Here is a 144,179-nt window from a genome sequence, read left to right as displayed (position 1 = left end):
AGATTCTATCATGGGGGTGATCACATACCAAATTTCAACAGGGAAGTGATCACAAAATTATGCAACTGCCAAAGCATTGAGAATCATGGCCCAGCCAAGTTGACACACAATCTTAACCATCACTGTGCTCATGGAAGAGGCAGTCAAGAAATCAAATAACATATTGCGTTGGGAAAAGTTGTAAAAGACCTCTTCACAGTGTTAAAAAACAAAGAAGTCACTTTGATGACTAAGGTGCCCCAACCCAAGCCATGGTCTTTTCAATCACCTCATATGCATGTGAAAGTTGGACAACGAAAAAGGTAAATGGAAGGAGAATTGATATATTTGAATTGTGGTGTTGGCAAAGAATATTGAATATACCATGGATTTCCAGAAGAACAAACAAACCCATCTTGGAGAAAGTGCAGCCAGAATGTTCCTTAGAAGCAATGATGGCAAGACTTTGCCTTGCTTACTTTGGTAACATCATCAGGAAAGACCAATTGCTAGAAAAGGACATCATGTTTGTTAAAGTAGAGGGTCAGGATAAATGAGGGAAACCCTCCATGAGACAGATTGACAAGATGGCTGCAACAATGAACTCAACCATACCAAAGACTGAGGATGGCACAGGACTGCAAAATGTTTCCTTCTGTTATACCTAAGGTTGCTATAAATCAGAGCCAACTCAACAGCAACTAACAACAACAAATACAACAACAATTTAAGGTGTTAATAATGGGGAAAGTGAGTGTGGTGTACATAGAAACTTTCTGTACTAAGTTTGCAATAATTCTTTAAATCTAAAATTGTTCTATACTAAAAAATATTGAAAATATATTCACTTTGGCTCACTCATCATGTATTCATTTGCTCAATGGATTTCATTATTTACTATGCCCCAGGCACTGCTCTAGTCTCTAGGGATACAAACAGCGAAGAAACTCAACTTGGTTCTTGCCATCAAGGCACTTATAATCCAGCAGAAAATAAAGCAAGAACACTAAAGGTTTTTAAGCAATAGAAAGAAAAAGTCACTAGATTCAAATTTTTAAATTACCTTCTGTAAAGATGGCCTTTGAGAAGTTAAAGCGCTAGGCTGAAAATAATACAATCCAGAAATTTGACAAAGGTCAGGGTTTCCAAAGTGGAGCAAAAGGCAGCTCAGGAGCCAAATAATGTAAACCCCTAAGAGAAAGCCTTACGTCCTGGCCCTAGCAGTCACAGTGATTCTGAGGCTAGGGCTATTCCAGAGGGTCAGGTTGGTTGCTCGCACCCTACAAGCTAGAGTTATGCTGGGGGGCAATATGTGTAGGGAGGAGGCAACACACCTGTACTGGGTTCAATAGTGTCCCCCTAAAATTCATATCCCCCAAGAACCTCAGAATGTGACCTTATTTGTAAACAGGGTCTTTACAGATGTTAAGATGAGGTCATACTGGATTAGGGTGGGCCCTAAATCCAGTGGCTGGTGTCCATATAAGAAGGCATGTGAACACAGAGATTCAAACAGACATGTAGAGCAGAAGGCCACATGGCAACTGAGGCAGAGATTGGAGTGATGCAGCTGTAAGGCAAAGAACATCAAAGATTACCAGCAATGCCAGAAGTTAGGAAGAGGCAAGGATGGATACTTCTCCGAGCCTTTAAAGGACACTGCTGACATTTAGATTACAGACTTCTAGCCTCCAGAACTGCAAAGAGAAAAAAAATGCATTGTTTTCAGCCATCTAGTTTGTGGTATTTTGTTTCAGAAGCCCTAGGAAACTAGTGTAATGTCCTATTGAGGTGCTGTCTCACAGTGGTTATGCAGGCAGGACTGGTAGATGGGCAGCCATGACAGGGCAGGCTTTACCCAGCTGCACAGGGACCCATGCATCCACCCATCCTTCCATTCTCACATTTCACTCATTCATTCTCTGAGCATGAATTAAACACCTACGGAGCCCTGGTGCTGTAGTGGTTACAAGCTAACCAAAAATTCGGCAGTTGGAATTCACCAGCGACTCCTTGAAAAGCCTATGGGACAGTTCTACTCTGTCCTATAGGATTGCTATGTGTTGTAATCCACTCAACAGCAACAGGTTTGGGTTTTTTTTTGTGTGCGTGTGTGTGTCCCTGCCAAGCACTAGGCCCTCCACAGTAAAAAGACCTGATGGACAGACACATGTATGCCAGGTCACATTGGGAGATATCGTCTTAGGCAACAGAAGAACATTTACTAGTGCATGGAAGCTAGAGCAAGCATGAAACCTTCATGACATTGTAAGTGGTTCAGTGAGGCTAGGACATGGAGCGTGGGCTGAAGAGAGAAGAGTGCAAGAGAAGATGGTAGAAGGTGGCAGAGGCCAGGTCACAAAGGTCTCTATGGGTCCTATACAGTTTACACTTTATTCTGATGACACAAATAAGCCAACGAGGGGCTTCAAGCAAAAGATGTGTTTGATACAGACTTTAACAAAAATAATTTTGCAGCTGCTTCTACTATAGTGTGGAGACTGGACTAGATAGGCCCACACTGAGTACAGTACACTCAGAAAGGAGAATGAATGGGATTTGATACCTCATTAGATGTAGGAAGAAAAGGAAAGGGAGGGTTCAGGGATTACGTCCAAGTTTCTGGCCTGGATGAGAATGAGGAGTGCCAGAGTGGAGCAATAATGACAATAAACGAAAACACTGTGTGTGCCCAGGATGTGTAGGCACTTACAGAAGGTGAGTGCTGGTGCCCAGGGGGGAAGTGGGTTATCTCAGTGATAGTCTTGGCTCCTACACTGCAAACACTGCTGCTTCTTTTACATGCATTCCTCAGGCCTTTCTCCAACTCAACATCTTGCTCAACTAAAAAAAAAAAAATCTTGCTCAACTAGTAAGGATTTATTTAATGAACATCCAAAAAGTTTAAACATTCTTTCCAGATATAAAATACTAAAAGAATCCCATTTGCTGACAAATAGAGCAATTTCTACAAGTATTTTTAGGAATGTGTGATTCTATATTGTCTTAGGCTGGGTTCTTTAAAGAAACATAAATATGTACATAAACCAAAAGTAAACTTGTTGCCATCAAGTTGATTCTGACTCATAGCGACCATGTAGAACGGAGTACAACTGCCCCATAGAATTTCCAAGGAGTAGTTGGTGGATTTGAACTGCCTATCTTTTGGTTCGCAGCCACGCTCTTAACCACCGCACCACCAGGGCTTACATGTGTATATATTGTTCTTGCTGTAAGGTGCCGTCCAGTTGGTTCTAACGCATAGTGACCCTGTGTACAACAGAACGCAACACTGCCTGATCCTGTGCTGTCTTCACAATCATTGTTATATATATATATATATAACCCACTGCCGTCGAGTCGATTCCGACTCATACCCTATGTATATATGTTTTTATTGTGCTTTAAGTGAAAGTTCACAAATCGTGTCAGTCTACCATACAAAAACTTATATACACCCCTCTATACACTCCTAAATGCTCTCCCCGTAATGAGACAGCACACTCCCTCCCTCCACTCTCTATTTTCATGTCCATTCAGCCAGCTTCTGACCACTTCTGCCCTCACATCTCCCCTCCAGACAGGAGATGCCAACATAGTCGCATGCATCCAAGAATCCCACTCCTCACCAGTATCATCTTCCATCCCACAGTCCAGTCCAATCCCTGAACATCTGGCTTTGGGAATGGTTCCTGTCTCAAGCTAACAAAAGGTCTGGGGACTATGACCTCCGGGGTCCTTCTAGTCTCAGTCAGACCATTGGCTCTGGTCTTTTTATGAGAGTTTGGGGTCTGCAAACCTACATTTTCCTGCTCCCTCAGGGGTTCTCTGTTGTGTTTCCTGTCAGGGCAGTCATGGGATGTAGCCAGGCACCACTTAGTTCTTCCAGTCTCAGGCTGATGTAGTCTCTGGGCTCATAATTACTTTGTGTCCTCGGTGTTCTTCATTCTCCTTTGCTTCAGGTGGGTTGAGACCCATTTATGCATCTTAGATGGCAGTTTGCTACCTTTTAAGACCCCAGAAGCCACTGTCCAAAGTGGAATGCAGAATGTTTTCTTAATAGATTTTATAATGCCAATTGACTTAGATGTCCCCTGAAGCCATGGTCCCAAGCCCCTGCCCCTGCTACACTGGCCTTTGAAGCTTTCAGTTTATTCAGGAAACTTCTTTGCTTTTAGTTTAGTCCAGTTGTGCTGATCTCTCCTGTATTATGTGTTGTCTTTTCCTTCACCTAAAATAATTCTAATCTACTATCTAATTAGTAAGAACCCCTCTCCCTCCTTCTCTCCCTCTCTCCCTGCTCTCATAACCAGCAAAGAATATTTTCTTCTCTGTTTAAACTATCTCTCCAGTTATTACAATAGCGGTTTTATACAATATTTGCCCTTTTGCAACCGACTAATTTCACTCAGCATAATGCCTTCCAGATTCCTCCATGTTATGAAATGTTTCACAGATTCATCATTGTTCTTTATCGATATGTAGTATTCCATTGTGTGGATATATCATTTAGCCATTCTTCTGTTGATGAGTACCTTGGTTGCTTCCATCTTTTTGCAATTGTAAACAGTGCTGCAATGAACATGGTTGTGCATACATCTGTTCGTGTAAAGGCTCTTAATTCTCTAGGACACATTCCAAGGAGTGGGATAACTGGATCGTACGATAATTCTATGTCAGGTTTTTTAAGCAAGCGTGCCAAATCGATTTCCAAAGTGGTTGTATCATTTTAAGTTCCCATCAGTGGTGTATAAGTGTTCCAGTCTCTCCACAACCTCTTCAGCATCTATTATTTTGTGTTTTTTGGATTAATGCTAGCCTTGCTGGAGTGAGATGGAATCTAATTTTAGTTTTGACTGGCATTTCTCTAATGGCTAATGAACATTGCAAAGAATGGGAATTCCGGAACGCTTAATTGTGCTCATGAGGAACATTTACATAGACCAAGAGGCAGTTGTTCAGACAGAACAAGGGGATACTGATTGGTTTAAAGTCAGGAAAGGTGTGCGTCAGGGTTGTATTCGTTCACCATACCTATTCAATCTGTATGCTGAGCAAATAATATGAGCAGTTGGACTACATGAAGAAGAGGAAGACTCATTAACAAACTGAGTTATGCAGATGACACAACGTTGCTTGCTGAAAGTGAAGAGGACTTGAAGCACTTAATAAGGAAGATCAAAGACCACAGCCTTCAGTATGGATTACACCTCAACATAAAACAAAAATCCTCACAACTGGACCAATGAGCAACATCATGATAAACGGAGAAAAGATTGAAGTTGTCAAGGATTTCATTTTACTTGGATCCACAATCAAGAGCCATGGAAGCATCAGTCAAGAACTCAAACAACGCATTGCACTGGGTGAATCTGTTGCAAAGGACTTCTTTAAAGAGCTGAAAAGCAAAGATATCATCTTGAAGACTAGGGTGCACCTGACACAAGCCATGGTATTTTCAATCGCAGCTTATACATATGAAACCTGGACAACGAATAAGGAAGACCGAAGAAGAATTGATGCCTTTGAATTGTGGTATTGGCCAAGAATATTGAATATACCATGGACTGCCAAAAGAATGAAGAAATCTGTCTTAGAAGAAGTACAACCAGAATGCTCCTTAGAAGCAAGGATGGTGAGACTGCTTCTTACATACTTTGGACATGTCAGAAGGGATCAGTCCCTGGAGAAGGACATCATGCTTAGCAGAGTACAGGGTCAGTGGAAAAAAGGAAGACCCTCAACAAGGTGGATTGACACAGTGTCTGCAACAATGTGCTCAAGCATAACAATGATTGTAAGGGTGGCTCAGGACCGGGCAGTGTTTCGTTCTGTTGTGCATAGGGTCTCTACGAGTCGGAAGCGACACGATGGCACCTAACAACAACAATAACAACGGCTAATGATCGTGAGCATTTCCTCATGTATCTGTTAGCTGCCTGAATGTCTTCTTTAGCGAAGTGCCTGTTCATATCCTTTGCCCATTTTCTAATTGGGTTATTTGTCTTTTTGTAGTTGAGTTATTGCAGTATCATGTAGATTTTAGAGATCAGACGCTGATCAGAAATGTCATTGCTAAAAACTTTTTCCCGGCCTGTAGGTAATCTTTTTACTTTTTTGGTGAAGTCTTTGGATGAGCATAGGTGTTTGATTTTTAGGTGCTCCAATTTATCTACTTTCTCTCCTGCATTGTTAGTAAATGTTTTGTACACTGTTTATGCCATGTATGAGGGCTCCTAGCATTGTCCCTATTTTTTCTTCCATGATATTTATCGTTTTAGATTTTGATTGATTTTGAGTTAGTTTTTATACATGGTGTGAGGTATTGGTCTTGTTTCATTTTCTTGTAGATGGATATTCAGTTATGCCAGCACCATTTGTTAAAGAGACTATCTTTTCCCCATTTAACAGACTTTGGGCCTTTGTCAAATGTCGGCTGCTCATATGTGCCTGGATTCATGTCTGGATTCTCAATAGTGTCCCATTGGTCTATGTATCTGTTGTACCAATACCAGTCTGTTTTGACTACTTTGGTGGTATAATAGGTTCTAAGATCAGATAGTGTGAGGCCTCCCACTTTGTTCTTCTTTTTCAGTAATGCTTTACTTATCTGGGGCCTCTTTCCCTTCCATATGAAGTTGGCGATTTGTTTCTCCATCTCATCAAAAAATGTCATTGGAATTTGAATCAGAATTGCATTGTATCTATATAACGCTTTTGGTAGAATAGACATTTTACAATGTTAAGTCCTCCTATCCATGAGCAAGGTATGTTTTTCCACTTTTGTTGGTCACTTTTGGTTTCTTGCAGTAGTGTCGTGTAGTTTTCCTGGTATAGGTCTTTTACATCTCGGTAAGATTTATTCCTAAGTATTTTATCTTCTTGGGGGATACTGTAAATGCTATTGATTTGGTCATTTCCTGCTTGATGTTCTTTTTGTTGGTGTAGAGGAATCCAAATGATTTATGTATGTTTATTTTGTATCCTGATACGCTGCTGAACCCTTCTGTTAGTTTCAGTAGTTTTCTTGAGGATTTTCTGTGTATAAGATCATGTCATCTGCAAATCTAGATACTTTTACTTCTTCCTTACCAATCTGGATGTCCTTTATTCTTTTTCGATCCTATTTGCTCTGCCTAGGACCTCCAGCACAATGTTGAATAGAGTGGTGATAAAGGGCATCCTTGTCTGGTTCCCGGCCTCAAGGGGAATGCTTACAGACTCTCTCCATTTAGGATGATGTTGGCTGTTGGCTTTCTATAAATGCCATTTATTATGCTGAGGAATTTTCCTTCTATTCCTGTTTTGCTGAGAGTTTTTATCATGAATGGGTGTTGAAGTTTGTCAAATGCCTTTTCTGCACTAATTGATAAAATCATGTGGCTCTTGTCTTTTGTTTTATTTATATGATGGATTACATTGTTTTTCTAATGTTGAACCATCACTGCATACCTGGTATGAATCCCACTTGGTCATGGTGAATTATTTTTTTGATATGTTGTTGAATTCTATTGGCTAGAATTTTGTTGAGGATTTTTCCATCTAAGTTCATGAAGGATATAGTCTGTAATTTTCTTTTTTTGTGATGTCTTTACCTGGTTTAGGTATCAGGGATATGCTGGCTTCATAGAATGAGTTTGTGAGTATTCCATCCTTTTCTATGCTCTGAAATATCTTTAGTAGTAGTGGTGTTAACTCTTCTCTGAAAGCTTGGTAGAACTCTGCAGTGAAGCTGTCTGGGCCAGGATTTTTTTTTTGTTGGGAGTTTTTTTTAATTACCTTTTCAATCTCTTTCATTATGGGTCTATTTAGTTGTTCTACCTGTGTTTGTGTTAGTTTGGTTAGGTAGTGTTTTTCTAGAAATTCACCCATTTCTTCTAGGTTATGAAATTTGTTAGAGTGTATTTTTTCTCAGTGATCTGATATGATTCGTTTAATTTCAGTTGGGTCTGTTGTGATATCGCCCATCTCATTTCTTATTTGGGTTATTTGCTTCCTCTTTTTTTTCTTTTGTCAGTTTGGACAATGGTTTATTAATTTTTTCAGAGAACCAGCTTTTGGTCTTGTTAACTCTTTCAATTGTTCCTCTGTTCTCCATTTCATTTAATCTGCTCTAATTTTTATTATTTGCTTTCTTCTGGTGCCTGAGGGTTTCTTTTGTTGCTCTCTTTCTATTCGTTCAAGTTGTAGGGATAATTCTTTGATTTTGGCCCTTCTTCTTTTTGGATGTGTGCATTTATTGATATAAATTGACCTCTGAGCACTGCTTTTGCTGTGTCCCAAAGGTTCTGATAGGAAGTGTTTTCATTCTCATTGGATTCTATGAATTTCTTTGTTCCATTCTTAATGTCTTCTATAACCCAGTCATTTTTGAGCAGGGTATTGTTCAGTTTCCATGTGTTTGATTTCTTATCCCTACTTTTTCTGTTATCGATTTCGACTTTTACGGCCTTATGGTCAGAGAAGATGCTTTGTACTATTTCAACATTTTGGATTCTGCTAAGGCTTGATTTATGACCTAATATGTGGTCTATTCAAGAGAATGTTCCATGTGCACTAGGAAAGAAAGTACACTTGGCTGCTGTTGGGTGGAGCATTCTGTATATGTCTGTGAGGTAAAGTGGGTTGATTGTGGCGTTTAGATCTTCTGTGTCTTTATTGAGCTTCTTTCTTTTTGTCCTCTCCTTCACTGAAAGTGGTGTGTTAAAGTCTCCTACTATACTTGTGGAGCTGTCTATCTCACTTTTCAATGCTGATAGAGTTTGTTTTATGTATCTTCCAGCCCTGTCATTGGGTACATAAATATTTAATATGGTTATATGCTCCTGGTATATTGTCCCTTTAATCATTGTATACTGTTCTTCCTTTTCCTTTGTAGTGGATTTAACTTTAAAGTCTGTTTTGTCAGAAATTAATACTGCCACTCCTGCTCTTTTTTGATTGTTGTTTGCTTGATACATTTTTTTCCACCCTTTGAGTTTTAGTTTGTTTGTATCTTTAAGTCTAAGACGTGTCTCTTGTAGGCAGCATATAGATGGATCATGTTTTTTTAATCCATTCTCCCACTCTCTGTCTCTTTATTGGTGCATTTAGTCCATTTACTTTCAGTATAATTATGGATAGGTATGAGTTTAGTGCTGTCATTTGGATGTCTTTTTTTTGTGTGTTGTTGACAGTTTCTTTTTCCCACTTAATTTTTTGTGCTGAGTAGTTGATCTTTATATATTGTCTTTTCCTCTTATTCATTGTTGTTATTTTGTTTCTGCTGAGTATTTTTTTCTTGTATTTTATTTTGATGAGTAGGATAGTTAGTCTCCTTTGTGGCTACCTCAATATTTCCCCTGTTTTTCTAAGTTTAAACCTAACTCTTAGATCTTTATATCTCCTTGTATTCCTCTCCCTATGAAATATCTATGACTACATTTCTTAGTCCCTCTTTGTTTTTTTAATGTTGTCCTTTTTTGCATAATAACATCACTGTTTTCTTGGTTTGAGCATTTTTTATCTTGATTTATTTTTGTGATTTCCCTGTCTGGGTTGACATCTGATTGCTCTGTCCAGTGTTCTAGTCTTGGGTTGATACACGATATTATTGATCTTCTAACCAAAGAACTCCCTTTAGTATTTCTTGCAGTTTTGTTTTCGCTTTTAGGAATTCCCTAAATTTCTGTTTATCTGGAAATGTCCTAATTTAACCTTCATATCTGAGAGACAGTTTTGCTGGATATGTGATTCTTGGTTGACAACTTTTTTCCACTAATGCTTTATATAAATCATTCCATTGCCTTCTTGCCTGCATGGTTTCTGCCAAGTAGTCCAAGCTTATTCTTATTGACTGTCCTTTGTAGGTGACTTTTTGTTTATCCCTAGCTGCTCTTAAAACTCTCTGTTTATCTTTGGTTTTGGCAAGTTTGATTATAATATGTCTTGATGACTTTCTTTTAAAATCTACCTTATGTGGAGTTTGATGAGCATCTTGGGTGGATATCTTTTCATCTTTCACAATATCAGGGAAGTTTTCTGCCAATAAATCTTCAACAATTCTCTCTGTATTTTATGTTATCCCTCCCTGTTCTGGTGCTCCAATCACTTGTAGGTTATTTCTCTTGATAGAGTCCCACATGATTCTTAAGTTTTCTGCATTTTTTAAAAATTCTTTTGGTTTTTCTTCAAATATATTGGTGTCAAGTGCCTTATCTTCAAGCTCACCAATTCTGACTTCCACTTGCTCAGTTCTGCTCCTCTGACTTGCTGTTGTCTAATTCTTATTGTTAATCTTCTGAATTTATGATTGCTGTCTCTTTATGGATTCTTGCAGCTTATTAAATGTTTCAATTTCTACAACTACTTTATCTGTGTGTTCCTTGGCTTGTTCTGCGTAATGCCTGATCTCCTTCCTAATATCATTCCTGATGTATTGAAGAGTTCTGTATATTAATCTTTTGAATTCAGCCTTCAGTAATTCCAGGAAGACACCTTCATCCAGAAGATCTGGTGATTCTTTGTTTTGAGAGCTTGCTCAGGTGACCATGGTCTGTTTTTTTTCGTGACTTGATACTGACTGTTGTTTCTGACTGTTGTATTAGTTTATTTTATGTTTCCTTACTGTATCCTAGCTTCTTGCTTTGTTTTGTTTTGACATGCCCAGATGGGTTGCTTGAGCGAGCTAGCTTGATTATTTTCACCTTTGAAACTCTGACATACTGTCACCAGATGGCTAGAGCTGTTATCAGATATATCAGCCTAGGAGTCCATTCACTTTTCTTGTATGAATTTAGGTCAGGTGTCCAGGTAGCTGATCATCAAGTATTTGGTACAGGCTCTGTCCTACAGTCTTAAAGGGGGAGGGGTGATTGGTGTAGGCACCGGTATCTGATTGCAACAGGGGACCATGCTCTGAACAAGGCAGGGGGCTGAAAACTGTCCCTCAAGTGTCTGTGAGGAAAACACATCCCTGGTCCCTAGAGTGTACAGGTGGGTGGGTTCTGCAGGTGGACCATGGGCACCCAATGCTTTGGGTTGTAAGGACTGGGAGGTACCAGCTATCCTTGGACCCCCTTTGTGGGTGGCTCGGTGACCTGAGTGGAGCCACCAGTCTTTAGGCCCCTGACGTTGGTAGCCAAGGACCCTGTTTAATAGGCAAAGCAGTGTCAAATACCAAAACACCCACCTCTCCTCCACACAGCTGAAATGGTTGGAGTCTGCCAACAAGGGCCTGCTCTCCTGAAATAGGCCCACACAGGTCCATGCTGGGGCAGGGGGGAGGAATTCAAAGTCCACAGACTGTTTATGCCTGGGCAAGAGCCACTTCTGTCCTGAGCTCCCCCAATTAGTGGAGAAGGCAAATTATGTTTTCCCCCAGTTGTGAGTTTATTGCTTCTCCAAGGCCAGGAGGATGGCTCAGGATGCTCAACAGGATCTATATAAGGCCCAGGGAAATCAACAGCCACTGAATCTGGCTTGGGGGAGGGGGCCATGGTAAAATATATGCAAGTACTTAGCTTTTGCCAAGAGCTCTGTTATTCTCTGGTTCCGGAGGTGTGGGTAGGCTGTGCAGCTGGCTGCCTCCCCCTGAGGAAACGGTGGATGAATGCTACTACCTGTCCGCCACAGCTGCTCCCAGGAATGGTGCCTGAGGGATCCTGGCAATTCAGGTCTGGTAACTCCTCTCCACTTCTGAACTGTCCCCCCCTCCCCCTGCTGCTCAGTCCATTTTCTAACTTTGCCTTTGATGTTCAGGGCTCCTAGCTTGTCATAAATGTAATCGTTTCACTTGTTTGTTCGGGTCTTTGTTGTAAGTGGGATTGCCGAAGTGTCTGGCTGTTCCACCACCTCGGCCCCGCCTCCTCTTCCTTGTTATATTTGAGCCCATTGTTGCAGCCAATGTGTGTGTGTATGTGTGTATATGTACATATATATCTATGTATTTTTCTTCTTGTTTTAGGTGCTGTTGAGTCAGTTCCAACTCATAGTGAACCTATGTACAACAGAACGAAACACTGCCTGGCCCTGCACCATCCTCATGATCATCGTTATGCTTGAGCCCATTGTTGCAGCCACTGTGTTAATTCATCTCATTGAGGCTCTTCTTCCTTTTTGTTGACCCTCTACTTTACCAAGCATGATGTCCTTCTCTAGGGGGCAATCCCTCCTGATAACATGTCCAAAGTAGGTCTAAATAACATTCTGGTTGTACTTCTTCCAATACAGATTTGTTCATTCTTTTGGCAGTCCATGGTATATTCAATATTCTTTGCCCACACCATAATCCAAAGCCATCAATTCTTCGGTCTTCCTTATTCCTTGTCCAGCTTTCACATGCCTATGAGGTGATTGAAAACACCATGGCTTGGGTCAGGCACACCTCAGTTCTTAAAGTGATGTCTTTGCTTTTTAACACTTTAAAGAGATCTTTTGTAGCAGATTTGCCCAATGCAGTGCATAGTCTGATTTCTTGTCTGCTGCTTCCATGGGTGTTGATTGTGGATCCAGGTAAAACGAAGTCCTTGACAACTTCAGTCTTTTCTCAGTTTGTCATGATTTTGTTTATTGGTCCAGTAGTAAGGATTTTTGTTTTCTTTATGTTGATGTATAATCAGTACCCAAGGCTTAGTCTTTGATCTTCATCAATAAGTGCTTCAAGTCCTCTTCACTTTCAGTAAGCAAGGTTATGTCATCTGCGTATTGCAGGTTGCTTGGTTCTCCATCATATAGTTCAGCTTCTTGGGTTATTTGCTCAACATACAGATCAAATAAGTACGCTGAAAGGATATAACCCTGATGCACACATTTCTTGACAGTCTTAGAGGGGCAGGGGTGATTGGTTTAGGTACCGGTATCTGGTTGCAGCAGGGGATCACGCTTTGAACAAGGCAGGGGGCTGAGAGCCATCCCCCAAATGTCTGTGAGGAAAGCACATCCCTGGTCCCTGAGCCATATGAATAGAGAGCTTTATATCAAGGAAATGGCTCACATGGTTGTAGATGATGGCAAGCCCAAGTTTGTGGGTCAAGTGTCAGCCTGGAGGCTTCTTCTGACTCATGTAGCTACAGGGGTTGATGAACCCAAGACCAGTAGGTCAAAGGGCAGGCTGCTGGCTCATGGGCTGTGGAGGCTGATGAATCCAAGATCAGCAGGTAAGACAGCAGGCCACTGGCTCACAGGCTGCAGAGGTTGACAAATCCCAAGATTGGCAGGCAATACAGCAGGGCGTTGGCTCAGGTCCCAAGAACCAGAAATATGATGACAAGCCAAATGCAGAATTCAGAGTGAGCAAAAGCCAGGGAGCTTTGCTGGAACATCTATGTATATTGGATGCAGGCCACACTCCCAAGGAAACTTCCGTTACAACTGATTGGCTGATCACATCTGATCACATCATGGAGGTGATTAGATTATTTCACAAAATGGAGGAAAACTACATCATTACATAACTGCCAAACCACTGAGAATAATGGCCCAGCCATTGACACACAACTTCCATCATCACAGTCTGCCCCTTGTCCACTTGGCACCTGTACACACCTCCTTAAACCATAAATAATCTCTAAATAAAGACAATTACAAAGTCATACTTGCACCTAACATGATACAGCTAACGTGTACAACTTAAAATGTATTAATCCCATTTACATTTAAATTTTATAATTGAACAAAACAAAAATATTTGATGCATACATACAGGGAATGAATACTAATAACAATTACAGTCCTCATTTCTGCAACTGGTCACGTGGCTGTAACTGATATTTAGAACTACCTTCTTCTACCAGCTATTCCATATTCCCTTTGCTTTCAGCAAGCACCTCAGCTGGGCATACTGCTTTGCCTTGTGGGGTGACCCAAACCTTCATTCCTGAAGGGTCTGAGCCATTAGTAGTCATGTCAGAATTGGGTTGCTGTAGTTTTCCATTGACTTTGATCACATGGGATGGTACTATTAAGAGATGTCCTAAGGGATCTCCTGTATTCCAGATATACTCTTCTTTGCCTCCATTATGTAAGATCAATCAAATTTCCCCTTGATAATCGGGATCATTCACACCTGCCAATACAATAACTCCCTTCTTTGCCTGTTGATCCACAGGCATGAGGAGCCCAAAGTGGCCAGGTGGCATCCTTAACTTCCAGTTCAATGGATCAGTGTTGTGTCCCCTGGTGGTGCATTCCTCCCTTTGGAACTAACACCTCTAGACCTGTAGAGCATAGGGTTGCAGGGATCGGAATCAAAAATTTTGTGAGTGGGTCACTAGGGGTAATAGCAAGTGATGCTACTCCCATTTCCACCCCTTGATTCCTGGACCCACAAATCCTGGCTTTGGGAGAAAAAAAAACATTTATTGGATGCTGGTTTAGAGCATACACAGCCTCCTGAAAACATTGCCCCTATGTTGCAAGGTATTGCCACCAGCTGGTGCCACATTGTGCCTTTAAAAGGCCATTCCACCATTCTATCAAGGCAGCTGCTTCAGGATTATGGGGAACATGATAACCAGTGAAATCCATGAATATGGGCCCATTGCTGCACTTCACTTCCTGTGAACTGAGCCCCTTGGCCTGAGGTGATGCTGTGTGGGATACCATGACTGTGGATACGGCATTCTTAAGTCCACAGATGTTAGTTTTGGCAGAAGCACTGCATGCAGAAAAGGCAAATTATATCCAGAGTAAGCGGATATTCCAGTATGAACAAAATCCTGCCCTTTCCATGATAGAAACGGTCCAATATAATCAACCTGTCACCAGTTTGCTGACTGACCACCTTGAGGAATGGTGCCATGTCTAGGACTCAGTGTTTGCTTCTGCTGCTGGCAGATTGGGAATTCACCGGTGGCTGCAGATAAGTTAGCCTTGGTGAATGAAAGTCCGTGTTGCTGAGCCCATGCATAACCTTCATTCCTGCCACCATGGCCACTTTGTTCGTGAGCCCATTGGGCAATGACAGGTATGGCTGGGGAAAGAGGATGGCTGGTTTCCACAGAACGTGTCATCCTATCCACATGACTGTTTAAGTCCTCTGCTGCCAAAGTCACCCTTTGATTAGCACTCACATGAAGCAAAAAATATCTTCATTTCTTTGGCCCATTCAGAGAGGACTATGCATATACCTCTTTCCCATACCTCCTTGTGACCAATTTTCCAATAATGTTCCTTCCCAGTCCCTCACCATCCAGCCAAACCACTGGCCATAGCCCATGAATCACACATGTGGCCATTTCTTCTTCCAAGAAAAGTGAACAACTAGGTTCTCTGCTCAAAGTTTTGCCTGTTAGGAGGATTTCCCTTCACTGCTGTCCTTCAGGGTGGTCCAAGAAAAAGGCTGTAGTGCTGCTACTGTCGACTTTCAAATAGCGCCTGCATATCACACAGAACCATCCATAAACCAGGTACAAATTTTCACTTTCTCAGTCAACTGATCATGAGGAACTCCCCAAGAGACCATAGGTGCACAGTGGGAGAGGGCAGGTAATGCAACAGGAATGGAGACCATGGGCTTTTGAGCCTCATGCAACTTGTGCCTTCAGGTCCTGTTTGGACCCAATCTCTTATATACCACTTCCATTTAATGACGGAGTGCTGCTGTGCGTGTCCCGCTATATGGCTCTGTAGGTCAGAAAACACCCAGTTCATGGTGGACAGCTCAGGCTGCATGGTGACTTGGTGGCCCATGGTTAAGTGTTCAGTCTCTACTAAGGCCCAGTGACAAACTGAAATCTGTTTCTGAAAAGGAGATGCAGAGGATGGCAGGACTTTGTCCCAAAATCCTAAGAATCTGCACTGTGATTCACCAATAGTGGCCTGCCAAAGACTCTAAACAGCATCTCTAACTGCCCTGATACTCTAAGCACCATTGAATCAGCCAGACCATATGGCCAAGTGGCAGAGCCTGAAGCTGTTGCAAAGCTTTCTCTTATTCTGGGCCACACTCAAAACTAGCAGCTTTTCAAGTCACTTGATAAATAGGCTAAGTATCACACCCAAATGAAGGATATGTTCCTCCAAAGTCCAAAGAAGCCCACTATGCATTGTGCCTCAATTTTAGTTGTGGGAGGAGCCAGATGCAATAACTTACCCTTCACTTTAGAAGGAGTATCTCAACATGTCTCACTCCGTTGGACCCCTAGAAATTTCACTGAGGTGGAAGGCACCTGAATTTTTGTGTGATTAATTTCTTACCGTTTTTTTAGCACACAAATCCTTTCCCTATAAGTACAGAGTCATTGACACTCCTCCCTTACTAGGTCTAATCAGGATAATGTCATCAGTGTAATGGACTAGTGTGATATCTTGTGGAAGGGAAAGGTAACCAAGGTCCTTACAGACCAAATTATGACATAGAGTTGGAGAATTGATATAACTCTGAGGTAGGATACTGAAGGTTATCAATGGCCTTGCCAGGTGAAGGCAAAGTGCTTCTTGTGGGCCTTCAAAGCCAGAATTGAGAAAAAGACATTGGCTAGATCAATACCAGGTATCAGGAGGTGTATTAGTTTGCTCAAGAAATGAAACCACACCTGGAACAACAGCTGCGATTGGAGTCACCACATCTATTCCAATTATGCATTCTGGAACTAGGGAAATCACTACAGGTTGGGTTCAGGAGCTCACTGCACCCACTGTGAGACAAACCTGAGCTAAGACCCCATTAAAAACTTTACCTCCATATGGGCCAGTGTGACTTTTTGAGTTTCTTGGAATTAATGTTATTTCAGAGCCAGTATCCAGTAATACCCAAAAAGCCTTATTATTTCATTTTCCCAATGAAAAGTCACTCTCATAAAAGACCATAGATACCTTTGTTGAAGGCTGGGAGAAAGATTAACAGTATACATTTTTGGCAGTGTAGTGGGTCCTTCCTCAAGGGGGCCCAGGATCCCCTTCATTCAATGGGTTGAAGGCCTTCAAACTCTCTAAGTCTGGGAACTGATTGAGGGGCTGTGACTCTTTATTCCAGCAATTCAAGTTAGACTGCCGTTCACTTGACTTAGAATTTTTTTGCTTCTACAGATCAAGTAAATATCTAGTAGATTTCCTATCTATTTCACTACTAGGAACACCATGACTAAGTAGCCAACACCATAATTCTGTATGAGTCAGGATATTCTGATTACTGCTTTGACTCTCCATTATGGTAACAAGCCCACCTTGTTTTTGTCAATTGAGTGCTGCCACTTGGCTCCTACCACCAAGAGTTCCAATCAGCCCCATTGTAGTTAGGTGTCTTAATTCAGTTAGGACAGTTCGCACAAACAAATCTGACTTACATAAAATAGCAATCACAGCAGCCTTCAAGGCCTCCTTCACAAATTTATTCCTCACCATTGTGGTAAACGATGTGTCCTTTGGTACTCCATGTGTGGATCTGTGGGTCTAACCTGATAAATCCACTCTAACATGCCAATTTTCCTAAGCCTTTGGATACTTTCTTCTACAGTATACCAAGGCAAGTCTGGTACTTCAACTTGATTTAGTGTAGGCCAGCTTGTAATCCATGCTTCAGCAACCCAACCAAATAAACTATTAGATCCTTTCCCGACCTCTGGAACTGAAACATTGAATCTGTGCTTAGTGGGCCCATATCAATAAACTCAAACTGATCCATCTTTACATTCCTTGCACCATTATCCCACACCCTTAATAGCCATTCCCACACATATTCCCCAGGTTTCTGTTTGTACATATTAGAAAAGTTAAGCAGTTCTTTTAGAGTGTAGTTTACCTCCTCCTGGGTCACACTTTGTACTTTTGGGGCTCACTGGAACTTAAGTCTAGCTGTAGGTCTAGAAGTAAAAATCAGTGGTGGGGATGTGTCCTGAGATCATTCAGCAATGTCTTGTAAGGCATCTGCCTCAGGCAATGCCCCAAGCAACGACTCACATGCTTCCCTTGGCAATGACTCAGACAAAGGCTGTCAGACACAGCGGGGTTAATCTTATCAGATGGGGGTGGAGGGGCTAATGGTTTTACTGGAGAGGGTGTAATAGCAGACAAAGATGGAGTGATTTCTTCAGATGGGAGTGAGAAGGCTGGTTCTGTTGGCAGGAGTGATTCAACAGAATTTAGGGGCTCAGTGTCCCCAGCTTCCTGATTATCTGCCCATATGTGGCACAGTGGTTAAGTGTTCAGCTACTAACCAAAAGTTTGGCAGTTCAAATCCACCAGCTGCTCCTTGGAAACTCTATGAGGCAATTCTCCTCTGTTCTTTGGGGTTGCTATGAGTCAAAATCAACTTGACAGCAATGGGTTATGTCTCCACCCCAAGTTTCAGGATCCCATTTCTTACCACTCAATGCCCTCGCTTTACTTCAGACAACATTTGAGGCTCGGAATTCAATTGGCATTGTTATTCAGCCACTCTTAAGATAAGACTCTAGGTTTGGTTTTTAGCAACATCAGTTCTGTTATTACAAGAAATAAGGCTTTCTCACAGGACACGTGGCAACTTTGAGGTCATTTATGCTGCACTTAAGCTGTGACTTCAAGCCCAGAACTTATCTCTTATTTCCACCTCTTTTTCTAGAGAAAGTAGGACCAACCAGCCAGCTTCCTTATACTTCTCATTGTGACAAAATTGTAGAAAATTTGTCAAACATGCAATCACCCAGAGCCTCACACCTCACCAATCCTTGATTTATTTGTGGTAATATTCTGCCTATTTCTATTGCCACTTCATGCCATGGATTAGCAATGCCCACTTTACTACTGCTAGCAAAGTCACCAACACCTTTAAGACTAACCAGACTTGAGAGCCAATTTAGAAAACTCATCCTTATAATTCTGTTTCCCTAGAGCCCACTCTCAGTACCAAATGTCTTAGGCTGAGTTCTCTAGAGAAGCAAAACCAGGGAAGTGTATATAAGTATAGATATGGATATGGATGCAAATATATGTCTATATATGTATATAGACATATATGCATATATATATAGAGAGAGAGATTCATCTCAAGGAAATGGCTCACACAGTTGTAGAGGTTGGCAAGTCCCAAATCCCTGGGTCAGGGGTCACCCTGGGGGTTTCTTCTAATCATGTAGCTGCGGGGCTGACGAGCCCAAGATCGGCAAGTAAGACAGCAGGCTGCTTGCTCACAAGCTGTGGAAACCAGTGAATCTCAATATTGGCAGACAATACAGCAAGGCGCTGTCTCAAGTCCCAAGAGCCAGAGGTCAGATGATGATGAGCCAGATGCAGAATCCAGAGCAAGCAAAATCCAGCAAGCTTTCCAGAATGTCTATATATATTGGATGGAGACCACACCCCGGAGGAAGCTCCCCTTACAACTGAGTGGCTTATCACATCAGATCACATCATGGAGGCAATTACATTATTTCACGAAATGGAAGATAACTACATCATTACATAGCTGCTAAACCACATCATTACGTAACTGCCAAATTACATCATTACATAACTGTGAAACCACTGAGAATCACCAGACAAGTTGACACACAATTTTAACCATTACATATGTTAAATAAGCAATATTTGAAAGTTGTTATCCCTAAATAAACAGTATTCATTTTACATAAGCAAACACTCGCATAGGTTAATATAAAGCTAAAGTAAAAACACAGCCAGCAGGCATGTTTAGAATTAGCCAGTAACTTTGGAGGAAAAAGCAGGAAGTTGGGTGGGATGGAAGAGCTGAATGTGATTGGCCAGTTGATCTTCCAACGAAGAGTAGCCTTGGTGGAGGGGAAGGAGGAGGAGGATTATACACACCCACTTTTTTAGACAGGGACTCATGAGTGCTTCTGTGAAATTCTATACCCAACTAAAAATAGCTCTGCTGTAGAATGACTTCTATAATTTTTAAAGTGGAAAATACATTGAGTGAAGCCTATGAATCAATTCTGAATGTTAAATATACTATACATCATTTCAAGGAATTAGCCATTACCTCTCAACTCTAAACCTGTTCACTTATGACTGCTAAGGTGCATTTAGATTTCTTTAGACATCTCTCAGCATCCCTAAAGACCTATAAGTACACACAGAGCTTCATTTTTTAAATAAAATCATCATAGCCATAGCAGGCTAGTATAAATCAGTTTTATTTTAAAAATTGAAGAGTATCTCAAATTACCTTAGTAGGCTTACAGAAATTTAAAATAGTATGTCCTGAGTCAACTCACCATAAATTTAACAAAACAGGTCAGAACTCTGGGACATGTACACACTGACAGAAGACTTTACGACCTCACTCTACAGTTTACTTAACGGGGTTAAGCCACTCACTGGGGTTGCACAACATAGACAACTGCTAGAGCAGAGACAGAAACCGTCACCTTTTCCTGGAAAATTTATTTTTTCACTAAACAAATTTCCATCCCAAACAATGAAATAGGGAATTAGAACATTTTAGAGGAAAAAATTGTAGAGAAAGAAAATTATAGTCACAAAGTAATTTGGCTTTTCACTTGATATTTTACTTATCGTAGAAGTATTTTTATTTTATTTAAATGAACAGTATTGTGGGGTGTAAATATTTTAAGTGAAATAGGAAACTAAAATAATTATTAGGTAATTTGGGTTAAATCTCATTCAAGCTGTCATTCCGAAATACAAAAAATTGGATCCAAAGTGTTTCCTGTTTGAGAACATCTATATAATTGCTTCATTTGGAGGGTTGAGAGCAGGTTTTAAGACTATCCTGTGGTGTAGTGGCTAAGAGATACAGCTGCTAACCAAAAGGTGGGAGTTCACTCCTTGGAAACACTATGGGGTAGTTCTACTCTGTTCTATAGGGTTGCTATGAGTCAGAATCAACTCGACAGCAATGGGTTTGGTTTTCTGGTTTTCTGTGGAAGGTAGCATCCCACCCCTACTCATTTCCTGACACTAATTTTCCTTGTTAGTAAATGTTGGTGTATGGTCTTGCAGTTTACAAAGTGCTCTTATGAGAGACAGCCCTTTAGATTCTCACAATGACCCTGTAAAGCAAGGAGTGTTGTCCCCATTTAATGGAGGAGGAGCTGAGGCCCAGACAGACTGGGTGGCTTTCTTTGAGTCACAATGGATAAGTGGTACAACACACCAGATAAGCTCTTCCAACTCCAAGTGTCCTTTTCTTTCCTCACGTTGTGCTGTATACTAAAACTGCTTCAACTTTTTCCTAATTCAAGATAATGAAAAGCAATTACCTACAAATTGTGGCTGCTAATTTATGTACTGCCAGCTAGTCTCATGCTTTCTGCTACCAGAGCTTGAACAAAAGTCTTTCACATTTTTATCTGCAGAATGCTTACCATTGAGTGCCCCAGATGATGCCCAAAGGGTCCTTGGAAAATGATGCAGACACACCTCTAATTCCACTTCTTTACTGATCTACTTACACTGGCTTTTGACCCAGAAGAGTCACTTGTTCAGCAGCTCTGCATCCAATGAATCATCAGACATAATAGAAAGGAAGTGACACTGTGGTCTGACTGAGTTCAAAACCTACAGAACCCTTCTGAGTACACCTGAAGCCCTTGTTTTTCAGTGTGGTCCAGCAGCCTCAGCATCATCTGGAGTTTGTTAGAAATGCAGAATCTGGGACCCCACCCTAGACTCATGAATTACAATCTGCAACAAAATCCTCCAGTAATGAATGAGAAATTAAAATTTAAGAGCTAACATGACACTATAGACAGAAGCACCATGCTGTCCCTCCACAGCAAAGACCTGAAAAACTAAGTAAAACAGAGACAAATGTCAATTCTGAAACCCTAAGCATCAAATGAAGAGATAAATAACTCAGCCAAGCACTGACTGGAATAAGAAACTGACAGAAAACAGACAGTGAGGAAAGATACCAACGGAGGACCCCTATCAGATAATGCAGCATGGATTCACCAACTTGGACTCCTGTCAGAGACTGGCAGACAGAGAGCATGGGAAAGCAGCTTCATGAAAATCCCAGCAGGAGACAGAGCACCCTAGCAATATACGCTTTCCCACCTCCCACCCTTCTTCCCCCTGCTCAGCCGTTACAGCTTCCTAGCTGGTGGTGATCGCTCGGCTGGCCGAGAGCTATGGACTCCATGCCACCACTTTGATTTGCCCTACCCACATCCAAGAGTGGAGGGCAGGGAGTATGGGAAAGCAGCTTCACAGAGCTCCCAACAGGACACAGAGCACCTGGTAACCAGCGATATATGCTTTCCCATCCCCCATGAACCTTCTTCCCCCCCCCCCAGTTGGCCCCCACCACTTCCTGCCTGCCACAGTCTCTTGGCCAGGAGGTACCAGCTTTGGGTTTTGTCACTTGGATTTGCCCCGCCCATGCTGGCCGGCTGTCTCAGTGCCATTTCTTTGCTGCTTTTCTCCACTTCTTTTGGTTTCTTCCCTGCCTCTCACCTTGTCCCCCTCTTTTCTCTCAAACACCTGGCTCTGTGTAACAGCTTTGCTTTTCTTGAAAGGCTGTGAAGCACAGCTCGGCTGGGGAACTGCTCCCCTGGTCCGAGCCACCACACTGGTGGAATCCCTAGGGCCCTTTTGTTTTGTTTTATTTGGATTTGATTTGTTTTGCTCTATTCTCCTTTGTTTTGTTTGTTTTCTTTCTCTTATCATGACTTGGAAGCCCCCTCTAGCTGGGCTGTACTTGCACAGCTTGGGAGCCACTTCCTCGGTCTGCACAGCCACACCAGTAGGATCCCTGAGGACTTTTTTCTTTTTCTTTTAATCTTCATTTACTTTTTTGTTTTACTCCATTTCTTCCTTTCTCAGCTCTCAACTCAAACAGCAAGCTCCCTTAGCATTCTTTTGTGTTTGTTTGTTTGTTGTTTGTTTTTGGCCCCTGTTTCTCTGTCCTCTCTGTCTTCTTTCCCATACCCATCTTAGCTCCACATATTACAACCTCCCCACTCCTTCCTACCTACATGCACTTTGCAGCACAGGCACAGCCTACCAGAACCTGCTGCTGATTCCTGGTCCACCCTGTAGGCCCCAGTACCAGCCACAAACAACCCATCCGAGCACCTTCCCTTCAGCTGGACCTGTCCTGCTGTACCATAGCTGAGCAACTGGTCTTGCGCATTGGACAAGGAGGTGAAAAATATTGTGCCCACAGACAAGAAAACAACAAAGAACACACAGCACACCTGCTCAATCATAACCAAATAGAACAAAAAAGCAGGATGAAACAAACAAATCTATAAGCAATAAATGAAGAAAATAACTACTAAATGTCCTGAAGAAGCAGACAATATCAAAACATTAAAAAAGAGAGAGAGAGAGAGAGAGAGGATGGTTCCAGTAGGCATCTAAAATAAAACACCAGATGACCTCCCAGCAGAAGAAAAGGCACTAGAACTACCTGATAGGGAATTCAAATCTCTAGTATTCAGAGCTATTCAAGAGTTAAAGCAAAAAGCAGACAAAAATGAGGAAAAAACAGACAAATTCATGGAAAATACAGACAAAAAATGGAAGAATTCAGGAAAATAATATAGGACCAAAATGTCAAAATAAATTAACAACTAGAAACCACACAAAAACAACAATTAGAAACCCAAAAGGTAAGCAACAAGATTTCAGAAATGGACAGTGTCATAGAAGGGTTGAGGGGCAGGTTTGAAACAATGGAAGACAGGATCAGCGATATTGAAGACAAACATTTGGGTACAATTTTGTTTGAGGAAAAAAATCAGAAAAGGAACAAAGAAAACTTAAAACCCTGATAATTATGTGGGATACAATCAAAAGCAAAAATTTGCAAGTGATTGGAGTTCCAGAACAGAAGGAGAAATGGAAAACACAGAGGATCATCGAAAGGTTGCTAACAGAAAACTTCCCTAATATCATGAAAGATGAAAAGCTGACCGTCCAAGAAGCTCAATGAACCCCGTATAGGACACACCCCAAAAGAAAATCACCAAGGCATGTCATAAATCACACTCACTAAAGCCAAAGACAGAGCAGCTCCAGAAAAACAAAAAGTCACATAAGCTCTGATTACTTGGCAGAAATCATGTAGAAAAGAAGGCAATAGGACAACACATATAAAATTCTGAAAGAAAAAAATTGTCAACCAAGAATAATATATCCTGCAAACTCATTGAAATATGATGATGAAATTAGGACATTTCCAGATAAACAGAAATTTAGGGAATATGTAAAAACCAAACCAAATTTACAAGAATCATTAAAGAGAGTCCTTCAGTTTGAAAACAAATAACATCAGACCACAGCCAGAATCTAGGATGCAAGATCATACCAGCCAGATACCAACCTAGAATATGAACTCTCAAGGACTATCCAAAACCAAAAAAATTACAACAGGGAACCAGAGAGGTTAATCTGTAATGACAACAACATCAGAACAATAAAAGAGGGAACAAATCGTGTAGGTATAGAATTTTCTAATGGAGAGGAAGGCAAGGCGATACCAATTAATAATAGACTGGTTCAAACCTAGGAAGATAAGGGTAAATTTCAAGGTAAACACAAAGAAACTTAACAAACCTACTTATCAAAATAAAGAAGAAAAACATAAAGTCTCGGTAAAAACAAAAAACAAAAGAAATCCATAAACAAAAGGAATTCAGCACAGGAGAGTAAGAGGAACAAAGAAAACATCAGCACCACAAAAACAAGCACTACATAGCAGGAGAACCAATGGATGCAGACCCCAAATTCTCATAAAAAGACCAGACTTAATGGTCTGACTGAGACTAGAAGAATCCCGGCGGTCATGGTCCCCAAACCTTCTGTTGGTCCAGGACAGGAACCATTCCCGAAGACAACTCATCAGACATGGAAGGGACTGGACAGTGGGTTGGAGACAGATGCTGATGAGGAGTGAGCTAATTGTATCAGGCGGACTTTTGAGACTGTGTTGGCATCTCCTGTCTGGAGGGGAGATGGGAGGGTAGGGAGGGTTAGAAACTGACAAAACGGTCACAAAAGGAGAGACTGGAAGGAGGGAGTGGGCTGACTCATTAGGGGGAGAGTAAGTGCGAGTATGGAGTAAGGTGTATATAAGCTTATATGTGACAGACTGACTTGATTTGTAAACTTTCACTTAAAGCACAATAAAAATTATTTAAAAAAGGAAAAAGAAACACTACAAAATGACAACAATAAACTCACGCCTTTTAATAATTATACTGAACATAAATGGCCTAAATGCACCGGTAAAGAGACAGACAGTGACAGAACGGGTAAAAGAACAAGATCTATCAATATGCTGTCTACAAGAGACACACCTTAGAAACAAAGACATAAATTTATTAAAAATCAAAGAATGGAAGAAAATACATCAAGCAAACAGCTAACAAAAAAGAGCAGAAGTGGAAATACTGATCTCAGACAAAATAGACTGTAAAACAAAATCCACCATAAAAGAAAAACAAGGGTACTATATAATGACTAAAGGGATGATCCATCATAAAGACATAACCATAATAAACACCTACTCACCCAATGATGAAAAAAACCCCAGTGCCATTGAGTCGATTCCAACTGATAGTGACCCTATAAGACAGAGTAGAGCTGCCCCACAGAGTTTCCAAAGAGCGCCTGGGAGATTTGAACTGCCAACCCTTTGGTTAGCAGCCATAGCGCTCAACCACTATGCCACCAGGGTTTCCACACCCAATGATAGGGCTCCAAAATATATAAAACAAACTCTAACAGCACTGAAACGGGAAATCGAAAGTTCCACAATAATAATAGCAGACTTCAACACACCACTCCCGGTAAAGGACAGAACACCTAGAAAGAAACTCAACAAACATACAGAACAGCTAAAGGGCACAAACAGCCAACTTGACCTCACAGGCACATATAGAACACTCCACCCAACAGCTGCAAAGTATACATTCTTTTCTGAAGTACATAGAACATTCTCCAGAATAGAACACATCTTAGGCCACAGAGCAACCCTCAACAAAATCCCAAATATTGAGATAATACAAAGTATATTCTCTGACCACAATGCCATCAAAGTATAATTTAACAACAGGAAGAGCAAGGAAAAAAATGAATTACATGGAAACTGAATAACACCCTCCTTAAAAACCACTGAGTAATAGAAGAAATCAGAGATGGAATAGAAAAATTCCTAGAATCAAGTGAGAATGAAAACACATCATACCAAAACCTTTGAGACAGAGCAAAGGCAGTTCTCAGAGGTCAATTTATAGCAGTAGATGCACACATCAAAAAAGAAGAAAGGGATAAAATCAAAATGTTAGTTTTACCTCCTTCTCAATCTTGTTCTCGGGTACCAGTTCTTCAGACTCTCAGAAGCCCTTGTGACCAAGTCAAGTCCTCCAGCACCAGGCCACCTGCTTACCTGTTTTCCCGGTACATCCAATTCAGGTAGGTTTTATGGCCAAGTGAAATAGCTTGGGCTATTTTATGCTAAGCATGAATAACTGATTGTGCCTGCAATTTGGTAAGCTCTGACAGAATGTTAACTGAGAATACAGTGGTAGCAAGAATGCTTTAAAGTCAGAAAACTCTCAGCTTGCATCCCAGCTCTCTCAATTATGAGCTTTGAGACTCTTAGAAGCTTAATTTATTTTCTTAACTTTCATTTCTGCCTCTGTAAAATGGCAGTGATATCTATCTTGCAAAGGATGTAGAGATAATGGAAAGCATCTTGCTCTCATACTCTTGAATGAATGAAACCGTGACCTCAGAGATAGCGGAATTTTAAAACTGTATTGATGCAAATATTTAGTTGCTGTAACTCCAGCCAGTGTGGCCATGTAGGAAACACTCTGGAGTAAGTAAGCATTTCTTGTGATTCATAAAATCACATTAGTCAGCCTAGGTACACTGGCAGTCACTCCCTGCACACCTCCAGCTGACAACCTTTCCTGCAGTAACTTAAACTTTGGAGTCCTCTGATACAGAAGGTGTTTTTCCTTTCTTTTTTAAGAAAATGTTTAATCAGCAAATTGAAGAGTCAAAAATAATAGCAGGTGTGGGAATAGGTTGAAATCCTTAAGCTATATTAGATAGACTCATTTTTACCACTTAAAATATCATTTCAACAATATCACCAATGTACAAGTAGTTAACTAGAACTGTTTTTAGTGTTCATTAAAACTGATAAAATTATGTTTTACCCTACTTAAAACTGTCAGTTTGATTACTGACTACATTGAGGGAAATCAACATGAAACATCTAAATTAAAAACATGAAAGTAATTTTTAAAGATAATACATAAATCAGACTGGTGTCTTGTAAGTTTTTCAGAATTAATATTTCATTAATATATTAAACAAAACATGATTGAAAAAGTGATACAGATGACTAAAACTTAACATTACCTGCCAAACAATAAACACTATGAGCCAAGTGAACAGGCAAACCACCTGAGAGATTTCTCAACACGTATAACCACCACCAAAAAAAAATCAATAAGAAAAAGACAAACAAATCAATAGCAAATATAAGCAAATAATATGAACATGCAATTCCCAGAAGAGCAAACTCATACAAACAAACAGGAAAAGATGTGCAACCTCACTAATAATTCAGCAAAAACACAAATTAAAAAAACAAAGAAGCTACCACATCACACTCTCATGATGGGCAGAATGTTGAAATGTGGCATTACTAAGTTTCGGAAAAGACACAGCACCACCAGCGCTCCCACGTGTTGTGGCCAGAGTGCAAATTCACACGACTGGTGTGGAAAGCAATTTGACATTTTATAGTAACTTGAGAATGGACACAACCTGAGCCCCAGGAATTGCACAAATGTCCCTTATATACCATACCACCACTACCACCAGTTGCCACGGATTCGACTCCAAGTCATGGCAACCACGTGCGTGTCAGAGTAGAATTGTTCTCTGTAAGGTTTTTTTGTTGTTGTTGTTGTCTTAATAATACTTTACTGTGTTCCTGGTAATGGTCTACACAGCAGTTTAGGTTCCCATTCAACAATTTTTACACAGATTGTTCGTTAACATTGGTTATGTTCTTCACAATGCAAGAACATTCTCATTATTTCCATTCGGATTGCTTCATTTCCATTAACTAGTTTCCTTTCCCCTTATCTTTCATCTTTGTTTTAATCACTTTGGTCTCATACAGATGATTTTTTTAAAGAGCACAGTACTCGTGGGTGGTATTCTTTATTTTGTGAGTCAATCTGTTATTTAGCTAAAAGGTTACCGCAGGGGCTAGTTTCAGTTCAAGGTTTAATGAGTATCTCAGGGCAATAGTCTTGGCAGTCCTCTAGTCACATACAGTCCGGAAAGTCTGCATTTTTTAAGAATTTGAGGTTCTGTTCCACATTTTTCTCCCATTCTGACAGGATCCATCTCTTGTGGCCCTGATCAAAATGGTTGGTAGTGGTAGCCGGGCACCGTCTAGTTCTCCTAGTCTCTAGTTAGATGAAGCCGTGGTTCTGCAGACTATTTGTCCTGTAGACTAGTTTCTTCTTTGAGTTTTTGGTTTCCTTCTTTCTCTTTTGCTCTGGGTAAGTAGAGATCAATAGTTTTATCTTGGATGGCTGCTTACAAACCTTTTAGACCCCTCCATAAGGTTTTAATGGCTGATTTTTCAGAAGTAGATTGCCTTTCTTCCCAGATGCCTCTGGGTAGACTTGAACCTCCAAACTTTTGGTTAGCAGCCAAGTGCACTAGCCGTTTGTGCCACCCAGGGACTCCTATGCCGAAAGCAGTGTTTTCTGAAGTATGATCCCTGACCAGCAGTATCGGCACCACCTGTTGCGTGTTAGAAACACAAGGTCTCCAGCCTCACCCTAGACTTACTGGCTTAGTGGGCTGTGTTTTAACAAGTCTTCAGAAGATTCCGATGCATGGTGAGTTTCAGAACCACTGCCCTAGAGGAACTCACATTAGTTCTCACCTGCTTCTGCTAGGGACATGGTCCTCGACACATCCTTTAGGAAGAGGAGTCCAGCAGAGCTTGTTGATGATTGCAGCATGCCACTGAGAGTCAAGGGGATGGTGTGAAGACAACCGGTTTCCTCATGTGCAAACTTTTGCACAAAGAGACACATACAAGGGTGTGCAGATAAAAACAAGGCTTTAAAAACCATCTAAACATCCACCAGTAGAAGAATCAGTACAATGGAATACTTTACAGCAGTCAAAATAAATGAAGTAGATATACATGCATTAGCAGAAGTGTTGAAAATGTAACGCTGAATTCAAAACAAGCAAGTTGCAGAATGACGCCATTGTCACATCAAAAAACTCACATTATTAATGGATAAATGCATATACATATGTATAAAAACATGAGGGATGTACACGTAGGAAAGAAATACTGATCCCAGGATACTGGCCATCTGTGTGTAAGAAACAAGAGGAGTGAAACAAAGGAGGGTACAAAAGGAGTTTCACCCGTTGTGGTTGTTGTTGTCAGGTGTTGGTGAGTCGGTTCCGACTCATAGCGACCCTACAGACAACAGAATGAAACACTACCCGGTCCTGCTCTGTCCTCACAATCGTTTTTATGCTTGGGCCCATGGTTTCAGCCACTGTGTCAATCCATCTCACTGAGGATCTTCCTCTTTTACAAAATTTCATGTGAACCAGAAAATTCATTTTATAGGGAATAAACTGTAATGTAATGAGATTCTCAAAAGTGAGCCTATGAATGAAAAGTGAGTTTCACTACAGGAAAGAAATTCAGCTGCTTCCAGACAACTGCACGTTCCGAAACTCCTTCAATGCAACTGCTCAATTTAGCAGTTCTGGTTTTTGCATAAAAAAATTTTTGACCCTTACCTTACCATTAGGAACCCTGGTGGTACAGTGGTTAAAGCGCTTGGCTGCTAACCAAAAGGTTGTCGGTTCAAACCCACCAGTGACTCTGCGGGAGAAAGATGTGGCAGTCTTCTTCCCTAAAGATTACAGCCTTGGAAACCTTATGGGGCAGTTCTACCCGGTCCTATAGGGTGCTACAAGTCAGAATCAACTTGATGGCAGTGGGTACATTACCAAGCATGATGCCTTTCTCCAGGAACTGGTCCCGCCTGTTAACACCTTGACCCCTTCTCCCCTGACCCTTCTTCAGCTCCTGATGGGGAGCTTGCTTTGAGTAAGGCCACCACTTCCATCCCCATACCACAATGCCATCACCACTCGAGAGTCAGCATGGGAACCAGGTCCCAGCGAGGCTCTCACTGCTCTAGACTGCCGTGGCTAGGGCTCATCCACTACCCATAGCTCAGTCCTACCTCTGAGTATGTAAGACGAAGTCTTCCCATTCTCGTTTCCAAGGACCACTCTGGCTGTATTTCTTCCAAAGACAGACTTCAACTGTAAGATTTTATTTTATTTTTTGAAAAGCTATCAAATGTGGCAAAAGGTTAATATCTGTTAAATCTGGATTGGGGGTAAAGGGTGTTCTTTATACTATTCTGTTCTATTTCCACTTCTGTACATTTGTAGTATTTCATTATACTTGTGAATACAAGAAAATCTTATTTCTGTGTAAGAAGAACTCACAGTGACAGCCTCTAGATTCCAGGCTTTAAAAAACTGATTCATTGCGACATCCAGTGGTAGCAGAAATAGTTACAATTTAACATACATTAGAAACTTGATTCAATGTGTAACTGCTAGCAGCCAAGCACATTAAGCCATTACTTCACCAGGGCTCCTTTAACCACCCTAAGTACTGCCAATTAAACATCTTAAAACATCTTTTTGCAACATAAAACCATTTTCCCATCCCCCATTCCCCCAAAAGTTTTTACATACACAATTTTCCATCTCTATCCTTTAGGGTTTTTATCCTTGTTGTCAGAAGAAACTACCTCAACTTCTTAGCCGGAAATTTAGTACCCTTCAGCACCTGGCCCAAGTCTACTTTCCTGAGATTCTCTCTCTCTACATCCCTCCATGGGTCTACATCCTCAAGCATCCCTCCGTCATTTTCTTTGTTCATGATTTTCCTCCTGCCCACCCACAATCTGCTTTGTGCTTTTGTTTGTTGTTTCATTTTTGTTGTTTGTTTTCTTGTTGTTGCTGTTGATTTTTGGTCTTTCACTTCCGTGAAGCTCTAGTTGATTTCTCCATGTAAAGTCAGTATCACTAACTATCAAGCTGGTCATTTGGCCCTAGCAACATTACCTACCTTCTTGCATATGCTCTTGCTCACCATCTGCAAGGATGCTTCTCAATGATCCAGACCTCCTCTCAGGCTCAGAATCTAACCAGGTCCTCAAAAGGGAGCCACCTAGGAGAGACCTGTTGGGATGAGGAAAATCAAGTAAAGGGAGGGTGGCCATTGATTATAATTGGTATAAGCCCTTACGATATTTCATCTGGAAGGTGGCTGGGGAGGCCTTGCATGATTCTGCTCTAAATAATGTGTTAAACACACTGGCAAGGGGCTGGAGACAAGGACACTTAGGAAGTGACCAGCTCAGCAACCTGTAACCTGTGGCTTTGGATCATGAGAGGAAGAGGAGGCCCACTGGATTGGGCTAGAAGCATGGCAACCAGCTGAGAGTCCAGGATGATACCCACATTATAAACTGGGCTACTTGGACAATAATGAAGCCATCTATGATATATGAAAGAAATGAAAATGGAAAAAGCATCTAGGAAAATAAAGCCAACTCTGATTTAGATAGATTTTTTTAATGTTCTTGTTATATCCAAATACTCTCTGTAGTTACATCAAACAGGACTTGGCTACAAGGTCAGCTCCAACACTGGCTGGCTGAGTAGCTGACTTCATTTCCCCAGACATTCAAAATGCAGGCTCACACCAACAACTCCATAGACTCTCAGGAGAGCACTTGGCATTAGTAAGTGCTCAGTGTCAGTCCCTTTCCCTCTCCTTCAACACCAGTTCTCACAGTGTGTGTCTAAGATAGACAGTAGAACTCTGCCTTTGCTCCCAGTTTATAGCCAAGTTCCTTCATAGGGCAACAGCCCTTCCTAAACACTGACTACTTGACTGGGCCAAATCCTTGCAGGACTTCTTCCCATGGGGTATGCCCTTTGCTGTCTACTCTCCTACCTTGGCCTCTTCTCCCCCCACCTGTCTTCAGCTCCTGATGGGGAGCTTGCTTTGAGTAAGGCCACCACCTCCATCCCCAGACCACAATGCCGTCACCACCTGAGAGTCAGCACAGGAGCCATGTCCCAGTGTCGCCCTCACTGCTCTAGACTGCTGTGGCATCCACTACCCACAGCTAGGTCCTATCTCTGAGTTTGTCACCAGCTTAAGTAATGATTTAAGAACTCTGATGATTCTGTATCTACCTAGCACAGAACCTCGCATGTACTAGCAGCAACAGTAGTAACAACTTCACTACTTGTTCAGTGCTTACAAAGTGTCAGGCACTACTACAGAGCTTTAACTCATTTAATGCTAATACCAGACCTAAGACATAGGTACTTATTTTGTCTGTTTTACAGATGAAAAAAATTGAGGCAGAGTGGGTATTAATAAAATAGTCTTTGGATGAATAAACTTCACGTGGGCCCACAGAGTTTCCCAGCAAGCATTTCATTCATCCATTTCCCGAACAGATATTTTGAAATATGTCCTCCCACCTCAAGTACGTGACTTCTCTCCTCCTTTACCAAGAAGATCAGAACTATATGATGCAAATTTCGCAATGCACCCCTATCCACTACATGTAGACATATAAATTAGTGGAATAGAATTGACAGTCCAGAAATAAACCCTTACATCCATGGTTGATTGGTTTTCAATGGTGCCGAGACAATTCAAAGAAAAAATAATATTCTTTTCAACAAACGGTGCAGGAACAACTGGATACCCACATGCAGAAGAATGAAGTTGCACTCCAAAATTTAACTTAAGATGGATCAAAGTTCCAAATGTAAAAGCTAAAACTATAAAATTCTTAGATGAAAGCGTAGGTATAAATCTTCTTTGCTGTAAATTAAGCAATTGCTTTTTGGTTATGACGCCAAAAGCACAAGCAATAAAAGAAACAAGTAAATTAAACTTCACCAAAATAAAAAACCTTTGTGCTTCAAAGGACATGATCAAGAAAGTGAAAGATAATCCACAGAATGAGAAAAAATATTTGCAATATATAAAGTATCTACAATATATAAAGAACTGTCACAGCTCAACAATAAAAAAGACAAATAATCCAATTTAAAAATTGGCAAAATATTTTTATTGCGGTAAGTATATATAAAACAAGACATTTGCCATTTTAACGTTTTCTACGTGTACATTTCAATGATGTTAATTATGTTCATCACGCTGTACAACCATACCCACCATCTGTTTTCAATTTTTTTCATCACCTTTAACAGAAGTTCAGTTCACCCTAAGCAATGAATCCCTTTTTCCCTCTCCCTCCTGTCCCTGGTAACCGCCGATAAACTTCTGTCTGTATGCATTTGTCTATTCTAGGCATTTCATACAAGTGAGATCACACAATAGTTGTCCTTTTGTGCCTGGCTTATTTCACTCAGTTCAATGTTTTCAAAATTCATCCATGTTGTAGCATGTATTAGGACTTCATCTCTCTTTGTGGATGAGTAATATTCCATTGTATAGACATTTCACCAGAGAAGATAAATAAAAACTCAATAACCTAAAACAACCTGTTGCTTTCAAGTCAATTCCAACTCATAGTGACCCTATAGGTCAGAGTAGAACTGCCCTATAGAGATAGGCACATAGAAAAATGCTCAGCATTAGTCATACTTCACACCCACTATGATGACTATAATAAAAAGACAATATTAAGTGTTAGCAAGAACGGGGAGAAATTTGAAATAACATATATTGCTGGTGGGAATTTAAAATGCCCATCAATGGATAAAAGGATAAATAAAATGTGATACATACATACAACGGAATATTATTCAGCTAGTAAGTGAATGACATCTTGACACATTCTACAACATAGATGGAGCTGAAGACATGTTGAGTGAAATCACTCAATCACAAAAGGAAAAAAATTGTATGGCCTCACTTATATAAAAAGACAAGAAAAGGCAAATGTATACAGACCAAAGTTTATTAGTGGTTACCAGGGGTGGGTTGGAGGGGGAAAAGGGGTGTTACTGCTTACAGAGTACTGAGTTTCAGTTTACTGTGATGGAAAAACTATATTAATTAAGGGTAGGGTTGTACAGCCGATTAATGTAATTGATGTCAATAAGTTGTACACTGGTAAAAAGTTTTGAATTGGCAAAAGTTACAGACGTATTTACTAAAAAAAAAAGAGTAGCTGCTGAGGTTGCTTATGTACAACCAAACACATCACAGGATTTGGTTCCTAGGTTTGAAGGTTTATGGTCATGGTTTCATGGGACATACCAATTAATTGACCTAATAACATGTTCAGTGCTTCCGTCCTACCTCCTAGTTTGCCAGTGGCTGTTCAAGGTACATCAATTGGTTTCTATTTGCCTGGAGCAACAGAGGAAGAAGGAGGATGAAATGAAATGCATAGCTAATTGCCTCCATGAATAAATGCCTCCTTTGCCATGAGATCAGAAGAACTGGATGGTGCTCAGCTACTATTACTGAACACTTTGGTCAATGATACTACAGACGAATCCTGATCAAAAGGGGGAAACTGTAGGACAGAATTTCAAATTCTCATGTAATCCAGACTTTCTGGAGCCATGAAAGCTGGATAAACCCCCAAAACTATTGCCCTGAGATAATCTTTAAACTTTAAATAAAAAATATCCCCTGAAATCTACTCAAAACCAAACAATAGTTTAGCTTAACTAGTAAAGAATGTCTGCCTTGAGCACCATGTTCTTGTAAGAACTATCTATATGGGATCAAACTGACAACAGCAGCTTGAAATATCAGATAGGAGACTTAGGGGGCAGTGAGTTTATTTAACATAATTTGGAAAAGGAGGGTGAGAATAGTTGCACAACCTGAAGAATGTAATCAATGTCGCTGAACTGTGCATGTAGAAATTGTTGAGTTGGTGTATGTTTTGCTGTGTATATTCTCAGAAACAACAAAAATAAAACAATTTTTTTAAAAAAGGCAAATTACAGTAAAACCTACCAAAGCTGGAACCTGTGTAAGGTGAAAACCTATCAGAGAAGGAAAAGTCAAATATTTCCCACTAAATAGAGAGTGATAGAAAAGCGGTAACTGCACCCTGTCAAAGGCAGAAAACTTGTGAGACCTGGAAAAACCAGGCAGTCTCGTCGAGTTCCTGCTCTCACAGGTTGCACTGTATATACACTTATAAAAATAAGACTGCAAGTGATGGCTTGGCAGAAACAATGCAGGCCACAAAACAACAGAATGACATCTTTAAAATAGTGAAAGAAAAAATATTGTCAACCTAGATCTACATATGCAGTGAAAATATACTTCAGACACTAAGGTGAAATAAAAACATTTTCAGACAAACAAAAACCATTTTAATTATAAAGAAACAAGTAAGTTGAATGTTAAGGGTTAAAAAAATGCACCAAGACAATATTAAAAGAAAGATGGAATTGCTATATTAATATCAGACAAGGTAGGCTTGAGAGCAAGAATATTATAGGGATAAAGAGGGTCATTTCATAATAATAAAGAGGTCCATTCATCAAGAGAACATAAAAAATCCTATGTTTATGTACCTAAAAGCAGGGCTTCACAATATATAACCCAGAAGCTGATAGAACTGAAAGGAGAAATTGACAAATATACAATTATAGTCAGAGACTTCCACACACTTGTCTCAATAATGGCTAGCACAAATAGAATAGCATAAGGATATGAAAGACTTGAACACTTGACTTTATAGAACATTCCACCCAACTAAAATAAAATACACATTCTTTTCAAAAGCACATAGAATATTTACCAAGACAGGCCATATTCTGAGCCATAAAGTAAATATCAAATTTTAAAGGTTTCAAATCATACAAAGTATATTATCTGACCTCAACATATATAAATTAGAAGTCAACAACAGAAATGTATCTGGAAAAATCTCCAAATATTTCATAACTAAATAACACATTCTATCCATGGGCCAAAGATAAAACCAAAAGGGAAATGAGAAATCATTTTGAACTGAATGAAAATGGAAACAAAATAGCATATTAAAGTTTGTGGGATGCAGCTAAAGGTCTTACAGATATACTTGTAGCACTAAAACCTATGTTAGAAAAGAAAGGTGTCAAGTCAATGAACTAGGTTTCCACCTTAAGAAACTTGGAAAAGAAGAACAAATTAACCCCAAACGTAAGCTGAAGAAAAGAGCCAATAAAGATCAGAGCAGAAATCAGAAAAAGAGAAAAATCATTAAAACTAAAAGTGATTATTTGATATCAATAAAACAGATAAATCTATATCCAGCTCAATTGGAAAAAAAGAAAGAAGACACAAATTACCAGTATAAAAAACAAGAGAGGTGGCTTAACTACAGGTTCTACAGATATTACAAGGATGATAAGGAAATACTATTAACCATTGTATGCAAGTGAATTTGAACATTTAGATGAAATGAACAAATTCCTAGATAGACACAAACTAAGTTCACTCAAGAATAAATAGATAACCTGAATAGCCCAATGTCTACTAAATGAATTGAATTTATAGGAATATTCTTCCTACAAAAAAAAAAAAAAAAAAAACACTTGAGATACAGTTGGAGAGGTGGGATCAAGATAGTGCAGTAGTCAGATGTTTCCATTGATCCCTCTTTCAACAAAGACCCCCCCCAAAAAGTGAATCAATTATGTATATGACAAGCAAGGAACCCTGGGTATCAAAGGCAAAGTTAAGAAATTGGACCAAGTGACGGGGAAGGGAGAGATGGTGCAGAAGCAGTGAGAAGTTGCCAAACCCATGGCAGCACCTCAGCTTGATTCCTTGGTGCGACTGTGGCAGGGCTAATGGTAGTTTTAGGGGACATGGCCGCTTCAGTGAAAGAAGGCAAGCAAAGTGCCACACCTCTGACCCTGTGACATGTCTGCAGTGGGGCTGGCCATGGCATTTCAGACAGGGCAGCTTCAGCAAAAGAAGACAAGAGTGGAACGCAGTCCTAACCCCCTGGGGCAATCTTGGTGGGAACCCAGCCAGCGCACACAGGCTACACATGCCTCTGGAATCTGAGATAAAACAGTGCTCTCGGCACAAGATAAGTGATTTTGTCTAATTTATCAAGCGGGTCTAATAGCTCCTCATTTTGAAAGAACTCTCTCCTATCTATCTGATCCCTCCTCCCTCTGCCCCAGCCAGCTTCATTAACAGGTGATTTCCCTGGGCCTGAGATACGTCCTGCTGCACTTCCTGAGCCATTCTCCTGGCCTTGGAGAAGGAACATATCAAGAAATGGCAGAAAAATACTCTGCCAACTCCCCTAATCTGGAAAAGCAGAGCAGAAGCAGCTCCAGTCCAGGCACAAGTGATCCACAGACTTTGTCCTTCACCCCTGCATGGATCCAGGCGGCTCCACTACACCAGATAGGATCTGGCTGTTATACTGTAAGGGAGAATCTGTTTGAGGCCTGACTGTAACTGTTTCAGCTGTGCAGTGGAGACGCAGGTCTTGGGTGTTTGATACCACACTGTCTATTAAACAGGGTCCTCACCTACCCACAGCAGGGGCCTGAGGACTGGTGGCTCCACCTATGCCAACCAACCACCTGTGATGGGGGTCCAAGGGTAAGAGGTGCCTACCAGTCCTTACAAGTAAAAGCACTGGGTGCCTATGGTAGAGCTGCAGAGCCCACCCACCAGAGCACTCTAGAAAACAGGGACATGCCTTCCTCATAGACACTCAAAGGAAAGTTATCAGCCCCCTGCCTTCCTCAGAGTGTGACACCCCTGCTATTACCACAAACTGTGTACACCAATCACCACTGCTCCTCTAAGATAGTAGGTGAGAGCCTACATCACACACTAGGTGAATGACTATCAGGACACCCGAGCTGAATCTATATAAGAATAGTGAATGGACTCCTAGGTTCATATACCTGGTAATGGATCTAGCCATCTGGTAAAAGGACATTAGTGCTTCAAAGGCTCCAATAATCAAGTTAGCTCACTCTAGTAGCCTATTTGGGTATAACAAAACAAAACAAAGCAAGAAACTAGGACACAGTGAGCAAACATAAAATAAATTAACACAATAACTTACACATGGCTCACAGACAACAGTTGATATCAAATCACATAAAGAAGCAGACCATGAATGCTTCAACAAACTCCCAAAACAAAGAATCAAGGATTCTCCCAGATAAAGATGTATTCCTAGAATTACTAGATGTAGAATACAAAAGATTTCTACACAGATCCTTTCAAGACATCAGAAACAAGATCAGGCAAAACACAGAACAAGCCAAGGAACACACAGATTAAGCAGTTGAAGAAATCAAAAAGGTTATTCAAGAATATTATGAAAAATTTAATAAGCTGCAAGAATCCATAGAGAGCCAGCAATCAGAAATTTAAAAGACTGACAATAAAATTACAGAATTAGACAACTCAACAGAAAATCAGAGGAGCAGAATTGAGGAAGTGGAATGAAGAATTGGTGACATTGAAGATAAAACACTTGGCAACAATATATTTGAAGAAAAATCAGATACAAGAATTAAAAAAAAAGAAGAAACCCTAAAAATCATGCTGTACTTTATTACTTGCGTGTGATTGGAATATCAGAACAGGAGGGATAACAGGAAATACAGAGAGAATTGTTGAAGATTTGTGAGCAGAAAACTTTGCTGACATCATGAAAGATGAAAGGGTATCTATCTAAGATGGTCATCAGACCCCATACAAGGTAGATCCCAAGAGAAAGTAACCAAGACATATTATAATCAAACTAGCCAAAACTAAAGAAAAAGAAAAATTTTAAGAGCAGTCAGGGATAAGTGAAAAGTCACCTACAAAGGGGAATCAATAAGAAAAAGCTTGGACTATTCGGCAGAAACCATGAAGGCAAAAAGGCAATGGGATGACATATATAAAGCACTGAAGGAGAAAAATTGCCAGCCAAGAATCATATATCCAGTAAAACTCTCTCTCAAATATGAAAGTGAAATTAAGACATTTCCAGATAAACAAAAGCTTAGGGAGTTTGCAAAACTACAAGAAATACTAAAGGGAATTCTCTGGTTAGAAAGTCAATAATATCAGATATCAACCAAGCACTAGAACACAGGACAAGGCAATCAGATATCAACATAGTTAGGGAAATCACAGAAATAAATCAAGATAAAAAAAAAAATGCTCAAAACAGGAAATCAGTGATGTCATCATGTAAAAGATGACTACATTAAATCAATAAAGAGGGACTAAATAAAGTAGGCATAGATCTTCCATACAGAGAGGAAATCCAGGTGGTATAGGTAGACACAATTTAGGTTTAAACTAAGAAAAATAGGGGTAAATATTAAGGTGACCACAAAGAAGATGAACAATCCTACACATCAAAATAAAAAACAAGAAAAACATAAAGACTCAGCAAAAACAAAATCAACTACAATGAAAAAGAGGAACATACAATTTACAAAGAAAAACTACTCAGCACAAAAAAATAAGTGGAAAATGAAAATGTCAACAACACACAAAAAAAGGCATCAAAATGACAGCACTAAACTCATACCTATCTATAATCACGCTGACTGAAAATAGAGTAAATGCATCAATAAACAGGCAGAGAGTTGCAGAATGGATAAAAAAAAAAATCCGTCTATATGCTGCCTACGAGAGACACACCTTAAAGACACAAACAAACTACAACTCAAAGGAGAGAAAAAAAAAATACACCAAGCAAACAACAATCAAAAAAGAGCTGGAGTGGCTATACTAATTTCTGACAAAACAGGCTTTGAACTTAAAACTACCACAAAGGATAAGGAAAGACACTATATAATGATTAAGGGGATTATACCTGGAGGATATTACAGTACTAAATGTTTACACACCCAATGACAGGGCTTCAAGATACATAAAACAAACTCTAACAGCATTGAAAAGTGAGATAGACAGCTCCACAATAACAGTAGGAGACTTCAGCACACCACTTTCAGTGAAGGACAGAACATACAGAAAGAAGCTCAGTAAAGACACGGAAAAACTAAATGCCACAATTAACCAACTTGACTTCATAGACATATACAGAACACTCTACCCAACAGCCTCCAAGTATGCTTTCTTCTCCAATGCACATGGAACATTGTCTAGAATAGACCACGTATTAGGCCATACAGCAAGCCTTAGCAGAATCCAAAACATTGAAATAGTACAAGGCATCTTCTCTGACCATAAAGCCATAAAACTAGAAGTCAATAACAGAAAAATCAGGGAAAAGAAATCAAACATATGGAAACTGAACAACACTTTGCTCAAAAACTATTGGATTATAGAACAAATTAAGGATAAAAAAAAAAGGATGGAATAAAGAAATTCATAGAATCCAATGAAAATGAAAACATTTCCTATCAGAACCTTTGGGACACAGCTAAAGCAGCACTCAGAGGTCAATTTATATCAATAAGTGCACACATAAAAAAAGAAGAAAGGGCCAAAATCAAAGAATTATCCGTACAACTTGAACAAATAGAAAGAGAACAACAAAAGAAACCCTCAGGCACCAAAAGAAAGCGAATAATAAAAATTAGAGCAGAATTAAATGAAATAGAAAACAGAAAAACACTTGAAAGAGTTAACAAGGCCAAAAGCTGGTTCTTTGAAAAGATTAACAAAATAGATAAACCAATGGCCAGGCCAATAAAATTAAATATGAGACAAAGCAAATAACCCAAATAAGAAATGAGATGGCTGATATCAAAACAGGCCCAACTGAAATTAAAAGAATCATAACAGAGTACTATGAAAAGTAGTACTCTAACAAATTTGAAAACCTAGAGGAAATATGGAAAAATTTCTAGAAACACACTACCTACCTAAACTAACACAAACAGAGGTGGAAAAACTAAATAAACCCATAACAAAAGAAGAGCTTGAAAAAGTAATTTAAAAAACTCCCAACAAAGAAAAACCCTGGCCCTGACGGCTTCACTGGAGAATTCTACGAAACTTTCAGAGAAGAGTTAACACCATTACTACTAAAGGTATTCCAGAGCATAGAAAATGATGGAATACTCCCAAACTCATTCTATGAAGCCAGCATAACCCTGATACCCAAACCAGGTAAAGACCCCACAAAAAAAGAAACTTACAGACCAATATCCCTCATGAACTTAGAGGCAAAAATCCTCAACAAAATTCTAGCCAATAGAATTCAACAACATATCAAAAAAATAATTCACCATGACCAAGTGGGACTCATACCAGGTATGCAGGGGGGGGTTCAATATTAGAAAAACAATTGATGTAATCCACCACATAAATAAAACAAAAGACACAAACCACATGATCTTATCAATTGATGCAGAAAAGGCATTTGCAAAGTCCAACACCCATTCATGATAAAAACTCTCAGCAAAACAGGGTTAGAAGGAAAATTCCTAAACATTATAATGGGCATTTATACAAAGCCAACAGCCAGCATTATCCTTAACAGAGGGAGACTGAAAGCATTCCCCTGAGAACAGGAATCAGACAAGGATGCCCTTCATCGTCACTCTTATTCAACATTGTGCTAGAGGGCCTAGCCAGAGGAATTAGGCTAGGTAAAGAAATAAAGGGCATCCAAATTGGCAAAGAAGTAAAAGTATCTCTGTTTGCAGATGACAGGATCTTATACACAGAAAAACCTAAAGAATCCTCAAGAAAACTACTGAAACTAATAGAAGACTTTAGCAGAGTATCAGTATACAACATAAATATACATAGATCAGTTGGATTCCTCTACACCAAAGAAGAGAGTGTCGAAGAGGAAATCACCAAATCAATACCATTTACAATAGCCCCTAAGAATACTTGGGAATAAATCTAACCAAAGATGTAAAAGACCTATACAAAGAAAACTATAAGACACTATTGCAAGAAACCAAAAGAGACCTACATAAGTGGAAAAACATACCTTGCTCGTGGATAGGAAGACTCAACATTGTAAAAATGTCTATTCTGCCCAAAGCGATCTATAGATACAATGCAATTTCTATCCAAATTTCCATGACATTTTTTAATGAGATGGCAAAACAAATCACCAACTTCATATGGAAGGGAAAGAGGCCCCAGTAAGTAAAGCATTACTGAAAAAGAACAAAGTGGGAGGCCTCACAGTACCTGATTTTAGGACATATTATGCCACCACAGTAGTCAAAACAGCCTGGTACTGGTACAACAGGTACATAGACCAATGGAACAGAATTGAGAATCCAGACATAAATCCATCCGCTTATGAGCAGCTGATATTTGACAAAGGCCCAAAGTCTGTTAAATGGGGGAAAAGACAGTCTCTTTAACAAATGGTGCTGGGTAATTTGATATCCATATATAAAGAAAATGAAACAAGAACCATACCTCATACCATGCTCAAAAACCAACTCAAAATGGATCTAAGACCTAAATACAAAATCTAAAATGATAAAGATCGTGGAAGAAAAAATACAGACAACACTAGGAGCCCTAATACATGGCATAAACAGTATAGAAAACATTACCAGGAATGTACAAACACCAGAAATTAGATAACTGGGAGATCCTAAAAGTCAAATACCTATGCTCATCCAAAGACTTCACCAAAAGAGTAAAAAGATTATCTACAGAGTGGGAAAAAGTTTTTAGCTATGATATTTCCCAGCAGCAGCTGATCTCTAAAATCTACATGTTACTGCAAAAACTCAACAACAAAAAGACAGATAACCCAGTTACAAAATGGGCAAAGGACATGAACAGGCACTTCACTAAAGAAGACATTCAAGTAGCTAACAGATACATGAGGAAATGATCACGATCATTAGCCATGAAATGCAAATCAAAACTACAATGAGATTCCAACTCCAACAAGGCTGGCATTAATCCAAAAAACACAAAATAATAAATGTTGGAGAGGTTGTGGAGAGACTGGAACACTTATACACTGCTGATGGAAATGTAAAATGGTACAACCATTTTGGAAATTGATTTGGCACTTCCTTAAAAAGCTAGAACTAGAACTACCATGCTATCCAGAAATCCCACTCCTTGGAATATATCCTAGAGAAATAAGAGCCTTTACGCGAACAGATACATGCACACCCAAGTTAATTGCAGCAGATGGAAGCAACCAAGGTGTCCATCAATGGATGAATGGATAAATAAATTATGGTATGTTCACATGGTAAAATACTATGCATCCATAAAGAACAATTATGAATCTGAAACATTTCATAACATGGAGGAATCTGGAAGGCGTTATACTGAATGAAATTAGTCAGTTGCAAAAGGACAAATATTGTATGAGACCACTAATATAAGAACTCAAGAAACAGTTTAAACAGAGAAGAAAATATTCTTTGATGGTTACGAGAGAGGGGAGGGAAGGAAGGAGGAAGGGAGAAGGGGATTCACCAATTAGATAGTAGCCAAGAACTAATTTAGTTGAAGGGAAAGACAACACACAATACAGGAGAGGTCAGCACAACTGGACTAAAGCAAAAACAAAGAAGTTTCCTGAATAAACCGATGCTTCAAAGGCCAGCATAGCAGATTTCAGGGGACATCTAGGTCAATTGGCGTAATAAAATCTATTAAGAAAACGTTCCGCATCCCATCTTGGAGAGTGGGGTCTGGGGTCTTAAATGCTAGCAAGCAGCCACCTAGATGCATCAATTGGTCTCAACCCACCTAGAGCAAAGGAGAATGAAGAACACCAAAGACATAAGGTAATTATGAGCTCAAGAGACAGAAAGGGCCACATAAACCAGAGACTACATCAGCCTGATACCAGAAGAACTAGATGGTGCCTGGCTACAACCAATAACTGCCCTGACAGGGAACACAGCAGGGAATCCCTGAAGGAGTAGAAGAACAGTGGGATGCAGACCTCAAATTCTCGTAAAAAGACCAGACTTAATGGACTGACTGAGAATAAAAGGACTCTGGAGGTCATGGTCCCCAGACCTTCCGTTAGCCCAAGACAGGAACCATTCCCAAGGCCAACTCTTCATATAGGGATTGGTCTGGATTATAAGATAGAAAATGATACTGGTAAGGACTGAGCCTCTTGGATCAAGCAGACACATGAGACTATGTGGGCAGCTCCTGTCTAGAGGGGAGATTTGAAGGTCGAGGGGGACGAAGGCTGGCTGAAATGACATGGAAATACAGGGTGGAGAGGAGTGTACTGTCTCATTAGGTGGAGAGCAACTAGGAGCATATTGCAAGGTGTATGTAAGTTTTTGTATGAGAGACTGACTTGATTTGTAAACTTTAACTTAAAGCACAATAAAAATTAAAATAAATAGAAGTACAAATTAAAAAAATTAAAAAAGGTACAGCTGGCTTCATTGGTGAATTCTACCAAACACTGAAGGAAGAATTGGTTATATTTTTATCTTAGAGGTTTGGTCATTACCTTAATTGTCATGATGGTGTTCAGGGTATTATACATAAAAATTTACAAAATTGTATACTTTAAATATATGAAGTTTATTGTATACTTGAATGAAGTTGTTTAAAACAGGTAAAAAACTTAATATATTCCTCTATTATCATTGACCTAAAGAAATACAATTGTTTCAAATATTTTTTTCCATTCAATTTTCTTGTCCCTACCCAGAATTTGTATACTGGAGTGAAAGAAAACACTGACTTTGGGGTCCGACAAAGCCTCAATTCAAGTCCTAGCACTATCATTTACTAAATGTATGAAATAAGTTTCTTCTCTTTGAGCCTCAGTTTCTTCATCCACAGTATAGGGAATAACTTCAATTATTCAAGGTTATAAGGATTGATAAAATGTCCATAAAGAAAACAGAAGCTTCTACGTGCCAAAGTTGTAATAATTAAAAAACAATAAATTGTAACGGATTGAAAAACACTGAATCAGCAAGATACTGAGTCCATAACGATGACCAATTAAAAGAAAACCAGAAACAAAATTTTTTTGTCAACATTTCAGCTGCTGTCAAGTCAGCCCCCGGACTCATAGCGACTCCATGCACAATGAAAAGAAATGCTACTGAGTCCTCTGCCATTCTCACAATCAGTTGTGGATAGGACTGTATTGATCCATAGGGTTTTCATAGGCTGTTTTTTGGAAGTGGTGGTTCAGTAGTGGAATTCTCGCCTTTCACACAGGAGTCCCAGGTTCAATTCCAGGCCAATGTACTTCATGCGCAGCTACCACCAGTCCTTCTGTGGAAGCTTTTATGTTGTTGTGATGCTAAACAGGCTTCATCAGAGCTTCAGACATTTCAGGTAGCTACTTTAAAAACTCCTTACTTTGAACATTGGTCATTGTTGCTATTAGTTGCTTTCGGGTCAATTCCAACTCATGGCAATCCACTGGTAGTTAAACAAAAAAAATTAAACAGCTATCTTTTCTTTCCGGGAGGAATTCTATTTTGGGGCATCTATCAGCTCCCATGGATGAAAAACAGCTTTCAGAATTATGTCAGCCATGAAAGTAGAAGTAATATCAACCAAAAAAACCAAACTCGTTGCCATTGAGTCAATTCCTACTCATAGTGACCCTAAGGACAGAGTAGAACTGCCCCATAGGGTTTTCAAGGAGCCGCTGGTGGATTTGAACTGCCAACCTTTTGGTTAACAGCCGAGTTCTTAACCACTGTTCCACCAGGGCTCCAGAAGTAATGCAGAACCAGCAAAATGAATTTCACAAACCACAATGTAATTTCCCATTTGGGTAAGAATTAGACACTGGTACCATCTGAATGTCAGTTTGTCATTCTGTGATGGCTTGCTTGTTGCTGTGATGCTGGGGATTTTGCCACCATTATTTCAAATACCAACAGAGCTTCCAGACTAAGACAGACTAGGAAGAAAAGCCTGGCAATCTACTTCTGCAAATTAGCCTATCAAACGTTTATGGATCACAGAACAGCATTGCCCAACTTTCTTGCTTTGGACACGTCATCCAAACCCAGCCCCAATGCCCTCGAGTCAATTCCAACTCATAGCGACCCTATAGGACAGAGTACAACTGCCCCATAGAGTTTCCAAGGAGCGCCTGGTGACACATCATCAGGAGGGATCAATTGCTGGAGGAAGACATTACATTTGGTGAAGTAGATTGCCAGTGAGGGGTAAGAAGGCCCTCAGTGAGAAGGATTGGCACAATAGCTGCAATGATGGACTTGAACATGCTGGAGATTGTGAGGATGACACAGGACTGGGTTCTGTTTTGTTCTATTGTATGTAAGGTCGCCATGAGTCAGAGCTGACCTGAAGGCAATGATCTATCTATCTATCTGTCTATCTATCTATCTGCCTGTCTGTCCATCTGTCTGTCTGTCTATTTATCTATCATCTATCCATCTATCTGTCATTATCTAACTATCTATTAAAACCATTAGAATTGGACAGTCATATTATAACATCACAAATCACTTTAGAGTTGCAAGGGTAACCACAGAAGCTTGGAAGGTCTAGACTGTCATCACCCTAGCCCAGTGGTCAATCTTAGATTTACAAATGGTAGGTCAATCAGATATCACACCTTTTGATGCATTACAAACTGAAGCAGTATCTGTAAACATGTATCTGACTGAAATGTTTAACTTGGCTCTGTTGAGCCTCTAGATATACCTTTCAGTAAATAGGAAAAACAGCTGATAGAGGAACAATCTATGCTACATAAAGAGGAAAAAAATGAGATAAATTCAGAAAGAAGGGTGTCCTAGTTTTCTAATGCTGCTATAACAGAAATACCACAAGTGGGATGGCTTTAGCAAAGAGATATTTATTCTCTCACAGTCTAGGAGGCTAGAAGCCCGAATTCAGGGTGCCAGCTCCAGGGGAAGGCTCTCTCTCTCTGTCGGCTCTGGGGGAAGGTCCTTGTCATCAATCTTCCACAGTCAAGGAGCTTCTCAGTGCAGGGACCCCAAATCTAAAGGACATGCTATTCTCCTGGCTGTTGTGTCTTGATGGTATAAGGTCTCCCTGTCTCTCTGCACATTTCTGTCTTTTATATCTCAGAAGAGACTGACTAAGGATGTAACCTAATCTTGTAGATTGTGTCCTGCCTCATTAACACAACTGCCTCAATTCTGCTTCATTAACATCACAGAGGTAGGATTTACGACACACAGGAAAATCACATCAGATTACAAAATGGAGGACATCCACACAATACTGGGAGTCATGGTCTAGCCGAGTTGACACACATTTTTGGGGAACACAATTCAATCCATACCAAAGGGCATTCTGTAAAGCCACTAGACCAATTTATTTAATAAATCTGTGTTTTAAAAAAGAGATTGTGCACAATTAAACAAAACTTAAAATATATGCTAACCAGATATAATGCATAGTCTTAGATTGGATATGTTTTTTTACAAACCAGCTTAAAGAACACTGGGGGGTCAGTAAGGGAAATTCTAAACATGGTCTGGGTTTGTTGCTTGTTTGTTTGTTCTTCTGTAAATACACAGTGTCCCTTACAAAAGGCAGCTTTTAAAATTTATTTATCTTTTGGTGAGAACATACACAGCAAAAAAAAAAAAAAAAAACCAGCAAAGGATACACTATTTCAACAAATTCTACATGTACAATTCAGTGACATTGTTTACATTCTTTAAGTTGTGTAACCATTTCTACTATTCTTTTCCAACTTATTCCACTAGCATTAACATAAAATCACAAATTCAAAATGGATTAAGAAACTAAATATGAAAAACCTAGCTTCTCATCTAAACTTTTGAGATGGTGTTGTCAATTCGATCTCACGTAGATAAATCTTTGAAAGAGCTCAATGCTCAGGGCAGACATATATTACTAATTAATGTAACTGATGTTTGGTTCAAAGCAGACTTATGGGGGTAGTTTTGGTTTGAGGTTTAAGTTTAAAGATTACCTGAGGGCAACCGTTTTGGGTATTTATCCAGCCTCAATGGCTCTAGAAGGTCTGAATTCTATTGAGAATTTGAAAGTCTGTTCTATTCTTCCCCCTCTGGATCAGGATTCTTCAATAGAATCTCAGATCAAAAAGTTCAGTAAAGGTAGCCAGGCACCATCCAGTTCTTTTTGGTTTCACAGCACAGGAGGTAGATGTTCCCGGTGGCATCATTTCCTCTAATTTCTGACTTTCCTTCCTCTGCTACTCCAGGTGAATGGAGACTTCAGGCACTATGCAGGGAACCAGGAGGTAGAAGCACTGGAAAAAAATATTAGGCCAAATGACTGAGGTGTTTGATGAAATCATGACACTAAACCTCTAAATCAAGAAAACAAATTCCATGAGGTATTTGGTCGTATATGAACAGCATAAGCAACTGCTCTTTTTTTATTTTATATATATAATGTGTATTACACAATGTCAGTTCAACATTTTTCAGATATACAATTTGGTGATATCAATTATATTAATAGGTTGTGTGGCTTTTACCATTAATCTGCCAAGTTTCCCATCACAACAAACTCACTGGTTTTCCCCTCCCTTCTGTCCCTGGTAAAGAACAATGAACTTTGGTCTCTACATGTTAGCCTATTCTTGCCTTTTTATATAAGTGAGATCATACAGTATTTGTCCTTCTATGACTGGCTTATTTCACTAAGCATAACGTCTTCAAGGTTTATCCATGTCGTAGCATGTATCAGGACTTCATTTTTCTTTCTGACGGTGCAGTATTCCATTGCATGTATGTACCACATTTTGTTTATCCATTCATCCATTGATGGACGTTTAGGTTGTTTCCATCTTTTGACTATCGTGACTAGTGTTGCAATGAACATCGACGTACAAATGTCTGCTCGTGTCCTGGACCTCAAGTCCACTGGGTATATATATCTAGGAATGGAATTTCTGAATCATACGGTAGTTCTATTTTTAGTTTTTTTGAGGAACTGCCACATTATTTTCCACAACAGTTGCACCATTCTGCAATCCCACAAGCAATGGATAGGGATCCAATTTCCCCACATCCTCACTATCTTGGTTATCTAGTGCTGCTATACCAGAAATAACACAAGTGGATGGTTTTAACAAACAGAAATTTGTTCTCTCACAGACTAGGAGGCTAGAAGTCTGAATTCAGGGCACCAGCTCCAGGGGAAAGCTCTCTCTGTCTGCTCTGGGGAAAGGTCCTTGTCATCGATCTCCCCTGGATCTAGGAGTTTCTCAGCACAGGGACCCCAGGTCCAAAGGACTCACTCTGCTCCTGGGTCTTCTTTCTTGGGGATAGGAGGTCCCTCTCCTCTCTGCTGGCTTCTCTTTTTTATATCTCAAAAGAGATGGACTCAAGATACAACAACCTAATCCTGTAGATTCAGTCCTGCTTCAGTAACATAACTGCCTCTAATCCTGCCTCATTAACATCATAGAGGTTTGGATTTGCGACACAGAGGATAAATACATCAGATTACAAAATGGTGGACAACCACACTATACTGGGAATCATGGCCTAGCTAAATTGACACACATGTTTGAGGACACAATTCAATCCATAATATTTGTTATTTTCTGTGTTTTTTTGTTTTTTTTTTTTTTAATCTTAGCCAGCCTAGTGAGAATGAAATGGCATCTCATTGTGGTTTGGATTTTCAACTCTCTAATGGCTAACAACATTGAGCATCTTTTTATGTGTCTCTTGGCCGTATGAATATCCTCTTTGGTGAAGTGTCTACTCAGGTCTCTTGCCCATTTTTCAGCTGAGTTGCTCATCATTTGCCTGCTAAGTTGTAAGAGTAATTTATATATTCTGGATATTATATCTGTTATATAATTCCCAGAAGTTTTCTCCTATTCTGTAGGTTGTCTCTTCACTTTATTGGCAAAGTCCTTTGACGAACACAAGTCTTTAATTTTGATGATAGGTCCCATTTATCTATTTTGTCTTCTGTTGCCCATACCTTTGGGGTCAAGTCTAAAAATCCATTGTTGAGGACTAGGTCTTGAAGTAGTTCCCCAACATTTTATTCTAAGAGTTTTATGGTTTCAGGGTGTATATTTAGGTCTTTAATTCATTTTGAGTTAGGTTTTTTTATACAGTGTGAGATACGGGTCTATATTCATTTTTTGAATGTGGAAATCCAGTTACTCCAGCACCATGGATTAAAGACATTTTTCCCCCATATGAAGGATTTAGCGCTCTTGCTGAAGATGACCATAGAAATGTGCACTTAACTCTGGGCTCTCAGTTCTATTCCATTGGTCTATACGTCTATCACTATACCAGTACCAAACTGTTTTGATCACTGAGATCAGGAAGTGAGAGTCCTCCTACTCTGTTCTTCTTTTTCAAAGTTGCTTTGGCTATTCAGGGCCCTTTTCAATTCCGTATAAATTTGATGATTAACATTTCCACTTCTGCAAAGAAGCCTGTTGGGATTTTTGAGGGAGACTGCACTGAATTTATATTGTTTTAGGTAGTATTGACATCTTGACAATATTGAGTCTTCTGATCCATGAGCATAGGATGTCCTTCCATTTATTTAGGTCATCTTTAATTTCTTTTAATAATGTTTTAGAGTTTTTTGTGTACACTTCTTTCACTTCTTTGGTGAAATTCATTCCTAGGAATTTTATTCTTTTAGATGCTATTGTAAATGTGATTGTTTCCTTAATTTCCTTTTCACGTTGTTCATTGCTGACTAATTTTTGTGCATTGACCTTGTATCCTGCCACTCTGCAGTACTCATTTATCTCTAGCACCTTTCTTGTGGATTTTTGGGCGCTTTCTATATATTTAGTCTCTCTATATATAGAATCATGTAGTCTACAAAGAGGGATAGTTTTACTTTTTCTTTCCCAATCTGGATGCCTTTTATTTTCCTTGACTAATTTCTCTGGTTAGAAATTCTAATACAATATTGGATAGCAGTGGTGATGGCAGACACCCTTGTCTTGTTCCAGGTCTTAAGGGGAATGCTTTCAGTTTTTTCTCCATTGAGTATAATGTTAGCTGTAGGTTTTTCATAAATGCCCGTTATTATATTTAGGAATTTCCCTCCTATTCTTATTTTGTCGAGTGCCTTTATCATGAATGGGTGCTGGATTTTGTCAAAAGCCTTCTCTGCATTGATTGAAATGATGATGTGATTTTTTTCCTTTGTTCTATTAATGTGGTGTATTATGTTGATTGATTTTCTAAGGTTGTACCAACCCTGCATTCCTGGGATAAATCTCACTTGGTCATGATGTATATAATCCTTTTAATATAATTCTATTTTCAGTTTGCTAATATTTTGTTGAGGATTTTTGCATCCATATTCATCAGAGGTATTTGCCTGTAGTTTTCTTTTCTGTGGTTGTCTTTTTTTGTTTTTGGTATCAGGGTGATGCTAGCTAGCCTCATTGAATGAGTTAGGAAGAATTCCCTCCTCTTCTATTTTTTGAAAAAGCTTAAGAAGAACTGTTGTCACTTATTCTGAAAATGTTTGGTAGAATTTCCCAGTGAACCCATCAGTCCTGGACTTTTCTTTTAGAGAGTTCTTTTTTTTTTTTTTTTTTTTTTAATTCTTTGATCTCTTCATTTGTTAGGGGTCTTTGAGGTTTTCTATATCTTTTTAAGTTACTGTAGGAAATGTGTGTTTCTAGGAATTTGTCCATTTCATCTAAGTTGTCAGTGGTCAGCTGATAACCAAAAGGTTGACAGTTTGAATCCACCAGCTGCTCCTTGGAAACCCTATGGGGCAGTTCTACTCTGTCCTATAGGGTGTCACTATGAGTCGGAATCAACTCGACAGCAACAGGTTTGCTTTACAATTACTTGCAGTATTCTCTGATTGTTTTTATTTCATTAGGCTCTGTTGTAATTCCCCCATTTTGTTTCTAATTTTGGATATCTGTGTCTGCTCTTTTTTTTTTTTTTTCAGTCTAGCTAAAAGCTTGTCAATTTTATTGATCCTTTCAAAAAGAAAAACCAACTTCTGCTTTCATTGATTTTTTTCTAGTGTTTTTCTATTCTCTGTTTCCGTTATCTCTATTCGTATCTTTTTTATTTCCTTCCTTCTGGTTGATTTGGGTTTGATTTGCTCTTATTTTTCTAATTGCTCCAGCTTTTTAGTTGGGATTTTGATTAGTGAACTTACTTCTTTATTAATATAGGCATTTACTGCTGTATGGAAACCCTGGTGGCGTAGTGGTTAAGTGCTACAGCTGCTAACCAAAAAAAAGGTTGGCAGTTCGACTCCACCAGCTCTCCTTGGAAACTCTATGGGGCAGGTCTACTTCGTCTTATAGGGTCACTATGAGTCGGAGCCTGGTTATGATGTGTACTGGCGTGCGTTCCCTTGGATTCGTTCTACTTTGAATTCAGTGAGTTTCTTGGATATCTAACTTTATTTCGTTTATCAGATTTGGAGAATTTCCTGCTATTATTTCTTTCAAGATTTTTTCTAATCTTTTCTCTCTCTTCTTCTGGAATTCACGTGATGTGAAAGTTGGTTTGCTTGCTGTTGTCCCAAATTTCCACTAAATTGTGTTCAGTGTTGTTGAGTCTTTTCACTTGTTATTCTTCGGCCTCTGATATTTCAGTTACCTTATCTTCCAGATAGTTGATTCTATCTTCTGCCTGTTCAACTCTATTATCATACCTTTCATTAAGTTTATTATTTCACTTATCGTCTCTTTCAATACCAGTATTTTTTTGTTTTCTGTTTATAGTTTCTCTGTTTATATTCTCATTTTGTTCATTTGTTGTTTTCCTAATTCCCTGTAGTTCTGTGTTTAATTCTGTGAGCTTGTTTACTATTATTTATTGAATTCCTGCATTCTATTCATTAATCATGCCTTCATATGTACAACGTCTCTCCCTATCAATTTTTGTTTGACCCATCATTTCCATGTTTTTCATATTTCTGTTATTTTTTTGTTGCCTACGGGACATTAGTTTTTTGCTTGATGTTGGCTACTCAGTTATCCCTAGTGATTGTAATGACAACACTGTTTACTGAAGGAAATATCTAGGTGGACAGAGTCTTCAGGACTTATACGTTACTCCTCCGCCTGTGGCTCTGAATTCTGGACGAGGTTATGGGGGGGTTACCCCTTTCAGCTGCTCAGCACTAACACTGGGAGTGTGTCCTATTCAATCTCTCCATCAGATGGCGCCACTCCCATTCCTCCATTCTTTCTGTTTTCCCTGCTTTATTGCATTTTATGGCACGCAACAATCTGTTGTGGTACCCTTTTATGCACATGGAGTCCAGCTGCTGGAGTTGTGAGAAGGGGGGTATTCCAGCATTTCTACCAGTCCTAGTCTAATGCTTCCTCTCCAGCTTTGGATAGACACTCCCTTCTCCCATCATGGACCCAGCTCTCCTCCCCTCCTACAGAACTTGCCATCTGTTTGCTGCTGCCTCTGTCAGTATGCAACTCCCAGAGTTGGGGAGGGCTTCAGCAGACTCCAAGTGGTGTCTGGCCATCTCTCCTCACACAGACTGTGTCATCACTGGGGGCTCAAGTCCTGTATCCATTGATCTGCTATCCCCTCTAGATAAATCTAAGTGGTCACGGCTCCATAAATGTGCAGGTGAATTTATTTAATCACAGTGCTGGGAGGCGGGAGGTGCAGAAATAGTAGTTTTTCCTACCTTTCAGTTTTTTTCTTCTTGGCTATTTCCTTTTATCAGTCTCTGCTGTGGTCATCTGCTAACTTTCACAAGTTTCTCTTGGTTCTGAAGGAGTGTAATTGTTGTATTTCTAGGTGTTTTTGTGAAGCAGGTCGGAGCCCTGAACCTCCTGTGCGACTATCTTCCTGGAACTCCTAGGGACCTTTCCCATTCTGTGGTCTGTGTTTTAAATGAAATGGAAAGGTTGAGATTATTGACTTATAACAGTAAGTTGGAGGAAAAGTGGGAGAGAGGGGGAGAAATTCAGAAGGCTATGGTCTAAGGCAGGGTTAGGCAAGTTACAGTCTGCAGGCCAAATCTGACTAGCTGCCTGTTTTTGTAGATAAAATGTGATTAGAAGGCAGCCACGCACACTTGTTAACACAATGTCTGTAGTTGCTTTACACGCGACAGCAGAGGTAAGGAGTTGTGACAGAGACCACAAGGCCTCACCAAAACACCAAACCAAACCGGTCGCCATCGAGTCGATTCCGACTCACAGCGACCCTACGGGATAGAGCAGAACGGCCCCATATGGCCTACAAAGCCAAAACGTACTTACTATCTGTCTCTTTACAGAAAGTTGGCCAAACCCTGGTCTGAGGTGTTTAAAGTAATGATCTCTATCTGAGTTTAAGAAATGTGAAGTTTTTATTGGGGGGAAAGGGTGTTATGCTTTTATTTTCAATTTTTTTAATGACATACCATTCTTCTACATTAATAAAAAAATATTGTTTTAAATGTTGCTAGTTGCTACTGAGTTGATTCCAACTCACAGTGACCCTATGTGTGCAGAATACAACTACTGTATTGTTATGCAAATAAAATGTACATTCTATATTTCCTTGCAACTGTGCCCTCCTCCCATGAGGTATTTTCTTGGGCATGCTATGCTGAGTTTTTTACAACACATAAAAAAAATTGGTACAGTGCACTTACAGAAATACCTCATGGGGGGAGGGCACAGTTGGCAAAAAACATAGAATGCATACATGTTATTTGCATAAAAATAAAGTATTTCATAGGGTTTTCAAGGCTGTGATCTTTCCGTAGATCTCCAGACCTGTCTTCCAAGGTGCCTCTGGGCGGGTTTGAGCCACCAATCTTTCAGCTAGTAGTTGAGTACTTAACCATTTGTACCACCCAAGGCTTAACCATTTCTGAGGTTATGATGGTTAAGTTTATGTGTCAACTTGCCTGAGCCATGATTCTCAGTGGTTTGGCAGTTATGTAATGATGTAACTTGACAATTCTGTAATGATGTAGTCATCCTTCATTTTGCCATCTCATGTGGTCATCCTCCATTTTCACATAACACTGCTTTTTGCATAACAACTTGATCTTTGGAACATAACCATGTTGATAAGTGAGGAGTGGGTATATATATATACTTATTTATATCTATATCTGTATATATCACACCTGAAACAATGCTAGGGTACATGGTAAAAATTCAGTGTTGTTTTGTGTGCCATTGAGTTGATTCAGACTCAGAGGGACCCTATATGACAGACTAGAACTGCCCCATAGGTTTTACTAGGCTGTAAACCAAAAACCAAACCTATTGCTGTTGTCCAATTCCAACTCATAGCAACCCTATGGGACAGAGCAGAACTGCCTCATAGAGTTTCTAAGGAGTGCCTAGAGGATTTGAACTGCCAACCTTTTGGTTAGCAGCTGTAGCTCTTAACCACTACACCACCAGGGTTTCCTCCTGGGCTGTAGAGGCTATGCATTCTTCAGTTATGTTGTCTTCTTTGATAGTAGAGAAACACCATATTTGGCTTAACCTAAGTATCTGGACACATTTTGAACTTTGGTTCTAGCCACAGGCTTTGGAACAATGAAAAGACAAACGCCTATTTCACCATCATTTCTAGCATACCCGACCTTCTGTGTGAACAACGATCACATGATTACAAAGGTTGACATTTTATCTAATCATTAACACAATGTGAGTAATATGTTACTATTGAATATTTACTTTTAAGATAGTTAAACATCCTAGATATACCTGAGAGTGAAATTTTTCTTTATGTGCTTTATATATTGTAATTCCATCAGTTACAGAAATTAAAATGTAAATACACAGCAATAATTGATGATTGTGACAGCTGTTAATTTTATGTACAAACATAATATTAAGAACTTTCAAATAGTTAGATGGAGAAATAGATTGTTAATATGAATGTTGAGATAATTCAATAACTTAATTAACTTAAAAAAATCTTTTTTGAATCAATAAAGGTTTATGAAATATAAATAATAATTGTTATTTTTGTTAGTTGCCGTTGAGTCAATTCTGACTCATGGCAACCCCATACGTGCAGAGAAGAACTGCTCCATATGGTTTTCAAGGCTGTGACTTTTTGGAAGAAGATCACAGGCCTATATGGGTGGATTCAAACTGCCAATCTTTTGTCTAGTAGTCAAGTGCTTAACCATTTATGCCACCTAGAAACTCCCTTGTAAACAATAATATCAGGTAGAATAATAGAGATTAAACTGTATCATAATGCTAATATTTATAGAATAATTTAGTATACTAGCTTTCTTGACATTAAACAACCTAACCTTTAATCATTGAACTTAAATTTCTGGAATTTCATTTCATTTAAGTCAGAAATTTTTCAAGAAAAAGTCCTACTTGGGAATTCTTCACATCTCATAAGGAAGATTTAAAAAGCAGAATTTAAACTTTTCACATAAAAATTTCATGAGAAGGAAATAGTTTAAAATAGTATATACTTGAGTGATGTCATGAGAATGGCAAAGTCGAAAGCTCCAGGAATTGGTCCCTCCACTGAAACAACTATTGAGCTGACAAAAACAGAATCAACTGTTTCAGAACTCTGTAGTCTAGTGGAACATTTTCAGCTTCCTGTGGTATGCCTGATGAAGAAATAGGCTCGTAAAGCTCAGTGAATTTCAGCATTCTGAATAGCAGCTACCATCTCTGACCCCCAACCCCATGGCCCACAGCCATGGGGATGGAGACCAGCATTCCTGGTATGGCTTGCTGATATCAGGGTAGCCAATAAAGATCTTGTCCTCCAAAAATTAGGATTGTGTGTTTGAATTTGCCTAGTGTTCAGTGAGGGACCTGAACAGAAAATAGCCATTGTTTCAACACTCTCGGGCTGAAGCAGCTTCCCTGGGACATCTGTCAAAAGAATTTACAGAGACAGAGCAATTTTTTTTGTTTGTTTTTTCTTTTCTTATTTGATACAGGTATTGAAGGAAATATTTGTCAGGTCACTGGCTGACTGCGGAGAATAAACTTCATAAACTTAAGTGACTATACATGACAAATGTGACAGTTAAGGTTGTGTGTTAACTTGGCTGGAGCATGGTCCTCAGTGGTTTGGCAGTTATGATGTAGTCTGGCTTTTTAACGATGTAATCATCTCCATAATGAAATCTGATATAATGTGATCACCTCCATGATGAGATCCGTTGTGAGCAGCCAGGCAGGTGTAAACTACATCCAGTATAGGTGGGCTTTCTGCCAACGCTCACTAGCTTTTGCTTGCACTGGATCCTGCAGCTGGCTCCTGTTCATCTGGCCTCTGGTTCTGGGACTCAAGCTAGCAGTTTACCTGCCGACTTACCTGCCAATTTTGGGATTTATCAGACTCCAGAGCCTGTGAGCCAGAGGCCTGCTGTCTGACCTGCCAATCCTGGATTCACCAGCACCTGAGACTACCATGAGTCAAGAAAAGTCTCCAGCCTGACACATGGACTTGGAACTTTACAGCCTCTACAACCACAGGAGCCATTCCCTTTATATAAATCTCTCTCTCTATATATGTATATTTATAAGCTCCACTGGTTTTGCTTCTCTAGGGAACCCAACCTAAGACAACAAGCCTTTGCAAAAATAGTTTGGAAAAGTCACTAAAAAGAGAAAACTGCAGCCCTCAACAAGTAACAACAGCAATCCCTATGGAGGGGGAGAATCTGATTTCCAGAGTATTCATAATGTCAAGCTTTCAACAAAAAATTACAAACCATACAAAGAAATAGGAGGGTATGGTCTATTCACAGTGAAAAATGAAATGAACAAAAACCATCTCTGAGGAAGCCCAGCCCAGACACTGAAACCAGATACTGAAATTGCTAGACAAAGGCTGTCTTAAATGTACTCGAAGAACTGAAGGAAACCAGGGACAAGAGAACTAAAGAAAATAAGGAGAACAATGTATGAAAAGTAGGAAATATAAATAAAAAGATACGAATATTAAAAAAGAACCAAATAGAAATTTAGTAGCTGAAAAGTACAATAACTGAAACAAAAAATTGCAGAGCGGTTCGATAGCAGGTTTGAGCAGGCAAAAGAAAAAATTAGTGAATGTTAAGATAGGGCAATTGAAATTTCTCAGTCTGAGGAGCAGAATGAGGAAAACTTAACAGAGCCTCTAAGGAGACCTGGTGGTGCAGTGGTTAAGGCACTTGGCTGCTAACCGAAAGGTCGGTAGCTCAAACCTACCAGCTGCTCCACAGAAGAAAGATATGGCAGTCTTCTTCCATAAAGGTTACAGCCTTGGAAATTCTATGGGGCATACCTACTCTGTCCTGTAGGGTCACTATGAGTTGGAATCGACTCAATGGCAATGAGTTGTTTTTTTTTTAAGGGACCTATAGGACACCATTGGAGCCCTGGTGGTGCATTGGTTAAGAGCTTGGCTGCTAACCAAAAGGTAGGCAGTTTGAATCCACCAGCCAATCTTTGGAAACTCTAGGGGGCAGTTCTACTCTGTCCTGTAGAAAAGCTATGAGTCAGAATCGACTCGATGGCAATGGGTTTAGTTTTGGTTAGGGGACACGATCAAGCACGCAAATATATGCATTATGAGAGTCCCCAAAAGATAAAAGAAATAGCAAAAAAGAACGTTTGAAGAAATAATGACCATAAACTGCTCAAATTTGATGAAAAACACAAATTTACATATCCAAGAAGTTCAACAACTGCAAGTAGGATAAACTCAAGGAGATCACTGAGTTTATAAGACACATTATAATCAAACTATCAAAAAAACAAATACAAAGAGAAAACCTTGAAATTTCAAATTCAAAAATCTTGAGGTTTTGAATTTAAGGTATCAGCAAGAAAGGCACAAATCATCACATACATAGGGATCCCCAATAAGATTAACAGCCAATTTCTCATCAAAACAAGACACACCATAATTTAAAGTGCTGAAAGAAAAAGGAAAAAAAAAAAAAAAAAAAAAAACCGTCAGCCAAGAATTCTGTACCTCACAAACTATTCTTCAAAAACCTGGCAGAAAAAAAAAAAATCCTAAAACATTTCAAGACAAACAAAAGCTACAGAGTTCATCATCAATTATCCTTCCCTGAAGAAATGCTAAAGGGAATCCTTCAGACTGAAATGAAAAACACTAGATGGTAATTCAAAGCCATATGTAGAAATATCACTGGTAAAAGTTAACTACATAGGTAAATGTAAAAACTAATATTGTTGTAGTTTTGGTTTGTAACTCCTCTTTTTGTTTCCTATATTATTTAAAAAGATGAATGCATAAAAAATAATTACAAATCTATGTTATTGGGCATACAACATATAAAAATGTAATTTGTGACAATAACAACATAAAGGAGAGAGGATAGAGCTGGACAGGAGCACAGTTAATGTAAGCTATTGAAAATAAATTGGTATTAATTCAGTGTAGGTTGTTATAAATTTATGATGTTGACATAAACCCTGTGATAACCACTAAGAAAGTAATTTTAAAATATACAGAAAAGGAATAAAGATGGAATCAAAAGAATACACAAGAAAAAAAATCAAACCCAAAAGATGGCAGTATTGAAAGGATTAAGGGGAAAAAGATGTAAGACAAATAGCAAATGGCAGACATAATTTCCTCTTATCAGTAATCACCTTAAATGTAGATTAAACTCAGCAATTAAAAAACAAAGATTGGCATACTGTATTTTAAAATGATCCAAATATGCTGTTTACTGGATACTCATTTTAGATCCAAAGACAAAAGTACAATGTAAGTGAAAGGATAGAAAAAGATATTCCACACAAACAGGAACCAAAATAGAACTGGGTTGGCTATATTAATATCAAGCAAAATAGATTTTAATGGGAAAAATTGTAACAAGAGACAAAGGGGGACATTATATATTGATGAAGAGGTCAATCTATCAAGGCTTACAAACATATATGCACCAAAAAAAATGAAAAACCAAACCCGGTGCCATTGAGTCGATTCCAACTCATAGCGACCCTATAGGACTGAGTAGAACTGCCCCATAGAGTTTCCAAGGAGTGCCTGGCAGGTTCGAACTGCCAACCTCTTGGTTAGCAGTTGTAGCACTTAACCACTACACAACCAGGGTTTCCCACCAGAGCCCCAAAATACATGAAGCAAACATTGACAGAATTGAAGGAAGAAATAGACAGCACTACAATAATAATCAGTCTCTGGAGAAGGACGTCATGCTTGGCAGAGTACAGGGTCAGCGGAAAAGAGGAAGACCCTCAATGAGGTGGACTGACACAGTGGCTGCAACAATGAGCTCAAGCATAACAACGATTCTAAGGATGGTGCAGGACCAGGCAGTGTTTCGTTCTGTTGTGCATAGGGTCGATATGAGTTGGAACCGACTCTACGGCACCTAACAACAACAATAACAACAACAACAACACAATAATAGTTGGAGAGTTCAATAGACACTTTCAATAATGTGTAGAACACTTAGACAGAAAATCAACAAGGAAATAGAGAACTTGGACAACACTATAAACCTGCTAGACCTAACAGACATATATAGAATACTCCACCCAATGACAGAAGAATACACATTTTTCTCAAGTGCACAAAGATCATTCTCCAGGATAGGCCATATGTTAGATCACAAAACATGTCTAAATAACTTAAAAAATTGAAATTATGCAAAATGCCTTTTTCAAGCACACTGACATGAAGCTAGAAATCAAAAACAGAAAACTGAAAAATTCACAAATACATGGAAATTAACACATACTTAAACAACCAATGAGTCAAAGAATAAATCACTACAGAATTTAGAAAATACTTTGCGATAAATGGAAATGAAAACACAACACACCAAAACTTAAAGGATGCGGTGAAAGCTGTGCACAGAGGGAAATTTATAGATGTGAAAACTTACATTAAAAAAGAAGAAAAATCTAAAAGAAATAACCTAACTTTAAACCTTAAGGAACCAGAAAAAGAAGAGCAAACTAAACAAAACTAAACCAAAAATAATAATAAAAATCAGAGTGGTGATAAACAAAATAGAAAAAACAATAGAATCAGTAAGACCAAAGTTGGTTCTTTGAAAAGATCAACAAATTAATGAATATTTAGGTACACTGACTAAAAAAAAGAGAGAGAGAAGACACAAATAATAAGTAAAAACAGAAAAGAAAGTGGGGATATTACTACTGACCGTGAAGAAATTAGGACTAAAAAAAGAATACTATAAACAACTGTACACCAAAAATAAGGTGAAGTGAATGCATGGTCATCCTTGAGGGTTCAGAGCCTGGGTTGTGTGAATGCACAGGTCATCCTTGTGGGGCACACAGCCTGGGTAGTGTGAATGCCCAGGTCATCCATGTGTGTCACTGATCTTGGGTGGTACAAAAGCACAAGTCGTCCTTGTGGGATACAGAGCCTGGGTGATATGAATGCACAGGTCATTCTTGTGGGGCACAGAACCTGGGTGATGTGAATGCACAGGTAATACTTGCAGGGCAAAAAGCCAGGGAGACTTCGATTGGCACAGAGTCTAGGTGGTGTGAATGCAGTAGGTCATCTTTGTGGGAGACAGAGCCTTTGTGGTGTGAGTGCAGCATGTCGTCCTTGTCAGGCACAGAGCCTTGGTGATCTGAAATTCAGGTCATCCTTGTGGGGCACAGTGTCAAGGTGGTGTGAATGCAGTTTATTCTTGTGGGGCATGAATTCTGGGTGGTGTGAATGCACAGGTCATTCTTGTGGGGCACAAAGACAGGGAGATGTGAATTCAGCAGGCTGTCCCTATGGGGCACAGAGTCTAGGTGGTGTGAATGCAGCAGATCATCTATACAGGGAACAAAGCCTGGTGATGTGAATGCAGCAATGCATTCTTGTGGGGCACAGACCAGGGTGATGTCAATGCACAGGCCATCCTTTTGGGGTACACAGTCTCGGCGATGGTAATGTACTTGTCACACTTGTGTAGCACACAGCCTGGGTGATGTCAATGCACAGATCACCCTTGTGGGGCACTAGATGGTATGAATGAGGTAGATCATCCTTGTGGGAGACAGAGCCTGGGTTGTGTGAATGCACAGATCATCCTTACGGGACACAAATTCTGGTTGATGTGAATGCACAGGTCATCCTTGTGGGGTACGCAGTCCCAGCAATGTCAATGCACGTATCACACTTGTGGGTGATGTCAATGCACAGGTCATCCTTGTGGGTCACAAAGCCAAGGAGGTGTGAATGCATCTGGTCATCTTTGTGGGAGAACAGACCCTGTGTGGTATGAATGTACTGGTCATATTTGTGTGGCACAGAACCTGGGCAATGTCAATGCACAGGTAATACTGGGAGGGCACAGATCGTGGGTGCTTTAAATGCAGCAAGTCCTCATGCTGGGGTACTATAATGGTTAAGATTGTGTCACCTTGGCTGTGCCATGATTCTCAGTGTTTATATGTGATCACCCCCATTATGGGATCTGCTGTGAGTAGCCAATCAGTTGAAAGGGAATTTCCTTGGGCATGTAGCCTACATCTGAATATAAGTGGACTTTCTAGCTTTTGCCTCCTCTGGATCCTGCAGCTGCCTCCTGTCAGTCTGACCTCTGGTTCTTGGGATGTGAGCTAGCAACTTATCTGCTGATCTTGGGATTCATGAATCTTCACAGCCTGTGAGCAAGAGTCCTGCTCCCCAACCTGCCAATCTTGGGTTCACCGGCCCCTGAGCTACATGAATCAAGAGAAGCCTTGCGGTCTTGCCTGCCAGTCTTGGGATTTGTTGACCTTCACAGTCTGTGAGCAAGAGCCCTGCTCTCTGATCTGCAGATCCTGGGTTTGCCAGTCCCTGTGGCTATATAAATCAGTAGAAGCTTCTATTCTGATCCGTACTCTTGGGACATTCCAGCCTCTACAACTGCGTGAACTGTTCCTTGATATAATTCTCTCTCCATATATATACATATACATATATATATGTACTTATACACTTTACTGGTTTTGCCTCTCTAGAGAACCCAGCCTAAGACAGGCACAGAGTCTGGGTGATGTGGATTCACAGGTCATCCTTGTAGGGCTAAAAGCATGGGTGATATGAATGGAGCAGATCAACCATGTGAGGCATATAGCATGGGTGGTGTGAATGCTCAGTTCACCCTTATGGTGCACAAATTCTGTGATGGGAATGCAGAGGTAATCCTTCTGTGCTACAGAGCCTGGGAGATGTGAATGCACCAGGTCTTCCTAGTAGGACACAGAGTCTGGATGATGTCAATTCACAGGTCATCCTTATGTGGCAAAGAGCCTGGGTGATGTGAATGCACAGATCACACTGTGGAGCACACAGCCTGGGTAATGTCATTCCTGTGGGGCACAATGCCTGGGTGATGTGAAGACACATCCAGGAAGATGTTAATACACCAGTTCATCCTCGTGGGGAACAGAGCATGGTGATGTGACTGCACAGGTGATCCTGGTGGGGCACAACACCAGGGAATAGTGAATGCAGTAGGTTATTCTTGTGAGGACAGAGCCTGGGTGATGTGAATGCATCAGGTAATCCTGTGGGTCACAGAGCCTGGGTGGTAGGAATGCACAGTAATCCTTGTTGGTTACAGTGCCTGGGTGATATGATTGCACTGGTCATCCTTGTGGGGAACGGAGCTTGGGTGGTGTGAATGCACAGGTCATCCATGTGGAACACAGAGCCTGGGTCATGTTAATGCAGCAAGTCATCCTCAGCGACACAGAGCCTCGGTGATGTCAATGTACAGGTCTTCCATGTGGGCACAGAGCCTGGTATGATGAACAGGCAAGTCCTCTCCACAGGGCATCTATTTTTCTAAAAATCTACAGAGCTGGTATGACAGCATAATATTTCTTTTTTAATAAAACCTATTCAAGTAACCAGGCTATTCTGTTCTCATTGACTCAGGGAATGTATAACTAGAAATAGAAAATTAAAAAAAAAAAAAAAAAGCAGCCTCTTGCATCATGTTTCTGTGCCTGTGTCTTTAGGAACAGACCCAGAACCCAGTGCCGTTGAGTCAATTCTGACTCATAGAGACCCTATAGGACAGAGTAGAACTGCCCCCATAGAGTTTCCAAGGAGCGCCTGGCGGATTCGAACTGCTGACCCTTTGGTTAGCAGCCGTAGCACTTAATCACTACGCCACCAGGGTTCCCTTTAGGAACAGAAAGGACTCACAATGTAGACTCAGGTTGGAGGAATATTATAAGGATACAAGATTCTCCCCAAAGTTGAAGAACAGATCTGAAAGTTCCTAGTGGCCAAGAAAGCATTCAGGTTCCAGAGACCACCTCATATCCCCTCAAGTAAGCACCCTGCCCAGCCAGTGTCCAGTGAGACCTTCTGCTCAACAACAGTCCCCCTTCTTCTGTGCTTTGATTGCTCCAGGGAAAATGATGCTTCTCTACATGCCAGGACACTGGTCCTGTTTCAGGCTATGTTCTCAGAGGAGCAAAACCAGTGACACGTATATACAAATATATAGAGATTTACTTCAAGGAAGTGGTTCACACAACTGTGGGGACTGATAAGTCCCAAATACATGGGTCACATGGCAGGCTGGATGCTTCTCCTGATTCATGTCTTTGTAGAAGCTGACAAACCCAAAATCTGCAGGTCAGGTGGCAGGCTACTGGCTCACAGGTTTGTGGGAGCCGGTGAATCCAAAATGTGCAGGTCAGGCAGCTCACTGAAGGCTTCTCCAAGAAGCCGAAGTGAGACCATGAGATGAATGCAGGATCAAGAGAAAGAGAGAAAGCACACGTGAGCTTTGCCAAAACACCCATATATATTGGATGCAGGCCATGCCCCCAAAGAAACTCCCCTTCCAACTCACTGGCTGCTCACAACAGATCACAAAATGGAGGATGATTACACAATATCAGCCAAACCACTAAGAAATATACCATAGGTAGCCAAGTTAATACATGACATTAACCATCACAGTCCCCATTCAATCTATGTTGACTTGCCCTTACATCATTACAGGACTTCATAAACCCCAATGAGGAATACTAGTCCCTGGATGCCCAGCTGGGTAGAGAGGTGAGGAAGAGGAAATTCCACATCAGTTCTTGGGTGGGGTAAGCTGGCTAAATTTGAGGAAATTCTCCTTCTAGTCCTTTCCCATGCACCCCCATCATGCCAGCCTGGATGAAGTGCTCCTAGGAGCAACACTCCCAGCACACAGGGTAAAGCTCTGCAGTTAACTTCCAGGAGGAAACCCCTCATGTAAAGCATGTGAACACTCCTAAGCCCCACGCAGTGTCAGCCTCCTTCACTTCTCACAAACAGTTACTGTCAGTTCAGGTAATCTCGGTCTCATATAGATGCACACAATCTTTTTGGCTTGTCTCTCATTTGCCCTTTTTGTTTACTTCAGGAAACTCTCCTGTTCTCGCAATAAAAAAAAAGTTCTCACAATAGAATCCTACAAATAATCGGTTGCGTCGGAAAACCCAAAACAGATTTTTAAGGCTACCCTTGAGTCCTCTTTATAAAACTGTCTTTAGAAGACAAGTTTGGAGAAAAATAATATAGAAATTGGGGACTTCTGAATTGAAACTTGAAACAAGCAGAAAAATTTATTGGTCTTAGGTTGGTTGATCCTACAAATCTTGATCAATGTTTAATGCAACCTAGAAGCAAAATAGAAAGTGAATATGCTTTAATACAATTAGAACTGTGGAAATATTCAAACTTAAGCAACTAGCGTTTAGGTGATTTCTATGCGACTATTTACAGTTCTCAAGGTAGTTATTAACCCATCCTTTCTTCTACTTGCCCTGCTATATTTTCTCACCCTCTTGTGGAGTTCTTTCCTTCTGCAAACCAAATGCTAGGATTCCTAATGGTCCATTCCTGGGCCTGTCTCTTTCACAGGTACATGCTCACCTTCTCTAGCCTCATTTAGCATATATGCTAATGACTGCTGAATTTATTTCTTCTGACTTACCTCTTCATGTCCTCCAGACTCAGACCATATGTCATCAGGTCTTTGGATATTTTTCACCTGGTATCTCCCAGAGTCCCCTGAAACATGGCGTCCACAACTGAAGCCGTTGTTTTCAAAAGATCCACTTCCTTTTTCTGCGTTCCTCCGTTCATCAAATGGTAAAACTGTCAGTCCAAATCACTCCATTCTCCCACTCCGTGCAACCCAGCCATAATACTGGCGACTTCTGTTTCCTTAGCTCAGCTAGTTCCTTCAGCTTTACTTTATCAGGAGGCCTTCCCCGCTAGTCCAGGCTGGGTCAAGTCTCCCCACTTTGTTTTCTTTTTTTCCAGGTTGGATTAAGATCTTTAATGATATCGAATACCCAGGTTCTTACTTATTTTCCATTCTGTCATTCTAAGTGTTGGCTGGGCTTTTGTTTCTTTTCTTTTTTTTTTATAATTTTTATTGTGCTTTAAGTTCAAGTTTACAAATTAAGTCAGTCTCTCACACAAAAACCCATATACACCTTGCTACACACTCCCAGTTACTCTCCCCCTAATGAGACAGTCCACTCTCTCCCTCCACTCTCTGTTTTCGTGTCCATTTCATCAGCTTCTAACCCCTCCACCCTCTCATCTCCCCTCCAGGCAGGAGATGCCAACATAGTCTCAAGTGTCCACCTGATCCAAGAAGCTCACTCCTCACCAGCATCCCTCTCCAACTCATTGTCCCATCCAATCCATGTCTGAAGAGTTGGCTTCGGGAATGGTTCCTGTCCTGGGCCAATAGAAGGTCTGGGGGTCATGACCACCGGGGTCCTTCTAGTCTCAGTCAGACCATTAAGTCTGGTCTCATGAGAATTTGGTGTCTGCATCCCACTGCTCTCCTGCTCCCTCAGGGGTTCTCTGTTGTGTTCCCTGTCAGGGCAGTCATTGGTTGTGGCTGGGCACCATCTAGTTCTTCTGGTCTCAGGATGATGTAGTCTCTGGTTCATCTGGCCCTTTCTGTCTCCTGGGCTCATAAATGCCTTGTGTTCTCAGTGTTCTTCATTCTCCTTTGATCCAGGTGGGTTGAGACCAATTGATGCATCTTAGATGGCTGCTTGCTAGCGTTTAAGACCCAAGACGCCACTCTTCAAAGTGGGATGGAGAATGTTTTCTTAATAGATTTTATTATGCCAGTTAGATGTCCCCTGAAACCATGGTCCCCAGACCCCTGCCCCTGATATGCTGGCCTTTGAAGCACTGAGTTTATTCAGGAAACTTTTTTGCTTTTGGTTTACTCCAGTTCTGCTGACCTCCCCTGTATTGAACGTTGTCCTTCCCTTCACCTAATGTAGTTCTTATCTACTCTCTAATTAGTAAATACCCCCTCCCACCCTCCCTCCCCCCTCTCGTAACCACAAAAGAATGCTTTCTTCTCAGTTTAAACTATTTCTCAAGTTCTTATAATAGTGGTCTTATACAAAATTTGTCCTTTTGCAACTGACTAATTTCACTCAGCATAATGCCTTCCAGGTTCCTCCATGTTATGAAATGTTTCACAGATTCCTCACTGTTCTTTATCGATGAGTAGTATTCCATTGTGTGAATATACCATAATTTATTTATCCATTCATCCATTGATGGGAACCTTGGTTGCTTCCATCTTTTTGCTATTGTAAACAGTACTGCAATAAACATGGGTGTGCATATATCTGTTCGTGTAAAGGCTCTTATTTCTCTAGGATATATTCCAAGGAGTGGGATGGCTGGATCATATGGTAGTTCTATTTCTAGCTTTTTAAGGAAGTGCCAAAACGATTTCCAAAGTGGTTGTACCATTGTATATTCCCACCAGCAATGTATGAGAGTTCCAATCGCTACACAGCCTCTCCAACATTTATTCTTTTGTGTTTTTTGGATTAATGCCAGCGCTGTTGGAGTGAGATGAAATCTCATTGTAGTGTTGATCTGCATTTCTCTAATGGCTAATGATTGAGAGCATTTCCTCATGTATCTGTTAGCTACTTGAATGTCTTCTTTAGTGAAGTGTCTATTCATATCTTTTGCCCATTTTTTAATTGGGTTATCTGTCTTTTTGCAGTTGAGTTTTTTTTTGCAGTATCATGTAGACTTTAGAGATCAGGCGCTGATCAGAAACGCCATAGCTAAAAACTTTTTCCCAGTCTGTAGGTAGTCTTTTTACTCTTTTGGTGAAGTCTTTGGATGAGCATAGGTGTTTGATTTTTAGAAACTCCCAGTTTTCTAGTTCTTCTTCTACATTCTTTATAACATTTTGTATACTGTTTATGCCATGTATTAGGGCTCCTAACGTTGTCCACTATTTCTCTTCCACGATCTTTATCATTTCAGATTGTATATTTAGGTCTTTGATCCATTTTGAGTTAGTTTTTGTGCATGGAGTGAGGTATGGGTCTTGTTTCATTTTCTTGCAGATGGATATCCAGTTATGCCAGCATCATTTGTTAAAAGGACTGTCTTTTCCCCATTTAACTGTTTTGGGGCCTTTGTCAAATATCAACTGCTCATATGTGGATAGACTTATGCCTGGATTCTCAATTCTGTTCCATTGGTCCATGTATCTGTTGTTGTACCAGTACCAGGCTGTTTTTTTGACTACTGTGGCAGTATAATAGGCTCTAAAATCAGGTAAAGTAAGGCCTCCCACTTTGTTCTTCTTTTTCAGTAATGCCTTATTTATCTGGGGCCTCTTTCCTTTCCATATGAAGTTGGTGATTTGTTTCTCCATCTCATTAAAGAATGTCATTGGGATTTGGATTGGAATTGTATTAAATATTTAGGTCGCTTTTGGTAGAATAGACATTTTTATAATGTTAAGTATTCCTATCCACGAGCAAGGTATGTTCTTCCACTTATGTAAGTCTCCTTTGGTTTCTTGCAGAAGTGTACTGTAGTTTTTTTTTTGTGTAAGTCTTTTATATCTCTGGTAAGATTTTTTCCTAACTATTTTATCTTCTTGGGGGCTACTATAAATGGCACTGATTTGGTGATTTCCTCTTCGATGTTCTTTTTGTTGGTATAGAGGATTCCAACTGATTTTTTTTATGTTTATCTTGTATCCCAATACTCTGCTGAACTCTTCTATTACTTTCAGTAGTTTTCTGGAGGATTCCTTAGGGTTTTCTGTGTATAAGATCATGTCAGCTGCAAATACAGGTACTTTTACTTCTTCCTCGCCAATCTGGATGCCCTTTATTTCTTTATCTAGCCTAATTGCTCTGGCTAGGACTTCCAGCACAATGTTGAATAAGAGTGGTAATAAACAGCATCCTTGTCTGGTTCCCGATCTCAATAGGAATGTTTTCAGGCTCTCTCCATTTAGGGTGATGTTGGCTCTTGGCTTTGTATAAATGCCCTTTATTATGTTGAGGGATTTTCTTTCTATTCCTATTTTGCTGAGAGTTTTTATCATGAATGAGTGTTGAACTTTGTCAAATGCCTTTTCTGCATCAATTGATAAAATCATGTGATTCTGGTCTTTTATTTTATTCATGTGGTGGATTACATTAATTGTTTTTCTAATGTTGAACCATCCCTGCATACCTGGTATGAATCCCACTTGGTCATGGTGAATTATTTTTTTGATATGTTGTTGAATTCTATTGGCAAGAATTTTGTTGAGGATTTTTGCATATACATTAATGAGGGATATAGGTCTATAATTTTTTTTTCTTGTGGTGTCTTTACCTGGTTTTGGTATCAGGGATATGGTGGCTTCATAGAATGATTCTGGTAGTATTCCGTCCTTTTCTATGCTCTGAAATACCTTTAGTAGTAGTGGTGTTAACTCTTCTCTGACAGTTTGGTAGAACTCTGCAATGAAGCCGTCTGGACCAGGGATTTTTTTTGTTGGGAGTTTTTTGATTACCTTTTCAATCTCTTCTTTTGTTATGGGTCTATTTAGTTGTTCTACCTCTGTTTGTGTTAGTTTAGGTAGGTAGTGTGTTTCTAGGAATTCATCCATTTCTTCTAGGTTTTCAAATTTGTTTGAGTATAGTTTTTCATCCAAGGAGTTTCCAGTAATCAGGTATGATTCCTTTAATTTCAGTTGGGTCTGTTGTAATATTGCTCCTCTCATTTCTTATTCGGGCTATTTGGTTCCTCTCCTGTTTTTCTTTTGTCAGTTTGGACAGTGGTTTATCAATTTTGTTGATTTTTTCAAAAAAAACAGCCTTTGGTCTTGTTAATTCTTTCAATTGTTTTTCTGTTTTTTTAAAAAAAATTTTTTTTCATTTAGTTCAGCTCTAATTTTTATTATTTGTTTTCTTCTGGTAACTGTGGGTTTCTTTTGTTGTTCTCTTTCTATTTGTTCAAGTTGTAAGGATAATTCTTTGATTTTGGCCCTTTCTTCTTTTTGGATATGTGCATTGTATTGATACAAATTGGCCTCTGAGCACCGCTTCTGCTGTGTCCCAAAGGTTCTCATAGGAAGTGTTTTCATTCTCATTGGATTCTCTGAATTTTTTTATTCCATCCTTAATGTCTTCTATAATCCAGTCTTTTTTGAGCAGTGTATTGTTCAGTTTCCAAGTGTTTGATTTCTTTTCCCTGCTTTTCCTGTTATTGATTTCCACTTTTACGGCCTTATGGTCAGAGAAGATGCTTTGTAATATTTCAATGTTTGGGATTCTGCTAAGGCTTGCTTTATGACATAATATGTGGTCTATTCTAGAGAATGTTCCACGTGCACTGGAAAAGAAAGGATAGTTTGTTCTGCTGGGTAGACTGTTCTGTATATGTCTACGAGGTGAAGTTGGTTAATAGTGGCATTTAGATCTTCCGTATCTTTATTGAGCTTCTTTCTGGATGTCCTCTCCTTCACTGAAAGTGGTGTGTTGAAGTCTTCTATTATTATTGTAGAGCTGTCTATCTCACTTTTCAATGCTGATAGAGTTTGTTTTGTGTATCTTGCAGCCCTGTTATTGGGTGCATAAATATTTAATATGGTGATATCTTCTTGGTGTATTGTCCCTTTAATCATTATATAGTGTCCTTCCTTATCCTTTATGATGGATTTAACTTTAAAGTTTATTTTGTCAGAAATTAATATTGCCACTCCTGTTCTTTTTTGATTGTTGTTTGCTTGATATATTTTTTTCCATCCTTTGAGTTTTAGTTTGTTTGTGTCTCTAAGTCTAAGGTGTGTCTCTTGTAGGCAGAATATAGACGGATCTTGCTTTTTAATCCATTTTGCCTCTCTCTGTCTCTTTATTGGTGCATTTAGTCGATTGACATTAAGGGTAATTATGGATAGGTAGGAATTTTGTGCTATCATGTTGATGTCTTTTTTTGTGTGTTGACAGTTTCTTTCTCCCACTTGATTTTAGGTGCTGAGTAGATTTTCTTTATATATTGTCCTTTCCTCATATTTGTTGTTGTTGATTTTGTTTCTGCTGAGTCTGTATTTTTCCCTTGTATTTTACTTTGATGAGTAGGATAGTTTGTCTCCTTTGTGGTTACCTTATTATTTACCCCTATTTTTCTAAATTTAAAACTAACTTTTATTTCTTTGTACCGCCATATCTTCCTGTCCATATAGAAGGTATATGATTACATTTCTTAGTCCCCCTTTATTATTTTAATGTTGTCTTCTTTTATATAAGTAACATCGTTGTTACCCTGTTTTGTGCTTTTTTTTTTTTTTTAAATCTTCCTTTGTTTTTTTGGATTTCCCTGTCTGGGTTGATTTCTGACTGCTCTGCCCAGTGTTCTAGTCTTGGGTTGATACCTGACATTATTGATTTTCTAACCAAAGAACTCTCTTTAGTATTTCTCGTAGTTTTGGTTTGGTTTTTACAAATTCCCTCAACTTCTGTTTATCTGGAAATGTCTTAATTTCACCATCATATTTAAGAGACAGTTTTGATGGATATATGATTTTTGGCAGGCAATTTTTTTCCTTCAATTTATTAAATATGTCATCCCATTGCCTTCTTGCCTCCATGGTTTCTGCCGAGTAGTCCGAGCTTATTCTTATTGGCTCTCCTTTGTAGGTGACTTTTCATTTACCCCTTGCTGCTCTTATAGTTCTCTCTTTATCTTTGGTTTTGGCAAGTTTGATTATAATATGTCTTGGTGACTTTCTTTTAACATCTACCTTATGTGGAGTTCGATGAGCATCTTGGATACATATCTTCTCATCTTTCACAATATCAGGGAAGTTTTCTGCCAACAAATCTTCAACAATTTTCTCTGTATTTTCTGTTATCCCTCTCTGTTCTGGTACTCCAGACACTTGTAGCTTATTTCTCTTGATAGAGTCCCACATGATTCTTATGGTTTCTTCATTTTTTAAAATTCTTTTATCTGATTTTTCTTCAAATATATTAGTGCCAAGTCATTGATCTTTGAGTTCAGAAATTCTAGCTTCTACTTGCTCAATTCTGTACCTCTGACTTTCTATTATCTAATTCTGTAATTTTATTGTTAATCGTCTGATTTTCTGATTGCTGTCTGTCTATGGATTTTTCCAGCTTATTACACTTTTCATTATGTTCCTGAATAATCTTTCTAATTTCTTCAGTTGCTTTATCTGTGTGTTCCTTGGCTTGTTCTGCGTATTGCCTCATTTCCTTCCTGATGTCTTGAAGGGTTCTGTATATGAAACTTTTGTATTCTGCATCTGGTAATTTCAGCAATGGACTTTCATCTAGAAGATCCCTGGATTCTTTGTCTTGACAGCCTGTTGAGGTGGTCATGGTCTGCTTCTTTATGTGACTTGATATTGACTGTTGTCTCTGAGGCACGTATGAGTTATTGTATTAGTTTATGCTTGCTTACTGTGTCGTAGCTGCTTGCTTTGTTTTGTTTTGGTATACCCGTATGGGCTGCTTGAGTGAGCTAGCTTGATTATTTTTGCCTTTGGAACTCTGGTGTCCTGTCCCCAGCTGGCTAGAGCTGTTATCAGGTATATCAGTCTAGGAGTCCATTCAGTTTTCTTGTATGAATTCAGCTCAGGTTTCCAGGTAGCTGATCATCAAGTGTGTGGTACAAGCTCTGTCCTGCAGTCTCAGAGGGGCAGGGGTGATTGGCATATATACCTGTATCTGATTGCAGCAGGGGGTCACACTCTGAACAAGGCAGGAGGCTGAGAATCGACCCCCACGTGTCTCTGAGGAAAATGCATCTGTTCCCTAGAGAGTGCTGGTGGGTGGGTTCTGCAGAGAGACCATGGGCACCCAAAGTTTTTGGTTGTAAGGACTGGGAGGTTGCAGTTATCTTTGGATCCGTCACAGGTGGAGCTACCAGTTCTTAGGTCCCTGATGTGGGTAGGTGAGGACCTTGTTTAATAGGCAAAACAATGTCAAACATCAAACACCCACCTCTCCACCACACAGCTGAAATGGTTGGAGTTTGCCAACAAGGGCCTATTCTCCCAAAAAGGGCCCACACAGGTCCATGCAGAAGGGAAAGGTGCTCAAGGTCCACGGATGGTTTATGCCTGGACAGAAGCCACTTCTGTCCTGAGCTCCCACAGTTAATGAAGCTAGCAAATTATCTTTTCCCCCCAATTGCAATTTTTTTTCCCTCCCCAAGGCCGGGAGGATGGATCTAGGTGCTCACCAGGGTCTATCTCAGGCCCAGGGATTGCTGAAGCCGGCATGGGGGTGGGGGGTGCAGTAAAATTTATGCAAGTACGTAGCTTTTGCCAGCAGCGCTGTTCTCCTCAGGTTCCAGAAGTGTGCGTAGGCTGTGTGGCTGGGTGCTTCTCCCTGAGGAAACTGTGGCTGAATGCTAGTACCAGCCTGCTGCCGCCGCCACCGCCACCACCACTCCACAAATGGTGCCCGAGGGCTCCCCGTGATTCAGGTCCAGCAACTCCTCTTCACTTTTGAATGGTCTCCTCCTCCCTCTGCCCCTCAGTTTGTTGTCCAAGCTTGCCTTTGATGCTCAGGGCACCCAGCTTGTCACAAATATACTCATTTCACTTGTTTTTTCGGGTCTTCGTTGTAAAGAGGGCTCGCCGGAAGTGTCTGTCTATCCCGCCATCTTGGTTCCACCTGGCCTTTTTCCCACTTTGTTTTATGAAAGCATCTTCCCTGCTGACTCATGGCAAGAACCCTTCCTGTTTTGTTCTTTGCCATTTTCAGCCCTAACATAGCGCCAGAACACAGCATATGTTTAATAAAAAACATCTCCACTAACTGACTGGCACCAAGTCCTTCCAGCTCCACTTTCTGAACAACTCTTGAAAATGCTGTGCATTTCATGCCGTCAATGTCTTCTCTCTGTAGGTTACTCCTCACATCTCTTTCACTCTCTTCTCCACACTACAACCACAGTGGTCTTTCATAAATGCAGTTCTGATCACATCAGCCCCCACTGCCTTCAGGGTAAAGTCTAGGCTTCTGAGCAGGACTACAAGTCATTTTATGGTTTGGTCCTGCTTCTCCTCATCCCACCTCTCATCTATCCCTGCCCCATACCATCTACACTCCCTCCAACCTGGGTCTTCATACTTCTTGTGCTCTCATGCCAGCACTAACAAATAAATGACTTTCTTCAGGAATCCTGGGCTGACTGTCCCACTTCATCAGTGCACACTGATTAAAGGGACCCAATGATCCCTCAGCCAGTGTGGTCCTGGTTTACACCTGCCAATCTGCTTAATTACTAATAGCTCCTCCTCTCACTCTCAAAGGCATCCTGGTTTGAAAAATAAATTACCTAGTCACTCTAACAGTGTCTAACAATTGTCCAATTGTCTATTTCTCCCTTAGACAGTAAATTCCACGAGGTCAAAAACTGTCTTACTCTCTATAGCATCTGGCACAGTGCCTAACACACTGTATTTTTGTTAAATAAATAGATGTACTTATGTACTGTTAACCATGCACTCTTATTACCATATTTATTTGGTTCCAGGATTTGCTATTGAAAACCAAAATGATGGCCAAAAAAACTCAAAGATTATGTATTTCAACAAATGATTTTAAACACACTTTGTTGAAGAGACTTTGAGATTTTCAAGTTTAATTTCAAAATACGCAGACGTACATACATGCCATCCTCTTCACAAGAGGAAATGGCTGTTATTTTGACACATTTACTTCCAGCAACTTTCCCATCAGTGATGACACACTTATCAGGAGCCAGACACGCTCCCACCCTTAGCCTGTGGCCAGAAGCACATGCTCATGCAGGGCAGCCAATCAGGGATACGGTCAACAGCTAGGGAACTAGTTTTCTTACTATGAAGCAAGGCTCATTTGCCAACCAATCCTGGAATCAGATGCATTAAGCTTTACTAAAGGTTAAAAAAAAAAAAAAAAAAACTGGTTTTTTAGAAAACATTTTCCTAAAAATACTTACATCAGACAGCATTGGTTCATCAAGTTCTTCCACTCTGCTCAAGTTAGGCGCTCCATACCGATCGCTAATTTCAGCTAGTGTTTTGCCTAAGTCTGCTGTTGCTTCCTACAACCATAAAGTTAATTTTTACTTTTAAATGACCCCAAAATTAATGATTACTTTCTTTTTGATTTTAATAAGATTTATGAATTGCCATGTCAAACTCAACATCGTTAGTGGAATTAACTGATGCCTATTGATGACAAGAGAATTCTAGGAATGAATGTTAAAACTTTTTAAAGTACATTTGGAAATTTTAAATGTATAAGTAATTCTGTGGTCAATGTCTCAGGATATTCTGGCTTTTAAAAATAGAATACAAACTGAATATCTAATTTTTATTTACTTTGAGATGTTGTTTCAAAGCACATCATATTAGTGACTTATTGGAATATATATGTGGACTATCAGTTTTTTAACATTCTTATAAATTTTATATTGTTATTATAAATTTAAGTATTAAGATTTAATTTCTAAGACAACTCATTTCACATAACACAGAATAACTTTTTCTTCTCACCTCTGAATGTGAAGTATCTTCACTCTTCATCATATTTTCCATATTCATTCTCATCTCCTATAACATAAAAATGAAGAAAATAGAAAATACTTTGAACATACTTTTAATTTTGATTCAATATTTAATTTTCAAGTATTCATAATTTTATATAATCTACGATCAATTTAATGGCAAAAATGCTATCTTTCTTAAGGAGTGATTGGAGTACACTTAATACAAAATTGCAATCCCTGTCTCATGTAATATTCTATTCTAATAGAAGATGGCCATGTTTGCATCAGATGAGCACCTGGATTCTGACCACACTACAATAAGATAAGTGACAAGATTCCTCTTGTTCCAATGGAATGATTCCTGTCAGTAGTCACTGGCAATTTTTAACAAGAATTGCACTCTTCATTTTAAGAGATTTATTTGCTATACTGCTATATAACATGCATATGAATATTTTCATCTAGAAAAAAGAATTTTTTTAATTCCTATAATTTATTTTGCCTTTCTGTTTCAGACACATTTTGCCCACACACAGAATATATAATATACTCTAGCATCTAACACACTTGTTAAATCCTATTTACCAGATAAATTTATCCAAATATCTCTCTCAGCGAATGGATATAATGATACAGAAACATTAATTTGCATTAACAACCTGCAGTAGAAGTTCTTATAAGGGAGACCCACTTGGTTTATTTTGCTGAGAAAAAGCTTTGATAAGCCTGCCTAGGTAGCTCAACTCTACCTTAAGAAGAGGAACAGGGAGGTATTCTAGAAGAAAAAAAAAGCCAAGGAGGAATTTTCTAGGGAAATTCTGGGAGCTACGGAATCTGAATCTCTCATGTAAAATCTTCAGCAAAGACCACAAGAAAATAAAAATGCTTAGTGTGTGTGCCAGAGGCCCCTGAGATCACCCCCAGGTTTGGAGAACTCACAGGACTCAGCATATAGTTATAGTCACAGCTATGATTTATTACAGTGAAAAAGATACAAGGCAAGATTGGCAAAGGGAAAAGGCACATTGGGCAAAGTCCAGAGGAAACTAGGCACAAGCTTCTAAGAGTCCTCTTCCTATTGAGTCACATAAAATGAAAAAACCAAGGGCAGAGCCAACATGGCGCTATACAGAGAAGCACCATGCCATCCTTTCACAGCAAAGACCCGAAAAACTGAGTAAAACAGAGGCAAACATCAAAACTGGAACATTAAGCATCAAATGAAGAGATAAAGAACTCAGTCAAGCACTGAATGGAATAGGAAACTGAAAGAGAACATAGAGTGAGGAGTGTTATGAGGAGAGGTCCCCTATCAGCTAAAGCAGCAAGAATCCACCATCTTAGACTCCTATCACAGACTAGCAGACAAGGAGTATAAGAAAGCAGATTCGTGGAGCTCCCAGCAGGAGACAGGGCACCCAGTAACCAGCGAGACACATTTTCCCACCCTCCACCCTGCCTACCCCTGGTCAGCCTTCGTTGCTCCCCAGCTAGATGATCTGCGGCTTCCCGGAGGGTCAATTCCCAGCTTCCTGAAGGACTGATTTGCTGCCTCCTGGTAGACTGATTCCCAGCTTCCCAAGAGAGCTGATTCTCTGCTTCTTGCCAGCTTCTCAGCTGGCTGATTCCTGGCTTCCCAGAGGACCAATTCACTTCTTCCCAGTGGGCCCATATGGTGCTTCCTGGCAGGCCAATTTGCTGCTTCCCAGTGGGCTAACCCTCCACTTCCCACCAGGCCACGATCACAGCACAAGAGGCACCACTTCCTTGCTGTGGGAATTCACCCCGCCCACACCGGCTGGCTTCTTCACTGCCATTTCTTTGTTGCTGGTGTTGCTTTTTCAGCCTCTTTTGGTTTCTTCCCTGCCTTTATCCCCTCTCTGTCCTTTCTCTTGAACACCACTCAGCTGGGGAAGAGGTTGCCCAATCCAAGCTGCCATGCTGGTGGGATCCCTAGGACTTTTTTGTTTGTTTTCTCTTTTTTCCTTTCTATTTTTTTTCATTTCTCAGTTTTGCGACTCTTTCTATTTACCAACTATTCCCATCCCCTGAACACCCGGGGCTGTGTATCATCTCCACCCATTCTAGCTGGGCTGTACTGCAAGGCTTGGGAGCTGCTTATCCCAGCCTGCACGGCCATGCCAGTGGGATCCCTGGGAACTTCTTTTAAATTTATTTACTTATTTATTTGTTTGTTTATTACTTTCCTTTTTGTTTTTATTCATTTCTCGGTTTCTTGTCTCTCCACTCCAATGGTAGGTTCTCTCAGCACTTTTTTATTGTTTTTGCTCCTGTTTCTCTCTCCTCTCTCCCTTCTTTTCCATATCCAACCTGGCTCCACACATCACAACCTCTCCTACCCTTCCTTCCTGCCTATCTGTACCATGTGCTAAACATCAGAAACCTGAGCAGCTCAGGCATGGCCTACCAGAACTTGCCCTGCACTGACACCTGGCTCACCTTTTCAATCCCAGTATGTGCCTCAAACAAGCAATCCTAGCCCCTTCCATTCAGCTGGATCAGCCTGAGTGACTGGCCCTAATCATTGGACAAGGAGGTGAAAAATATTGTGCCCACAGACAAGTAAACAGCAAAGAACACATAGTCCGCCTGCTGAAACATAACCAAGTAACACAAAAAAGCAGGATGAAACAAACAAATCTACAATCAAAAAGTAAAGAAAATAATGACTGGGTGTCCTGAAGACAGCGGACAATATCAAAACATATAAAAGAACAGAACAGGATGGTTCCAGTAGGCATCCAAAATAAAAACACCAGATGACTTTCCGGCCGAAGAAAAGGCACTAGAACTACCTGACGGGGAATTCAAATATCTAATATTCAGAACTATCAAAGAGTTGAAGCAAAAAGCAGACAAAAATTATGAAAAAATAGACAAATTCACGAAAAATACAGACAAAAAAATGGAAGGATTCAGGAAAATAATACAGAAAAAAAATGCCAAAATAAATTCACAACTAGAAATCATACCAGAACAACTAGAAATCCAAAAGATAAACAACAAGATTTCAGAAATGGACAGTGTCAGAAGGGCTGAGGAACAGGTTTGAAACAAAGGAAGTCAGGATCAGCGAAACTGAAGAAAAACACTTGGACTCGACTTTGAGGAAAATTCAGACAAAAGAACAAAGAAAAATGAAGAAACCCTGAGAATTATGTGGGATACAATCAAAAGCAAAAATTAACAAGTGATCGGAGTTACAGAACAGGGGGAGAAAACAGAAAACACAGAGAGGATCATTGAAGAATTGCTCAGAAAAAACTTCCGTAGTATTATGAGAGGTGAAAAGCTGAGCATCCAAGAAGCTCAATGAACTCTATATAGGATACATCCCAAAAGAAAATCACCAAGGCATGTCATAATCACACATGCTAAAACCAAAGACAAAGAAAGAATCCTGAGAGCAGCTCAAGAAAAATGAAAAGTCACATACAGAGGGGAAACAATAAGACTAAGCTCCAATTGCTCAGCAGAAACCATGCAGGCAAGAACACAACAGGATGACATATAAAACCTTGAAAGAAAAATAATTGCCAACCAAGAATAATATATCCTGCAAAACTCTTGTTCAACTATGACAGTGAAATTAAGACATTTCCAGATAAAGACAAATTAAGGGAATATGTAAAAACCAAGCCAAACTTAACAAGAATTTTAAAGGGAGACCACAGTCTGAGAACAGGCAACATCAAACCACAGCCTGAATCTAGGACAAAAGATTGAACCAGCCACATACCAACCTAGGAAATGAACTCTCAAGGACTATCCAAAACCAAAGGATTTACAATAGGGAACCAGACAGGTTAATCTGCAAATAACAACAACGTCAGAACAATAAAAGAGGGAATAAATGGTGTAGGTACAGAACTTTCTAATGGAGAGGAAGGCAAGGCGATACCAAGTAATAATAGGCTAGTTCAAACCTAGGAAGTTAAGCATAAATTTCAGAGTAAACACAAAGAAAGGTAACAAATCTACTCATCAAAATAGAGTAGAAAAACATAAAGTCTCAGTACAAACAAAATCTATAAAAACAAAAGAAATGAAAAAAAAAAATCCACAAACTAAAGGAAGAGTAAGAAGGACATAGAAATTGTCAGCACCAGAAAAAAAGAGGAGTACAAAATGACAACAATAAACTCAAATCTATCAATAATTACACTGAACATAAATGGCCTAAATGCACCCATAAAGGGACAGTGGGTGACAGAATGGTTAAACAACAAAAAAAAAAAAAAAAACAGGATTCATCAATATGCTGTCTACAATAGACACACCTTAGAAACAAAGACATATATTGATTAAAAAATCAAAAGGATGGGGGTGGGACCAAGATGGCTGACTAGGTAGATGCTTCTGCTGATCCCTTTTGCAACAAAGACTCGAAAAGACAAGTGAATCGATTACATAATGACAATCTACGAACCCTGACCATTAAACACAGAACTAAGGAGTTAACCTGAGTGACAGGGGAGCGAAAAGTTGCACACTGAAGCAGCGACTGCTTCTGGAACTGGGGTGCCGCACTACAATCTTGAGCCCCTGCGGTTCCCTGGAGCCAGAATGGTGGGGCTGATCATGGCACAGGACACAGCCCGAAGCCCCTGGAGTAACCATGGCGGGACCCAGCCAGAACATGCAGGCTGCACACTGACGTGAACAGGAAACCACAGGGAAGCAGCGACTGGCTTCAGAGCCTGGAGCACAGCATCCCACCCAGAAAACCTTGGCACTGGGCTTTGTACTAAGCACAGAGGAGCTGATCACGGCTTCCTGAGACAGAGCAAGCACAGGAAGCAGCCCTAACCTTCAGTGGCAATCTCAAACAAGCCAGCACACACAAGCTACATGCCCCTCTGGAATCTCAGATAAAACAGTCCTCACCAAAGAAGATAAGTAACTTTGTCTATCTTGCTGCACACTACTCTCTCGTATCTCTCTAATCCCACCCCTCCCTGCCCCAGCTGGCTTCATTAACATTGGAATTACCTGGGCCAGGGATGGAACTGCTCTGCAGGTTTTTTTTGTTTTTTTTTTTCTATTTTTATTTTTTTCTAACCCATTCAACTGGCCTGAGAGAAGCAGCAATTAACAATCAGGGGGAAAATCCTTCCCTGACTTCCCTAAACTGGAATAATAATACACAACCAGCTCCAGCCAAACATAAGAGATCCACAGTCTTTGGCTTTGATCCCTACAGGGAACCAGGTGCCTTTTCAAATGAAAAGGCAATTCCGATAGGGATCTGACAGTAATTGTTTTAGCTAAGCAGTGGAAAGGCAAGTTTTGGAGGTCCGATACCTCTTTACCTATTAAAGAGAGCCCTCACTGATCTGCAGCAGGGAACTGAGGGCTGAAGCTCCACACATGCCACCTAGCCATCTGCTAAAGGGGTCTAAGGATACTGATGCATAACAATCCTTAGAGGTACAAGATTTGGGTGCCTAAGGTACAGCTCCAGAGCGCACCCACCAGAGTACTCTAGAGAACAGAGACACTCCTATCTCACTGGCACGTGGAGGAAGGCTGTCAGCATCCTGCCCCCCTCGGAGTGTGACCCCCTGCTGCTACTAGAATCTGGTGCATACAACCATCACCACTACTTTTCAAAGTTAATAGGTGACAGCCTACACCACACACTAGGTGACCCACTATCAGGACACCTAAGTTGATTCTATTTAAGAATAGTGAATGGACTTATAGGCTCATATATCTGGTAACAGCTCAAGCCAGCTGGTACCAGGACATAAGTGATTCAAAGGCTACAACAATCCAGATAGCACAATCTAGTAGCCCATCTGGGTGTATTGAAACAAAACAAGAAGATAAGACTCAGTGAGCAAATATAAAATAAATCATTACAATATCTTATAGATGGCTTAGAGACGGCAGTTAATATCAAATCACATAAAGAAGCAGATCATGATTCCTTCTACGAACCAACAAATCAAAGAATCAAACTATTTCCCAAATGAAGCTACAATCCTGGAATTCCCAGATGTAGAATATAAGAAATTAATATACAGAATGCTTCAAGACATCAGGGATGACCTCAGAAATGAAAATAAGGCAATCTACAGAAAAAGCCAAGGAACACACTGATAAGCAGTTGAAGAAATCAAAAAGATTATTCAAGAACATAGTGAAAAATTTAATAAGCCGCAAGAATCCATAGAAAGAGAGCATTCAGAAATCCAAAAGATTAACAATAAAATTACAGAATTAGACAAATCAATAGGAAGTCAGAGGAGCAGAATTGAGGAATTGGAATGCAGAGTGGGGAGTCGGAGGATAAGGCAATTGGTACCAATATAGTTGAAGAAAAATCAGATAAAAGAATTAAAAAAATGAAGAAACCCTAAGAATTATGTGGGACACTATCAAGAAGAATAACTTGCGTGTGATTGGAGTTCCAGAACAGGGAGGGATAACAGAAAATACAGAAAGAATAGTTGAAGATTTGTTGGCAGAAAACTTCCCTGGCATCGTGAAAGATGAAACAATATCTACTTAAGATGCTCATCGAACCCCATACAAGATAGATACCAAAAGAAAATCACCAAGACATATTATTATCATCAAACTTGCCAAAACCAAAGATAAAGAGAAAATTTTAAAAGCAGCCAGGGATAAAAGAAAAGTCACCTACAAAGGAGAATCAGTAAGTTCAGACTACTCGGCAGAAACCATACAGGCAAGAAGGCAATGGGATGACATATATAGAGCACTGAAGGAGAAAAACTGCCAGCCAAGAATCACATATCCAGCAAAACACTTTCTCAAATATGAAGGTGAAATTAAGTCATTTACAGATAAACACAAGCTTAGAGAATTTGGAAAAACCAAACCAAAAGTTACAAGAATTACTAAAGGAAAGTCTTTGGTAAGATAATCGAAAATATCAGACACCAACACAACACAAGATCACAGAGGAGAATATCTGAATATCAACTCAGATAGGGAAATCACAAACACAAAATAAGATTAATTAAAAGCAAAAAAATGCTCAAAACAGGATATCATTGATGTCATTATGTAAAAGATTACAATAATCAAAAAAGAGGGACTAAATGCAGGAGGCATAGATCTTCCTTATGGAGAGGAAACCAAGGCAATATAGGACAATATGTTAGGTTTTTTCTTAGAAAAATAGGGGTAAATATTAAGGTAACCACAGAGAGGTCTAACAATTCCATACTTCAAAATAAAAACCAGGAAAAACATAACGACTCAGCAAAAATAAATTCAACTATTATGAAAATAAGGAACACACAATTTACAAAGAAAAACTTCTTGGCACACAAAAGTAAGCTGAAAAATGAAATTGTCAACAACACACAAAAAAGGTATCAAAATGACAGCACTAAACTCATCTATAATTACACTGAATGTAAATGGCCTAAATGCACCAACAAAGATACAGAGAGTCGCAGACTGGATAAAAAAACATGATCCGTCTATATGCTGCCTACAAGAGACACACCTTAGACTTAGAGACACAAATAAACTAAAACTCAAAGGATGGAAAAAAATATAGCAAGCAAACAACAATCAAAAAAGAGCAATAGTGGCAATATTAATTTCTGACAAAATAAACTTTAAAGTTAAATCCGCCACAAATGATAAAGAAGGACACTACAAAATGATTAAAGGGACAGTTTACCAGGAAGATATAACCATATTATATATTTAAGAATCCAATGACAAGGCTGCAAGATACATAAAACAAACATCAAAAGAATTGAAAAGTGAGATAGACACCTCCACAATTATAGTGGGAGACTTCAACACAACACTTTCGGTGAAGGAGAAGACATCCAGTAAGAAGCTCAATAGAGACACAGAAGATCTTATTGCTATAATCAACCAACTTGACCTCATAGACTTATACAGAACACTCCACCCAACAGTTGCAAAGTATACTTTTTTTCTAGTGCATATGGAACATTCTAGGGAATAGATCACATATTGGGTCATTAAACAAAACTTTGCAGAATCCAAAACATCGAAATATTACAAAGCATATTCTCAGACCATACGGCCATAAAAGTAGAAATCAATAACAGAAAAACCAGAGAAAAGAAATCAAATACTTGGAAACCAAACAATACCCCGCTCAAAAATGACTGGGTTATAAAAGACATTAAGAATGGAACAAAGAAATTCATAGAATCCAATGATAATGAAAACACTTCCTATCAAAACCTTGGGACACAGAAAAAGCAGGACTCAGAAGTCAATTTATATCAATAAATGCACACATACTTAAGAAAGAGCCCAAATCAGAAAACTGTCCCTACGACTTGAACAAATAGAAAGCGAGCAACGAAAGAATAAGTCAGGAACAAGAAGAAAACAAATACTAAAAATTAGAGCAGAATTAAATGAATTAGAGAACAGAAAAACAATTGGAAGAATTAACAAAGCCAAAAGCTCATTCTTTGAAAAAATTAATAAAATTGCTAAGCCATTGGCGAGACTGAGTAAAGAAATACAGGAAAAGAAACAAATAACCCGAATAAGAAATGAGATGGACCATATCACAACAGACCTAACTGAAATTAAAAGAATCATACCCGATTACCATGGAAAAACTATACTCAAACAAATTTGAAACCCTAGAAGAAATGGATGAATTCCTAGAAACACACTACCTACCTAAACTAACACAAACAGAATTAGAACAACTAAATAGACCCATAACAAAAAAAGAGATTGAAAAGGGAATCAAAAAATACCCAACCAAAAAAAAAGCCCTGGGCCGGATGGCTTCTCTGCAGAATTTTACCGAACTTTCAAAGAGTTAACACTACTACTACTAAAGGTATTTCAAAGCATAGAAAAGGATGGAATACTCCCTAACTCATTCTATGAAGCCAGCATATCCCTATACCAAAACCAGCAAAAGACAAAAAAAAAAAAAGAAAATTACAGACATATATCCCTCATGAACATAGATGCAAAAATCCTCAACAAAATTCTAACCAATAGAATTCAACAACATATCAAAAAAATAATTCATGACCAAGTGGGATTTACACCAGGTATGCAAGGTTGGTTCTATATTAGAAAAACAATTAATGTATTCCACCACATAAATAAAACAAAAGAAAAAAACCACATGATCTTATCAATTGTTGCAGAAAAGGCATTTGACAAAGTCCAATACCCATTCATGATAAAAACTCTCAGCAAAATAGGAATTGAAGGAAAATTCCTCAACATAATAAAGGGCATTTATACCAAGCCAACAGCTAACGTCATCTTAAATGGAGAGAGCCTGAAAACATTTCCCTTGAGGACGGGAACCAGACAAGGAGGCCCTTTATCACCGCTCTTATTCAACATTATGCTGGAGGTCCTAGCCAGAACAATTAGGCTAGATAAATAAAGGGCATCCAGATTGGCAAGGAAGAAGTAAAATTATCTCTATGTACAGACGACATGATCTTATACACAGAAAACCCTAAGAAATCCTCAAGAAAACTACTGAAACTAATAGAAGAGCTCAGCAGAGTATCAGGTTAGAAGACAAACATACAAAAATCAGTTGGATTCCTCTACATCAACAAAAAGAACATCGAAGAGGAAATCACCAAATCAGTACCATTCACAGTACCCCCAAGAAGATAAAATATTTAGGAATAAATCTTACCAAAGATGTAAAACACCTGTACAAAGAAAACTACAAGGTACTACTGCAAGAAACCAAAAGGGACCTGCATAAGTGGAAAAACATACCTTGTTCATGAACAGGACGACTTAACATTATAAAAATGTCTATTCTACCAAAAGCCATCTATATATACCATGCACTTCCGATCCAAATTCCAATGACATTTTTTAATATGATGGAGAAACAAATCACCAACTTCATATGGAAGGAAAAGAGGCCCCAGATAAGTAAAGCATTACTGAAAAAGAACAAAGTGGGAGGCCTCACTTTACCTGAATTTAGAACCTATTATACAGCCACAGTAGTCAAAACAGCCTGGTACTGGTACAACAACAGACACGTAGACCAATGGAACAGAATTGAGAATCCAGATATAAATCCATCCACATATGAGCAGCTGATATTTGAGAACAGCCCAGTGTCAGTTAATTGGGGAAAAGATAGTCGTTTTAACAAATAGTCCTGACATAACTGTATATCCATCTGCATAAAAATAAAACAGTACCCATACTGCACACCATGCACAAAAATTAACTCCAAATGGATCAAAGACCTAAACATAAAGTCTAAAACGATAAAGATCATGGAAGAAAAAATAGGGAGGTCATTAGGAGCCCTAATACAAGGCATAAGCAGAATATAAAACACTACTAAAAATTCCAAAGAGAAACCACATAACTGGGAGCTCCTAAAAATCAAACACCTATGCTCATTGAAAGACTTCACCAAAAGAGTGAAAAGGCCACCTACAGACTGGAGAAAAAATTTCAGCTACGACATCTCTGACCAGTGCCTGATCTCTAAAACCTATATGATTCTGCTAAAACTCAAGCACAAAAAGACAAACAACCCAATTAAAAAATGAGCAAAGGATATGAATAGGCATTTCACTGAAGAAGACATTCAGGCAGCTAACAGATACACGAGGAAATGCTCTCAATCATTACCCATTAGAGAATGCAAATTAAAATTACAATGAGATTCCATCTCACTCCAACAAGGCTGGCATTAATCCAAAAAAACACAAAATAATAAATCTTGGAGAGGCAGTGGAGAGATTGGAGCATTTATACACTGCTGGTGGGAATGGAAAATGGTAGAACCACTTTGGAAATCAATTTGGTGCTTCCTTCAAAAGCTAGAAATACAACTACCATATGACCCAGCAATCCCACTCCTCGGAATATATCCTAGAGAAATTACAGTCTTTACACGAACAGGTATATGCACACCCATGTTTATTGCAGCACTGTTTACAAAGCAAAAAGATGGAAGCAAAGTGCCCATCAACGGATGAATGGATAAATAAATTATGGTATATTCACACAATGGAATATTACACATCAATAAAGAACAGTGAGGAATCTGTGAAACATTTCATAACATGGACGAACCTGGAAGGCATTATGCTGAGTGAAATTAGTCAGTTGCAAAAGGACAAATATTGCATAAGGCCACTATTATAAGACCTTGAGAAATAGTTTAAACTGAGAAGAACACTCTCTTTTGTGGTTAAGAGAAGGAGGAGGGAGGTAGGGTGGGAGAGGGGTATTTACTAATTAGTAGATAAGAACTACTTTAGGTGAAGTGAAGGACAACATTCAATACAGGGGAGGTCAGCAGAACTGGACTAAACCAAAAGCAAAGAAGTTTCCTGAATAAACTGAATGCTTCGAAGGTCAGCAAAGCAGGGGCAGTGGTTTGGGGACCATGGTTTCAGTGGTCATCTAAGTCTATTGGCAAAATAAAATCTATTAAGAAAACATTCTGCATCCCACTTTGAAGAGTTGTGTCTGGGGTCTTAAACGCTAGCAAGCGGCCATCTAAGATGCATCAATGAGTCTCAACTCACCTGGATCAAACGAGAATGAAGAACATCAAGGGCACAAGGTAATTACGAGCCCAAGAGGCATAAAGGGCTACATGAACCTGAGACTACATCATCCTGAAACCAGAAGAACTAGATGGTGCCCAGCCACAACCGATGACTGCCCTGACAGGGAACACAACAGAGAACCCCTGAGGGAGTAAGAGAACAGTGGGATGCAGACCCCAAATTCTCATAAAAAGCCCAGACTTAATGGTCTGACTGAGACTAGAAGGACCCCGGTGGTCATGGTCCCCAAATCTTCTGTTGGCCCAGGACAGGAACCATTCCCGAAGCCAACTCGTCAGACGTGGATTCGACTGGACAATGGGTTGGAGAGAGATGCTAATGAGGAATGAGCTACTTGCTTCAGGTGGACACGTGAGACTCTGTTGGCATCTCCTGTCTGGAGGGGAGATGAGAGGGTAGAGGTAGTTAGAAGCTGGCAAAATGGTCACTAAAAGAGAGACTGGAAGGAAGGAGCGGGCTGTCCTATTGGTGGGAGAGTAATTGGGAGTATGTAGTAAGGTGTATATAAGTTTTTATGTGAGAGACTGATTTGATTTGTAAACTTTCACTTAAAGCACAATAAAAATTTTTAAAGAAAAAAATCAAAGGATGGAAAAAAATATATCAAACAGCCACCAAAAAAAAGCAGGAGTGTCAATAGTAATCTCATATAAAACAGACTTTAAAACAAAACCCACCATAAAAGAGAAAGAAGGGAACTATACCGTGATTAAACAGATGATCCAGCATAAAGACATAACCATAATAAATATCTACACACCCAATGACACAGCTCCAAAATACACAAAACAAACTTTAACAACACTGAAAAGAGAAATTGACAGTTCCATTATAATAGTAGGAGACTTCAACATACCACTCTTGGTAAAGGACAGAACATTTAGAAACTCAACAAAGATACAGAAGATCTAAAGGCCACAATCAGCCAAACTGAACTCACGGACATTTACAGAACACTCCACCCAACAGCCGTGAACTACACATTCTTTTCCAAAACACATGGAATGTTCTCCAGAATAGACCACATCTTAGGCCACAAAGCAACCCTCAACAAGATCCAAAACACTGAGATAATCTAAGGTATCTTCTCTGATCACAACGTCTTCAAAGTAGAAATTGACAACAGGAGGCATAACAAAAAAAATCAAATACATGGAAACTCAAAAACACCCTGCTTAAAAACCACTGGGTAATAGAAGACATCAAAGATGGCATCAAAAAATTCCTAGAATCAAATGGGAATGAAAACACATCATACCAAAATCTTTGGAAGATGGAGGCAGGGCCAAGATGGCTGACTAGTCAGAAGCTTCTGCTGAAGCCTTTTGCAACAAACACTCGAAAAAAACAAGTGAATCAATTACATATATGAAAATCTACGATCCCTGAGCATCAAACGCAGAATTAAGGAATCAATCTGAGTGACAGGAGAGAGACAGTGCAGAAGCAGCAACGAGTTGCCGCGCCCATACAGCACCTCATCTCCGATTCCTTGGCACTGTTCTTTGGCACAAATGCAGCGGGGCTGATGGTAGTTTCCTGAGACACAGCAGCTTCAGCGAAAGAAGGCAAGCAAAGTGGCACACCCCTGACCCTGTGGCATGTCTACAGCAGGGCTGGACACAGCATTTGGGAAGCGGCTGCTTCAGTGAAAGAAGGCAAACGAAGTGCCAGCATACCAACCCCTGGTGTGACGGCCATGGGACCGGAGGTGTTGCTTAGAACGAAGCTGCTTCAGCAAAAGGACATAAGTGCAGGAAGCAGCCCTAACCCCCTGGGGCAATCTTGGCAGGGACCCAGCCAGCACACATGGGCTACACCCGCCTCAGGAATCTGAGATAAAACAGCGCTCTCCATACAAGATAAGTGATTTTTGTCTAATTTATCTGAAGGATCTAATAGCTCCTTCTTCTGAAAGTACTCACTCCTATCTCTCTGATCCCTCCCCACTCTGCCCCAACCAGCTTCATTAACAGTTGATTTCCCTGGGTGTGAGATAGAACCTGCTGCGCCCTCTCTGAGCCATTCTCCCGGCCTTGGAGAAGGAGAAAATTAGCAAAGGGGGGAAAACACTTTCCTGACTCCCCTAATCTGGAAGCTCAGAGCAGAAGCAGCTCCAGTCCAAGCACAAGCAATCCACAAACTTTGGCTTTCACCCCTACATGGATTCAGGTGGCTATTATAAAGCAAGGGCAAATCTGTTAGAGGCCTGACTATAATTGTTTCAGCTGTGCAGTGGAGAGGCAGGTTTTGGAGGTCTGATACAGCTCTGCCTATTAAACAGAGCCCTCACCTACCCACAGCAGGGACCTGAGGGCTGGAGGCTCCATCCACCACACTTAGCCACGGGCAAAAGGGGTCTGAGGATGGTGGTACCTCCCAGTCTTTACAGGTATAAGCATTGGGTGCCTAAGGCACAGCTGCAGAGCCCATCCACCAGAGCGCTCTAGAGAACAGAGACGCAACTTCCTCACTAACACTTGGGGGAAGGCTGTCATCACCCTGCCCTCCTCAGGGTGTGACTCTCTGCCGTGACCAGAAACCAGTGCATACAACCATCGCCACTAACCCTCTCAGATAGTAGGTCAGAGCCCACACCACACACTAGGTGACTGACTATCAGGACAACTGAGCTGAATCTATACCAGAATACTGAGTTGATTCCTAGGCTCGAATACTGGGCAACTATTCTAGCTATCTGGTAACAGGACATTAGTGCTTCAAAGGCTCCAATAATCAAGTTAGCTCACTCTAGTAGCCTATTTGGGTATGTTGAAATGAAACAAAGCAAGAAGCTAGGGCACAGGGAGCAACATAAAATAAATTATTTCAATAACTTATAGATGGCTCGGAGACAACCCCCCCAAAAAACCCGTCAAGTCAATTCTGACTCATAGCGACCCAAGTTGGAGACAGCAGTCGATATCAAATAACATAAAGAAGCAGACCATGGTTGCCTCAACAAACTCCCAAAATAGAGAATCGAGGACTCTCCCAGATGGAGATGTATTCCTGGAATTGCCAGAAGTAGAAAGCAAAAGGTTAATATACAGAAAGCTTCAAGACATCAGGAACGACATCAGGAATGAGATCAGGCAATATAAAGAAAAAGCCAAGGAATGCACAGATAAAGCAGTTGAAGAAATAAAAAAGAATATTCAAGAACATAATGCAAAATTTAATAAGCTGCAAGAATCCACAGAGAGACAGCATTCAGAAACTCAAAAGATTAACAGTAAATTACAGAATTAGACAACTCAACAGGGAGTCAGAGGAGCAGAACTGAGGAATTGGAATGCAGAATTGGGGAGATGGATGATAAGGCACTTGGCACCAATATATTTGAAGAAAAATCAGATACAAGAACTTAAAAGAAATGAAGAAACCCCAAGAATCACGTGGGACTCTATCAAGAAGAATAACTTGCAAGTGATTGGAATACCAGAACAGGGAGGGACAACAGAAAATACAGACAGAATTGCTGAAGATTTTTTGGCAGAAAACTTCCCTGACATTGTGAAAAATGAAAGAATATTTATCCAAGATGCTCATTGAACCCCATAAAAGAAAGATCCCGAAAGAAAGTCACAAAGACATATTATCATCAAACTTGCCAAAACCAAAGATAAAAAGAAAATTTTAAGAGCAGCCAGGGATAAGCAAAAAGTCACCTACAAAGGAGAAGCAATAAGAAAAGCTCAGACTACTTGGCAGAAACCATGCAGGCAAGAAGGCAATGGGATGACAGATATAGGCCATTGAAGGAGAAAAACTACCAGCAAAGAATCATATATCCAGCAAAACTGTCGCACAAACATGAAGGTGAAATTAAGAAATTTCCACAAAACACTAGCTTAGGGAATTTGCAAAAACCAAACATACACAACAAAAAATACTAAAGAGAATTAATACGAGGACAAAGAAGGGAGCATCCAGGTGTCAACTCAGGTAGGGAAAAGAAGATTAAAAAAAAAACACTCAAAACAGGGAATCAGTGATGTAATTATGTAAAAGATGACAATAATCAATAAACAGGGACTAAATAAAGTATGCATAGATCTTCCATATGGAGAGGAAATCAAGGCGATACACAGAGATGCAAGTTAGGTTTATAGTTAGAAAAATAGGGGTAAATATTAAGGTAACCACAAGAAGACTAACAACCCCACACTTCAAAATAAAAAACCAAGATAAACATAAAGACCCAGCAAAAAGAAATTCAACTGCAATGAAAAAGGGGAACAAACAAATTACAAACAAAAACGTCACAGCACAAAAAGGAAGTGGAAAAATGAAACTGTCAATAACACTCAAAAAAAAGACATCAAAATGACAGCAATAAACTCATACCTATATTTATATCTATAATCATGCTAAATGTAAATGGACTAAATGCACCAATAAAGAGACAGAGAGTTGCAGGATGGATAAAAAAACATGATCCAGCTATATGTGCCTACAAGAGACATACCTTAGACTCAAACACACAAACAAACTAAAACTCAAGGGATGGAAAGAAATATATCAAGCAAACAACAAGCAAAAAAGAGCAGAAGCGGCAATATTAATTTCAGACAAAATAGACTTTAAAGTTAAATCCACTATAAAGGATAAGGAAGGGCACTATATGATGATTAAAGGGACAATATACCAGAAACCATATTAATTATTAATGCACCCAATGACAGGGCTGCAAGATACATAAAAGAAACTTTAACAGCACTGAAAAGTGAGATAGACAGCTCCACAATTATAGTAGGAGACTTCAACACACCACTTTCGGTGAAGGACAGAACATCCAGTAAGAAGCTCAAAAAAGACACGGAAGATCTAAATGCCACAATCAACAAACTTGACCTCATAGACATATACAAAACACTACACCCAACATCTGCAAAGTATACTTTCTTTTCTAGTGCACGTGGAACATTCTCTAGAGTAGACTATGTATTAGGTCAGGAACGAAGACTTTACAGAATCCAAAACATCAAAATATTACAAAGCATCTTCTCCCACCATAAGGCCATAAAAGTAGAGATCAAATATAGAAAAAGCAGGGAAAAGAAATCAAATAGTTGGAAACTGAACAACTCCTTTTTTGAGGAGGCTCAAAAAAGACTGGGTTATAGGAGACATTAAGGATGGAATAAAGAAATTCATAGAATCCAATGAGAATGAAAACACTTCCTATCAGAACCTTTGGGACACAGCAAAAGCAGTGCTCAGAGGTCAATTTATATCAATAAATGCACACATCCAAAAAGAAGAAAGGGCCCAAATCAAAGAAATCTTCCTACAACTTGAACAAATAGAAAGAAAGCAACAAAAGAAACCCTCAGGCACCAGAAGAAAGCAAATAATAAAAATTAGAGCAGAATTAAATGAATTAGAGAACAGAAAAACAATTGAAAGAGTTAACAAGACCAAAAGCTGGTTCTTTAAAAATTTAACAAAATTGATAAAACATTGTAAGACTGACAAAAGTAAAACAGGAGAGGCAGCAAATAACCCAAATAAGAAATGAGATGAGCGATATTACAACACACCCAACAGAAATTAAAAGAATCATATCAGATTACTATGAAAAATTGCACTCTAACAAATTTGAAAACCTAGAAGAAATGGATGAATTCCTAGAAACACACTATCTACCTAAACTAACACAAACAGAGGTAGAACAACTAAATAGACCTGTAACAAAAGAAGCGATTGAAAAGGTAATAAAAAAAAAAAGCCCTGGCCCAGAAGGCTTCATTGCAGAGTTCTACCAAATTTTCAGAGAAGAGTTAACACCACTACCACTACAAGTATTTCAGAGCATAGAAAAGGGCGGAACACTCACGAACGCATTCTATGAAGCCAGCGTATCCCTGATCCTAAAACCAAGTAAAGACACCACAAAGAAAGAAATCTACAGACCTATATCCCTCATGAACATAGATGCAAAAATCCTCAACAAAATTCTAACCAATAGAATTCAACAATACATCAAAAAAATAATTCACCATGACCAAGTGGGATTCATACCAGGTATGCAGGGATGGTTCAACATTAGAAAAACAATTAATGTAATCCATCATATAAATAAAACAAAAGACAAGAACCACATGATCTTATTAATTGATGCAGAAAAGGCATTTGACAAAGTTCAACACCCATTCATGATAAAAACTCTCAGCAAAATAGGAATAGAAGAAAAATTCCTCAACATAATAAAAGACATTTATACAAAGTCAACAGCCAACATCATCCTAAATGGAGAGATTCTGAAAGCATTCCGCTTGAGAGCGGGAACCAGACAAGGATGTCCTTTTTCACCACTCTTATTCGACATTGTGCAGGAAGTCCTAGCCGGAGCAGTTAGGCTAGAAAAAGAAATAAAAGGCATCCAGAATGGTAAGGAAGAAGTAAAAGTATCTCTATTTGCAGATGACATGATGTTATACAAAGAAAACCCTAAAGTATCCTCAAGGAAGCTACTGAAACTAATAGAAGAGTTCAGCAGTGTATCAGGATACAAGATAAACATACAAAAAATCAATTGGATTCCTCTACACCAACAAAAAGAATATCGAGGGGGAAATCACAAATCAATAGTGTTTACAGTAGCCCCCAAGAAGATACAATACTTAGGAATAAATCTTCTAGAGACATAAAAGACCTATACCAGGAAAACTACAAGGCACTACTGCAAGAAACAAACTGCAAGAAACCAAAAGAGACCTACAAAAGTGGCAAAACAAACCTTGCCCATGGATAGGAAGACTTACCTTTGTAAAAATGTCTATTCTACCAAAACCAATCTATAGATACAATGCAATTCCAATCCAAATTCCAACGACATTTTATAATGTGATGGAGAAACAAATCACCAACTTCACATGGAAGGGAAAGAGGCTCCAGATAAGTAAACCATTATCGAAAAAGAAGAACAAAGTGGGCGGCCTCACTCTACCTGATTTTAGAACCTATTATACAGCCACAATAGTCAAAACAGCCTGGTACTGGTACAACAACAAATACGTAGACCAATGGAACAGAATTGAGAATCCAGACATAAAACCATCCACATATGAGCAGGTGATATTTGACAAAGGCCCCAAGTCAGTAAATTGGGGAAAAGACAATCTTTTTAACAAATGGTGCCGACATAACTGGATATCTATCTGCAAAAAAAAATGCACCATGCACAAAAACTAATTCAAAATGGATCAAAGACCTAAATATAAAATCTAAAACAAGAAAGATCATGGAAGAAAAAATAGGGACAACAGTAGGAGCCCTAATACATGGCATAAACAGTATACAAAACATTACTAAAAATGCAGAAGAGAAACAAGATAACTGAGAGCTCCTGAAAATCAAACACCTATGCTCATCCAAAGACTTCTCCAAAAGAGTAAAAAGGCTACCTACAGACTGGGAAAAAGTTTTTAGCCATGACATTTCTGATCAGTGCCTGATCTCTAAAATCTACATGAAATTGCAAAAACTCAACTACAAAAAGACAAATAACTCAATTAAGTAATGGGCAAAAGATATGAACAGGCACTTCACTAAAGAAGACATTCAGGTAGCTAACAGATACATAAGGAAATGCTCACAATCACTAGCCATTAGAGAAATGCAAATTAAAACTACAAGAGATTCCATCTCACTACAACAAGGCTGGCATTAATGCAAAAAAACAGAAAATAATAAATGTTGGAGAGGTTGTGGAGAGACACTTATACACTGTTGGTGGGAATGTAAAATGGTACAATCACTGTGGAAATCGATTCGGCACTTCCTTAAAAAACTAGAAATAGAACTACCATACAATCGAGCAATCCCACTTCTCGGAATATATCCTAGAGAAATAAGAGCCTTTATAGAACAGATACATGCACACCCATGTTCACTGCAGCACTGTTTACAATAGCAAGAAGATGGAAGTAGCCAAGGTGCCCATTAACAAATGAATGGATAAATAAATTATGGTATATTCACAGAATGGAATATTATGCATCGATAAAGAACAATGAACAATCCGTGAAACATTTCATAACATGGAGGAATCTGAGTGAAATTAGTCAGTTGCAAAAGGACAAATTTTGTATAAGACCACTGTTATAAGAACTGACAAAATAGTTCAAACAGAGAAAAAATATTTTTTGATGGTTACAAGAGGCAGGAGGGAGGGATGGAGGGAACAAAAGGGGTTTTCACTAATTCGATAGTAGACAAATTTTATTTTAGGTGACAGGAAAGACAAGACATAATACAGGAGAGGTCAACACAACTGATCTAAACCAAAAGCAAAGAAGTTTCCGGAATAAACTGAATGCTTGGAAGGCCAGTGTAGCAGGGGCGGGGTTTGGGAACCATGGTTTCAGGGTACATCTAAGTCAATTGGTGTAATAAAATCTATTAAGAAAACATTCTGCATCCCACTTTGGAGAGTAGCATCTGGGGTCTTAAATGCTAGCAAGCCGCCATCTAAGATGCATCAATTGGTCTCAACCCACCTCAAGCAAGGAAGAATGAAGAACACCAAAGACACAGGGTAATTATGAACACAAGACAGAGAAAGGACCACATAAACCAGAGACTACATCAGCCTGAGACCAGAAGAACTAGATGGTGCCCAACCACAACTGATGACTGTCCTGACAGGGAACACAACAGAGAACCCCTGAGGGAGCAGGAGAGCAGTGGGATGCAGACCCCGAATTCTCATTAAAAGACCAGATTTAATGGTCATACTGAGACTAGAAGGACCCTGGAGGTCATGGTCCCTAGACTTTCTGTTATCCCAAGACAGGAACCATTCCCAAAGCCAATTCTTCAGACAGCGACAGGACTGGCCTATGGGATGGAAAATGATACTGGGGAAGAACAAGCTTCTTGGATCAAGTAGACATATGAGACTATGTTGCCATCTCCTGTCTGGAGGGGAGATGAAAGGGCCGAGGGTGCCAGAAGTTGGCTGAATGGACACGAGGAAACAGAGTAGAGGGAAGGAGTGTGCTGTCTCATTAGGGGGAGAGCAATTAGGCATGTATAGCAAGGTGTGTATAAATTTTTGTATGAGACTGACTTGGTTTGTAAACTTTCACTTAAAGCACAATAATTTTTTTTTTTAATTCAAATTACCTTCTCTAATTGATCTTGCGCTCTCTGTAGTTCTTCTATTCTCCTTCTCTCTTTTTCTTGCATTTCCAACTCTAGCTGGAACTCCAGCTGTTGCTAAATATTTAGAAATACATAAGTTTTATTAGAGTCAGATGAATTGAAAGGAGTTGACTCTATCACTCTAAGTGTCTCAGGGTAATTTAGTTTATGTTGCTGTTATTGGGTGCTGTTGAGTCGTTTCTGACTCATAGCAAGCCCATGTGACAGAGTAGAACTGCCCCCTGTGGGTTTTCTTGGCTGTAATCTTTATGGAAACATTACCAGGTCTTTCTTCTGTGGAGTCGCTGGCGGGTTCGAACCTCCAACATTTCGGTTAGTAGCCAAGTGCTTAACTGTTTGCACCACCAGGGCTTATACCCAAAACCAAATACCCATTCCACAGAGTATATGCCAACTCATAGTGACCCTACAGGACAGAGTAGAACTGCCCCACAGGGTTTCCAAGGCTACAATCTTTATGGAAGCAGACCGCCACATCTTTCTCCCACAGAGTACCCAGTGGGTTTGAACTGTCCACCTTTTGGGTAGACCAAAAGTGCCTAACCACTGCACCACCAAAGCTCCTCCAGGGCTTATAAAAAAAAATAGCCACCCAAAATTCAGAAAGGTACAAAAATAAATGTTCACAGCCACCTAACAGTTTAACTTCTACAAATATTTCCTGAAGGAAAGAAAAAAGGAAGCTCCGTAATTGCTAACTGTAGAAAAACACAATTTGTACAAAATCAAGTCATTTTCTGTCCTTCTAGAGGTTCCAAATGAAATGGCAATAATTTCTTTAGATAAAATGATTTTTCTATAAAATAAAAATAATTTATAGAAATAAAACTAATTTCTTTAGATAAAATCTCTTTAAGCACAAATGGGTCTTCATAGAGCCCCACCTTGGTGAAAGAGCAGTGTGTGAGAAAATCTTAAGCATTATTACCTAAAACCACAGATAATAATATATCTGGTCCTAATTCAACATGTATGTCACACTAGAGTAGGGGTCAGCAAACTAAGACCCACATGCCAAATCTGGCCCACCACCTATTTTTGTACAGCCTACTAGCTAAGAATGTTTTTTGTATTTTTAAATGGTTGAAGAAAATCAGAAGAATAGTAACATTTCATGACACAGGAAAATTATATAAAATTCAAATTTCACTGTCAGTAAATACACTTTTAGTCAAGCAGAGCCAGGTTCATTCCCTTGTGTTTTGCCTGTGACTACTCTTGCGCTACAACAAAGTTCAGTGGCTGCTCTAGGGACCGAATGCAGCGCTCTCATCACCTTGTGCTGCGCTACAAATCACAAAGACATGGTTACAATGCAACAGTGTACAGGCATCATCACCCCATAACTTTTTTTTATTATTATTATCAGTGTATACTTATCATTCAAAGCAAGAAAAGAAGTGGACTTTAAATGTCATACTTTTCAGACACAGTGCAGTGTGGATTATTTTGCCGTCAAATTCAATGGCAAAGCATGGTATTTATTATGCAATGACACTGTGTGATACAATACATACCAGCATTACCAAACTAGGCCCTCACGACAATATTCCTACGTACGGGAAAGCAACAGCCGGAAAAATCTGAACATTTACAACAGTATGTCTCATCACAGCAGAATTTCTTCAGAAAAATAAAATGAGGCTGCAACAAAGGTATGTTTCCAACTGACTCATTTGTTAGCCAAGCAAGGAAAACCATTTGCCAATGGTGAGTTAATTAAACATGCTTGATTGCAGCAGCCCAAGAAATGTATCCAGAGACAGCAAATGTGTCTGAGGTGATTAGCCTCTTGGTGAGAACAGTTGAAGCTGACCACATTGACAGAAAAATCCATACATTCAACTAAAAAACAAAGCAAATGATTCTGAGTGGTTTTCCTTGGCGCCTGATGACCCACCCAACAGATGTTGCCAACACTGCTCAGATGCTGTTTACTACAGGAGTCAATGCTGAGTTTGAAGCGACTAAAGAGTTGGCTTCTACGAACAGTCTTCATGGAACAACTACAGGCAAGAATATTTTCAAAGCTGAGAAGCCCTGACTTGGTACAACCTGAAGTGAAATCTGCTAAGGCTTGTTACAACTAATAGTGGTAAAAATAACATGTGAAACATAAAAAGACTTAGCTGGACATATTTTAAACACTTGAAGGGTCTATTAAAGTCTATGATTAGTCATTGCATTATTCAACAGCAGCTACTGTGTAGAAAATACCTGAATCTCTCATGGATTATTAGGCCAGTAGTGTTTTTTTAGTGTCAACAGTGGCCTTGTGGATTTATCTATCATCAGTTCCAAGAATTTCTGTCAGAAATAAAAGCTGAATAGAACCTGACTTGCCCACCACATATCTTAACAGTGGTAAAATTTATTATAAATTTGTTGGCCAAGACACATATTTCTCTGAATGAAAAGAACCACAGCCACTATTATTGAACATTAAATGGTTTTGGAAATTAGATTTTGCTGTAGGCTTGACAACGTTTCTTAATTGCACCTAAGATTATAAGGCAGGACATTGTTTATATGTGAGCTTATACTGCAATAAAGTCATTTCAACAACTAGTGTTGTTTGAATCACAGGTAATGTCAAGCTGCTTTATGTACTTTCTGTGCTGTCAAAAGTTAAGACAAGAAACTAGATCTTCACTCCACGCAAATTTGCGGTGGGTATGTTTTCCAAGCTGAAACTTCAGGGTGTCCAGACCTCAATGTAAGCGCAAAGGAAATTCCTATATTTCAAAATCGACTTAACTGTGCAATTGAGAAGCTTCTACCACCTTCAATTGCAAGGGACTCATCTACAAGGTAATGGCACGCTAAAGGACAAATATCAAGAAAAGAAACGAACAGAATTCTACAAATGCCTTCCAGGAGATGCACACGCCCAATTAAAATTAAATGCAGGTAGATTCATATCAATATTTGGTAGCGCTATCTGTGTGAAAAGACATTATCAAGGATGAAACACATAAAATCTCACTACAGATCGACATTAATAGCTTAATATTTTCAACCAATTTTGACAGTAGGGAACACTAACTTTGAACTCCAATTGAGTGAAATGTTATCGGACAAAAAAAAAAAAAGAATTTCATTCTTCCCCAAAGAAAACCTCTACTACAAAAAAGGTATTCAATAATTGTCATTACTGTTATTATTAGAATTTTAATTCCATCATAAAACTTTTATGGAAATTTGTATTCTCTCTTGTTATATAAACCCCAAAAAACCAAAAAAAAAAAAAACCCCACTTGTAAGTACCTCAATAATAGCCTCAATTTTGCCGCTTGGCCTGTAAAGCTTAAAATATTTACTCTTTGGCACTTTACAGAGTTTCCCAACCTCTTTACTAGAAAATTATTTCTTACCACCAGTCAGGCACCATCTTACAGATAAACTAAGGTCATCCCATTAAAAGTATTTTTAAAATAATACCTTTTTTAAAAATGGATTATAAACAGTGATTAATATTTATTCACAAAAGGTTTTTAAAGGTAATTTCTTGGTATTCCTAACTGTACTTTACCCCATTAAGATAAATGCGATGAGGTTAGGAAGCCAAAATGTTGATGCAGTATCATTTCAATCAACTTTCAGACAGTGGTCAAGGAAGTGAAATAACTCCATCTCTCAACAGTCATACAAAGCATAGCTGTCAAATAGCAACCAGATTGGTTAGCATAACCAGTTTCTTAACGTTTTCAGGAAATTTTCAAAACTCAATTCCTTCCTTTATACACAAAGTCATTAGAAAGCCATTCAAAAATAAATATAAGTTTTTACTTCAAAAAATAAGATCCTAAATAGAAAATGGCAATAAAAATACTTCCCTGTTCACAGGGAACTGGGCTTCCTGGAGAGCTCAAAAAATGTCAAGAAATTTCAAGTCAGCAATACAGACTACAAGGACAACTGCTCTCGAGGCCAGCAGCGGGGTGGCCGGAGTCATGAACTTTCAGCTCACAGGACTCGGGGTACCCCAAGAGACCTGTTTCTCTCCATCCCAGGCTTACTCTCTCTTAAGCTCTTTTCTATCAGTGGTTCTCTCCACATGCCCCTTCTCCTTCTCCCATCGATTTCTCCAACCAATACATTTTTTAACTGGTCTGGCCATAAAATCTTCTCCAGAATATTATTATGTCTTCCATGCCCAATACAATGTTTAGTGTTCAGTGCACAGTGGATTATTTCATACTTACCAACATATGGCTATTTCTAGTATTGCCAAACTTCATCTAAGTAAAGGTAGATGAGTCCAAGAAAGCTAAGTATCCCCCCATTCATGATGTTATTGCCATGGGGAAAGAGAACTGATGAGTTCTCCTTATTCTGATAGAAAGGGGGACAGATACCAGCTACAGGATCTGGTATTGGAGGAAAAGCGACCCTCATTTGAAGTTTGGGGCTGCTGCAGCAGACATCTTGTCTGTTTGGGTGACAGTGTGACACCCAAGTCAACACTTGCAACGTCCCTCAAGAATAAGCTAAAATGACTGAAAATGAAGGCTCATAGGCAGCAAAGTGTTCTACAACTGTATCCATCTAGGGGTAGCACTCTCAAATACCTAGAATTTTTCACCTTGGTCTCAAGGATAGGAGATTAGGCAGAGAAAATTTAATTTTTAATTTTGGTAAAATATATATAACAAAAATTTGCCATTTAACCATATTTAAGTATGTGATTCAGTGACATTCATATTCATCACACTGTGCAACTACAATCACTATTTCCAAAAGCTTTTCACCACCTCAAACGGAAACTCAGTATCCCTTAAAGAACTCCCATTCTCCCCTCCCTTCAGCCCCAGGTAACCACTAATCTACTTTCTGTTGCTATACATTTGCCTATTCCAGGTATTTTTATGTCTGACTTATTTCACTTAGCATAATGTTTTCAAGGTTCATCCATGTCATAGCATCTATCACAACTTCATTTCTCTTTATAGATGAGTAATATTTTGTTGTATGGATATACCACATTTTGTTTATTCATTCATCTGTTGATGGACACTGGCAGAGAAGCTATTTGCCAGGCCTATATTTTCCTTTTTACCCACACATTCAGATAGGTTTCTTTCCCTTTCTTAAATGTATAGTCTAGACTAGTCAAGTCCTTAACTTGGAAGAACTATAGAGGTGGCTTGAATTTAGTTCAAAAGCTCTCTCTAAATAAAATTGGTTCCAGGAGCCACTCAAGAACTTTTCTAACTTATACTCCATGATCTATCCCTTCAGCCATTCTCTTACCAACACATTCAGCTCCCCAATCCTGTTATTCAAACCTACTTGAGTGTCTGCTTCTTCCACATCTTCAGTGAAGTATCTAAGTCTAGGTGGAGAAAACCACACAATCACATGAGCAAACCAAATGGACCACTATGAATGCTTGGTCTCCAACAAGACCAGGGCTCTCAATGCTGCCAAGGAAAGCTGAGCTTCCCTGATCAACTCTCTCTTCCATTCTCATTTCAAACCTTCACCACTCTGCCCGCACCTCCTACCTTACTGCCTCATTCTTGACAGATGATCATGGTCCCTACTTCATAAGGAAGACAGAAACCATCACACAGAAACTGCACCCAACTTCATGCCATCAAACCTGCATGCCTCCATACACCTACACCGTCCTCTTCTCTTTCTTCCTGTTATAATCAAAGAAGTGCCCTTCTACCTGCCTCACCTATGTTCCAGACCCCATTTCCTCTTGTCTCCGTGGAAATCTGACTCCATAAATCATCTTCTCTAATGTCAACCACCTGCCTCTACTGTGTTCCTTTAGAAAAAAATTAAAAAAAAAATCCTACTTCCCAGAAAACCTTATTAAAAGTACTACCTACACCCACCATCTCCCCTGTTTGCCACCCCCCCGCCCTCCGCCAACGCCACCAGTGGCCCTGAGTGAGCATTGGCCAGTCCTGTTCTTAATCAACCATCAGCAGACATGCTGACCACTCATGTCTCACTGGCACACTCTCTCCCCAGGCATCTGCAACAGCACTCTTGGGTTTTCCTCCTACCCCACTGCTGCTTTTTCTCCAGCAAAGAAAGCACACATGTACATAAAGGTAAAGGCATTAGAGAGCCACAGCTAAGCAAGTAACCAGGGACAGGTAGTCTTTCAAAGTTTCAGTGTATCACACAAGGCTGAAAGCCCTAATTCCACAGACACCTGTGAACTCATCTTACTTGTCTCACCTGCTGAAACATGAGCTCCTCTGCTTTGAGCCTCTCCATCATCTCCTGTTCCAAAAGAGCTAACTCTCTTTCACGCTCCAACTCGGCCATTTCCTTTTCTTTCTAGCATTGTTTAAAAGCAATATCATATGATTAATAAGAGAAAAAACAGTTTGTAAAAACATTTTTGAAATCATTTAAGTTACCAACAATAGGGAAAGAGTTAAGCAAATTATAGTCTATTAATCTGGAAAATCTATAATTACTTGGGAAGATGTTATTTTATTTGAGCGAAGCATAAAATTAAAATTATACATTGAGTATGATCACAAGTATGTAAAAAAATCTACAGACAAATGTGTGGAAAAAAGAATAAATGAAAATACATAAAAATATAAATAGAGGTCTTCTTTGGGTATTGTTTTTGTTTTTCATGTTGTCTAAGTTTTTGTATAATGAATATATTATTTTTATAATGGAAAGAAGAAAAAATACTGAACTTTAAAAAAAGCAGACAAATTGGACCAATTATTTTACTCTTCTAATTTTCTAAAAGGAAAGCAATACTTACCATTTGTTCCATGGTCACATTTTCCTTATACTTGTAAATCCACAATGCCAAATACTCTATTGGATCCACTGGGCGAATTCTTGCCACTTCTGCAAGACCCTGAGTTAGACATGTCCCAAGGTGTTTCTGAAGATAGAGTGACTCCATTTCTAACTCCTAAATATAAATGCCTAAAAAAATAAATGTTTTGAATCAGTGCAGGAAATTTCCGATTAAGGCACCAAACCAAAAAAAAAAAAAAAAAAACCACCTGGTCAAGCCGATTCTGACTTACAGTAACCCCACAGTGTTCCCAAGACTGTAAATCGCTATGGAAGAGGATTGCCACATATTTCTCCCTCGGAGTTGCTGGTGGTTTCAAACCTCCGACCTTTTAGTTAGCAGTCAATTGCTTTAACCACTGCGCCACCAGGGCTCCAATTAAGGCACAGTAAGACAATCAAGCCCATGGAAGCAGCAGTCAAGAAATCAAAAGACACACTGCATTGGGCAAATCTATTAAAAAAGACCTCTTTAAAATGTTGAAAACCAAAAATGTCACCTTGAACACTAAGGTGCACCTGACCCAAGCCATGGCATTTTCAATCGCCTTATATGGATGCAAAATCTGGATGATAAATAAGGAAGGCCAAAGAAGAATTGGCCAAAGAAATCTTGGCAAAGAATATTGAAATACCATGGACTGTCAAAAGAACAAACAAATCTGTCTTGAAAGAAGTACAACCAGAATGCTCCTTAGAAGCAAGGATGGTGAGACTACGTCTTACATATTTTGGACATGTTATCAGCAAAAATCAATCCCTGGAGAAGGACATCACGCTTGGTAAAGCAGAGGATCAGAGAAAAAGAGGAAGACCTTCAATGAGATTGACTGACACAGTGGGTGCAACAATGAATTCAAGCATAACAATTGTGAGAATGGTGCAGAACCAGGCAGTGTTTTGTTCTATTGTACCTAGGGTCCCTATGAGTCGGAACTGACTTGAGACGGCACCTAACAACAATAGTAAAGTCCAGCAGGCCAACAATGTATTATACCCTATCACCAGTCATTGATGCCTACCATCAGAGATGTTACAAGCATGCTGGCCCCAGGAAACTTCTAAGAGTTTCCAAAAAGCTTCTACAGAAGTCACTACAACTAAAATATTTTCAAAATCCTGATGAGCCCTCAAGCCCCAGAGAGAGAAAAGGGATACTGATTATTACTATTGCAATTATTATTTATTGCAAGAAGACTGTATACCAAGCAACGCACTGTCTCACTTAATCCCTACAACTTATCTGAAAAGTGGGTCTCATTATCCCCATTGTGCAGATGAGGAAACCCAGGCACAAAGAGCTTAATTCAACAGTTCGGGATCGAAGAGCTGGCACATAGTGGAGGTGAGATTTGTACCTGCAAGATGTAGAACCACCTTGCAATTTGGCTTTTGTTCTGGGTTCTTGAGAGCTGGACCACACCTGAGGCTAATGAGTGGGGTCTGAGCAGACCAAGAGGGGCCATCTGGGGGTCTGATGTTGACTAAGCCTCAGGAGGGATGAAACAATCTATCATGGCCACTAGTGGAGGCTGATAAGTGTCCTGAACTGAAAGGCTCAGATGAGCTTCCTGGTTGGTGACCATGCATGAGAGAGGGTAACGCTTCCTCTTTGGGACATGGAATCTTCACTTTGTGACACTCCACCTCCACCAGACCTCACCTTATGCGTCTCTTCATTTGTATCCTTTTTGGTTGTAGTAAATCTGTAGTTTTAAGTATGGTACACTCACCATAAGATTCTTTGAGTCATTCCAGCAAATTAACAAATCCACAGGGGCAGTGAGAACCAGCAGGGGCTGGCATCCGCCTATATGAAGGACAGTGTCTAAATTGTGGGGTCTAATCTAGCTTTGGGTGGATAGGTATATGAGAAGGCTGCTGGTCTGAAGGACGGTGTCCATTTGACTTGAGCTCTGACCTACCCCTGGGTGGGTAGGGTTGAAGAGAGCGTGTGCCACTTGGGTGGCTGGCATGCAATGAGGATGGGGAAGTGGGAAGGTGAGGACTAGATCCATTTCCACAATTTGGGGGTTGGATTCATGCTGATCCTTACCATGCAGTTAGCAGAGAAGGTGGAATTTGCTCACTTTGACCCTTGCTTACTGCAGTACGCAACTCTTGATTCCAGAGCCCTCACTCTGACTGAACTAAGATGCTGATTCCAAGCCATGAGAGCCATTTTTATAAAACATCACAATATTCCACCTCTTAAAAAAAAAATTCCATGACTCTCCATGGCCAGTCCTCAAATAACAGCTTAATAGACTCCTGACCATCTGGCCCCAATTCTCCTTTCAGGCGCCTCCAGATCTCTCTGCTGCCCCGACATGTCCTGAACACCCTGCATCTCTGCTGGTCATGCCCTTTTATGGAATTTAGACTCCTCGAAAAAGCTGATGAAATGTGTTCATTATTCAACAAATATATACTGAATGCCTATCAACAATATGGTCCCTGGGTGGCACAAATGGTTTGCACTCAGCTACTAATCAAAAGGTTGGCAGTTCAAACCCACCCAGTGGCACCACAGAAGAAAGGCCTGGTGATCTGCTTCCATAAACACTACAGCCAAGAAAACCCTATGGAGCAATTCTACTCTGCACCACATAGGGTTATCATGGGTCAGAATCAACTTGACAGCAATGGCTTTTTTGTGTGTGTTTGTATTCAACAAATACAAACTGAGGCACCTTGACAGATGCTGGGAATACAAAACACAGTCTCTGCCCTCATGGAGCTTACAGGTGAGTAGGGAAGACAAACATTAATCAAATATTAACATCAATAAATGAATGTAAAATTGAAATTGTCATGAGTACTATGCAAACCAGATAACAGGAGGATTTGACCCAGTTGGAAAAGTCAAGGAGAGCTTTCCTGAGGGGTGATGTTCAAACTAAGATTTGAAGGAACAGTAAAAGTCATCCCAGCAAGGAGAAGCAACAGCCTTCCAGGTATGGGAAAAGGCGCTGGTATAGGAGTGAGCATGCGGTCAACACAGCAAAGAGAAGGCAGAGCCTTCCAGGTAAGAGAAAAGGCGTGGTATAGGAGTTAGTGTACAGGCATGGGGACAGAGTGCCAGGCTGTCCACATCCTGCTCCTAGTCCAATGCACCTGACATTTTATATTAAGATCTCAGAAACACTGACATCCTGAGATCTATGCATAGACCCCCAATACTGCTCTTCTCTCATGCAATGCTGATGGGAGTGCAAAATGGTATGGGGGGAATTTGGCAGACTCTACACATGTCTTCTCTGCGACCCCACAATCTCACTCTGGGATCCTAGCTCAAAGATCCTAGCTCAAAGATACACCTGTAAAAATACGAAACGACATATGCACGAGGTTATTTTGCACCACTGCTTAGAATAGCCAAAGACTGGGAAACTACTCAATTATTCATCAACAGGAGATCGATGATACACAGCAACACCATCAATTACTATGCAGATGTAAAAGAATGAGGAAGACCTCTAAAACAGGGAGGGACATTCAGGACATTAACAAAGCAAGGTGCAGCAAGTATATATAGCATGCCATCCTTTGTATTAGCAACAGCAGTGAGAAAGGAATGCCGTGTGTGTAAAAATTAAAAACTCTACAGACCAAAAGCAAACTGGTACAAATGAACCTAACTCCCCATCAGGTTGGCACTGGTGTCCTAACCACACAGGGAAAAGATTACAGCTGACTTTGGAACACAGTATCTTCACTGTACTTCTCTAAAAACAGAAGAAACTACAAAGATATCTCAACTTCATTTGAAGTGGAGTAACATAAAAGAGGGAAGGGCCTCCTGCCGCTGCTCCTCAAAAATAAAACACGCGGGAAGGGGGCAGGGTCCCTAATGCGGGAGATTAAGAGTAGGAACGGGTCCACGGTGTGCTGCAGCCCATCATCAGTGGGACTTGGGCGGGGCTCGTCACCTCACTTGGCATCTGTTCCCTGTCCACGAAATGGTGATAGTACCCATTTCACAGAGTTGTTGAAAGGAATGCTATTTTTCATATACACCAATAGGCAGCATCTTGGATCAAAAGAAGAAAGCCCCTTCCCACAGAAACAGCCGCCTCAAATCTGGAGAAGGTGCCACAAGAGACAGACTGAGATGCCTCGCCCAAACCAGGGAGACAGATCCAGGTAGGGCTGCCAGATTAAGCAAATAAAAATACAGGACACCCAGTGAAATTTGAATGTCAGCTAAACAGCGAATAATTTTGTATTACACTATATCCATTTCCGTCCAGTCGAATTCCGACTCATAGCTACCCTATAGCACAGAGTAGAGCTGCCCCACAGGGTTTCCAAAGAGTGGCTGGTGCATTCCAACTGTCGACCTTTTGGTTAGCAGCCGAGCTCTTAATCACTGCGCCACCAGGGTACTGAAATGTTTTTCGTTGTCTATCTGAAGTTCAAATTTAATTGGGCGTCCGGTGTTTTATCTGGCAAATCCCTACACAAGGCGCGCTCCCCGAGGACGAGGGAGGAAGAGGAGGAGGAGGAAGAGCAGCTGGCAAACGGGACCCCAGGTGCGGAGCTAACCCTCACATGGCCTTTGGGCGCCCCCTTAGCCCTAGGCTCCTAGCAACGTCTGTCAGAACCGCCTCTGCCCGCTGCGACCCAAGGAAAGTGGGACGAACCTTTCTCGGACCACTGCGCCTGCGTTCTCGATGCGCACGCCGCACGCACGCGCCGAACTCCTGCCGGCTATCCGCGTCCCGTCGCTAGGCAGCAAACTCGCGCACCCCAGAAGCCAAAGGGAGCGCGCCACAGAGAGGAGAAGCGCGCGGGTGGGTGAGCCCAGGAGCGCGCGAAAGGGCGAGGAGCACGACATAAAGAGGAGGCGGTGCGCACGCGAGCGCGCGCGGGGTGGAGGGATGCGGCATAGACACTGTGAGGAGCGTCGGAGGAGCAGAGGAAGTGAGCTGAGGGATTCTGGGAGAGGAAGGGTTGGTGGGCTCCGGGAGAAGCAGGGAGGGGCGCCTGCTTAGGGTAAGTGCTTTCTCCAGGTAGTCAACTCCACGGCAACTGGTTTGATTTTATGTACTAGTCACCATGTATTATCTCTTTTGATCCTCTCAATTTTTGAGGTACATTTGTTATTTCTCTTTTACAGATGAGGAAGCGGGAGCTCAGATAAACTGACTTGCTGAAGATCACAGGAGAACCAGGACTGGAACTTGGTCTGGTTCCACAGTCTACGTTCATACTGCCACCGTATACTGCCTCGTAAACGTATGGTGTTACAGGTCTTTGAACCTATTGGTTGGGACGGAACCCCTGCTGAGAGTTTGCATTCTTTACAAGTTCCCAGGTGATGCTAAAGCTGCTGGTTAGGGGCCAGTTCTAAGAGCCACTAGTAGAGCTGTGGTTCTCAAAGCTTATTATACATAAGAATCACCAGGGGATCTTGTTAAAATGTGGATTCTGAATCGTATACCTGGGGCCTGAACGAACTGGTTGGAAGCCAGTATGACCCAGGCTACATTACCTCCAGCTCTCGAAATCTGATTAAAAGTAAATCAAAGGGCAAGTAAATCAAAAGTAAATAAAGTAGTTTTCTGCTTAAGTAGTAGAAAGTGGAGTATAGTATTAGGTGTGGCAGCGCCCTTGACCAGCAGTAGCTGCAGGGCCTGTTAGTTTGCCTCCTCCTGCCCTAGGCTTCTTGTGAAATAAATAAGCCTTTGTATCTGTGGGTTTTATCTGTGTCATAGGAGCCCTGGTGGTGCAGTGGTTAAAGCACTCAGCTGCAAACTTAAAGGTCAGTGGCTCAAGCCCACCAGCTTCTCTGCAGGAAAAAGATATGACAGTCTACTTCCATAAAGATTTACACTCTTGGAAACCCTATGGGGCAGTTCTACTCAGCCCCGTAGGGTTACTGTGAGTCAGAATTGACTCAAGGGCAGTGGGTTCGGGTTTGGATCTAGGTCATAGGTGACTGTGGGTTCCAGTGTCACAAAACCACGGCTCCCTAACCCAAGGGTGTAAGTGTGTAAGTGGAGGCCTGTAGCCATCCCTAACCATCAATGTATTTCCTCTGAGGCCTGATGACCCCCTAGAACCTTTTGTTTGCTGGAGAGCATTAGGAAAAAGCTCACTTGAAGATAAGAGCTACTGGCAAGTCTCCTTTGTTGGCTCTTCTGGGGCAGGGTGGAATCCAGAAACATCTCATATTTATCCTGAAATGAATCATGAGTTGGTTAGAATGTGTCCATTTCTTAAACCAACAGTGGGACTCTGCTTGGATTTTTTCCCAGGCCCCACAGAATGGAAACGGGGTACCTGAAGAGATGCTTTGGAAATTGCCTGGCCCAGGCACTGGCAGAGGTGGCAAAGGTTCGGCCCAGTGACCCAATAGAGTACTTGGCTCACTGGCTTTATCATTATCGGAAAACCACAAAGGCAAAAGAAGAGGTATGTATGTGCACTGGCTCTCCTTTGGGGGGCTTCCAGCTTTCTCTAGAGTAATTCTGGAGCTTGCCTGGGGAGTTTCTTGGCTTGGGCCCAGAAGTGTGGATAGTCTGGGGGCTGCAGAGAGAATCCAACCCAAGGATGCTGTGGAGTTGATGGATTTAGAGCTACTAGGAGAATAAAGCTAGTTATAGGAGCGAGCTGGGCAGGCATGAAGGGCTGAGGTCTGTCAGCAAGGAGGGCGGGCTCTTTTGTACTTGCCACCTGGGTACTGAACTGATTCAGCTCTGTCACATCACCTAGAGCATGCAAGAGAAGACCCAGCTGAAAGAGGAGTATGACAAGAGTCTTCAGGAAACAGAAATGGCAGAAATGGTGAAACAAGGAGAGTATCAAATTCAACAGAAAGATGAAAAGGATCACAAGGTAGGAAGGAGGAAATGAGCACTGGGCACAGACATCACACAAATGGAGACCAGGACGTCAACAAGTAGCCTGCCGCAGTCCAGTGCACGTGAGCCTCCCAGTAGCCCGCCTTTTGCTCTGTAGTTACATACTTACCTGTAAATCAATCTTACAATCCCTGTCTATGAAAAAGAAATCTTAAAGGGCAGTTCCATTTTAGGTTCCAGGAAATACCATTGATGTTATTAGTTTAAAAAATTAGATTTTTAAGAAATCTAATAACTTCACCTGGAAAAATATAGCTTCATACAAGATGCTTTGCCTTCTTTTAAAAATTTGTTTAATATTTTTCAGAAACCAAATATGGTTATCAGTGTATAGTTCAGATATTTTATTTCATGCAAGCTATTTATATATGTATTTTGTTCATTGTGTGCTACTTACTTTTGCACGTACTTACTTTTGCACCAAGCCACAGATGCCTCCTCTATGAAGCTGTAATGTTGAAATAATTGGAAATAATTGTGGACTAGCATATCTTTTATTTTCCACAGTTTTATGGCACAATCTCCTGAACAGTGTCTTGGGTCATTTTATGCATTCTACAAAGTACACCTGAATAGGGAATTGACTTAATTGCAATTTTGGACTTGATACCTGAGATCATTTTAACTATCACTATGTCCTATGAACTGAAATCTTTAATGCAGTCTGTACAATTCACTAGCTTTTGCATAAGCAATGCTAGTTGTATAACCCAGTGCCCATTGCTGTCGAATCTGTTCTGACTCATAGCGACCCTATAGGACAGAGTAGAACTGCCCCACAGAGTTTCCAAGGAGCACTTGGTGGATTCAAACTGCTGACCTTTTGGTTAGGATTTCCAAACCCAACTTTTTTTAAGATGTGAAAACGTTACAAGCTTATGTACATTTATACTAATATGCTCAACTTTCCTAATAACAGTTAAGATTTATTTTTGAAGTCTGGATGTTTTATAAATATATTAAATCAAAAGAAAGATGGTTTCACGCCATTATTTGACATAGTCCAAGGGACCTCTCCCTCTGGGATGATACAGTCTTTGAACAATAATTGGAGGATGGGAGAGATGAGGTCATTTAATAGAAGTTGCCCTCACCTTGCCACCCACTCTAGCCCTTTTCTAACACATGCTTCACTGTTAACAGAAATATATGTAAGGCAGAGAGAGACCCCAAAATGAAATGCCACCCTTGTTTTATGGTGCCTTTACTAAAGAATACTTTGCTCGTGCCAATATTTTGAATTGTCCCCTTGTATTTTTTATTACACTCAGGAGGTTTAAACCCTGTAGCAATATTCCTTAATAATATTTGGATGAGTAAAAGGCATGTCATTCCTTTGCCAGGTGTGAGACAAAAGTAATTGTAAGGAAAAATGGGAAATGAGAGCTAGCACGATGCCTGGACCAAGTGCAAGTTCTCGGTGTTAGGAAAGAGTTTATATGCAAGTTGTAGTTATGGAAATTGATTCCCTTTGTTAGAAAAAAATAAAGAGAATCAAACAGTAATCGAAAACAACAGTGAATTTGCTTACCTGGCAAGGGAGAGCCATGACATTCAGGTGCAAGTTACTCTCCAAGTAAAAGATGAAAAGGCTAGATGAAGGCAAACAGGTGGTCGTTATGTTGTTGTTAGCTGCAGGTCAGAACTGAGTTGGGTCTGACTCATAGCTACCTTATGTACAACAGAAGGAAACATTGCCCAGTCCTTTGCCATCCTCACAATTGTTGCTATGTTTGAGCCCATTGTTGCAGCCACTGTGTCAATCCATCTCATTGAGGGTCTTCCTCTTTTTCATTGACCCTCTACTTTACAAAGCATGATGTCCTTCCCCAATGACTGATCTCTGCCGATAACATGTCCAGAGTACGTGAAACAAAGTCTTGCTGTCCTGTCCTCGCTTCTTAGGAACATTCTGGCTATACTTCCTCCAAGACAGATTTGTTCGTTCTTCTTGTAGTCCATGGTATATTCAGTATTCTTCCCCACCACTGTAATTCAAAGGCATCAATTCTTCTTGGTCTTCCTTATTCGTTGTCGAGCTTTCAAATGCATATGAGGTAATTAAAAATACCATGGCTTGGGTCAGGCACACCTTAGTCTTCAAAGTGACTTCTTTGCTTTTTAACACTTTAAAGAGGTCTTTTGCAGCAGTTTTGCCCAGTGCAATACGTCATTCTTCAGACAGTGTCCTGCTGCTGTTCACAAGGTTTTCAACGGCCAGTTTTTTAGAAGTAAATCACCAGTCCTTCTTGCTAGTCTTTCTTAGTCTGGAAGCTCCACTGAAACCTGTCCACCATGGGTGACCCTACTGATATTTGAAATACTGATGGCATAGCTTCCAGCATCACAGCAACACACAAGCCACCACAGTAAGATAAACTGACAGACGAGTGGTAGAAAGAGGTGAAGGTACATCAAATAAGATGAAATTCTAAATTTTGATTTCTGATTGGCTCATGAAGTGGATTGAAAACGTTTCCTTGCTATTGGTCACCTTCAGATTTGGTGTCACTAGTGCTGGGAAACCTGGGAACCTAGCGTGGGTTACATAAGATTTCAGCATGCCTGCTGTTTTAGCTGGCATAGTGGTTAAGAGTTTGGCTGCTAACCAAAATGTTGGCAGTTCTAATCCTCCAGCCACTCCTTGGAAACCCTATGGGGCAGTTCTACTCTGTCATGTAGGATCACTATGAGTCAGAATCGACCCGACAGCAACAAGTTTGGTGTTTTGGTTTGGCTAGTTTAGCTGATGGGCTTACATACTATATCTTTATGCAAATAATGCAAGCCTTCTCCATTTGTTTGCCAACTGCTCCCTCCACCATGAAGTATTTTCATAAACGCCAGTTTTTTTTTACATGTTGCTGTAAGAAAAGTTAGCAGAGACTGCTTACAAAAATACCTTGTGGGGGGAGTGAGCAGTTGGCAAATAAATATAGAAGATGCATGTTATTTGCATAAGAATGTGGTACACATAGCAGAAGTTTGGCGAGATTTTTTCTTAGTGTACCTGTATTAAAACCATCTTTCTTGAGGAACCCTGGTGGTGTAGTGGTAAAACACTCTGCTGCTAATCGGAAAGTTGGCAGTTCGAACTGCAGGAGAAAGATGTGGCAGTCTGCTTCCATAAATTTACAGCCTTGGAAACCCTGTGGGACATTTCTACTCTGTTCTGTACAGTTGCTATGAGTCAGAATTGACTCCACAACAGTGAGTGTGTGTGCCGTATCTTTACTTGCATATACCTTAGAGTTCCTGGATAGTGCAAATGGTTAGTGCACTCTGCATTAGCAGCCAAAAGATTGGAGGTTCAAGACCACCCAGAGACACCCCGAAGAAGGTCCTGCTGATCTTCCTCCAAAAAATTATCCATTGAAAACCCTATGGGAAACAAGTCTCAACAAATTTTAAAAGATTAAAATTATACAAAGTATCTCCTCTGACCATAAAAGAACAATATTAGACATTAACAGCAGAAGCAAAAATAGAAAACACACAAATTCATGGAAACTAAACAACACACTATTAAATAACTATTGGGTCAAGGAAGAAATCAAGAGTGAAATTTAAAAATACGTGGAGATAAATGAAAATGAAAACACATTGTATCAAAGTGTATGGGAAGCAGCAAAGTCCTCAGAGGAAAATTTATAGCAGTAAACACCTACACTTAAAAAGAAGAGGGGGCCAAGATGGCGGACTAGGTAGATGCTACTTCGGATCCCTCTTGCAACAAAGACTCGGAAAAACAAGTGAATTGATCACATACATAACAATCTACGAACCCTGAACAACAAACAGATTCAGAGACGGAAAACGAACAAATATGGGGAAGCAGCGACTGTTTTTGGAGCCTGGAGCCAGCGTCCCAGCCAGGTAACCTTGGCGCCCGGTTTAGGTCAGGGCCCAGGGGAGCTGACGGCGCAAACAAGGGGAGCAGCCCTACCCCCTGAACTCACCCCAGGAGGGGGCCCACCCAGTCCGCGCAGGCGGCGTGGCGACGCAGACGGTGGGAGAAGTCCCCGGGAGGCAGTGACTGGTTTTGGAGCTGGGAGAACAGCGTCCCAGCCGGGGAATCTTGCTGCCGGACATTTGACTGGGCGCTGTCACGACTGGCGGGACGAGAAGTCCCCGGGAGGCAGCGACTGATTTTGGAGTCGGGAGTGCAGCGTCCCAGAAGGGGAACCTTGATGCTGGGCTTTGGACTGGCAGCGGAGGATCTGACCGCGGCTTCAGTGGGCCAGATCCCCGGGGGCAATCTCCACACACCAGCACACATAGGCAACACGCCCCTCGGGAATCTCAGACAAAATAGTCATTCCAAGCAAGACAAGCAACTCTGACTATATTCTGAGGTGCTACTCTCCTATCTCTCTGACCCCTCCCCCACCCTTCCCAGGCGGCTTCATTAACATTGGAATTTCCTGAGCCAGAGGGAGAACAGCTCCAGCTCTGCGGCGGCTTTGATTCCCCCCCCCCCTTTTTTTTCTTTTTGTCTTTTCCTAACCTGCTCTTCTGGCCTGAGAGAAGGAACCACAAAAAACCCAGGGACCAAAAATCCATCCCTAATTGGACTAAAAACACAGAACCAGCTACAGCCAAGCATATATAATCCAAATCTCAGACTTTCATCCTTACAGGGAACAAGGTGGTGGTTATAATCCAAAGGCAGTTCTGATAGGGATCTGACTGCATTTTTTTTAGCGGATTTTCTGGAAAAACTAGTTTCCCAGTGATGGCTCGGAGACAGCAGTCCATATCAAACCACATAAAGAAGCAGACCATGACAGCTTCTACAACCCCCCAAACAAAAGAATCAAAATCTTTCCCAAATGAAGATACAATCCTGGAATTATCAGATACAGAATATAAAAAACTAATTTACAGAATGCTTCAAGACATCAGAAACGAAATAAGGCAAACTGCAGAAAAAGCCAAGGAACACACTGATAAAACTGTTGAAGAACTCAAAAAGATTATTCAAGAACATAGTGGAAAAATTAGTAAGTTGCAAGAATCCATAGAGAGACAGCATGTAGAAATCCAAAAGATTAACAATAAAATTACAGAATTAGACAATGCAATAGGAAGTCAGAGGAGCAGACTCGAGCAACTAGAATGCAGACTGGGACATCTGGAGGACCAGGGAATTAACACCAACATAGCTGAAAAAAAATCAGATAAAAGAATTAAAAAAAATGAAGAAACCCTAAGAATCATGTGGGACTCTATCAAGAAGAATAACTTGCATGTGATTGGAGTCCCAGAACAGGGAGGGAGGACAGAAAACACAGAGAAAAGAGTTGAAGAACTCCTGATAGAAAACTTCCCTGACATCCTGAAAGACGAAAGGATATCTATCCAAGATGCTCATTGAACCCCATTTAAGATTGATCCAAAAAGAAAAACACCAAGACATATTATCATCAAACTCGCCAAAACCAAAGATAAAGTGAAAATTTTAAAAGCAGCCAGGGAAAAAAGAAAGGTTTCCTTCAAGGGAGAATCAATAAGAATAAGTTCAGACTACTCAGCAGAAACCATGCAGGCAAGAAGGAAATGGGACGACATATACAGAACACTGAAGGAGAAAAACTGCCAGCCAAGGATCATATATCCAGCAAAACTGTCTCTGAAATATGAAGGGAAAATTAAGATATTTACAGATAAACACAAGTTTAGAGAGTTTGCAAAAACCAAACCAAAGCTACAAGAAATACTAAAGGATATTGTTTGGTCAGAAAACCAATAATATCAGATACCAGCACAACACAAGGTCACAAAACAGAACATCCTGATATCAACTCAAATAGGGAAATCACAAAAACAAATTAAGATCAATTAAAAAAAAATGCTCATAGCAGGGAATCACTGAAGTCAATATGTAAAAGATCACAATAATCAAAAAGAGGGACTAAATACAGGTGGCATAGAACTGCCATATGGAGAGTGATACAAGGTGATATAGAACAATACAAGTTAGGTTTTTACTTAGAAAAATAGGGGTAAATAATAAGGTAACCACAAAGAGGTATAACAACTCCATAACTCAAGATAAAAGCCAAGAAAAACGTAACGACTCAACTAGCATAAAGTCAAACACTATGAAAATGAGGATCTCACAATTTACTAAGAAAAACGCCTCAACACAAAAAAGTATGTGGAAAAATGAAATTGTCAACAACACACATAAAAAGGCATCAAAATGACAACACTAAACACTTATTTATCTATAATTACGCTGAATGTAAATGGACTAAATGCACCAATAAAGAGACAGTCTCGGACTGGATAAAGAAACACGATCCGTCTATATGCTGCCTACAAGAGACACACCTTAGACTTAGAGACACAAACAAACTAAAACTCAAAGGATGGAAAAAAATATATCAAGCAAACAATAAGCAAAAAAGAAGAGGAGTAGCAATATTAATTTCTGACAAAATAGACTTTAGACTTAAATCCACCACAAAGGATAAAGAAGGACACTACATAATGAAAACAGGGACAATTGATCAGGAAGACATAACCATATTAAATATTTATGCACCCAATGACAGGGCTGCAAGATACATTAATCAAATTTTAACAGAACTGAAAAGTGAGATAGACAACTCCACAATTATAGTAGGAGACTTCAACACACCACTTTCAGAGAAGAACAGGACATCCAGTAAGAAGCTCAACAGAGACACGGAAGACCTAATTACAACAATCAACCAACTTAACCTCATTGACTTATACAGAACTCTCCACCCAACGGCTGCAAAGTATACTTTTTTTCTAGCGCACATGGAACATTCTCTAGAATAGACCACATATTAGGTCATAAAACAAACCTTTGCAGAGTCCAAAACATCGAAATATTACAAAGCATCTTCTCAGACCACAAGGCAATAAAACTAGAAATCAATAACAGAAAAACTAGGGAAAAGAAATCAAATACTTGGAAACTGAACAATACCCTCCTGAAAAAAGACTGGATTATAGAAGACATCAAGGAGGGAATAAGGAAATTCATAGAATGCAGCGAGAATGAAAATACTTCCTATCAAAACCTCTGGGACACAGCAAAAGCAGTGCTCAGAGGCCAATTTATATCGATAAATGCACACATACAAAAAGAAGAAAGAGCCAAAATGAGAGAACTGTCCCTACAACTTGAACAAATAGAAAGTGAGCAACAAAAGAACCCATCAGGCACCAGAAGAAAACAAATAAGAAAAATTAGAGCTGACCTAAATGAATTAGAGAACAGAAAAACAATTGAAAGAATTAACAAAGCCAAAAGCTGGTTCTTGAAAAAATTAACAAAATTGATAAACCATTGGCTAGACTGACTAAAGAAATACAGGAAAGGAAACAAATAACCCGAATAAGAAACGAGAAGGACCACATCACAACAGACGCAACTGAAATTAAAAGCATCATATCAGATTATTACGAAAAATTGTACTCTAACAAATTTGCAAACCTAGAAGAAATGGATGAATTCCTGGAAAAACACTACATACCTAAACTAACACATTCAGAAGTAGAACAACTAAATAGACCCATAACAAAAACAGAGATTGAAACGGTAATCAAAAAACTCCCAAGAAAAAAAAGCCCTGGCCCGGACGGCTTCACTGCAGAGTTCTACCAAACTTTCAAAGAAGAGTTAACCCCACTACTACTGAAGGTATTTCAAAGCATAGAAAATGACGGAATACTACCCAACTCATTCTATGAAGCCACCATCTCCCTGATACCAAAACCAAGTAACGAGATTACAAAAACAGAATATTACAGACCTATATCTCTCATGAACATAGATGCAAAAATCCTCAACAAAATTCTAGCCAATAGAATTCAACAACATATCAAAAAAATAATTCACCACGATCAAGTGGGATTTATACCAGGTATGCTGGTTTAATATCAGAAAACCCATTAATGTATTCCATCACATAAATAAAACAAAAGACAAAAACCACATGATCTTATCAATTGATGCAGACAAGGCATTTGAAGTCCAACACCCATTTATGATAAAAACTCTCACCAAAATAGGAATTGAAGGAAAATTCCTCAACATAATAAAGGGCATCTATGCAAAGCCAACAGCCAATATCACTCTAAATGGAGAGAACCTGAAAGCATTTCCCTTGAGAATGGGAACCAGACAAGGATGCCCTTTATCACCGCTCTTATTCAACATCGTGCTAGAAGTCCTAGCCAGGGCAATTAGGCTAGACAAAGAAATAAAAGGCATCCGGATTGGCAAGGAGGAAGTAAAATTATCTCTATTTGCTGATGACGTGATCTTATACACAGAAAACCCTAAGGAATCCTCCAGAAAACTGCTGAAACTAATAGAAGAGTTTGGCAGAGTCTCAGGTTATAAAATAAACATACAAAAATCACCTGGATTCCTCTACATCAACAAAAAGAACACCAAAGAGGAAATAACCAAATCAATACCATTCACAGTAGCCCCCAAGAAGATAAAATACTTAGGAATAAATCTTACCAAGGATGTAAAAGACCTATACAAAGAAAACTACAAAGATCTACTACAAGAAATTAAAAAGGACATACTTAAGTGGAAAACCATACCTTGCTCGTGGATAGGAAGACTTAACATAGTAAAAATGTCTATTCTACCAAAAGCCATCTATACATATAACGCACTTCCGATCCAAATTCCAATGTCATTTTTTCAGGTGATAGAGAAACAAATCACCAATTTCATATGGAAGGGAAAGAAGCCTCGGATAAGCAAAGCATTACGGAAAAAGAAGAAGAAAGTGGGAGGCCTCACTCTACATGATTTCAGAAGCTGTTATACAGCCACAATAGTCAAAACAGCCTGGTACTGGTACAACAAGAGGCACATAGACCAATGGAACAGAATTGAGAACCCTGATATAAATCCATCCACATATGAGCAGCTGATATTTGACAAAGGCTCAGTGTCAGTCAATTGGGGAAAAGATAGTCTTTTTAACAAATGGTGCTGGCATAACTGGATATCCATTTGCAAAAAAATGAAACAGGACCCATACCTCACACCATGCACAAAAACTAGCTCCAAGTGGATCAAAGACCTAAACATAAAGACTAAAACGTTAAAGATCATGGAAAAAAAAATAGGGACGTTAGGAGCCCTAATACAAGGCATAAACAGAATACAAAACATTACCAAAAAAGACGAAGAGAAACCCGATAACTGGGAGCTCCTAAAAATCAAACACCTATGCTCATCTAAAGACTTCACCAAAAGAGTAAAAAGACCACCTACAGACTGGGAAAGAATTTTCAGCTATGACATCTCCGACCAGCGCCTGATCTCTAAAATCTACATGATTCTGTCAAAACTCAACCACAAAAAGACAAACAACCCAATCAAGAAGTGGGCAAAGGATATGAACACACACTTCACTAAAGAAGATATTCAGGCAGCTGACAGATACATGAGAAAATGCTCTCGATCATTAGCCATTAGAGAAATGCAAATTAAAACTATGATGAGATTCCATCTCACTCCAACAAGGCTGGCATTAATCCAAAAAACACAAAAGAATAAATCTTGGAGAGGCTGCGGAGAGATTGGAACTCTTATACACTGCTGGTGGGAATGTAAAATGGTACAACCACTTTGGAAATCTATCTGGCGTTATCTTAAACAGTTAGAAATAGAACTACCATACAACCCAGAAATCCCACTCCTCGGAATATACCCTAGAGAAACAAGAACCTTCACACAAACAGATATATGCACACCCATGTTTATTGCAGCTCTGTTTACAATAGCAAAAAGCTGGAAGCAACCAAGGTGTCCATCAACGGATGAATGGTTAAATAAATTGTGGTATATTCACACAATGGAATACTACGCATCGATAAAGAACAGTGACGAATCTGTGAAACATTTCATAACATGGAGGAACCTGGAAGGCATTATGCTGAGTGAAATTAGTCAGAGGCAAAAGGACAAATATTGTATAAGACCACTATTATAAGATCTTGAGAAATAGTAAAAACTGAGAAGAACACATACTTTTGTGGTTACGAAGGGGAGAGGGAGGGAGGGAGGGAGAGGGTTTTTTATTGATTAATTAGTAGATAAGAACTGCTTTAAGTGAAGGGAAGGACAACACTCAATACATGGAAGGTCAGCTCAATTGGACTGGACCAAAAGCAAAGAAGTGTCCGGGATAAAATGAATGCTTCAAAGGTCAGCGGAGCAAGGGCGTGGGTTTGAGGACCATGGTTTAAGGGGACTTCTAAGTCAATTGGCAAAATAATTCTATTATGAAAACATTCTGCATCCCACTTTGAAATGTGGCGTCTGGGGTCTTAAATGCTAACAAGCGGCCATCTAAGATGCATCAATTGGTCTCAGCCCACCTGGATCAAAGGAGAATGAAGAACACCAAGGTCACACGACAACTAAGAGCCCAAGAGACAGAAAGGGCCACATGAACCAGAGACCTACATCATCCTGAGACCAGAAGAACTAGTTGGTGTCTGGCCACAATCGATGACTGCCCTGACAGGGAGCACAACAGAGAACTGAGGGAGCAGGAGAACAGTGGGATGCAGACCCCACATTCTCATAAAAAGACCATACTTAATGGTCTGACTGAGACTAGAGGAATCCCGGCGGCCATGGTCCCCAGACCTTCTGTTGGCACAGCACAGGAACCATCCCCGAAGACAACTCATCAGACATGAAAGGGACTGGACAGTGGGTGGGAGAGAGATGCTGATGAAGAGTGAGCTAATTATATCAGGTGGACACTTGAGATTGTGTTGGCATCTCATGTCTGGAGGGGGGATGGGAGGATAGAGAGAGTGGGAAGCTGGCAAAATTGTCACGAAAGGAGAGACTGGAAGGGCTGACTCATTAGGGGGAGAGCAAGTGGGAGTACGGAGTAAGATGTATGTAAACTTATATGTGACAGACTGACTTGATTTGTAAACGTTCACATGAAGCTCAATAAAAGTTAATAAAAAAAAAAAAGAGACTGACTAAAAAAAAAAAAAGCTTGCCAGCAGCCATCTGAGATACTCCACTGGTCTCTCCCCATCTGGAGTAAAGGAGAATGAAGAAAACCAAAGACACAAGGGAAAGATTAGTCCAAAGAATTAATGAACCACAACTACCACAGCATCCACCAGATTGAGTCCAGCATAAGTAGATGGTGCCCAGCTACCACCACCGACTGCTCTGACAGGAATCACAATAGAGGGTCCGGACAGAGCTGGAGAAAAATGTAGAACAAAATTCTAACTCACAACAAAAGACCAGACTTACCGGCCTGACAGAGACTGGAGAAACCCTGAGAGTATGGCCCCAGACACTATTTTAGCTCAGTCATGAAGTCATTCCTGAGGTTCACCCTTCAGCCAAAGATTAGACAGGCCCATAAAACAAAAGGAGACCGAAGGGGTATACCAGCCCAGGGGCAAGGACTAGAAGGCAAGAGGGGACAGGAAAGCTGGTAATAGGGAGCCCAGGGTTGAGAAGGAAGAGTGTCGACTTGTCGTGGGATTGGTAAACAATGTCACAAAACAATATGTGTACTAATTGTTTAATGAGAACCTTGTTTGTTCTGTCAACCTTCATCTAAGGTACAATTAAAAAAAAATTAAGAATGCTCTCTAAGATACAATGCAATCCCCATTAAAATTTCAATAGCATTCTTTACAGAAATGGAAAAACTAATCCTCAGTTTTATATGGAAATACAAGAGACCCAAAATAACCGAAGCAATTTTGAAGAAAAAGGACAAATTAGGAGGCCTCACACTTCCCAACTTCAAAACATATTACACAGCTACAGTAAACAAAACATCCTGGTAATAGTTTAATGATAGACACATAGACTGATGGCGTAGAATTGAAAATCCAGAAATAAATCCAGACATCATGGTCAATTGATTTTCGACAAGGGAGCCAAATCCATTCAATGAGGAAGGAACAATCTCATCAGCAAATAAAATGGTGCTAGCACAACTGGATTTCCACATGCAGAAAAAATTAAACAAAATCCATACCTCACAAGAACTAATTCAAAATGAATCAGGGAATTAAATGTTAAATCTAAAACCATAAAATTCTTGGAAGAAAACACAGGGACAAAGCTTTGGGGCCTAGTTTTCTTCAATAATAGATTGTTAAAAACAAATGGATGAGCAACAGAAAACAAAATAGATAAATGGGACTCATAAATGTTACATACTTATGTTCATCAAAAGACTTTATCAAAAGAATAAAGAGACAACCTATAGACTGGGAAAAAAATCTTTGGGAATGACATAACTGATAAGGGTATACTATCTAAAATATATAGAGAATGTCTACAACTTAACAGCAAAAAGACAAATAACCCGATCAAAAAGTGGGAAAAGCTCATGAACACACACTTCACCAAAGAAGATATTGAAACGGCCAACAGACAAGTGAAAAGATGCTCAACATCGTTAGTCATCAGAAAAATGCAAATCGAAACCACAATGAGGTAAAGCATTACTGAAGAAGAACAAAGTAGGAGACCTCACACTACCTGATTTTAGAACTTATTATACAGCCGTGGTAGTCACAACAGCCTGGTACTGGTACAACAACAGACACATAGACCGATGGAACAGAATTGAGAACCCAGACCTAAGTCCATCCATCTATGAGCAGTTGATATTTGACAAAGGGCCAAAGTCTGTTAAATGAGGAAATGACAACCTCTTTTAACAAATGGTACTGGCATAACTGGTTGTCCATCTATAAAAAAATGAAACAAGAGTCATACCTCACACCATACACAAAAACTCCAAATGGATCAAAAATGTAACTAACAATGCACACACACCAGAAGAGAAACTAGATAACTGGGAGCTCCTAAAAATTAAATGCTTTGCTCATCAAAAGACTTCACCAAAAGAGTAAAAAGAGAGCCTACTGACTAGAAAAAAAAACTTTGGCTATGTGACATATCTAACAAGGATCTGATCTCTAAAATCTATAAAATACTTAAACACGTCAATAACAAAAAGACAAATAATCCAATTTAAAAAAAGGGCAAAGGATATGAACAGATACTTCGCTAAAGAAGACATTCAGGCGGCCAACAGATACGTAAGGAAATGCGAGAGAAATGTAAATCAAACCTACAATGAGCTACCATCTTACCCCAATGATACTGGCAGTAACCCAAAAAACGCAAAACAAAAAATGTTGGAGAGGTTATGGGTAGATTGGAACTCTTACGCACTGCTGGTGCGAATGTAAAATTGTACATCTGTTTTGAAAAATGATATGGTACTTAGAAAGCTAGAAAAATAGAAATACCATACAATCCAGCAATACCACTCCTAGAAATATATCCTGGAGAAATAAGAGCCATCAGACGAATAGACGAATGCACACCCATGTTTGTTGCATCACTGTTTACAATAGCAAAAAGATAGAAACAACCTAAATGCCCGTCAAGGGATGAATGGGTAAAGAAACTATAGTACACACAATGGAGTAGTACGTAAGGATAAAGAACAATGATGAATCTGTGAAACATGTCACAATATGGATGAATCTGGAGGGCATTATGCTAAGTGAAGTAAGTCAGTCACAGAAGGGCAAATATCATGTGAGACCACTACTATAAGAGGAGCCCTGGTGCCACAATGGTTAAGAGCTATGGCTGCTAACCAAAAGGTCGGCAGTTTGAATCCACCAGCTGCCCCGTGGGGCAGTTCTACTCTCTTCTGTAGGGTCAGAACCAACTTGACAACACCTAACAACAACAACTATTACAAGAACTAAAGAAAAGGTTTACACACAGAAAAAAACACTCTTTGATGGTTATGAGGGTGGGGAGGAAGGGGGAGTGGAAATCACTAACTAGATAGTGGACAAGTATCAACCTTGGTGAAGGGAAACACAGCACAAAATATAGGGGAAGTCAGCACAGCTGAACCAAAGCAAAAGCATAGAAGTTTCCTAGGCATCCAAACACTTTGAGGGACCAAGTAGCTGGGACTGGGGACCATAGTCTCGGGGGACATCTAGGTCGATTGGCATAACATAGTTCATAAAGAAAACATTCTACATTCCACTTTGGTGAGAGGCGCCTGGAGTCTTAAAAGCTTGCAAGCAGCCATCTAAGATAAAACTATTGGTTCCATCCTGTCCAGAGCAAAAGAGAATGAAGAAAACCAAAGACAAAAGGAAAATATTAGGCCAAAGAACTGAAAAAACACATGAACCAGATACTCCACCAGCCTGAGCCTAGAAGAACTAGATGGTGCCTGGCTACCACCACCAACTGCTCTGACAGAGATCACAAGAAAGAGTTTAGGACAAAACAGGAGAAAAATGTAGAATAGAATTCAAATTCACAAAAAAAAGATCAGACTTACTGGTCTGACAGAGACTGGAGGAACCCCTGAAAATGTGGTCTCCGGACACTCTGCTAACTCAGAACTGAAACCACTCCCAAAGCCCACTTTTCAGATAATGATTAGAGAGAACCCAAAAAACAACATAATAATGACACAACAATAAGCAATAATAATTAGTTCTAATATACAAGACCAAATCGGCAACTCTTGTCCAAAAGCAAGAAGAGAAGGCAGGAAGGGATGGGAACTGGACAAATGGACACATGGAACCTGGGGTGGAAAGGGGGATCATATTGTCGCATTGTGGGAATTACAACCAATATCACAAAACAATATGTGTATACATTTTTGAATGAGAAATTAACTTGAACTGTAAACTTTCACCTAATGCGCCATAAAATTAAAACACACACACACACAAAATGAGAAACTATTTCACTCCCACTAACATCGACTCGATGGCAGTGGGTTTTTTTAGGGTGGCTAAGATTGAAAAAAGCACAGACACACACAGAAAATAACAAGTGTTGGGGGATCTGGAGAAATTGGAACCCTCATCTGTTAATGGTGGGAATGTAAAATGGACGGCCATTATGGAAAACAGTCTGGTGGTTCCTCAAAAAATTGGGGGTAGAGCTGCTATATAACCTAGCCATTTCACTCTCAGGTATATACCCTGAGGATCTAATAGAAGTGACAGAACAGACGTATGCACACCTGTGCTCACTGCAGCATTACTTACAAAAACAAAAATATGGAAACAAGTGTCCATCAGCAGATAAATGGATAAGCAATATATGGCACATACATACAATGGAATACTATTCAATGATAAAGGAAAATGAGCTCCCAAACATCTTAGAATATGGATGAACCTGGGGGACTTTATGTTGAATGAAATAAGTCAGTCACACACACAAAAATAAATATCGTATGTTCCCAGTTTTATGAGATGTCATGAACAGAAATATACAGAAACTAATGCTTATTATTGGTTACCAGGGATGTGAGGGCAGGGGAAGACAGAAATTGCATTTGTTATTTTTGGTGATGGGAAAGGCAACGCCGAATGAAGGTGAAGTGTGCACAGCTTGACGGAGTTAAATGATGTCACTAAAAAATACCCAAGGAAAAAGGACCGTTTAGTAATTGCTTTGGCATATATAATTTTGAGACAACAGCAACAACAACCAAAAAAATATGTGTAGGTATATATGTATGTAGACATATATTTGTATAGGTATGTACATGTGAATATATTTTTGTGTATGTAGGCATATGTATATGTATATGCATATATGTGGATGTCTGCACATACATACATAATAAAGCATGTAGAGGACACAATTATGGATACTTCTTAGACATAACCAAACACTTCAATGGTTTGGTTTCCTGGGTTTGAAGGATTAGGACCATAGTCTAGTGGGACATTTCAGTCAATTGTCATAACATAGTTCATGAAGTTTATGTTATACATCCTAGTTTGGTGAATAATGTCTGGGGTCTTAAAAGAGTGCAAGCGACCATCTAAGATACAACTATTGGTCTGTAGTCCTCCGGAGCAAAAGAAAAAGAAGGAAACCAAAGACTCAAAAAAGAAACTAGTCTACGGAACTAACAATCTGCATGAACCATGGCCTCATCTACTTCGAGACCAAGAGAACTTGACGGTGCCCGGCTACCACTACCAACAATTCTAATCAGGACCACAATAGATGGATCATGATAGAATGGGAGAAAAATGTGGAACAGAACCTCAAATTCCTTAAAAAACCACATTTACTGGACGGGCTGGAGGACTCCCAGACACTACTGCCCGGAAACACTCTTTAAACCTTGAACCAAAACTTGTTTTACCTTTTAGCTAAATAACAAATTGACTCAGAAAATAAACAACATCACCCATGAGTACTGTCCTTTTAAAAAAAAACAATCTGTATGAGACTAACTGGTCAACAATTAAAACAGATTAGAATGTAAAGGGACAGGGAAACTAGGTTAATGGAAACAGCAGCCTGAATGCAAATATTGGGAATGTTCATGCATTGTGAAGAATATGACCAACGTCACTAAACAACTTGTATAGAAGTTGTTGAATGGGAACCTAAATTGCTGTGTAAACCTTAACCAAAAACACAATAGAATATTATTTTAAAAAAGAAATCCCTATGGAGCACAGTACTGTTCTTATTATGCACATGGGGTCACCATGAGTTGGAATCAAGTAGATAGCAATTGGTTTTTGTTTTGTTTTTCCCTCTCTTTTTTTTTTTGTATATACCTTAGAAAGTCTTTGATTAAACTGGTCTAGTAAGTGTGTCAAAACAGGGGTAGAAACAAGTTCTAGGTATGGTAGAGATCATATCCAATTATAGGAATAAAAAGGGCTTTACAGAGGAGTTAGCATTTGAGTCAGGCCTAGGAGAAAGCTGGCAAAGCTTACCCTCACAGTGATTTCATTTCAGTAATCAGATGCAGCTTCGAGTAAGTCGGCCATAATTTTGTTTCTGTCTGAAAGCAGTTCTATTTGTTTATAAATATCTGAACCACACAGATGTTTTATAGAATCAATGCAGGTATTTACTGCATAGTGTAGACTGATAGTGCTTTAAGTTGGAAGAGTCCTTAAAGATGATGTGATAAAGTATTTCACCAGTTTCTCTGCAGTGTCCCGATGGGGTTCTACAATGACCTCTTGGACTTCCAAAGATGGGAATGGAGGTGACTAGTGGAACTTAAGTTCCAGGATTCCTGCTTCAGCCAAGGACTGGATTTGCAGAGATTCGGGCTGCTTGATACTGTCTCATAAGTTACTGAGGCTCTGTTTATATTCAATACATTTTCTCTCTCTGCTTCATTTTGGGTAATTTTTATTGATCTGTCTTCCAATTTACTGACCCTATCTGCAGCATCCAACATTCTATGTAACCACTCGGTAATTTTTTTCTTTACATATATTGTAATTTTCAGTTCTATAATTTCCATCTGGCTTCTTTTTGTAATTTCTGCTTTTTCTGCTGATATTCCCTATCTTTTTACTTGTTGTATCCATATTTTCCCTTTAAATTTCTTGATAATATTTGTAATAGCTGTTTGAAAGTCGTTGTCTGCTAATTTCATCATCTTTGTCATTTTGGGGTCTGTTACTATTGACTGCATTTTCTCTAGGGTATGGTTCACATTTTCCTACTTCACATGTCACTAGTTATTATTTTTATACTGAATATGGTAAATAATACTTCGTAGGGAGTCTAGATTGTGTTTTGTTTTTCCTTTAAAAATGTTGACTTTTGTTCGGGAAAGCAGTTAAATATTTGTTGGGTCATCTTCATCCTATAAGGTATTGTTTTATGCTTTGTTAAAGCCGATCTATTTCTTCGTCTTAGGCACGACTCTTGGGCTTAACTCATGGCCTGGCCTTTCTGTGATTTCAACTGAATTAACTCAGTGCCTGAGATTCTCCATCCCCTCTGCCGCCGGCCCAGTTCTCGCACATTAACAGAACTCACTGTCAATTCATATATTTTGTTCACAAGTATATTTTTATATAGTTGAAACCACAAATTAAGTATGGTTTGTAGTTTCCTTTTTCATTCATGTAATGGAATATTATGCACTCATTTAAAATGGCAGTTATGAAGAACACATAGCAACATGCATAATTCTAAGAATATAAGTGTTAATTCTTAACATTTGCTTCTACTGAATTAAGCTAATCATGATTCTTCTTCCATTTATTAATGTAATGAGTTTATACTGATAAATTTTCTTATATTGAACCATTCTTGCATTGCTGAGAAATTAATAACTTTGACCAAAGTATTTGATTCACCCTTACTTCCCTATCTTTTGCAGCATCTCGTGGATTTATTTTTCTTTTTATTTGAATACTTCCTGTGAGAGTGTTTTTAATGTGGGCTTTTAATATGACAATCGATCCAAGACCTTGTAGCATTAGAATATTTTTCTTACATACTCATATTTGAATGATGATTTGGCTGGACACAAAATCTTTGTAAAAATAAGATCATGTTAAATTTTTAGTAACCACCAAAAGAATAAAAACAGAGCATATAGCTTTCAGACTACTGTTGTTGATACTGTGTGCCACTGGGTTGATTTTGACTCACAGCGACCCCATGAGACAGAGTAGAACTGCCCCTAGGGTTTTTGAGGCTGTGATCTTTATGGGAGGAAATATCCAAGTCTTTTCCCTCGGAACTACTGGGTGGGTTTGCCAACCTTCCGGTTAGCAGCCAAGTATTTAACACCACCAAGTATTAACACCACCAGGGTTCCTTAGCTGTCAGACTAGTAAAGAAAAAATAAAGAAAATGAAATCAGTTCAACAGAGTATAGGGAAGTGGAAAGGAAAAAAGAGAAGCATAGATGAAGGAAGATCAACAGAAACAAACCCAAATGTGTCAGTACTCATACTATATGAAAATGGACTAATTCACCATTTCCAAGATAGAAAGTATCATATGTATTTTTTTTAATCCAGTTGTATGCTTTAAGATGTAATTAAAACAGTAGGTCATAGAAAAGTAGACACAAAATTAGCCAAAAGATCATTTGCAACATATTTCAGACAAAAAATAAGATTTTTAACAAAAAATATTATTAGCTCAGGTAATAGACTTTTTAACTTTTAAAAATTTTATTGTGTTTCAGTTGAAAGTTTACAGGGCAAATTACTTTTTCATTCAAAAAATATAAACACAAATTTTTTCGTGACAGTAGTTGCAATACCGGAATATTTCCACACTCTCACCCTTTCCCTTTCCCCCTAGGTTCTCAGTGTCCATTCATCCAGTTTTCCTGTCCATTTCTGCATTTTTGCTTTTGGGCACATGTTACCCATTTGGTCTCATATACTTGATTGAACTAAGAAGCATGTTCCTCACGTGTGTGTTTGTTTGTTTTATAGGCTTTCTAATCTTTGGCCAGAAGGTGGACTTCGCGAGTGGCTTCATCGTTGAGTTAGCAGTGTGTCTGGGGTCCGTAGTCTCAGGGGTTCCTCCAGTCTCTGTCAGACCAGTAAGTCTGGTCTTGTTTTTGTGACCCTGAATTTTGTTCTACGTTTTTCTCCCACTCTGCCTGGGACTCTCTATCATGATCCCTGTCAGAGCAGTCGGTGGTAGTAGCCAGGCCCCATCTAGTTCTTCTGGGCTCAGGCTGGTGGAAGCTGTGGTTCATGTGGTCTAATACTCCTTTGGACTCATATTTTCCTTCTGTCTTTGGTTTTCTTCATTCTCCTTTGCTCCGAACATGCTGGGACCAATAGATGTATCTTAAATGGCCACTTGCACTCTTTCAAGACCCCAACATTACTCACCAAACTAGGATGTAGATAATAAACTTTATGAACTATATTATCCTAATTAACTGAAATGTCCCACCAGACTATGGTCCTAATCCTTCAAACCCAGGAAACCAATCCTTTGAGGTATTTGGTTATGTCTAAGAAGTATGTCCATGGATGGATGTGTCTTAGATGGCTATTCACAAGCTTTTAAGACCCCAAACGCTACCCACCAAAGTAGGATGTAGAACATTTTCTTTATGAACTATGTTATGCCAGTTTACCAAGATGTCCCCCGAGACCATGGTGCCCAGCCCTTAGCCCCAGTAACTCAGTCCCTCACTGTGCTTGGATGTGTCTAGGAAGCTTCTACGACTTTGCCTTGGTCAAGTTATGCCAGCTTTGCCTATATTTTGTGTCATCTTTCCCTTCACCAAAGTTGACACTTATCTACCAAAAGCTCAAAGAAGAAACTAGCCTACAAAACTAACAGTCTACATGAACCAGGCCTCATCTACCCTGAGATCAAAAGAACTAGATAGTGCCCAGTTACCACCACCAAGGACATAAAGAATGGTCCCAGATAGAATGAGAGAAAATTGTAGAACAAAACTCAAATTCTTAAATCAAAACAAAAAACAAAGGCCAGACTTACTGCACTGGAAGAGACTAGAGGAACCCCTGAGATACCCTCTAAACTGAAACCTCTTCTGGAAGTCACCTTTCAACTAAAGCTCATCATCATCCAAGAGTACTGTGTTCCTTTAATTAAAAAAAAAAAATCATCTATGAAACCAGCCTCAACATCTATCCTGAAGCAAACATGAGAAGGTGGGGGTGGTGGTGGGGGCAAGAAAGCTAGATAAATGGAAATGGAACAAACAGAACAGAAATAATGAGAATGCTAACACATTGTGGAGAGTATAGCCAGTGTCACTCTCTGAACAATATGTATAGAAATTGTTAAATGGGAACATAATTTACTGTTTAAACTGCCACCAAAAACATAATAAAAAAAATTTTTTTTAATTAAAAGAGATCATAAGGGGATGTGATCCTACAGATGCTGAAAACGCTGATGAGATTGCTGTATTTTAAGGGCAGTGCCTAATGTTGTTGTTAGGTGCCGTCAAGTCTGTTCCGACTCATAGCGACCCCATGCACAACAGGACAAAACACTGCCTGGTCCTGAGCCATCCTTTCAGTTGTTGTTATGCTTGAGCTCATTGTGGTTGCAGCCACTGTGTCAATCCACCTTGTTGACTGTCTTCCTCTTTTCCGCTGACCCTGTACTCTGCCAAGCATGATGTCCTTCTCCAGGGACTGATCCCTCCGGACAACATGTCCAAAGTGTGTAAGACGCAGTCTCACCATCCTTGCTTCTGAGGAGCATTCTGGTTGTACTTCTTCCAAGACGGATTTGTTCGTTCTTTTGGCAGTCCATGGTCTATTCAATGTTCTTCACCAACACCACAATTCAAAGGCATCAATTCTTCGGTCTTCCTTATTCATTGTCCAGCTTTCACATGCATATGATGTGATTGAAAATACCATGGCTTGAGTCGGGCGCACCTTAGCCTTCAAGGTGACACCTTTGCTTTTCAACACTTTAAAGAGGTCCTTTGCAGCAGATTTGCCCAATGCAACGCGTCTTTCGATTTCCTGACTGCTGCTTCCATGGATTGTGGATCCAAGTAAAATGAAATCCTTGACAACTTCAATCTTTTTTCCCTTTATCGTGATGATGCTTATTGGTCCAGTTGTGAGGATTTTTTTTTTTTTTTTATGTTGAGGTGTGATCCATACTGAAGGCTGTGGTCTTTGATCTTCATTGGTAAGTGCCTCAAGTCCTCTTCACTTTCAGCAAGCAAGGTTGTGTCATCTGCATAACGCAGGTTTTTAATGAGTCTTCCTTCAATCCTGATGCTCCGTTCTTCTTCATATAGTCCAGCCTCTCAGATTATTTCCTCAACATACAGACTGAATGGGTATGGTGAAAGAATACAACCCTGACGCACACCTTTCCTGACTTTAAAACAATCAGTAGCCCCTTGTTCTGTCCAAACAACTGCCTCTTGATCTATGTAAAGGTTCCTCATGAGCACAATTAAGTGTTCTGGAATTCCCATTCTTCCCAATGTTACCCATAATATGTTATGATCCACACAGTCGAATGCCTTTGCAAAGTCAATAAAACACAGGTAAACATCCTTCTGGTATTCTCTGCTTTCAGCCAGGATCAATCTGACATCAGCAATGATATTCCTGGTTCCATGTCCTCTTCTGAAACTGGCCTGAATTTCTGGCAGTTCCCTGTCGATATACTGCTGCAACCGTTTTTGAATGAACTTCAGCAAAATTTTGCTTGTGTGTGATATTAATGATATTGTTCTATAATTTCCACATTCTGTTGGATCACCTTTCTTGGGAACAGGCATAAATACGGATCTCTTCCAGTCAGTTGGCCAGGAAGCTGTCTTCCATATTTCTTGGCATAGACGAGTGAGCACCTCCAGCACTGCATCTGTTTGTTGAAACATCTCAATTGATATCCTATCAATTCCTGGAGCCTTGTTTTTTGCCAATGCATTCAGAGCAGCTTGGACTTCTTCCTTGAGTACCATCGGTTCCTGATCACATGCTACCTCTTGAAATGGTTGAACATCTACTAATTCTTTTTGATACAATGACCCTGTGTATTCCTTCCATCTTTATTTGATGCTTCCTGAGTCATTTAATATTTTCCCCATGGAATCCTTCACTATTGCAACACAAGGTTTGAATTTTTTTCTTCACTTCTTTCAGCTTGAGAAATGCTGAGCGTGTTCTTCCCTTTTGGTTTTCCACCTCCAGCTCTTTGCACATGTCATTATAATACTTTACTTTGTCTCCTCGAGCTGCCCTTTGAAATCGTCTGTTCAGTTCTTTTACTTCATCCTTTTGCTTTAGCTGCTCGACGTTCAAGAGAAATTTTTAGGTCTCCTCTGACATCCATCTTGGTCTTTTCTTTCTTTCCTGTCTTTTCAATGACCTCTCGCTTTCTTCGTGGATGATGTCCTTGATGTCATTCCACAACTCATCTGGTCTTCAGTCACTAGTGATCAGTGCGTCACATCTATTCTTAAGATGGTCTCTAAATTCAGGTGGGATATACTCACGGTCATATTTGGGCTCTCATGGACTTGCTCTGATTGTCTTCAGTTTCACCTTGAACTTGCATATGTGCAATTGATGGTCTGTTCCAGAGTCAGCCCCTGGCCTTGTTCTGACTGATGATATTGAGCTTTTCCATTGTCTCTTTCCACAGATGTAGTCAATTTGATTTCTGTGTGTTCCATCTGGTGAGATCCATGTGTATACTCACCATTTATGTTGGTGAAAGAAGGTATTTGCAATGAAGAAGTCGTTGGTCTTGCAGAATTCTATCATTCGATCTCCAGCATTGTTTCTACCACCAAGACCATATTTTCCAACTACTGATCCTTCCTTTTTGTTTCCAACTTTCACATTCCAATCGCCAATAATTATCAATGCATCTTGATTGGATGCTCAATCAATTTTCAGACTGCTGCAGCTGATAAAAATCTTCTATTTGGCCGTAGTGATTGGTGCATAAATTTGAATAATAGTCATATTAACTGGTGTTCCTTGTAGGCATATGGATATTATCCTATCACTGACAGCGTTGTACTTTAGGATAGATCTTGAAACATTCTTTTTGACGATGAATGCAACACCATTCCTTTCCTAGTTGTCATTCCCAGCATAGTAGACTATATGATTGTCTGATTCAAAATGGCCAACACCAGTCCATTTCAGCTCACTAATGAGGATATCGATTTCTATGGGTTCTGTTTCATTTTTGACAATTTCCAATTTTTCTAGATTCATACTTTGTACATTCCAGGTTCCAATTATTAATGGATGTTTTCAGCTGTTTCTTCTCATTTTGAGTAGTGCCACATCAGCAAACGAAGGTCCCAAAAGCTTTCCTCCATGCACGTCATTAAGGTCGACTCTATTTTGAGGAGGCAAGTCTTACCCAGTCATCTTTTGAGTGCCTTCCAACCTAGGAGGCTCATCTTCCCACGCTATATCAGACAATGTCCGCTGCTATTCATAAGGTTTTCACTGGCTGATGCTTTTCAGAAGTAGACTGCTGGCTCCTTCTTTCTAGTCTGTCTTAGTCTGGAAGCTCAGCTGAAACCTGCCCTTCATGGGTGACCCTGCTGCTATCTGAATACCAGTGGCATAGCTTCCAGCATCACAGCAACACGCAAGCCCCCCCCAGTACGACAAACTGACAGACACGTGGGGGTGTGCCTTAGGCACTTTTTTTTTTTTAGTGCCTAATAGGACCCTGAAAATGAGGAAAAATGTTCACAGCGTTGGTTTTTGAAAGAGCAGCTTACCATCCTTTTGACTGTGTTTGCAGATTGGGCATTTGAGAAAGCATGGGTAATTGGAAGGAGTGAGAAACCACAGTGGTTCAAGAAAATCAAAATTAATCAGCTTTCAGTAGAATGAAAATGGAATTAAAAAGCTTTGATGATGGGAGCCATATACTAAGAGTTTTTAACTAAACTCAACAGTGGCATGAAAAAACAAAATTGAAGCATTCTTTTGTTCTTTGACAATGCTACTTGTCATTGGTCACTGCCCCTGTCCAATATTAAATTAATTTTTTTCCACCATCCACAATGTCAGTTCTACGATCTCTGGATAATGACATTATCTAAAATATTAAACTACAGGAAGCTATTGCTTCAAAAAGTGATTACCAACACTAGATGTACAAGATAGCATTGGCGATTTCAGGGAAAACTGATATCCTTGATGCAGTTTCATCTCTTAAGGGATCAATCAAACTGATTAAGGAAGAAACTGTAAGAAAATGCTTTAAGAACTGTGGTTTCTTACATGACAGTGACAGTAGTATACAAAGTGAAACCGTTACCGAGCCCAGTGACATCATGCAGATTCAGGATGTAATAAATGACATTGATTGTGGTGTTTCAGAAAATAGGGTTAGTGCTGCTTTCATTGATATAGACAAATTGCCAGAGAAATGGATGATATAAACCTGCAAGAAATTATGGACTTGCAGTCTAAGGATGACAGTAGTGAAGATGATGAAGACCTACCATTAGAAGAGCCTGAGCCTTCAAGTCAAACAAGTTTTCAGCTATGTAAATGCTTTGAAGGAATTTGGAAAAGTTAAAGGAAATCAAGAGTTTTTCATAAGGTTACAGACTTAGAAATTTGTTTCAATAATTTTCATCAAAAAACTAAACAGTTGACATTAGATGTTTTTATTAAATGAATTTTACCTGTTTGTTTGAACAACATATACACATATCTGTACATAATTTGAATAACATGCAAATCATAAAAAATGGTTTAGTTTCTTTTCCAGTCCTATAAAATAAAAAAGAAGCACTTTCTAGGTGTTTATAGGGTAGAATTCTTAATAGAGTGATAGAAAAGTGATAAGACTGTACCATGTCAAAAGCAGAAAACTTGGGAGACTCAGAAAAACAGGGCAGTCCCGTCGAGTTCCGGCTCGCACAGATTTCACTGTATGTAGAAGAGGACTTGAAGCACTTACTAATGAAGATCAAAGACTACAAACTGCAGTACAAATTACACCTCAACATAAAGGAGACAAAAATCCTCACAACTGAACCAATAAGCAACATTTAAAAAAAAAATATTGAAGTCAAGGATTTCGTTTTACTTGGATGCACAATCAATGCTCACGGAATCAGCAGTCAAGAAATCAAATGATGTATTGCATTGGAAAATCTGCTGCAAAAGACCAAAAAGTAAAGATGTCACTTTGAGGACTAAGGCGTGCATGACGCAAGCCATAATATTTTCCATTGCTTCATATGCATGTGAAAGCTGCACAATGAATAAGGAAGACCAAAGAAGAATTAATGCACTTGAATAATGGTGTTGGCAGAGAATATTGAATACACCAGGGACTTCCAGAAGTACAAACAAATGTGTCTTGGGAGAAGTACAGCCAGAATGCTCCTTAGAAGTGAGAATGGTGAGACTTTGTCTTACTTACTTTGGGCATGTTATCAAAACCAAACCAAACCCAATGTTGTCGAGTTAATTCTGACTCACAGCAACCCTATAGGACAGAGTAGAACTGCCCCATATGGTTTCCAAGGAGCGCCTGGTGGAATCGAACTGCCGACCTTCTGGTTAGCAGCCATAGCTGTTTACCACTATGCCACCAGAGTTTCCGGGCATGTTATCAGGAGGGACCAATCCCTGAAGAAGGACATCATATTTGGTAGAGAGTCAGCAAAAAAGAGGAAGACCCTCAAATGAGATGGATTGGCACAGTGACTGTAACAATGGACCAAAACATAGCGACGATTGTAAGGATGGCCCAGGACCAGGCTGTGTTCATTCTGTTGTGTATGGGGTCTCTATGAGTCAGAACTCATCTCAACGGCACCTACACCAACAACAGCATGTAGAGCGAGATAGAGATATATAAATATATACATGCACACATACATACACACACACACATAATAGAATGCTATGTAGCTTTGCAAATAGTGATGTAGATCTATATTTATTGGCCTGGAAAGATGTCCCAAGATATACCATTGAGTTAAAAAAAAAATTATCTAATGTAAATCCATATGTGGGGTAGTAGGAATAACTAGTAGGAATAAAGAGCAATAAGTGTATTCATTAATGGTTCATAGGTTCAAGAATAAGGACCAGGTGCATTAGAATAAAATGAAATACTTAATATATACATTCCTAGGTTCAGCCCAGATCAACTGAATTCATAGCTCAGAAAAGTACTGGGAATTTGTATTTTTATCAAGCTCCGCATGTAATTCTGTTGTACAGCTTCATTTTCAAGCTACTAGCAGTAGATCCAAATGAAGAAATGATAGAATGTGGTGGCCTATTTGCTATAAAGGATGAAAGAGGGGGGAGAATCATCCATTCAAAAAATCTTCATTGAGCACAAGAAAACAGTGCTGTGATGGGCCTCAAGTGAGGCCCCAAATGGGTTGATGTGGGGCAGACAGTGTAAAAGAGAACTTGAATTGGGCCTCAATGAGTGGACAAATTTGGATGGAATGGCAGGCGTGAACCAGAGGTTTCTAGCTCTTACTCTTAATAACTTGCCATACCTCAGGGTATTTTAGTCTTTGCTGATAAACTTTTTGCTTTTTTGTATTCTATTAGGTACCGATTTCTGTAGCTATATCTACAAAGAAGACCATATTCACACAGGAAAGCATTGATCCACTTGAGAAGGAGGCCTTGCAGCAGGAATCCCTGCCAGGCACCTCCAAGATCCCTCCATTAATGCCTTAACAGATTCCCTCTTCAGAATCAGCTGGCCAGACTTCTGGAACTTCAGAACTCCACAAGTTGCTCCTGAAATGCCTTCTGACTCCATATCTCTGTATTAGATTTATCAGAAGCTAGCTGATGCTTCCCTCAAAATTTTAGGCCAAGAAAACAGCCAAGCTAGCACAGCTCTTACTTGAAGATGACAATCATGTTGGTTAAACTAATATGAGGGGCTTTGGAAGGAGATATCTGTAGGAAATCTCCACCCCAGGTCCTGTTCTGATAGCTGTAAAAATCCCTTAATCATGTGGAGATTTGTTATAGGATAAAATGAATTCAGGATAAGGATTTAAAATAAACAACCAAACCAATGAGTCTTTCCTCATTTTGTCTTTTTTGTTGTTGTTTTGGAGATTATAGTGTGAAAACATCCACCTAATGTTTTGATGTCTTATCTTTAGCTACACTTTGCAGTCTAGGTATACATGCGTTTCAAGTAACATTCATTCAAATATCACCTATATGCTGGTGACTGCCAGATTTATATCTATTTTTTAGGTGAACATAAAAGCATAACATTTCAATCAACAGCTTTAAAGTGTATGATTCAGTGGCATTTAGTTCGTTCACAATGTTATGCAACCACCATCTACTTTCAAAACATTTTTCTCATCCTAATAGAATGCCATGTACTCTTGAAGCAATCAGTCCTAATTCCCCGCTTACCTCCTGCCCCTGTCAACATCAATCTGCTGTCTCTAGGATTTCCCTGTTTTGATTATTTCATAAATATGAAATCATACAATATGTGACCTTTTGTGTCTGGTTTCCTACACTGAACATAATGTTTTAGAGGTTCATCCATTCTGTAGCATTTGTCAGTACTTGATTCCTTTTATGGCTGAGTCATATTCCATTGTATGTATGTACAAATTGCTTGTCTATTCATTTATTGATAGGAATTTGAGTTTTTTCCAACTTTGAGATATTGTGAATAGGGCTGCTATGAACATTAGGGTAGAAATATCTTTTTGAGTACTTGTTTTCAATTCTCTTGGGTGTATACCTAGGAGTAGAATTGATGGATCACATAGTAATTCCGTCTTTGACTTTTTAAGGAACCACCAAACTGATTTCCACAGAAGCTGCATGATTCAGATTTGTATCTTTACTCCAGATCTCCCTTTAACTGCCTGTTCAACACCTCTGTTTGGATGGCCTAAGGGCATCTGAACCTTCACCTGTTCAAAGGTAATCCCTGATACTTGCCCTCAACCAATTTCTCTTATAGTATTCCCATTTCATCAATATCAACTCCATTCTTTGAGTCTCAGGCAAAAACTCTTGTTGACATCCTTGACTCCACTCTTTTACTGCCACCCTAGATCTGATCTGTTGGTTTTCCACTTAAAATCAGACTGAAATCAACAATTTTTCACCTCCCCTGTGGGCAGCACCCTTGCTCAAGCCTCCATCATCTTTTACCTAGATTATTGCAATGGCCTCTTAAATTACCTTCCTTCTTCTGCCCTTGCCCTTCTGTAACTTATTCTCAACACTGAAGCAGGCGACTCTGGTAAAACTGAAGTCAAATCATGTCTAGTGAATGGCTTCCCATCTCAGCAATAGAAATAATCAAGGCTGTTACTATGACCCTTAAGACTGTATGGGATCTGGTTCCTCGTTACTCTTCTACTTTCCACACTGTCCTTTCCAAGCCAGCCACACTGACCCTTTGTTCCTCAACACACTAGCCAAAGTCTCATTCACGACCTGCTTTCTCTTCTCTCTGCTTGGAATGCAGCTCAAACTCCAGATTTCTGCAGATTCTCTCTTCAGGTCTTTACTCAAAAGTCATCATCTTTGCACAACTCCATGAATATACTAAAAGCCGTGTTGATTTGTTAGGTGCTGTTGAGTCAGTTATGACTCATAGTGACCCTACCTACAACAAAACGAAACACTGCCCAGTCCTGCGCCATCCTCACAATCATTGTTATGGTTGAGCACATTGTTGCAGCATGATGTCCTTCTCCAGGGACCGATCCCTCCTGACAACATGTCCAAAGTATGTAAGACGCAGTCTCGCCATCCTTACTTCTAAGGAGCAAGCTGGTTGTACTTCCAAGACAGATTTGTTCGTTCTTGTGGCAGTCCATGTATATTCAGTATTCTAAATTCAGGTGGGATATACTCAAGGTCATTTTGGCTTTTGTGGACTTGCTCTGCTTTTCTTCAGTTTCAGCTTGAACTTGCATATGAGCAATTGATGGTCTGTTCCATAGTCCGCTCCGGCCTTGTTCTGACTGATGATATTGAGCTTTTCCATCGTCTCTTTCCATACATGTAGTCAATTTGAGTCCTGTATTTTCCATCCAGTAAGGTCCATATGTAAAGTTGGTGTTTGTGTTGTTGGAAAAAAAGGTATTTTTGACTCCACCCACCTAATTAAGGCCAACTCTGCTTTGAGGCCCCATGTGTCTGTCAGTTTGTCATACAGTGGGGGCTTGCATGTTGCTGTGATGCTGGAAGCTATGCCACCAGTATTCAAATAGCAGCAGCGTCACCCATGGAGGGCAGGTTTCAGCTGAGCTTCCAGACTAAGACAGACTAGAAAAAAGGACCCGGCAGTCTACTTCTGAGAAGTATTAGCCAGTGAAAACCTTATGAATAGCAGCAGAACATTGTCTGATATAGTGCAGGAAGATGAGCCTCCTAGGTTGGAAGACACTCAAAAGATGACTGGGGAAGAGCTGCCTCTTCAAAGTAGAATAGACCTTAATGATGTGGATGGTGTAAAGCTTTCGGGACCTTCATTTGCTGATGTGGCATGATTCAAAATGAGAAGAAACAGGTGCAAACATCCATTAATAATTGGAACCTGAAATGTGCAGTGTATGAATCTAGGAAAATTGGAAATCGTCAAAAATGAAATGGAATGTGTAAACATCGATATCCTAGGCATTAGCGAGCTGAAACGGACTGGTATTGGCCATTTTGAATAAGGTGATCATATAGTCTACTATGCTGGGCTTGACAGCTTGAAGAGGAATGGTGTTGCATTCATTGTCAAAAAGAAGGTTTCGAGATCTATCCTGAAGTACAGCACTGACAGTGATAGGATAACATCCATATGTCTACAAGGAAGACCAGTTAATATGACTATTATTCAAATTTATGCTTTTATCAGCTGCTACAGTCTGAAATTGATTGAACATGCAATCAAGATATATTGATAATTACTGGTGATTGGAATGCGAAAGTTGGAAACAAAGAAGAATCAGTAGTTGGGAAATATGGCCTTGGTGATAGAAAAAATGCTGGAGATCGAATGATAGAATTTTGCAAGACCAACGACTTCTTCACTGCGAATACCTTCTTTCACCAACATAAACGGCAACTATATACATGGACCTCGCCAGATGGAACATATAGGAGTCAAATTGACTACATCTGTGGAAAGAGACCATGGAAAACTCAATATCATCAGCCAGAACAAGGCCAGGGGCCGACTGTGGAACAGACCATCAGTTGCTCACATGCACGTTCAAGGTGAAACTGAAGACAATCAGAGCAAGTCCATGAGAGCCAAAATATGACCTTGAATATATCCCACCTGAATTTAGAGACCATCTCAGGAATAGATTTGATGCATTGAACACTAGTGACTGAAGACCAGATGAGTTGTGGAAGGACATCATACATGAAGAAAGCAAGAGGTCATTGAAAAGACAGGAAAGAAAGAAAAGACCAAGATGCATGTCAGAGGAGACTCTGAAACTTGCTCTTGAACGTAGAGTAGCTAAAGCGAATGGACGAAATGATGAAGTAAAAGAGCTAAACGCATTTCAAAGGGCAGCTCAAGAACCCAGAGTAAAATGCTATAATGAAATGTGCAAATACCTGGAGTTAGAAAACCAAAAGGGATGAACACAGTAGGGATTTCTTAAGCTGAAAGAACTGAAGAAAAAACTCAAGTCTTGATGCAATTTTGAAGGATGCTATGGGCAAAATTTTGAATGACGAAGGAAGCATCAAAAGAAGATGGAAGAAACAACATTGCAAAGAACTGGAATGCCAGAACACTTAATTGTGCTTGTGAGGAAGCTGTACATAGATCAAGACACAGCTGTTCAGACAGAACAAGAGGATACTGATTGGTTTAAAGTCAGGAAAAGTGTGCCTCAGAGTTATATCCTTTCACCATATGTATTCAATTTGTATGACAAGGAAATAATCCGAGAAACTGGACTATATGATAAAGAACATGGCATCAAGATTGGAGGAAGACTCATTAACAACCTGCCTTATGCAGGTGACACAGCCTTGCTTGCTGAAAGTGAAGAGTCCTTGAAGCATTTACTGATAGGTATCAAGGACCACAGCCCTCAGTATGGATTAGACCTCAACATAAGGAAAACAAAAATCCTCACAACTGGACCAATAAGCAACATCATGATAAATGGGGAAAAGATTGAAGTTGTCAACATCCATGGAAGCAGCAGTCAAGAAATCAAAAGAGGTACTGCATTGGGCAAATCTGCTGCAAAGGACCTCTTTAAAGTGTTGAAAAGCAAAAACCTTGAAGACTAAGTTGCACCTGACCCTAGGCACAGTATTTTCAGTTGCATCAAATGCATGTGAAAGCTGGACAAGGAATAAGGAAGACCAAAGAAAAATTGACACCTTTGAACTGTGGTGTTGGCGAAGAATGTTGAATATACCATGGACTGCCAAAAGAACAAACAAATCTGTCTTAGAAGAAGTACAACCAGAATGCTCCTTAGAAGCAAGGATGGCAAGACTGCGTCTTACATACTTTGGATATGTTGTCAGGAGGGATCAGTCCCTGGAGAAGGACATCATGCCTGGCAAAATACAGGGTCAGCAGAAAAGAGGAAGACCCTCAACCAGATGGATTAACACAGTAGCTGCAACAATAAGCTCAAGCATAACAACAATTATAGGGATGGCTCAGGACCGGGCAGTGTTTCGTTCTGTTGTGCATAGGGTCGCTTTGAGTCGGAACCAACTCGGCAGCACCTAACAACAGTAACAACAACTACTTTGAGGAGGCAGCTCTTCTCCAGTCATATTTTGAGTGACTTCCAACCCGAGGGGCTCATATTCTGGCACTATATCAATATTCCACTGTTATTTATAAGGTTTCCACTGACCAATTTTTTTCAGATGTAGGCTGCCAGGCCCTCCTCCTTAGTCTGTCTTAGTCTGTAAGCTCCACTGAAACCTGTCTGCCAAGGATAACCCTTCTGGTATTTGAAATACCAGTGACAAACCTTCTGGTATCACAACAACATGCAAGCCATGACAGTTTGACAAACTGACAGACACAAAGCCTAGTACGTGGAAAATGTTCCGTGCTCATAGCAAGAGCCCCAGGGCAGTGAGAAATGATGGCATAAACAAAGGCAGGTGAGAGATACCACAAAAGACCTTTCAGACAAGGGACATGGAGACGGGCAAAAATATACCAGAGCATAAGTGGGGTGTACAGGAGGAACTGCTGAGGGGATGCAGGGAAGGGACTGGGGCTGGATCTGAGAGATGCTAGGAGTGGGAGGGAGAAGTCTAGAAAGACTCCCAGCTTGCCTTTGTTTAGGGGAAAATGGAGAAGATGAGTGGATTTACCCCCTAAATAATGCTTTCTTTAGAAGTGACTTTAAAATCAGGACCATTCCCAAAAGAACTCTCTTTGGGCCTAGAATGGCACATGTTCAGCAGACTTTTTATACTCTTCTAAAGGGGGCATGGAAATTCCCCTATTTACTACTCAAATTCATTCCTCCACATATGCTCAAGAAAGAAACAGATGTAGTTTAAAAACATTATCTTAGTTTTCAGTAATAAAAACCATTTGCAGTTGAATTGACTCTGACTCATGGTACCTGTCTTAGTCATCTAGTGCTGCTATAACAGAAATACCACAAGTGGATGGCTTTAACAAAGAAAAGTTTACTCTCTTACTGCCCAGTAGGCTAGAGTCTGAATTCAGGACCCTGGCTCCAGGGGAAGGCTTTTCTCTCTGTGTGGGGTCTGGAGGAAGGTCTTTGTCATCAGTCTTCCCTTGGTTTGGGAGCATCTCAGGCACTGGAACCTCAGGTCCAAAGGAAGCGCTCTGCTCCCGCCACTGCTTTCTTGGTGGTATGAGGTCAGTAACTCTCTGCTCACTTTCTTTTTCTTTTATCTCTTGAGAAATAAAAGGTGGTCTGGGCCACACCCCAGGGAAAATCCTTTTATGGTGGATCAGGGATGTGGCCTGAGCAAGGATGTTACATCCCACCCTAATCCTCTTTAACCACAGGCACAGATTATGATTTATAATACACAGGAAAATCACAAGATGGAGGACACCACACTTGGCCTAACCAAGTTGACATATTTGGGGGGGGTACACGATTCAATCCATTACAGTACCCTACGTATTTCAGAGTAGGACTATACTTCACAGGGTTTTCAATGGCTGTGATCTTTCAGAAATAGATCACCGGGCCTTTCTTCCAAGATGTCTCTGGGTGGACTTGAATCACAGTCCTTTCAGTTAGCAGCTGAACACATATCCAACATACGTGGGATTCTTAATGTGTGTCAGACACTGTGCTAAGGGCTTAATTGTATTATCTCATTTAATTCTCAACGGTCCATGAGGTGGATATTTTTTACGGTCTCCATGTTATGGATAAGGAAATGGCTAAGGTTCAGAGATGTTAATGGCTGGCCCAAGGTCTGTGAGTTGATAGCCCACCCACTTCACCACCAGACTTGTTGCTGACAAATTCTAATGGAAAGTCTAAATCCCTTGTCCTTGGACATTTGCTCCAAGTTGATTACATTCTGTTTCTTAGCTCTTAGATGAAATGAAATCTTCAGAGCTTTCAAATGGTGATTGTTACCCAGAAGCATTTAAGTACACTTATGCATATTTCATTGTCTTGGTTACCAAACAAAATTAATGGACTCTGTAAACATTTATGCATATTTCATTGTCTTGGTTACCAAACAAAATTAACGGACTCTCTAAACATTTACAATCCCCAACAGGAAGGATATTTCAAAAATTCACGTTAGGTCCCTTAGAGATACTGGTATA

The 144,179-nt window shown here is 39.8% G+C and overlaps 2 protein-coding genes across 5 annotated transcripts; one reads left to right on the top strand and one right to left on the bottom strand.

The window, feature by feature from the left end:
• Positions 1-65,375: 65,375 nt before the first annotated feature.
• Positions 65,376-107,904, bottom strand: DYDC1 (DPY30 domain containing 1). The gene is made up of 7 exons (XM_049894730.1): positions 107,819-107,904; positions 103,132-103,301; positions 102,582-102,683; positions 96,342-96,434; positions 75,617-75,673; positions 75,058-75,162; positions 65,376-65,423 (listed from the first exon to the last, which is right to left on the bottom strand). The coding sequence occupies exons 2-7, from the start codon at positions 103,276-103,278 to the stop codon at positions 65,394-65,396; spliced, it is 534 nt and encodes a 177-aa protein (XP_049750687.1). The 5' UTR covers positions 103,279-103,301; positions 107,819-107,904; the 3' UTR covers positions 65,376-65,393.
• Positions 107,905-107,919: 15 nt separating this feature from the next.
• On the top strand, positions 107,920-137,433 carry DYDC2 (DPY30 domain containing 2). 4 transcript variants are annotated; one of them, XR_007518513.1, is made up of 6 exons: positions 107,920-108,098; positions 108,295-108,492; positions 109,436-109,592; positions 109,893-110,015; positions 129,356-129,465; positions 136,961-137,433. XR_007518513.1 is itself a non-coding variant. In XM_049894731.1 (5 exons), exons 2-5 carry the CDS (start codon positions 108,416-108,418, stop codon positions 137,090-137,092), a joined length of 489 nt encoding a protein of 162 aa, XP_049750688.1. In that variant the 5' UTR covers positions 107,920-108,098; positions 108,295-108,415; the 3' UTR covers positions 137,093-137,433. The 4 variants fall into 4 exon arrangements, 3 of the variants coding, with proteins under 3 accessions (XP_049750688.1, XP_049750690.1, XP_049750689.1); XM_049894731.1 differs by lacking the exon at positions 129,356-129,465; XM_049894733.1 differs by lacking the exon at positions 136,961-137,433 and having other exon boundaries at positions 129,356-130,786.
• Positions 137,434-144,179: the final 6,746 nt, after the last annotated feature.

The sequence above is a fragment of the Elephas maximus genome, chromosome 8 (genome assembly GCF_024166365.1).
Source record: "Elephas maximus indicus isolate mEleMax1 chromosome 8, mEleMax1 primary haplotype, whole genome shotgun sequence".
Taxonomy (NCBI): domain Eukaryota; kingdom Metazoa; phylum Chordata; class Mammalia; order Proboscidea; family Elephantidae; genus Elephas; species Elephas maximus.
The sequence above is the reverse complement of the archived record's forward strand: the minus strand, read 5'-3'. Positions and strand labels throughout refer to the sequence as shown.

Bases quoted from the DNA above. Each gene is read 5' to 3' on its own strand.
- DYDC1 (XM_049894730.1), bottom strand. From the start codon at position 103,278: ATGGAGTCACTCTATCTTCAGAAACACCTTGGGACATGTCTAACTCAG. The intron at 96,435-102,581 runs GTGAGACAAGTA...CTAAATATTTAG, and splicing joins AGGAGCTCATGTTTCAGCAG to CAACAGCTGGAGTTCCAGCT. The intron at 75,674-96,341 runs GTAATTTGAATT...TTTATGTTATAG, and splicing joins CGCAAGATCAATTAGAGAAG to GAGATGAGAATGAATATGGA.
- DYDC2 (XM_049894731.1), top strand. From the start codon at position 108,416: ATGGTGTTACAGGTCTTTGAACCTATTGGTTGGGACGGAACCCCTGCT. The intron at 108,493-109,435 runs GTGATGCTAAAG...ATTTTTTCCCAG, and splicing joins CATTCTTTACAAGTTCCCAG to GCCCCACAGAATGGAAACGG. The intron at 110,016-136,960 runs GTAGGAAGGAGG...GTATTCTATTAG, and splicing joins AAGATGAAAAGGATCACAAG to GTACCGATTTCTGTAGCTAT.